Source organism: Leucopleurus acutus (assembly GCF_964270905.1).
Source record: "Leucopleurus acutus genome assembly, chromosome: 8".
NCBI lineage: Eukaryota > Metazoa > Chordata > Mammalia > Artiodactyla > Delphinidae > Leucopleurus > Leucopleurus acutus.
This window is the reverse complement of record NC_139151.1, coordinates 85,893,541-86,037,719: the sequence shown is the minus strand read 5'-3', so window position 1 is coordinate 86,037,719 and position 144,179 is coordinate 85,893,541. Positions and strand designations below refer to the sequence as shown.

The 144,179-nt window shown below is 37.8% G+C and overlaps 2 protein-coding genes across 2 annotated transcripts; one reads left to right on the top strand and one right to left on the bottom strand.

Annotated features, from left to right (window-relative positions):
• Window positions 1-41,238: 41,238 nt before the first annotated feature.
• Window positions 41,239-118,298, bottom strand: PDHX (pyruvate dehydrogenase complex component X). Its single transcript, XM_082845568.1, has 11 exons — window positions 118,155-118,298; window positions 104,460-104,540; window positions 81,590-81,690; window positions 73,705-73,904; window positions 70,749-70,847; window positions 63,663-63,837; window positions 61,896-62,043; window positions 52,146-52,204; window positions 48,793-48,951; window positions 46,300-46,364; window positions 41,239-43,853 (listed from the first exon to the last, which is right to left on the bottom strand). The coding sequence occupies exons 1-11, from the start codon at window positions 118,279-118,281 to the stop codon at window positions 43,595-43,597; spliced, it is 1,473 nt and encodes a 490-aa protein (XP_082701694.1). The 5' UTR covers window positions 118,282-118,298; the 3' UTR covers window positions 41,239-43,594.
• Window positions 118,299-118,583: 285 nt separating this feature from the next.
• On the top strand, window positions 118,584-138,029 carry APIP (APAF1 interacting protein). The gene is made up of 7 exons (XM_082844755.1): window positions 118,584-118,706; window positions 125,618-125,718; window positions 130,236-130,284; window positions 131,533-131,650; window positions 133,099-133,234; window positions 136,353-136,520; window positions 137,137-138,029. Exons 1-7 carry the CDS (start codon window positions 118,650-118,652, stop codon window positions 137,234-137,236), a joined length of 729 nt encoding a protein of 242 aa, XP_082700881.1. The 5' UTR covers window positions 118,584-118,649; the 3' UTR covers window positions 137,237-138,029.
• Window positions 138,030-144,179: the final 6,150 nt, after the last annotated feature.

Genomic DNA, 144,179 nt, shown 5'->3' with positions numbered 1-144,179 from the left:
TCACGGGCCCAGCTGCTCCGCGGCATGTGGGATCTTCCCGGACCGGGGCACGAACCCGTGTCCCCTGCATCGGCAGGCGGACTCTCAACCACTGCACCACCAGGGAAGCCTGACAACGACCAATTTTCTGAAACAGGACAGGGTAGGAGTGGTGTGCAGGGTGTGTGGTGTGTGTGGTGTGTGTGGTGTGTGTGTTGTGTATGGTGTGTGTGGTGTGTGTGGTGTGTGTGGTGTGTGTGTGGTGTGTATGGTGTGTGTGTGGTGTGTATGTGTGGTGTGTGTGGTGTGTATGGTGTGTGTTTGGTGTATGTGTGGTGTGTTTGGTGTGTGTGTGTGGTGTGCGTGGTGTGCGTGGTGTGTGTGTCGTGTGTGTGGTGTGTGTGTGGTGTGTATGGTGTGTGTGGTGGGTGTGGTGTGTGTGGTGTGTGTGTGGTGTGTATGGTGTGTGTGCTGTGTGTTTGGTGTATGTGTGGTGTGTGTGGTGTGTGTGTGGTGTGTGTGTGGTGTGCGTGGTGTGTGTGTCGAGTGTGTGGTGCGTGTGGTGCGTGTGGTGTGTGTGTGGTGTGTTTGTGGTGTGTGCGGGGTGTGTGTGGTGTGTGTGATGTGTGTGGTGTGTATGGTGTGTGTGTGGTGTGTGTGGTGTGTGTGCGGTGTGTGCAGTGTGTGTGTGGTGTGTATGGTTTGTGCGGTGTGTGTGTGGTGTGTGTGGTGTGCGTGGTGTGTGTGGTGTGTGTGTGGTATGTTTGTGGTGTGTGTGGTGTGTGTGTGGTGTGTATGGTTTGTGCAGTGTGCATGGTGTGTGTGGTGTGCGTGGTGTGCGTGGTGTGTGCATGGTGTGTGTGGTGTGTATGGTGTGTATGCTGTGTGTTTGGTGTGTGTGTGGTGTGTGTCGTGTGTGTGGTGTGTGCGGTGTGTGTGTGCGGTGTGTGTATGGTGTGTATGGTTTGTGCCATGTGCGTGGTGTGTGTGTGGTACGTGTGGTGTGTGTGGTGTGTGTGGTGTGCGTGTGGTGTGTGTGGTGTGTGTGTGGTGTGCATGGTGTGTGTGGTGTGCGTGGTGTGTGTGGTGTGTGTGGTGTGTGCGGTGTGCGTGGTGTGTGTGTGGTGTGTGTGGTGTCTGTGGTGTGTGTGTGGTGTGTGCGGTGTGTGTGGTGTGTATGGTTTGTGTGGTGTGCGTGGTGTGTGTGTGGTGTGCGTGGTGTGTGTGGTGTGCGTGGTGTGTGCGGTGTGCGCGGTGTGTGTGGTGTGTGTGTGGTGTGCGTGGTGTGCGTGGTGTGCGTGGTGTGTGTGTGTGGTGTGTGTGGTGTGTGCAGTGTGCGTGGTGTGTGTGGTGTGTGTATGGTGTGTCTATGGTGGGTGTGTTGTGAGGGAGGCAGCAGCTTTATTGGCAGAGGGAAGAGCATGTTGGTAGAAAAGTCAACTGATTCAAGGAGCTGAAAGAAATCTCACGTGGCTGAAGCAAAGGGGAAGGTAATATAAAATGAGACTGGTGAATTTGCAGAGGCCAGATCACACAAAGCCTTTGAAAAATGTGATAGTTTTCCTTAAACTTTTTTTTCCAAGTTCACTAGGAAACAATTAAGGAAACCATTAAGGCATTTTAGACAGAAGGATACTGTAACCTTATTTTCATTTGCTGTTTGTTTTTGTGGACAACAAAATAAAAATAGGAATAAAACTTGAAGCAAGAAGTCCAGGCAGAAGACTATTGTTGTAGTTTCAGTCAAGAAATGGTGAGGACTTAGATTAAGTTAGTGGTCCTCAGTCCTCCAGGGACACTTGGCAATGTCTGGAGACATTTTTGGTGGTCATGACTGGGGCTGGGGGTGGGGGCCGGTGCTGCTGGCATCTAGTGGGAGAGGCCAGGGATTCTGCGAAACATCTTACAAATTGCACATGAGAGGTCCCCACCACAAGGATTTATCCAACCCCTAATGTAAATTGTCCCAAGGTAGACAAAACCTGGACCAGGTGATGGCAGGAGAAATGGGAAAATGTAATTGGATTCAAGATGTGTGTTTAACCTGAAATTACCAGGAATTCCAAAGAATATATATGTGGAGAGTGAGAGAAAGAAATAATCCAAAGATGGCTTTCAGATTTCTGTCTTGTGTAACATGTCATGAAAACACGTTGGATGGATAGGTACTAAAATTTCTGTCTAGTAGATAAAATCAATTGCTTAGTTTAAAATTCCAGATCTACGCTTTACAAATTGGGAGTGGCAAGATACACAGGCACCTGTGTCTCAGTTTCCCCATCTATAAGGTGAGGATTACAGTGGATCTACTTCAAAGCTGTGTGACAAAGATCAATGATTCAATCATATAAGTGCTTCACACAGGGCTGGCATGTGGTCAACAGTCCAGTGTTAGTTACTTTTGTTGTTGTTACTGTAGTTAATATTATTGTTATTGTTAGAACCCAGAACTCATGCGAGCTATCAAAGTGGGGCATATGAATTCGGGAACCACCATCATAGAGATGGCTATGCCAACATAGATGACTCTTAAGGTCTTGACATGAGGGTGTAGACAGAAAATGTCTAGGACTGAACCTTTGGTCCTATCATTAGGATATTGAGGGAATGAGAAGGGTCAGGTGATGAGGTAAGGAAAGTCAGCAAAAGGAAGCATTCCAAGGAGCGGATGCTCAACTGGGTTGATAAAGAAGAGGCTAGAAAAGTATCTCTTGAATTTCAAGGTCATCAGTAACTTTGATAAAACAATTTCATTTAAGAAGTGGGGATGGAAGCCAGAATGAGTTGAAGATGAAATAGAAGATACAGGACAGAGTATGTCGGAGCTTTTCAAGAATTTTGGCTAAGAAGAGCAGAACTGGTGGAGGACTGTTAAGTTAATGAAGGATGGGAGTTTTTCTCTTTGTTTTTTCAGGTAAATACTATTACATTATATCCCATTATAGTGATGGGAATAACATGGTAGAAGAGAGATACATTAGAAATATAGAAAGGAGATGAGTAAAGCATCCTTGATAAAATGAGAGGAGACAGAAAGAGTGGCCCTTGGTTAGACGAGACACTTTGTGCTCTGAAACAGGAAGTTTGGAGAAGAGGGACAGCATGTAGACAGGATTGTAGCTTTTATGTTATGTTAGGGAAATAAAGGTTGTGCATGTCTGGCCACTTTTATTAGTGAAGTTTGGGGGGAGGGACCCCAGAAATAAGGAAAGGAAGACAGTGTGTTTTGAATACTAAATAGTCACCTTGGAAACTGGGAAGGCCAGACTTCTATTCAAAAAGTGGTAGGATTACTAGATATCTTTTAAAATTGTGATCATGAATTTATAGTGAAACCAGTGAACTGCATTCTTTGATTTTTCTCCTGCAATGTCCAATTGTTCACATATAAGCATAGAGAAGGCAGAAGATAGAAAGCTGGATTCGTTCAGGAGTTTGAGTTGTGTCAAGTGAATAGGACAAAGGATGAGACAAGGAAGTTTGAGAGTATTTGCAAGAGAGATTAAAATGGTGGGCCATGAAATCTAAGCTAGGATAAGATGGGATGTGAATAAAGGAAAGAGCTGCTGAGTAGGGAGGGAGTGGTGGGGACTAAAAGGTTTGTCTCTGAGATAAAGTATGATATCTCAAATAGAGGAGGTGAGATGGAAGGTAAGAGCTGATGGTCAGAAAGAGTGACATTGACAGATTTCAAAGGTGGTATACTCTCTGGTGATGACAGCGAAAAGATGGGTGGGTGGCTGAGGTGGGGTGGAGGGGTGGTCATTGGTCATGAGGGATTCAAGGAACCAAGGAACTAGGAACAGGGTAACTGTCCACCTGAAAGTTGCGTCGCTGAGACTAACAATGGGATTTGACTTAGAGAGGAAGGCAGAGGTTTACATCCTCAGAAAACAAGGTATGGCCAGAAATACTGAGAGATAGACAGAGAGACAGAGAAAGGCAAAGAGAGAAAGAGAGGGACAGAGAGAGAGAAAATAGCACGACAGCATACATCTTAAAGGGACAGGTGGGAGGGCTTCCCTGGTGGCACAGTGGTTAAGAATCCAAAAAAAAAAAGAATCCGCCTGCCAATGCAGGGGACACGGGTTCGAGCCCTGGTCCAGGAAGATCCCGCATGCCGCAGAGCAGCTAAGCTTATGAGCCACAACTACTGAGCCCACGTACCACAACTACGGAAGGCCACTAACCTAGAGCCGGTGCTCCGCAACAAGAGAAGCCACCACAATGAGAAGCCCGAGCACCGCAACGAAGAGCAGCCCCTGCTCAATGCAACTAGAGAAAAGCCTGTGCGCAGCACCCAAGACACAATGCAGCCAAAAGTAAAATAAAAATTTTAGAAAAAGACAGGTGGGAACAACGGGATGCTTCCTTCCCTCTTTGACCTGAAGTATGAGGGGTGTAAGTGAACAAAATCTCTGGGTGAGAGACCTGGAGGTGAGTGGTGGACTCACAGGCTGCCAGCCCCAGTAGGGTAACAAGTGTTCAGAGAAGAGGTCGTGCCACCTTCAAGCCCCATCTGCACACAGCAAAATCTGTTACACAATATGAGGTCCAAGCCTGCATGGTCAAAGCTTCTTCACTCCCATCTCCCCACCCCCCTAATTCCAGTGCAGAGGGAGGATTTTCAAAAGTTTGAAGACTAAAAATAACCAGAGAGCAAGCCAATTAAATGTCATGACTGGTTTAAACAAAAACCCACACTTAGCACCAATGTGGATTAGGTGGAGGCTGCTTTTATGAAATCCACATTGTTTTAAGAGCATCCCCACAACCCAATCCCCCCGTCCAGCATTCAGGTTCAAAACATACTTTTAAGTTTTGTTTTAAATACTCTAGACTCAAAATGCCTTATAGGCATTGTCAGAAAAAGTGAAGTTGTCCAATTAACCTCATGTTCTTTGTGGCCTTTTATATCTGATCCTCATATTATGAACATCCCAAAACTGTTCAGGGCAGTGGTCCAAGATAAGGGATAGCACTGCAATAACGATTAACATTTAGTGAATGCTGCCTCCATCTCAGGCATTGTGCTAGGTAATATACTTTCATTACTGCATTTAATGTTCACAAAACCTTTATGGGTTTTTAATCTCATTTTACAAATGGGGAAAATAAGACACTGAAAAGGTAAGTGACTTGTCCAAGGTCACCAGCCATAAGGGGTAGAGATGAGAAAGTCTGGAGATTTCGCACTTTTAACCAGCTGGCTATACTCCCACATACTGGAAATACACTGTGCTTGTCCTTCAGAGCAGACATCACTGGTCAATTACAGAACAATCCCACCAAGCTTGATCCCTAATCCATTGCTCTAGTAGCTCCTATCAGTTGATAAATGTTGGCAATCTCTCTGCTGAAGTGATAGGAAATCTCTCTGCTCTTCCCTCCATAGACCCTTCTCCTTTGCTTGCTCCTATTCTCTTTGAACCTTGTCTTTGCCTTACTCCCAAGTTTGCATCGACTTTGACTTTGGTCCGTTACACTTAGCATAAGGTCTTGGTCTCTTTCAAGTCTGACTCAGGCTGAGACTTGCCCCCAGGTCCCTCTTGCCCTTTGTCTGGTTCCTCTTCATTCCCACCCCATGATGAGCTGTCTCAGCTATTTGGTCAGGGTTGGATGAGGCATCTGAGGGGCAATACGCATGACAGAAGAGGAGAAGTCTCAGTGCAGATTCATCCTCCAAATCCTGAGCTCTGAGCCCACTATAAAAATTTCTGCATGAACCGTATAGATACAGAGCTTTAGACATGGTGTCACATTCTGAAGATCCTACAGTTGGAAATATACCACTGAATTACACTGTCCATGTTTTTTTAAATGACCCCAACTTCCCCCTCACCCAGTTTTAGTCAACTGAATCAGAAACACAGAAAAATATTTTAATTTTGGAGGAAAAACTTAGATATTTGTTGTGCATCAAAAATGCTCATTGGGAGGACTTCCCTGATGGTCCAGCGATTAAGACTCTGTGCTTCCACTGCAGGGGGTGCAGGCTCGATCCCTAGTCAGGGAACTAAGATCCCACATGCCGCGCGGTGCAGCCAAAAAAACACACAATAAAACAAAAAACTAATTGGGGGCTTGAAAAGTAGTGGCTCCTAACCAGCTGTGTAATGCTGGAAAATCATTTAGCCTTTGTGAGGTGTGTTTGATCTGTAAAGGGTGACAATTAAATGTTGGATCTCTCAGGTCCCTTTCAGACACAGCAGTGTGTGGCAATGTAGCCTGTGTTTCAGAGGCTGTTGCTGTCTGCTTTGCAGGGCTACTAACTGCTGGCAGTGTCTCCCCAGTTACTCCCAAAAGTCACCAGGAGGTGCCCCACAAGTACACGTTCTGTCAGTTTCCACAGGTCAGATGACACTCTTTCCTCTTCTGAACCTGCCCTCTATTCGCCCTCTCTAGTGCTATTGCCTCTGTTGTTCCCTGAGTTGCTGCATCTGTGGGGTGTAAAGTCTATTGCCCATCACCACCATCACAGCCATGGGGTATTAATGTCCTTGTGATGCCAAGCTCTTTCAGGATTTGTACACTCCTGTGTTGAGACCTGAAGCAAGACTGCCAAACTCCACCACTGACATCTGAACCCTGGGAGCACTTGCTAAGAGGCACTGTCAAGTCACTGTGAAAACTTTGGAGACACCACTCAAATTCTGGACAGCGTGTCAGACTCTATTTCCACAAAGAATATCACGAGTTGGTTGAACACCCAAGACCCACAAAATATAGGACTGATCTAATCCGTCCCTGGAAGCCATTGAGACAAACCCATTATCTGAGAAGCCATGACAAGTTATACTTAGAAGCCCAGTGAGTCACAGCTCATGGGAGTTAGCTCAGAAGCTCTCACTCATAAAATGACACACCAGTTTGACGTCTGCTGAGGCTCATCCCAGGTGTCAGAACTCAGCCTCATACAAGGACCAAGGGAATACATTAGAGACGAGTAATATTCATGGAGCACAAGGACTTCATGCTGGGCCCGGCCTCACTATGAAGACAGGGCATCAGACACAGGAAGTCCAAAAAAGTGATACAATTTTTACTAGGAAAAAATTTCCCTTCACCACACACAGTTTCTCTTTAATTTTTCTTAAGGTGGTACAGTTGCTAATTTCAGCCCTTTACATACTTTCCCAGCAGTGAATTTAATTTATGACTTTACTGTACATCCTTCCAGGCCCAGTGGACTCAGAAAGAATATGAACTTTAAAATCCCAGCTCCCTTACCTACTTGCTGGCTGTGTGACCATGAACAAGACTGTCAACTTTCTAAACCTTAATCCCCTTATTTATAAAATGAAGTTTTTAGGAGGATTAAGAAACAATATCTTTTAATGCAAAGCACCTGGCTCAGGATCCTACATATGACGGGTGTTCAATCAGTGTCACTTTCCTTCCTTCCCAGTAGAAGTTATCAGATGATACTAGCTTCAGGTCTTCTGCCAGGCACAGAACACACCCTTCAAAGTGTTAATGCCATTTCATTTCAGCAGACACCTTGTCTCAGGAAAGCCATTAGAAACCCCCAAAGTACTATATTTTTCTCCTGGTAAGTAGCTCACTTCCCACAACTTCCCACAACTTTATATTAAGTAAGCCCAACAAATGAGTCACACTAGTTACAGAAGCAAATTTGGGAGCCACACCCAAAACACAGGCATTTTGACTTTTCACAAGAAGCTGTCAGTACCACCAAAAAGAGGGCTCAGGGGACCCACAGTTAGGAAACCCCAAATTCCCAGGCTACTTCTGAATTCATATGCAAACCAAAACCCTTAGTTCCTCATTTTTTTTTTTTTTGGTGAATTTCTATCCACGGTATTTAATGACAGCTGAGAGTCACTGAACAATATTCAAATTTCTGCTGAATTTTCTGCTTTGTAGCGGGGTGGTGTGAGGGGTACAGGGGGATATATCAAGATGGCCCAATCACTTTTTAAATGAGCAATACCAAATTAAATTTAAAACAACATCCTACTTACTGGGTCCTTATTTACATTTTGGTAGAGTAGCAAGTGATTATTTACTTTTTGAAAACATCTACCATTGCATTTAAAGTATGATTTTGATATTCATGAAAAATTTCAAGAGTTTATCCATTGTGTGAAAGTATAATGATTTGTATAAAAGTAAAAAAAGAAAAAGAAAAAAAAAGATAAAGGAAGCCTGTCATTTGTCAAGGACATAGGTGATTAATAAATTTGCACTTGAGATATAAATACTCCAAGACTGTAGAAAGCAAGGGTATGGTGACTGGATTTAAACTACCTGTGTCTTGCAGAAATCCTATCCAAGGAATTAACATAAAATTGGTGTAGAACTATTGAAAGCCCTCTTCCAAAATCCAGAGTACATGGGCCTCCTGCTGAAGACAAGCTCACAACATCAAAAGCAGTAAAATGAAAAACTATGTGAGTAAATAAGCTACCATAGGAGTCATAAGGCACCATAAACAAAAAGTTAGCCTCCTAGGAGCTGGACCTAGTAGAACAATCTAAAAGAGACAACAAAGCAAGTATGTTTCAAACAATTAAGAAGTTTTAAGAAGTGCAGGGGAGGATGAACTATGATCCAAAGTGAAAGAAGAGGACAGTAAAATAAGACACATTGACAAAGAACAGAAAGGAAATGCAGTCAAGAAAATAAAGAATTAATAGAAGGCTAGACAAAGCTGCTGAGAAAATTAGTGAATTGTGAGATAAAACCGAGGAAACTGCTTAGACTGTATCACAGAGAACAGGTGGCAAATACAAATGAACAGATAGAAAATATGGAGGGTAGATTGAGAAAATCCAGCAGATATGAAATCGGGCTGCTATGTTGTACAGTTCTAAAGGTTACTCTTCACAAGGCGTCCAACATAAATGGTGTTGCTTGAATTTTTACATGTCATCCTTTATTTGATGGGAATTCAAGAAGATAAGACTAGAGAATACAGGATAAAGTGATAATTTGAAAAAGATAATAAATAAGAAATTTCCAAAATTGAAGAAAATCACAAGTTCTCAGTTCTCAGACAGAACTAAGTACAGAAGAGTCCTGGAGAGTATAAATAAAAATAAATTCACACCTAAACAATTTGTGAGGAAAATGAAAAACACCAAAGACAATGAAAAACAACCAGAAATAAAAAAGATTACTCGAAAAGTAATGAACAATCAAAATGACAATACTTTTTATCAGCAACAATGCATGCCATAGAACAATGAAATCATTATCTTTAAAGTGCTGAGGCAACAGTTCTGTCATTTAAAAATTCTAAACCAAGATATGTTTTCATTCAACAATAAAGTATGATTTATTCACACAAAGGAAGCTCACAATGGAGAGAGCCTCATAATACATTCTTAAATAGAAAATAAAAAAAAGAAAAAGGTGCTTTTGTGTTAGGAAGGGGGAAAAGTAAGTATATATTTCAATTCATAGTAATGGTATATAAAACACTGGAACACTACACAAGGAATAAATATAATTGGTTACCTGTGGAGGAATGTAGGAACTGAATTGATGAGGATAAAAGTGAGAGTAAACTTCTCACTGATTATATCACTGATTACCCCTTTAACATTTTTGTTTAATGGGCAAATTCCTAAAACACAAAACCTACCAAGACTGAATCGTGAAGAAATAGAAAATCTGAACAGACTTATAATAACTAGAAAGGAGACTGAATTCGTGACAAAAAAAACTCTTAAAGAGAAGTCCAGGACCAGATGATTTCATTGGTAAGTTCTACAAAACACTGAAAGAAGAATTAACATTAATCTTTCTCAAACTCTTCCAAAAACCAGAAAAGGAGGAAACACTTTCAAACTCATTTGTGGACAGCATTATTCTGATATCAAAACTAGATAAACCACTATAAGAAAAGAAAACTACAGACCAATATCCCTGGTGAATACTGATACAAAAGTCCTCAACAAAATATGAGGAAACAGAATTCAACAGCATGTTACAAGGATTTTACACTAGGACCAGTGGGATTTATTTCTGGAGTGTAAGGGTGGTTCAACACATGAAAAACAATGAATGTAATCCATCACACCAACAGAATAAAGAAAAAAATCCACATGATCATTTCAAATGTTGTAGAAAAAACCTTTGACAAAATTCAGCACGCTTTCATGACAAAGAAAACATTCTCAAGGAAGTAGGAACAGAAAAAAACTACTTCAACATAATAAGGGCCATATATAAAAATCCCACAGATAGCATCATACTAAATGGTGAAAGACTAAAAGTATTTCTTGTAAGGTCTGCAACAAGACAAGGATGCCCACTTTTGCCACTTTTATTTGACATAATACTAGAATTCCTGGCTAGAACAATTGGACAAGAAAAAGAAATAAAAGGCATCCAAACTGGAAAGGAAGAAGTAAAATTATCTCTATTTGCAGATGACATGATCTTTTACGTAAAACCCCTAAAAATCACACACACACAGACACACAACTGTTAGAACTAACAAACAAATTCAGCAAAGTTGCAGGATACAAAATCAACACACATCTCTGGTAACCAAGATGGCAGAGTAGGAAGACAGTGAGCTCACCTACTCCCATGGGCCCACCAAAATTACAACTATTTACAGAGCGCTATCTATGAAAATGACCTACAGAAAAAAAACTAGCAGAAAAGATCTTCCACAACTAAAAATATAAAAAGGAACAACAATGAGATGGGTAGGAGAGGCAGAGATGCAATATAGTCAAGACCCATACCCTCAGGTAGGCAACCCACAAATGGGAGGATAATTACAACTGCAGAGGTTCTCCTCAAGGAGTGAGGGGCCTGAGTCCCACGTTGGACTCCCCAGCCCAGGGCTCCTGCACCAGGAATATAAGGCCCCAGAACATTTGGCTTTGAAGGCCAGTGGGAATTATTTTCAGTAGAGCCAGAGGGCTGTGGGAAACAGACTCCACTCTTAAAGGGCACACATAAAATCTGACATGCTCTGAAACCAAGGGCAGAAGTAATTTGAAAGGAGCCTTGGTCAGAGTGACCTGCTGATCTTGGGGAGCCTCAAGAAGGGGTAGGAGGCAACTGGGACTCCCACTGGGGACATGCATGCTGGCAGCAGCCATTTTTGAGAGTTCATTTTAGTGAGAACACTAGTACTGGTAAGCACCATTTTGGAATCCTCCCTGTAGCTTATTAGCACTAGGACCTGGCCTTGCCCACCAGCCAGTAGGCACCAGTCCTGAGACACCCCAGGCCAAGCAGCTAGCCAGGCAGGGAAACAGTCCCATCCACGAGCAGGCCAGTTTCCATAGGACCCCTGAGCCCCCAACAACCCTGGGGACATGGCCTCACCAACCAGTGGGCTGACACCAGCTCCAGGACGCTCAGGACCCCACAGTCAGCATGTCAGGAATTGGCCCCGCATACCAGCAGGATGATACTAGCTTCAGGACCCCCAGACTTGCAGCCAGCTACCCCAGGACCCGGCTCTGCCTACCAGCAGGCCAGAACTAGCTCCATGACCCCTAGTGTTCCACAGCCCTGCCCAACAATGAGCTGGCCTCAGGACCAGGACTCCCAGGGCCATGCAGCCAGCTGTGCCAGGACTTGGCCCAACCCATCAGAAGCAGGCAGCCTCTGCATTAGGCAGGGACTAGCAACCAGCCAGACCAGGGGCCAGTCACACCTACCAGCATGCCCACAGTAGTCAGTCCACCACAACAGAAGGGTCATACAGTCCACTTAGAGGGCATTCTTAGTGCATAAAGCTCTGGTGACCAAAGGGGAGTGCATTGATGGGCCCCATAAAATATCTTCTACATAAAGCCACTTCTCCAAGATTGTAAAGTGTAACCAACCTACCAAATACATAGAAATAAAAACAGAGAATTAGGCAAAATGAGGCAACAGCTGAATATGTTCCAAATCGAGGAACAAGATAAAATCACAGAAGAAGAGCTAAGTGAAGTGGAGATAAGCAATCTTCCCAATAGAGTTCAAGGTAACAATCATAAAGATGCTTTACAAACTTGGGAGAAGAATGGATGAACCCAGTGACAAGTTTAACAAAAAGAAAATATAAAGAAGAACCAAACAGAGCTGAAGCATACAGCAACAAATAAAAATACACTAGAAGGAATCAACAGTAGAATACAGAGGAACAAATCAGAAAACTGGAAGTGAGAGTAGTGGAAATCACTCAAGCTGAACAGAAAAAAGAAAAAAGAATTTTAAAAAATTTGAACAGTTTAAGAGACCTCTGGGACAACATCAAGCACACTAACATTCACATTATAGGGGTCTCCAGAAGGATAAGAGAGAAAAAGGGCAGAGAACAAATTTGAAGACATAATAGTTAAAAAGCTCCCTCACCTGGGAAAGGAAACAGACATCCATGTCCAGGAAGCACAGAGAATCCCAAACAGGATCAACCCAAAGAGGACCACACCAAGATGCATTGTAATTAAAATGAGAAAAATGAAAGAGAGAATCTTAAAAGCAGCAAGGGAAAAGTAACTAGTTATGTATAAGGGAACTCCCATAACACTATCAGCTAGCTGGCTTTTCAGCAGAAACTCTGCAGGCCAGAAGGGAGTGGCACAATATATTTATAGTGATGAAAGGAAAAAAACCTGCAACTAAAAATACTCTACCTGGCAAGGCTATCATTCAGATTTTATGGAAAGATCAAGTTTTACAGACAAACAAAATTTAAAAGAGTTCAGCACCACCAAATCAGCTTTACAAGAAGTGTTAAAGGGATTTCTCTAAGAAGAAAAGAAAAAGCCACAACTAGATATATAAAAATTACAAAAGGAAAAATCTCATTGGTAAAGGCAAATATACAGTAAAGGTAGTAGACAAACCACTTATAAAGCTAGTAGGCAGGTTAAAAGGCAAAAGTAGTAAAATCATCTATATCCACAATAAGTAGTTAAGGGATACACACACACAAAATATGTAAAATATGATATCAAAAACATTACATGTGGGGGTGAGGGGAGTGAAAATGCAAGGTTGTTAAAATGTGTTCAAACTTAAGAGATCAGCAACTTAAAACACACACACACACCTCATGGTAACACAAATCAAAAATCTATAATAGATACACAGACAAAAAAGAGAAAGGAATCCAAACATAAAGCTAAAGATAGTAATCAAATCTAAAGGGAAGAGAGCAAAAGATGAAGAAACAGAAAAGAACTACAAAAACCACCTCAAAACAAATAACAAAATGGCAAGAAGTATATATTTGTCAATGATAACTTTAAATGTAAATGAACTAAATGCTACAATAAAAAGGCATAGAGTGGCTGAATGGATACAAAACCAAGATCCATCTATATGTTGTCTGCAAGAGAGTCACTTCAGATCTAAAGACACACAAAGACTGAAAGTGAGGAAGGGGATGGAAAAAGGTATTCCATGCAAATGGCAACAAAAATAAAGATGGGATAGCAATACTTATCTCAGACAAAGTAGACTTTAAAACAAAGACTGTAACAAGAGACAAAGAAGGACATTTCATAATTATCAAGGGATCAATCCAAGAAGAAGAAATAACAATTGTAAATATATATGCACCCAACGTAGAAACTTCTACATACATAAAGCAAATATTTACAGACATAAAAGGAGAAACTGACAGTAACACAATATAATAAGGGACTTTAACGCCCCACTTATATCAATGGACAGATCATCCAGACATAAAATTAATAAGGCAACCCTGGCCTTAAACAACACATTAGAGCAGATGAACTTAATAGATACATATAGAACATTCCATCCCGAAGCAGCAGAATACACATTCTTTTCAAGTGCACATGGAACATTCTCCAGGATAGATCACGTGCTAGGACACAAAACAAGCCTCAGTAAATTTAAGAAAATTGAAATCATATCAAGCATCTTTTCTGACCACAAAACTGTGAGACTAAAAATCAACTACAGGAAAAAAACTTCTAAAACACAAACACATAGAAGCTAAACAAAATGCTACTGCTAAACAATCAATGGGTCACTGAATAAATCAAAGATGAAATAAAAAAATACTTGGAGACAAATGAAAATAAAAACACAATGATACAAAATCTGTGGGGCACAAGAAAAATTCTAAAAGGGAAGTTTATAGTGATGCAAGCCTGCCTCAGGAAACAAGAAAAATGTCAAATAAAAGAAATGAGTGGAAGAAGAACAACAAGCAGGAAAAAATTAAGTGGGAAACAATGATTTAAAACAAATCATGATCTTGACACATTTGAGAACCCGTTTCAGAAGATGCTGCCAAAACATAGAGGTCAGAGAGGCTTTGTGCCAGTATAAGGGTGACTTGGAGCAAGAGGTTGAGGAGAGAATGGTCCAAGTAACAATCCTGCTGACCCAGAGAATGACCAACAGCCCATCCCCATCTGCAGGGTGACTTGACTGTACAGCATTTGAGGCTACACTGAGAAGGGTTTTGATTTTCCTTTTTTTATCCATAAGGAAAAATAATTTTCAGGAAAAGTATTCTTCTGATAATTTTCGTCACTGAACTTAATAATTGACTTTAAAATTTCAAATAGAAGAAGTAATAAGGACTTCTAGGTTTGGGTGGAGAACCCATAATGTGAACTTACCATTAAAATAACCATGAAGAGAATAATACTCAGCAATTTCAGATTGGAGGTTACCTGGGATGGGATGGAGTGGGAAAGAACCTGTCTATACCTAAGACTCCAACTGACTCGGTTGTTATTTTTAAAGTGTTCTGTAAAAGGATGATCCTTCACACTTTTTTTGCTTGGAATATTTCATAACTTTTTACTTTTTTGAGGATTAATTTATGTGCAGTAAAGAACAAAAATCTTAGCTGTCCAAATTGGTGAATTTTTATATAAGTATACTTCAGTGTAATCCACTCATATCAAAATATAGAACATTTCCAACTCCAAAAAAAGGGGAAAAATACCCCCAAATCACTCACAAAAATCAGTTTCATTTCTATATACTAAAAAGGAATTTCAAAGGAAATGAAAACAATTCCATTTACAATAGCATCTAAAAGAATGAAATACTTAGGAATAAACTTAACCAAGGAGGCAAAAGATTTCTACACTGAAAATTACAAAATGTTGCTGAAAGAAATAAAAAAACACCAAAAAGTGGAAAGACATTCAGTGTTCACAGATTAGAAGACTTAACATTGTTAAGATGTAAATACTATCCAAAGTGATCTATAGGTGCAATGCAATCGCTCTCAAAATCCCAATGATGTATTTTCCAGAAATAGAAAAATCCATCTTAAAATTCATATGGAATCTCAAAGGACCCTGGAGAGCTGAAACAAACTTGAAAAAGAAGAACAATGCTGGAGGCCTCACAATTCCTGATTTCAAACTCAGTGATCAATAGTGTGGTTCAGGCATACAGACAGATATTTGACTAGTTTAATAGAATAGAGAGCCCAGAAACACTCACACATATGGTCAAATGATTTTTGACAAGGGTGCCCAGACCATATAGGGGGAGAAGGACAGTGGTTTCAATCCATGGTGCTGGGAAAACTGGATTTCCACATGCAAAAGAATGAAGTTGGACCTTATCTTATACCACCTGCAAAAAAATAACTCAAAGACCTAAATATAAGAGCAAACTGTAAAACTCTTAGAACAAAACATAAAAGAAAAGCTTCCTGATATTGGATTTGGCCATGATTTCTTAGATATAACATTAAAGGCACAGACAACTAAGGAAAACATAAATAAATTGGACTACATCCAAATTTAAAACTTCTGTGCATCAAAGGACACAATCAACAGAGAAGGCAACCCACTGAATGGGAGACAATATTTGCAAGTCATATATCTGATAAGGTGTTAAGATGCAGAATATACAAAAAAATGTCCATGATTCAATAACAAAGAGACAAACAACCCAATTAAAAGAATAGGCAGTGGACTTGAATAGACATTTCTCTAAAGAAGATATAAAAACTGCCAACAAGTACATGAAAAGATGCTCAAAATCACTAATCATTGGGGAAATGCAAATCAAAACCACAATGAGATACCACTTCACATCCATTAGGATGCTGCTACAAAAACAAAACAAAATAGAAAAGAGCAACTGTTGGCAAGGATATGGAGACATTGTAACCCTGTGTGCTGTTGGTGGGAATGTAAAATGGTGCAGTCACTACGGAAGCTGACATGCCAGTTCCTCAAAAAGTTAAAAACAGAATTACCATATGATCTAGCAATTTCACTTCTGGGTATATACCTAAAACAATTGAAAGCAGAGAATCAAGGAGATATGTGTACACCTATGTTCATAGCAACATTATTATCAACATTCAAAAGATGGAAGCAATGTGTCTATGGATGAATGAATTGATAATGAAAATGTGGTATATACATGCAATAGAATATTATTCAGTCTTAACCAGGAAGGAAATTCTGACACATTCTACAACATGGATGAACCTTGAGGACATTACGCTAAGTGAAATAATCATACAGTCACAAAAGAACAAATACTGTATGATTCCGCTTATATGAGATACTTTGAGTACTCAGAATGTATTGAGACATAAAGCAGAATGATGGCTGCAAAGGGCTGGAGGAAGGGGAGAATATGGAGTTGTTCAATCAGTACAGAATTTCAGTTTTGCACAATGAAGAGCTCTGAAGATGGATGGTGGTGATAGTTGCACAACAATGAGAATGTACTTAATACCATGGAACAGTATGCTTAAAAATGGTTAAAACGGAAAATTTTATGCTATGTGTATTTTACCATCACTTGCAAAATTATCCAAGTATTCTCCACAGAAAAGTAATTCAAGAAGTAGAGATTAAACTAAAAGGTCAAAATAAAGTATTTATACACATATGGAAAAATTTTGTTTGCTTTTATTAAAAAGCATTTAATAAAGAACATCTTTGAAAATTTACAACATGGCACAGGAAATAGATGTTCCTTGTAGAAAATTCAAAAAGTATGGGCAAACAAAAATGAGAAAATACATTAAAAAATTACCCATAGTGCCATCCAAAGGTAACTTAACTATGGCTAACATTTTGGTGTATATCCATTAAATATATATACACACACACACACGTCTGTGTGCATGCACATACACATATATCATATACATATGTATATGCATACTATTGAGTAGGCAGCTGGTTCAGCATCTCCTGGGAGCCTTTGAAAATGCGGATTTCTGCATTTTCTCCATCACTCATGGAGATTTGGGATCAGTGTTTGTTTAAAATATTCCAGGTGATTCCCACACTCTGGTTTGTAGGATCTACTTTAAGACAAACTTTTCTTTTCAGACAAGGAAACAGAGTCAATGGAACCAACCTTTTCTTTTTTTCTGCTGGGTGTTCTACATGACTACTGTCCTTCATCAAGTGTCTTGCTTCAGAAGTGCCCTGGTTATCCCATTGCCTTTGCTCCCTTTTGAGGACTGCTTTCAGGATGCATAGTATTCTTTTAATTGCCCTCAAAAGTAGGATGACAACACACTTTAGAGAGAAAGGAGTGTTAAAATAATTTGTTACATAGTTTTGAAATATTTATTGACTGAGAAAAGTTTTGTTATATTGATAGAATGACAACTCCTGTTCAAAAATATTTTCAAAAATTATTTCTAATGAACTGAAAGTAACATGTACCCATGTATATTTATGCAAAAACTTTAAATGTCTAAATATTGATTATATGACCATTAAAAATAATAATTAGAATAGTAATTCTTGGTACATATCCTTGTCCTTCAATCAGTTTCTTAGTGATTTTTATCCTTTAAAATATATATATTTTTTGAAGTATAGTTGATTTATATTATTCTCAGGAGTATAACATCGTGATTTGATATTTTTATAGATTATACTCCATTTAAAATGCTAAAATTATTATAAAATATTGGTTATATTCACTGTGCTGCACATTATATCTTTGTATATATATATATATATATATATATATATTTTTTTTTTGCGGTACGCGGGCCTCTCACTGTTGTGGCCTCTCCCGTTGCAGAGCACAGGCTCCAGACGCGCAGGCCCAGCGGCCATGGCTCACGGGCCCAGCCACTCCGCGGCATGTGGGATCTTTCCGGACCGGGGCATGAACCCATGTCCCCTGCATCGGCAGGCGGACTCTCAACCACTGCGCCACCAGGGAAGCCCCTATCTTTGTATTTTATTAATATTTTATACCTAGAAGTTTGTACCTCTTGACCCCCTTCCTCTGTCTTGCCCCTCCCCCCAACTCCTCTCCCCTCTGGTAACCACTAGTTTGTTCTCTATCTGTGAGTGTTTCTGTTTTGTTATATTCATTCGTTCGTTTTACTTTTTAGATTTCACATATAAGTGAAAATACAGTCTCTGTCTGGCTTATTTCACTAAGCATAATACCCTGCAGGTCCATTCATGTTGCTGCAGATGGTAAAATTTCGTTCTTTTTTATGGCTGAGTAATATTCACAGCAAAACTGAGCAGAAGGTGTAGAGACTGCCCTTATACCTCCTGCCCCCTGCCACATGCACAACCCTCCCATTATCAACATCTCCCACCAGAGTGGTACATTTATTGCATTGACACATTGTTACCACCCAGAGTCTATAGTTTATATTAGGGTCCATTCTTGGAGGCATACATTCAATGAGTTTGGACAAATGTGTAATGACATGTATCCACCATCATAGTATCATGCAGAGTATTTTCACTGCCCTAAAAATCTTCTGTGCTCTGCTTACTCGTTCTTAGCCATTTTAAACTCTAAAACGGTGTCACCGGTATTTTTCCGAAGAATTTTTTTCAGTATATTTCTTTTTAAAAATATTTATTTATTTATTTATTTATTTTTGGCTTCTTCAGGTCTTAGTTGCAGCATGCAGGATATTCCCTTGCGGCGTGCAGGCTCTTCATTGATTTGTGGTGCGTGGGCTTCTCGGGCTTCTCCCTAGATGTGGCGTGCAGGCTCCAGAGTGCATGGGCTCTGTAGTTGCGGCACGTGGGCTCTGTAGTTGCGGCACGTGGGCTCTCCAGTTGTGGTACGCGGGCTCAGTAGTTGCCCTGCGGCATGTGGGATCTTAGTTCCCTGACCAGGGATCGAACCTGTGCCCCCTGCATTGGAAGGAGGCTTCTTAACCACTGGACCACCAGGGAAGTCCCTTCAATATATTTCTATTTTTGCGTGGATTTTTTCATAAGATTTTTGAGACCTTCAAATTGTAATTTATGGTTAATTTGAAATTCTTGACATATTCAGCTGAGTCATTTGTAGTAAAAAAAAATATTTTTAATTGAGAAAATAACTTATAGATGCTGGTAAGAGCAAGGTGATTTTTGCTGGATGAAGGATATTCTCAAAAATATTTTTCTATATTGAAAGAACTAAATATTTCAGCCTAAATATTTCAGATACTATCTTTCAGCTTCCATTTGGAGTAACTTTTTTTGACAACTATTTTTAAAGACAAAATTTACTGTAAAGATTGCCTGTATTTATTATTATTTTTAATGCTTCATCAGATTTAAATGGTGAAAAATCATAGGGTTTTTTTTTTACTTTTACTTCATTCTGGCACAGAATACCAACTTATCTAATAAAAAAAATAGAAGCCCCATCAAATTATTCTTCCTACATGTTGAGACATTCCAAACTCAATTACCAATTTTCCAAATCAAATCTCATATACTGTTTGAGTGATCATTAGTTTATTTGTTTAGTTCCATCTTTGCTTTAATAAGAAAATATTTCAGGATCTTCTTGTTTGCAAGCTTTGCTTTTATTCATGGCAGTTCTCCAAAAGTTTCAAAAGTTGCACTTTGGGAGCTTTCCATTTATTGCATACTTTAAAGATTTCCAACTGATTTGAAATTGAGTTCAATCAGATTTTAGAGGTCTCATTTTTAAATAAACAAAAATTCAATATACTATAGGACACAGGCTGATTTATAAAATAAAAATTCAAAGACTTAAAAATGTTTTAAATCTGATTGATCATGAGCAGCAAGGAGATAGAGCTCATATTACTGTGCCAACGTGTTGGAGTTTTTTAAATTTCAACATTAACCTTGTCACAAAACGTTAGGTAGTTTAGTTCTTGTGGGTGTGTACGTGTGTGCATAAAGTTTGACAATGACAGCTTTTTTTTTAATTGGTAAAATACTGTGACTTGTTTGTACAAAATTATGGCTTATGTGTTCACCCAACCAATTCTGAGTACAATTTGGCTCCACAGGCTGTTTTCATTCAGTAAGAACAGTTTTTACTATATGGCTATGCTTCACCAAAATTTGCTTTTATATTATTAATGGAAAAGCAAATAAGTTTATCATCGTTGTTAAGCATTTTAATTGAATTTACAGGAACATTCAAAAAATCCTCAAGTGTTTCCCTTTGGACAGGATGAACTTCCAAAGCTTTCCTTGGACTCCATGAATTGGATTTTAAAAAGAAATCCAATATCAGAAAATAACTAAACTGATTTTCTATCTGAAGTATCAGTGGTAAAACTGGAATTACTTAACTGTTTGCAAAGTTCTCCATTTTTTCCCTTCTCAGTTGCCCAATACTTTACTTTTCAAATGTGCACAAGAAACCTGAAAGTGAACACAAGTAAAATTAATTTAGGAAAATATTCCATTGATCTAAGTGAAAATGCTATGCTTCGTAAAGTGATTTGTAAATGTACATTCTGTAGCTGCAGTCATTATCTATGGGCACATTCTTTAAATATCCACTTAGGATTAAGCAGATGCTGATGCTTCTTCTGCAGCAGATTTGTGCCTTCTGGTTTTCAAGTGGTTGGTGATATGGCTATGACACCCTAACTAAAAGGGATCTTACCCTTGGTAGTGAGGGATTTAATAGTAAATGCCAAGCATATTTTGTGCACGTTACACTTTCATCATCATTTGTCTTGAGATACAGAAGCTTAGTATTTAATTGTTCACTAAATGTGTACTTTTAGTTTAGTTATAGATAGCTAGTGGGAAGCAGCCACATAGCACAGGGAAATGAGTTCAGTGCTTTGTGACCACCTGGAGGGGTGGGATAGGGAGGGTGGGAGGGAGATGCAAGAGGGAGGAGATATGGGAACATATGTATATGTATAGCTGATTCACTTTGTTATACAGCAGAAACTAACACTCCATTGTAAAGCAATTATCCTCCAATAAAGATGTTAAAAAAAAAATCGGCTCATTGTTGCCCAGAAGATTTATTGCAAAATAAAAGTATTATCAAACAATAAGAGAGTTGCAGATTTGCACTCCCTGATTAATGACAAAAACCACTGCGCCAGACTGTTTTGACTCCTCCCTCTGTACTCTTCAGTAGAATTGGGCAGTGTCTGCTTCCTGCACGCATTCCATAAATGCCTAACTTAGGATTTCCATTTTCCTCTGATCCCAGTGAATGGTGGCCTGGCACTATCATCAGTTTCACAGACTGTGGCAAGACCCACAACTAGCTGCTACATCAAGTGGCCAGCCGGGGTGGCAGCAGCAGCAAATGAGTGTCTCAACACACTGGAGACCAGAAGGAAGTAAATTGTCCCTACACTCTTCTATCTGAGCTCATTAGTAAGAGTGTTAGTTATGCTGAGTGGAAGCATGATCCCACTTGCATAAAATTCTACAAAAGGCAAAACTAACCTATGGTAGAAAAAGGATGACAGCATTTGTTGCCCTGGGGAGTGAGGACAGGGGCGACTGGGAAGAGGCATGAGGAAACTTCCTGGGGTGATGGTAATATACTGTAGCCTGGTAGGTTTGGATTAAACAGCTGTATGCATTTGTCAAATCTCAGTGAATGCCCACATAAGATTTGTGCATTTCATTGTATATAAATTTTACCTCAAAGTAACAAGTTAAAAATATGCATGATGTAATATTTAGGGTGATATGTATTGACATTTGTAATTTACAAAATAAGATGGATTGATGGATGGAGAGAAGAATAGATATACATGGGATAAACTAAGCCTAACAAAAAAGGTTAATGGTAGAACCTAGGTGGTGGATACAGAGTGTTCACTAGGAAATTATTTCAACTGTACTGTTTGTTTGAAAATGTTCATAACAAAATGGGGGGAAAACAGCCTACATGTGTGCAGTGGTCAAGAGGGTAGAAAGGGCCACTCTTTTCTGTTTAACCATATCTGTACCCACAGATAACAATTCTCATTGTTAATACTGTTTTTGAATATGTGTAGACATCAGTATAATTATAGGTAATATTACTGTGACTACAAGTACAGTGGCAGGACCAGTGTGGGCAGATAAGAACCTGTGATATCTTTTCATTTTGTAAATGAATATCTTATGGTAAATCAAGTTTTTGTTACCTCTGTGTGTGTAACACACACACACACACACATATATATATATATATATATATATATATATATATATATATATATATATATACACACATCTCTCTGCCTGTTCCTCCTGAAGCTTCCACTCCTCAAAGCCTTCCTTGGGGAGGAAGATTTGTTTAGACTCTTTCCATTGCAGAAGCTGCAGGACAGCCAGAAGTCACTCCTGACCATCGCAGTAGCTATTGTCACAGGTGCACTGTGTTCTTCATTTGCAAAGGGAGCAATGAAGCCTGAGACATTCCAGCACTAGAAACGGTCTAGCTGTCACATGTAGGGGCATATTTATATTTCTTTTTCTCTTGACACTTAAACATTTCTTGTATTTTTTCTCCTTTTAAACTAGTTATATAGGCTTGTTACAGAGAAATTTGAAAACACAGAAAAGTTAAATCAAATAAAAATCATCTAAAATATCACCTTCAAGAGAAAATAAGTCACTATGAACATTCTGGTTTGTATATTCTTCTAGCCTTAATTGCATTTATACACTTTTTTTTTAGACAAAGTGGAATTATAGTAAAGCTTTGACTTTGTAAAAATATCTTGAATGTGTACAAGAAGTGTTTCTCCAACTGCTCTTTCTGTTGTCACTTTTCCTAGAGATTAAAATCTCAAAGTAGATGTATTAATTTAGCAGAGGGAGAGTTGAGATGTCTCATTAAAACTTGGATGAACTCCTTCTGTCGTAGCTTATTTATCTAAGTAGCTTTCTTAAAATCAACAGCTCCCACTAACAAGACATGCACATTAATGTCCCACAGCCAAATACACTGAGAAGCGGCTACTCCTTCTTTATATTTTGCACGTACCACAAACATTGGCTGAGATGTGTCAGCTGCTCTGAAGGGCAAGATTAGAAAATTAAACTTCATTTATAACTTCCATGAACCAAAAGAAAACAATCAAAGCACAACCATCCGTGTTACATTGAACTTGGAAGGGAGCATAAATAAGATATGCCTTGCTTTTAACAAAAGCTGCTGGAATCTGGAAGAATCTTTCCTAGCCAAGGATCGCCTTTGAGGTTCACTCCAAACACCAGGCAACCACTAGGGACAGCTAGTCTCATAATTTTGAGTGTTTAAAGTGGAGCAATTCCAGTTCATGAGCGCTAATATAATTTGTGAAAAAAATACATGCATCACTGACATGATACTCAAAGCTTAACAAGATCTCTTTGCTCCCGGAGTGTATTGTTGGCCGATTGCTCTTAGTTATTAGGTCAGAAGAGACATACAGGGAGAATACTTTGGAGGAGTACACAGAAACCAGGTGATTTAATTATTTCTAACATTTCTCTTTTCTTGGTAGCTAATTAGCAAACATTCCTTTCTCTTCCTTATCTCTTTTGAGGTCATATCAGCAACTATCTGCCCTCCAGTTTATGCAAAACTACCTGAATAACTCAATGCAGAAGAGCTTATCAGCTTTCTTCCATTTCCTTTTGCCCAAGAATGATTAGCCATGAAATATTTCAAACATACAGAAAAATAGAGAGGTAAATAAAGCCACCTGGATTTAACAGAGGTTAATACTCCACTGTACATACTTAATATATTTTTAATAAAATCCTTCAGTCATCACTGCCACATTTACAAGAATATTTGGTTTTTTGCTATAACATGTCTTAAGAACACATCTTTGGGTGTAAATCTCTGCCATATCTCTCTGAAGTGGTTGCATAGCTGTCAGCTCCATGGTCTTTATTGTTCCACTGTGGTACACTCCACAGGGCAGGGGTGAGACAAAGTGGTCTGGTGGTTGCAGCACGGCTTTGAGGCCATACAGATCCAAGTTCCAATCCCTGCCAACTAGCCGAGAGGATGTGGACAAGTGTCTGTACCTAGTCTCTCATTTGTAAAGTGGGAATAACAATGCCGACTTTGTAGAGATGTTGGGAGGTGATGCACATAAAGCCTTAGAAGGGTACCCAGCACACGGTAAGTAGCTGTTATCAGGTTATCTGTTGTATGTACCGAACAATCCTTATAAAGCTTGGGTCCATATCCAACTGAAACTGTATTTACCAGGAACCAGCCAACCACTATCCAGATAATTAACCACTCCTTATGTGGAGACTAATACATGTCACCTTGGTATGTGAGGCCAGATTTAGCCCAGTGGAAGGGCAGTCTTTCTTTTTAATGGCTCGAGGTGACTTTTTCCCATGCTTTTGATTTCAAAAACATAATGGAATTTTATAGTTTTATAGCAGTTACCTTTATGTAAAGTCAGATTACCCCACGAGGTAAGGGAGCAGTTGGTTATAAGAGCACGATGCCTTGTGACCACAGACATTATTTGGCTGTCTTTATTTCTGTAAGCATCTCCTTCTTTTTGTATCCTTAGGTTTATCTATTATTTGTCATTAAAGCAAATTGCCTTTAAAAAACCCCCCACATTTTTAAACTCAGTTTCTCAACCATGGCTGAGGCTCAAACTCACCTGTGTTTAATAAAATCAATCAGGCTTCCCTGGTGGCGCAGTGGTTGAGAGTCCGCCTGCCGATGCAGGGGACACGGGTTCGTGCCCCGGTCCGGGAAGATCCCACATGCCGCAGAGCGGCTGGGCCCGTGAGCCATGGCCACTGGGCCTGCGCGTCCGGAGCCTGTGCTCCGCAACGGGAGAGGCCTGCGTACCGCAAAAAAAAAAAAAAAAAAAAAAAAAAAAATCAATCAGCCTATCTATCTCTCTATGTATTTACCTATCTATCTATCTACCTACCTACCTACCTATCTATCCCAAGGCCCCCACCCAAGACAGACTGGACTCTCTGGAACTGGGAGTGATGGGGTTGGGTAGAATAAGGGTGGGCAGGATTAATGTTGCACTCAAGTGAGGTTGTTGTAGACCCAGAATTGAGAATCACACTGGGTTAACTACTTGAAATGGTACCTATCTGAAGAGCAGTATTAGATTTTGGAATTAATCGGAAAGTTCTTTTTTTTCCCTCCAATAGCTCTGCAAGCAGGATGCTGCTATTCTGAGTCTTCTGTTGCAAATTATGTCTTCCATAGGAACGAAGCATACACATGGTCCATCCAAGCACAATGTAAATCAAAACACATGTCTACCTCTGGAACAAAAGCATTTGGACCATCTAACTGGATTCCACGGGAATGAGTCTGTGCGACACCACGCTGAAGTAATTGAAAACCACCCCCCTAAAGAAAGTTACATGAAGGCTAGCCAAAATACAAAAAAAAAAATTGGATTTAACGCAATTAAAAAAATTTTTTTTAAATTGTACAGTAAATGCACCACATCCTTTTGCAAACAAAACCACACCAAATGTCAGAAACTGGCCTAAGAGTACACTGTTTTCCAGACATGAATGTATTACCTAGTCCTGCCAATACTCACCTTCCCGCTCCCCTTTCTTCATTCCCATGAGCTACATGCTCTGATGTAATCAGGCAGCCAAGTGCATCTGAAGATGAAGACCATTAAGAAATCACCCTTCTCTTTATTTATTACAGTTTCCATGGCAAGACCAAAATAAAAGACAACTGTGTTTCAAAGCAACAACAATAAAGGAAGCAACATCTCTCTCAGGCAGGCAAATCTTTAAGTAAAAGTTATACTGTCCAGTGTGAGACGATGCCATGTGCCCTTCCCCAAACTAAGAGGCATGACTCCTCATGGCGCTGGCCACGTGTAGACACAAACTCCAGAGACCAAGAACCCACTGCTAGAAGGTGCTGACTTTTATATTTTCTTTCGGGATCCTGTTGCTAAGTTTCTCTTTCAACTGACTTCCAGATATCAGACGTGAAATCTCCGGGGCTTTCCAGGCCACCTAATTCAAAGTAATTAGGAACCTGAGTAGGGTCAGAATGCTGGCTGACTTCTTTCAACAAACAGGGACCTAGAATTTGGGCTACTGAGATATTTAGCCAGTTCTATCTCTCTGGACGGAGTCAGCAGGTAAAATGTTTTCTAATGCTTGAGGCAGGCAACTCCAAATCTAGATGCCCCCTCCCTCTAAGAAATCGGGACCGCCAGACTCATTAGTAACATAGTGGTATACTCCCTCACTGCAGCCTCATCCTTATTTTGTCACCTTGGCCTTGTATTCAAGCACCTTGGCCCATGTCAACTGCAGCAAGCTGCTTTCCCCTTCAATAAAGGCTCCAAATATATGGTCATTAGTTTCCCCAACCATCTAGCCCAATGACAGTATTCTCCTTGATTAGCTTCCAAGAGCCCCCCCCCCATCCTACCCCCCCACCCTACCCCAGAAGAAAGTGGAAAATTAGGCATAGAGAGAATGGTGAAAGCAGTAGTTTCTAATAGTTTGCTCTTTTTTTTTTTTTTTTTTTTTTTAAAGGAGGAAATTCCCTTTGTGGATTTACTTAGAGCAAAAATGGTATCTTGGCTTTGGACTTGCCCCTACATTCATTCATGTTGGTACTTTTTATTTAGTTTTGATAGTAGATAGGTTCCCCCTGCCTAAAAACCCAAAGGAAAAAAACCCAATTCTTTAATTTACTCACATCCTGCTGGGCTTTCTCAGGCTAATCATTTTCATACCAGCTTCACCTTCAACTGCAACATCCTAGTTTGAAGGAAAGGGGGAGAAGGTCTACTGGAGGTTGCCCCAACCTCAGAGGGAAAGAGGGAACCCTACATGCCTCTTCCTGGGAGCCAACACCAGGGCTGCCCTAGGCTATTTCAAAAGGTCAGCAGGCTCAGTTCCAGAAGAAAACACTACACTTACTTCCCAAGCTGCCAGGGCTCAGAGAGGCATAAAGAATTAATTAAGTAAATTAACGGACAAAATCTGGTAACTGCCAGTTCCTGGAAACCCGAGAGATAAACAGTAAGTTATCCTCACCCTGCAGGTGGATGAAGAGACTATCTTGATGCAACAAAAATAAAGGAATGCTGTGCTCTGCAGTCTTGGAGAGGAACTCTCCTCCTGTCCTTGGGGGGTAACCCCTTGTCCCTGGCTCTGGGAGACCACTTGACCAGCAAGGTTGACAGCTCCCCACACACAAAAATAGCGTAACCCTTGTAACCACTTGCAACTTGGGCCTGTGGACTAGTTTTATTTAAAGGGGGATTTTTAATTCTTTTTTTCCTATCATGGCAGTTCACCCTGTGCCTCATCCTGCTCTTTATATTGAGGTTCAGTCACACTGAAGTGGACTCTAAGGGTGGTCAAGAAGCCACAAACGGGGGAAGGGGGAAGACGAGGCAGTAAAGAGGGCCATAATGCCCACTTTGTCTGATTGATAAGGATAGTCACGATCTTGGGAGAGGGATGGTGAGGATTTTGTGTAGGTAATATGTGAGACAGGACTATAAAATAAAGACACTGAGTTTACTGCCTGGATGCCAAACTGAATATGTATATGGACCACAGGTCTTTTTATTTTAAGCCCTGGCTGGCAAATCCACTTCCCGCTCCTCCTATGCAGCCCACCTTCATCCCTATGCAGCCATCAGTTCCTACCAAAGCAGAGTTCCAAGGCCCTCTAAGTATGGGAGTCCTGGCCATTGGCTATAATTTTGCCCTCTGAAATCTTTGTGTCTCCTGAGTTTGCACATTGACTCTGGCATTATATTCTTAAACTATAAAGTCCTCCCCTTTATGCCCATTCAGAAAGCCTAAGCAAACAAGACTGAGAAATAGCCAGTTTACTCTATGGTCACTGCCCAAGAGCCATGGACCACTAAAAAGATGCCTCGGATGTCAGAGAGCCCAAATGCCAGTCCTCCCTCTTTCCCTAACAGCCACTTGACTTCAGGAAAGGCCCGTCTTTTCTTTGGATTTAAGTTTTCTCCTTTATTAAAAAAGAGAAGCTGTTAGACAATCAGCCCTATCTCTTTCAGCTATAAATTCTATGTTTTGCAATGGCAAGGCTGAAGATCTGAGAATCTGTGCCTGCCAGAAGGGCTTAAAAATAATAGCACCTAACATTCAAGTACTTTACATATATTAACTCATTTAATCCTCTTTAGAACCCTAGGAGGAAGGTATTATAATGATGACCCCAATTTTTCAGATGGGGTAAAAGTCAGAGAGGTCGAGCAGCTTGCCCTGTGTTACACAGTAGTGGTGGAGTGGGGGTAGGAACTCGGGCAGTCTGGCTCTAAGGTAACTGCTTATAACCATGGATACACGATAACCGGCAGATTGGAGGACTCAGCTTCCCTCTTCTTCGCTTGCTTAGGTGAGAAAGGAAGTGTGAGAATCACAGTTTACCTCAACAGCATGTACAGAGAGCCAGGACAAAAGGTAGACGGTGCCCTCTCTACCACCTGCTGGATTCCCCTGCATTATTTAGCGCACACATTACCATAGACAAACACAAGCACTTCATGGCAATGGTGTAAATTAGGGTGATTCTGGCAGCGAAGCCTAAAATCATTAAAAAGTAAACTGATCAGCCTGGGATCTCTTTGCCACCTACTGACCTATCAGTGCATTGACGTGGTTTGGGGGAAACAGTCAAATGATATTAGATGAGGGAACACAAGAGGCCAGGCAAAGAGAGCTACTTTCCAGACTAGTTTAGAAAAAAGAGCTGTCTCCAGGGGTCTTCCAGACAAAGCCACTGAGGTCCTAACTGCCCTGTTCTGGACTCTTAGCTTTAGCCTCCTCAAAGGCAAGCGCCTTTCACTGAGCCCAACACCAGTCCAGCAAGATCTTTGCCGAGGAAAAGACAACATGCTTGATCATTTTTAAAGTAGGTCCGGTAAGAACCGTAAGACTCTCTACCAGTAAGACTCTCTACCAGGAAAGTTCTTGCCAATTCACTGCAGAAAGGTAGTGATGAGAATTTATCCTATCTTGATTCTAAGCTCATAGCGTGAGGGCCCAAGATCCTGAATTGGGCCTCTTTTCAATGGTTAATTGCTATAGAACAGTTTCGTTAAATGGAGTGTTGTTTATTTGTGTGCCATTGGGGTTTTTCCATAATTAATCCTTTTGGAGCAGGGTGGGGCTGGGCTGGGAACAACACAATATAACTGGTTGCAGCTGTCCTTATGCAACCCAGCACATCCACAAGTTAAACACTACCTTTGGGGGAAACCAACACAACTATGCTGTTTTATGCAGCTTCAGGCTGCTAGTGGTCATTGATAGGTACTATCACCAACTTGGAAAAAGTCCTATATATTGATACTTTCTGTGACCTTATCAACCAAATGGCCATGTGGCATACATGCTATCAAACTGAATGAAATACCATTCTTCTCCTGAGCTAAAATAAAAGTACACTGTAATAAGAAGCTGTAGGTTCTTTGCTGCCATGTCATTGATTTACCTCCTGTACTTTGTCAACCCAGGAGAGCTATGAATCACTCTTCTCTTTCCAGCTAACTGAAACAGGTTCCTTTTGATACAATCTATTCTTAATCTAGATTTATTTGTTCTGGATCCTGATGCATTCTTAGGGGATTACCTCTTATCAAAGGCAGCTCTCCCTCAGTGTTTAATGATAATTTTTATTTCAAGCTCTTCCTGACTAGTGTGTTTGCCCTTTCTCAGGGCTTTCTACTCCTAGGAATACCTGAGTCACATGTTGTTAGATTGCCAGCACTCATTAATCACAGGCGGGGGGGGGGGGGGGGGGGGGGGGGGGGTCACTCCCACGGGTCACTGAACGGTGTTAAAATTCTGATGTCTTTTAGGAGTTGGGCTCAGAGATAATCTCTTATCTTTCTTTCCTCTCTTCATATTCATTAATTTTAATTTCCAGGTGCACAACAGGACATTTATTCATTCAGCCACTAGTTGAGGAATTACCACGTGCCTGGCACTTCTGCCTGGGTGCTGGAGATTAAAAAAAACATGGTCTGCTTTTAGGAAGCTCACAATATGGTGAATAAGAAAGGTCATGATTAGACAAAGCAAGAAGGACTCTAAGGAAAGATCCACAAGGCATTTATAGGTGTGCAGAGGACTGTTTGACTCCACCTGCAAGATCCCAGAAGAATACATCCAAGAGCCAAGAAGTGATGCTTGCCTGAACTTTACTTTAACAGGCAAGTAGTGGGGCTTTCCTGGTGGCGCAGTGGTTGGGAGTCCGCCTGCCGGTGCAGGGGACACGGGTTTGGGCCCCGGTCCGGGAGGATCCCACATGCCGCGGAGCGGCTGGGCCCGTGAGCCATGGCCGCTGGGCCTGCGCGTCCGGAGCCTGTGTTCCGCAACGGGAGAGGCCACAGAAGTGAGAGGCCCGCGTACAGCAAAAAAAAAAAAAAAAAGGCAAGTAGTGGTCATTTCGGGGGAATGCAAAAAACAGATGGATCTATGTGGATGCAGCAGAGGGACATAATTAAGGGAGAAGCTGGAGAGTCATGGCCAGATCATGAAGGGCTTTGTCCCTTAGGCTAAGAAATTTTAACTTTATCTTAAAAAGGAGCCACGGAAGGAAAGGGACAGCAGGATTGTAATACAGAATGGTATCATGAAAGGACAATATCACTGCTAAGTTCATGATAAGATTCTGTGTCCCCATTTGCTTCATCTGGCATTGCTTCTTGGCCCCAGGGACAGCATACAGAGCATGTGGAGACCAGTCAGGACTTACCACCAGTTCATGGCATCGGTCTACCTCTCCAAGAGACTTATAGCAATGACCTTCCTCAGGCTCTCAGGGAGAGCTGTGCTTGTTCTGTAGTCTGGTCTGCAGAGGATTACAGGATAGTGATTATCCTGGAAGCCTTCCTGGAACAAGATCTCTTTGCATAAGGTCATGAATGAGGGATCCAGGTGGCAGAGAGCAGTTGTAGATGGGAAGATAGGGGATGCACAGAGGCAGAGACACAAGTCAGCAAGCCCCACGTGTGACACGTGAAATACAGAGGGGTAGGGGAAGAGGTAGGAAACGTGATGAAAGGGATCAGATCTGTTGGTTCCCTTTGTCCCACGACCACATTGCTGCACAGAACATTACACATTTCCAAGTTGGAGCAGCTAAGGTAGAAGGAAATAGAGTAAATGGTCTCAGCACAAATGTGAGGCACTAGCAAATCAGTAAAACCAATCACATAGTTTGCTTGCTTTTGTTTCCAATCTCTGTTTTCCAGGCCCAAGAGCAGCCTGCCTGTCATTATCAGGTTAGACATTCTCCCTTTGAAATTATGCATTCACAGGTCTTAAGGAAGCTTTTAGATAGAAATGTCATTACTTAAAAAAAATGTAATGCCCTAATCATCTCCTATTTTCGCTTCTATCTGTAGCATAGCTCATGTGCCCTAATGTACTTAAGGCTCACCAGAGGACTTGGGAACTGATGAGGAAAACAATTTGACTCCTAATGGTCCCAGACAGATCACGCCCCCCACCCCTGGACACTGGCTTTTTAAATTGTCCATGAGAAGTTTTGGGTAAAGTGAATTAATAAATAACAGAATTTTATGAGTACATGCAATTTTAGGTTTATCTGACTTCATGCACTGGCCTCCCTGCTCCACAACCCATAATCTTTTCCCTCATATATATGTTTTATGATGGATTTTTCAAGAACTTAAAAGTTTAAAACTTTCACTCAAGCTAAGGTTCCTTAATTTTCATTAGTAATTTCATTGGCCAGGATGTGTTACAGGGACAAAAGCAGTTTCAAAATTGCTGGCTCAGTCTCGTTGCCTGCAAATAACTCTCAGCCTAGCAAAGAAGAAGGTTTTGGTGTTGTGAGTGTCTCCAAAGATACACTTATGCTAGTATGTAATTCCCCTATTCTCCCCCTTACCCCCACCCCGCCCCAATTGGACCATATTTTCTATTTCCCAGCTATAAGAAAACAGGTTCTGGATACTGTACAATGAACATAGGTTCAGTATGCTTAATGCTATAGTATTTCCACAAATATATACATTAGTGAGGATTTTGTAAGCACCGTTTAAAATTATCTGAAGGGTATTTTCTAGGTGACTTTCTCCTTTTCATAAAGCAAAAGCCCTTTTGAAACAATGACATCATTCCCTACTTCATGTGTTCTAATTTCAGGTTTTCATGAATTAATTTCAAAAAAGTGATGGAGGCCACCATTGTTTTACATTTGTTTGAGCAGGCTCCACGCCAACACAAGAGCCAATCACGCTTTGCTGTTAAGCTTTACTAAACAAAGACATGAAAATGGGGGCTACTGAGACAGAACTTCCCCATGAGTCAGCAGCCAGCCAAAGATCTCATGGTTCCAACTAATGAGCCCACAGCCTTTCATATCTAGTTCTGCTTTTTGAGTATCTTTTAAGAGTCTAGTTTCTGGTCAAGAACTGAGAAAGCGGGCTAGATTCTACTTCTGTAGAATCCGAAGTGGTGCTAGCCAAGATACCCCATGTTAACAGGGGAAGAAAAAGTGGCTGAGCCCCAGAATCTCAAAAAAGAGAACTCGCTCTCCTCAGACCCCATTCTCCTCTCTCCCCGCTGAGGTTCCAAAGGGAAACAATACATGAGCAGAGAGCAAGGCCAGGCAAAGAAAGACATACTGTTAACGGGACTCCTGACTCAAGACTCCCCTGGCGAGCTGGCTTGAACTATAAGCACTCTTTACAGAGGGACAGTTCTTAAATGTAGTCGCACATCAGTGTCACCCGGGGAGGTTTGGTTTTGTTCTGAACTGCAGTTTCAAGTCTCATCTCAGACTTATTTCCAGGGGTGGGGGCCAGGATTGTGTATTTTAAAAAGCATGGCATATTGGCATGTCTTCTCCTGCCCCCATCACCACTGGCATTAGGGGGCCACTAATCTGAGTCGGAAGGGGTAAGGCCAGTAGTGTGCTGAAACTGGCTTGCACCAGCTCACAAAAGCTGACTGTTGAATTTTCAGGAATTTTGCAAACCCTTATCAAAAGTTAATTATATAAGCTTACTATTAAATAAATTATATCAAAAACAAAGCTAATATGCAAAGCTCATCATGTCCTAATCACTTAACTACATTTTACTATTATCTATGTTCTTGAGGTTTTTACATCTGTTGTATATGCACTGGCGGGAAATGCTATATAATGGTGCATGGCCATGCATCTCTTCCCAACTCCATGTTCAGTGACAACACATTGGTAGCTTGAGATCAGAACATTTATATCATGGAAATCGCAAACGCTGAAAAATTGGGGCTTGATTTATTGTTGTCTATAGACTTAAAGTGATGGAAAAATATAAATAATGCAGATTAAACTTTAAAGTTTAATGCCTGTAGCTGGTACATTGTGAATAGCACAAAATTTGAGGAAATGTTCTTTAAATATTTGAAAACTGTCTGATTTTAGAAAGGATGCTACTCTCTTCATTAACAAACAAGCGAAATTCCAAAATATGACATCTTTGTTGTTTTAACTATCATCTTACTCTTTCATGTAAAGAAAAACATCAACCAGCATTCATGTCAGGAACCACACTTATTCATCAACTGCAATCATAGCTTGGCTACAGATACAAGGCTTCCATAAAATCAATGAAAGCATTCTTGGAGAATTGGTGAGCTATAAAAAATTTACAATAGAGTATTGTACATTCTATTGTGTGTGAACTGTGTATTTTATTGAATTCTTACTGTATTTATAATATACTGTTTAATAGTATTGTATATTCCATTAAACTTGCAAATTGTATAAATTATTTTTTGTATATCAGTAGAATTTCTAATAGACTTACATTTGATTATATATGTATATACATTTGTTTTCCAGAGAGCTGGTTGTTAAAACATTTACCAGCACACCACTGCCTAACCCAAGAACAAAAACAGGTTGAACAGCTTCTATGCCTTCTATCCTATAGGTCCACGCCCTTATCTCAGCTCTTCAGTTTACCATTCCCCTGTCAAGAAAAACACAAAGAATTGTACAAGAACACAAATCAAAAGGAAAAGAGATTTTCCTGAAGATGCAAAGCAGATAAGTGAATCCGCCTAATCCAGCCTTTCCTAAGGAGGCTGCCTTCCAAGTAGGGACGGCTTTAGGCTGATCTGACCACACATGCCATGTGGAAAGGATAAGAGAATCCTAACAGGTGGCAGGCAGTCTTGGCACCATAGCCTAATAAATGTCCTCCCCCTTGAATCCACATCAATGGCTCCTTGGGAGCAGAGAGGTGGGTAGAGGCGTCAAAGTAGTGAACAAGGAGTTTGATCTTTTGTCAAATTTGGAACATGTTTGGGGTACATGAGGTTCAGTGAGCATCTCCACCTTTCACCAAGCAAAGTGTACACGAATGTTGTCATTGCTTATGATTTAAACATATCTTTCTAAAGGTGAAATAAAATGCAATTACCAAACCAAGATGTATAGAAATTTTAAAAATTCTGTTGCGTGGTAATCTTGTTGTTTGAAACTTTAGGCCACTGCCAATAGCCAACACTAACTACTGAGGAGTTTCCTTCAGTGCTGGAAAAAAAAAAAATTGCAATGAAACTTTAAAGGTTTCTTTTAACAAAATCTGTCCCTAATCAAATCAGATCTCTGACTGTCCATGTTACTGGTGTGTCCTAGTCCATGAATCTACTCAATATTACGAGTACTTTTACCTTTGTCACAGTCTTATCCCCCCTCCAACTTCTTAATTTTTCTTTAAAAACAAAAGAAGCAGAAGTCCACCGAATAGCTGTTATTTTTATCTGAGTACCATGTGGTAGAAACTTCTACTAAAGAGTCATCCTCCAATTAAAGTGTAATTTTTCAATTATGAAAAAACACAACTGATGCAGATAAGGAGTCTTCCGGTAAATTCCTTTTGAATGTCTTACGGTATTGCAAATATAAATGCACAAAAAGACTTCTCTAACCTCTTAATAGAAGGTGAGTCAATGCTACCGTCATAAAAATGTTCACATATTTACCCACCATAAAAGGGAAACTGGCCTCAGAACATCTTAGAGAAAACACAAGGTTATGGGCTAGTCCTGACAAATGCTAATACTTCTACTTAATCAGTATGTTCTTGAAACCTAGGCACAGAACTGCTCCAACAAGATTCCTCAGGTCCTTAAAAAAGGAATGTGTTTGGTGAAGGTTAAACGGACACATTTAGAAGCTGAGACAGATGAAGAGTGGGAGAAACCCAATCAGCCTGGCATCCTACAAGGTATGAGCCTTGTGTTATATTTTACAAACTAATAACTGCATTGGTGGTAGTAAGGATGAGGGTGGAGAAGCAATACACTTCAAAGAAAAACATATTCAAGACACTTGCAAAACAATCTGGGGAAAATCGAGGAGATATTTCTACTTACCAAGCTCTGGTATCTGTATAGAAAGAACATGTACTTTCAACCACAGAGACATTTACTAAATTAAAATTTATTAGACATTTCTTTTTCCATAGCTCGTTATCTCATAGCAAAACTAAAGAACTTTTTGGTCATCACTCAATAACTTGCCCTCTAAGTGAGAACACTGAGGTGTTTTCCTGTTGGACCCTTAATTATTAATCCACACCAGTTACCACCTCTTTGTGAATCGGAAGGTTAAAGGAATGTATCATTCATTAATATTAAAATCTAGAGGACATTAAGATTTCTGAGGCTTTAGCTACAGACTTATTTCTGTAATATTCTTATTTCTATAGTCCTGTAGCAGGTGCTACCAAGAAGTTCAGCAAGGTGTTTTCACTACAATAGAGAGGCATTTCCCCAACTCGTAAGTCTTTTTAATGTGCTAACCTCCAGAATTTCCTTTTAAATTGATGTTTTTAAAAGAAGAATCTCTTGTGAGGCTCTGGGACCAACCTGCTTGTCTGAATCCTGTCATCGCCGCTTGTTAGCTGTGTAATCTTAGACAAGTTACTTAACATGTCTTTTGTGAAATGCTGATAATACTAATACCTATCTTACAAGGTTATGATGAAAACTTCTGAGTTAATAATACATGTATAAAACATGGAGAACAGTGCCTGAAACACACTAAGTTAGCTATTACTATTGTATTATTATATTTTCATGGTCAGCATACGTATAGTTTGAAGAAAAGGTCTGTATCTACTTAGTGGGAATGAAGTTAACTAGGTAACCAGAAAATTATATTGAAATATCTACCTAGAAAATAAGAGTACTGTAGAGAATTTCTCAAATGATCCTTTTAAAACATTAATTTATTTTACCAGTTTTTCCATTTTTAAGGCTTTTTAGGAAGCTATTCCTCCCAATATTTTCCAAACTTGTGATGACTCATTCAGGAAACAAAACATACAAAAGCCCCGTGACCCCACTGAATATTAAGTTTCCAATTTTGCCTAATTCATAGGCTCATATACTCTCACCTGCAAGGAATAATGACTTTAAGCATTCTCTGAAAAATGACTGAAATTGAAATTTTAAAAGGACAGAGTTTGCTCTCAGGAACACTTACATCTATATATCTTAGCATCTATTTCCATTCTTCTAAAGTTGCATCAAAGCATAGGTATAAAGAGAATACCTGGAAACTCATCATGATATTCTAATTAGTATTTAATTAACAGGTTGAGATAAGATACATTCTTATTAATTCATCAATAATTAACAGATGATTTGGCGTCAAAATGGAATGCCCACAAATTATTCACTAAGTAATGAAACCTAGTTAACGGTGGTGGCTGTGTAGCACGGCAAGAGCTGCATGTGCTCACTGCTGAGTAAAGTTGGCTTCCACTTCACAAGCATTCGTTCTCAACTAATACATTTAAAGAACAAACTAGCTTGATATTTAGCATTAGAAATACCGAATGGTAAAAGTAAAACTTGATTTTTACCTGCTCCTATGTTTTTGCTCAGCTGGAGAACTCAAAAGATAGGATCCTGATTCTCTGAAAATAAATTCGACTGATGGTCCCTTGAGAAGCAAAACAATGGGCGTGAAGATTTACCTAAAGAAGTGGCTGTCCTGGCAGATGACTTATTCTATTAATAAAATGCGTTTGCACACACAAGACACCTTCAAAAAAGTCGGGCCTGGAGAAGAGGTAGGAGGAGTGGAGGCATGAAACACATTTCCATCATACAAAGCGTGACCGTTTCTTCCAAACTCAGCCTCTTTCTTTAGGCATGATGAGCTGGCAAAGAATATTTTCTTTGCGAGCAGTAGTGTGTAAAGTTCTCTCTGCCCATGCAACTTGCCACTAGGTAGCTTTCCTCCCAACTAAGTTTCTAAGCTTTGCTGGGATTAAAGTTATTATAGTAATAGGTACAGGTACTGAGTCAAGGTCATGGAAAATGAACTGCTGAGCTTGTATAACAAGTGCTAAATATTTGGTTACTAAAATTAGAGAAACCAGAAACCGTAAGGAGCTGGTCATAACCAGTAATGTAAAAACCTGGTTCAAATGTTACCTCCTCTGTGACACTGGCCTCTCAGCCCAGGTCCTATGCACAGACTCTGATTACTGCAACTCTGAATTGCATTTCATTTATCTGTAGTTTAAGCTGCTTGAGGGTAAGGGCCATTACTATGAATCCTCAGTGCCGACACACAGTAGATGCTCACCATTGTTGAATGAATAATATCTCAACATCTTCTTTTGTTTCACATTTTAATCAATGTTTCACCTAACAGGGGAATTTATTTGAAATAACTCCTACCCACAAAGTAGATCTAACATAGACTGCTATCCCTTACTAAGATGTCTTATCATTTGGAGTTATTCCAAATTACAAGATTGCATTTTATTTCCCAGCCTATCTGGTTGGGTTGTTGTGCCAGCCACTAATTAATTTCTCAGATTCAACTGTACCCTTCAATGCCTGCTCTGAACTTCTGCACTAATCGATGATTCTTCTAAGCAGTTCTCCTTTACAGCAAGCACAGTAAGTTTCTGAGAAGGCGCCTGGGAGGCACTGCCAAATTCTAGCTGCTGCCGGACTGCTCAGTGGGCGTAGAACACCCAGTGATGCTTTGCCCCTGCCTTGTGCCCAGAATGGGAGCCCCAGCTCAGCCTGATGACTACCTTCCCACATGGCTCTCCCCACACAAACAGCAGGTGCTCCAGGCCTCCCACCCGCAGTGGCACGGTGACCCTCTCAGCTGAGGCTGACCCGTGCCCTGGAGGGTGGCTTCATAGTTCCCTGGCGACTGCAGACAGATCTGTCCTGGGCAATGCAATGAACTTCTCCAACACCCAGTGGGCTGCAAATACTGGATGCTGACTGATAAGGTGGTCAATATAGAAGGCTTCACCCTGAGATACAGTTGTCAATATAGAAGCCTGGAGCTTCCAAAATAAAAACTGAGGTAATTAATTACCTTTGGCTCTGAACTCGGACCAAAGATATTTATTAAAGTAAAATGTCCTATATCATGTTTTTTATCCTTAGAGAAACTAAGCCCCTAATTTTTTTTTAAGCTTCTATTTTCCTAAGCCTTCTATTTGGAGATAGAAGTTACAACCCTTAACTTCAGCATTGCAGGTTAATAGTTGTCCATAATGAAAACAAAAATTCCTCAGCACTTTCTGCATCAATCACCAGAAAGGCACAAAGCGAACTACTACACTACAGAGAAATATGAATTAAGAGTGGCCATGTAGGGAGGGCTTCCCTGGTGGCGCAGTGGTTGAGAGTCCGCCTGCCAGTGCAGGCGATGCGGGTTCGTGCCCTGGTCCGGGAGGATCCCACGTGCCACGGAGCGGCTGGGCCCGTGAGCCACGGCCGCTGGGCCTGCGCGTCCGGAGCCTGTGCTCCACAACGGGAAAGGCCACAGCAGTGAGAGGCCCGCGTACCGCAAAAAAAAAAAAAAAAAAAAAAAAGAGTGGCCATGTAGTAGACACATTTTATTATTGAAGAACAGGACCTTCCAATTATTGCAAGTAGAATATGCTATCTGTTAGTACAGAACTATACCTGCAGCAATAACACAACCAAGAAAGTTATATACTGCAGTGTGGTGAGCTTGAAGTTTGGCACTTACAAAGACCTAGGTTCAAATCCCAGTTGTGGCGCTTCTGAGCTGTGTGCCTTTGGCCAAATAACATAATCCCTGAGTTTCTTTCCTTATCCTGTCTTGTGATGATGGTTATAAAGTAAGATATACCTACCTTATAAAACTGAGAAGATTAAACAAGGTAAGCAACCATTAGTATGATTTTCCCTCCTGTTTCCTCATTTTATAGGTAAGAGAATATTGAGGCACAGAGATAAAGTTTTTACCAAAAGCACAGTAGTTTACAGATAAAGTTGAAACTAGGCTTAAAATACTCTTGACTTAAGCATGCAAACTTGGGAAATGAAGTATGTACTAAAGACCAGTAGCTCCATTCGATAAGGATAGTAATTTATTAAGTAAATAATAAATTATAGCTGCCTGATAAATGCCATAAGTGTAGAACAAGTGCAATTTATGTGATTAAAAATTTAACATATTCATATAATACTTTATGCTTTATAAAGTGCTATGACTAATATAATTTAATCTGACCACAGTAGCCTTATCTTTAAAAGACCTATTTTTTTAGTTATAGTAGTAATTTCATAGACTAAGAAATTTCAGAAAAAATAAATTACTTTAGGTGTGAATAAAGGAAAATCATGACTAATTAATGATTTTGCTATAATTTCTCAACTTTTAATAAAAGCCCAAGTTTCTCTTAACTGTATATATCATATATAGAAGAGGTTAAATTAGAGGTTTAAAAAGTAGCCACTTTGCTAGGAAGAATAAGGTTGCTTGGATTTGTTGCAAAAAATATAAGTAAGTAAATGTGAAAGTAAACTTTGTATGGTCAAAGAAATAAAAGACTGCCACTAACAGAGGCAAATGGTTTTTCAAAATACGTCTTTGTACCCTACAATTTCAATTCAATGGTGTCTTCAATATTACAAGTCTAGACAAACCACACCTTCCTTCAGTCCTCCCCGGCCCCATCTCTTGAAATCAACAGACACTAGAAAATAAATTTTAAAAATCCACAAAACTATTTCAAATGATTTTATTAGAAAACTGTTGTGTTTCCCATTTACAAAAAGCTTAAATGTTTCCTGAAATATACCACTTGCTGTACATAACTTATCAGAATCTTAACCTTTTGTACACTGGTGATGGGGGCCATGGAGGGTGGTGTTTTGGACTGGGAAACTGCATCACTGTTGCTGCATTATCCGATAGCACACACCAACCCCACATATTCATAATATACACAGCAAATGAACATGTCGAATATTCTTAAGTTTCTCCCATCTTTAAAGCCCCTGACCTGGTACAGAATCTAACCAATGGACACTTTCATTATAGCAAAAGCTTCCAGCTGGTCCTGCTGATGGCTGTCCTCTCCATTTTGACCTACCTTGCATATTGTGGCCAGATTAACTTGAAAGTAATTCTGCCCTGTTACTTCCTTTTTCAAAAGTCAACAAAAGTTTCCCATTAATAACGTCACCATTTAAAATAATGGTTAATTCTTACCAGCAATACGCTTGGTCCTTTCATTTCCTCACTTCACCTGAGAAAAAGTCCACCATGATGCAATGAGTAATAAGGACAAATTTTCCTTGAAAACTGAGAATTGTCAGTTTTATTTTTCTCCCACACTCTAACTACAATATATTAACTCACAGCACCACCTATCTTTCAATAAAAGGTTAGGAAACTAGTTTTACTTTTAGCATAATGCCCAAATATCTGGCCTGTACAATTTAGTGTGAAATTAAGTCTAAAATGCAGGAAGGAAAAAAAAAAAATCTGAAAATAGAAGTTCCATTTGACATGTATATAAAACACTTATACCAGTATGTATCAATTTCTTAGTAATGTTTCAAACAAAGGAGTCTGGCCAGCAGTATACTGAAGATTTTAATCTGCCACAAAATAGACAGTGAACTGTGCCTGAAGATGTTAACTCGAAGTCGCAATCAGGGAGAAGCAGGGCCGTTTTGACTTATAAATTTTAATATTCATTGATATTTTCATGCCCAAGCGTTAACTAGAATGTGTGTTGCCTTTTCCTTAGAAGTCTTCCCAACATTTTGGTCATTTTCCTTGTTTAAATAAGAAAAAAAAAAAAAAAAGGTATAAAATTTCATTTTCATATGCTCTCAGTGTGATCCCTATCAGTACTACAAGTAAGTATAAATTTATAACGTGGAAGACAGCCTGCTCATACAGCACACAGTTCATCCTCTGTTTAAGGATCCCAGTCAAGACACCATACCCCTTTCTCAAATCAGTGTTATTCTCTGACCTCACGCTGCAACAGAACTATTTTTAGAAATGACGATTTTCTTACATAAACCTAAGCAGTATAGAAATAGTATAGAAAATATTGTTTGGTCAGAATGAACGGGCATTTGTTCCAACAGCTGAGAAGTCAAACCATGAGAAGTCAAACCATGAGAAGCAACTGATTATATGAAAAGCCTGGCCGTGATGTCCATGCAGAATTAAAATGTCTTGAATTTACAGAGCATTTCTCCTGTGCAGTCCATGTCAGCTCTGTAAGGCAGGCAGGGGCGGGTATCACCACCCATTTCACCTACAGGGAAACAGATGCACTACAGGTTAAGCGTGTCAGTCCATTGGAAAAACAGAACTCCAAGCCAAGGGTGATTTACAGCTGTCTCACGTTCTATTGCTCAGATTTAAAAATTAGAAAAAAACAATTAATAATTTCAGTTAAAACTGATTGAAAATAATGTAACTCATGAAAGTTATTTTGAAAACAGCATTTGGTTACAATTTTCAGTAATATGACAAAAGTTTTGAAGACTATTTTTAAAGAATAGCTTGTCAAAACTAATTGGATTAAGCAACTTCTTAGCAATTGATATACTGGGGCTCTAATTATTTTAGAAAGCTCTTTTGTTAGAGCGTAAGTAGTTCATCATGTCATAGCATACAACTTTTACCACATAGTCTTTCTTCTGGTGATTCTCATCAGCAGAGAGTAACACGGCTCTGTGACTAGTTAATTAAATCACCATCCAATTCCAGTTACAGTTAGCTTGTCAGTCGTAGCAGAGTTGTTAAAAGAGAGAAATAAGCTCTTCTAACCTTTACAACAATTAGTCAAATTTTCATATTATCAATGGAATAAAAAGGATAGTTCTCACCTGCTTCACAGGCCTTCTATTCTTTCTGAAGTTTTACATTTCACATCCATTTTTTCCTGATGTCATATTACAGTTGACCCTTGAACAACGAGTTTGAACTGTGCATGTCCACTTACACGTGGAGTTTTTTCAGTAAATACCTAGTATAGTACTACCTAATCCCCGGTTGATTGAATCCCCAGATACAGAACCATGGATACGAGAACCAACTTAAACTTAAACTTAAACGCAGATTTTCAACTGCTTGGGATCAGCTCCCCTCACCCTCACAAGGGTTAACTGTGATTTTAAATTCCTTCTCTCCTCCTGCAGAATCCCTTTTAAGCTATTCCAGGGAAATTACTAATATACATCCAGGTACTAAACTTCTGTGTCATGACATTTAAAATACAATAGAAATTTTTATATTTTCTCATATTTTATTGCACAGTATAAACTTGATTAAAATGCACTAAGTAACAACATGTGTTTAAATCAACACTAACTTAAAATGTTAGGTAGGAAATAGCATAACTTACTTTAATATATCCCAACTCAGTATGAAGGTGAGCAGTTTATTTCTGAAGGTTTAGATGTTTTCACTGTAGTTTATTATCAAAGCAAACAAAATATTTTGGTCTCTTTCTTCAGCTTTGATTCTTTTTAATTCTTCTTCTTTAGTTCACAGTGTCACAGAAGTGAAAAATAAGACTGATAGAAACCACTCTAAAACATATGGCTTTATATACATAAAAAATTCAATAATGTTGCCACAACCCCTAATACAGAGTGATTCTTATTTATCTGCTAGTATCCAGAATAAACTTGTGTACATACTAAATTGTTCAAGTACATCTAGAGCAGTGCTTATAAAAGTGACGTCCCACTGCTACATTAATGGGCATCTCTTTGAAGACCACTTCTAATTTCAACACAATTAAGGTAGAGTTCTAAAATTTTTTGCTTTTACAACTTATCATACATCCTCAAATATTCTAAAATGCTCCAATGAGCCAAATATCTAATTTAATTTACATCTAGCTGAACATCCCTTTTGTACAGCACCAGTGGTTAAATTAAAAATGCATCTGACTAACCAAATGTTCTCTTCCTTCCATTAGTTACAGTTTGTTATTTATTTATATAACTCTGAACCCAAACTGAAAATGAAGACAACTCAGGTCAAACTCTTTCACCCTAAATAAACATTTCATTCACTTTACACTTAAATACCTAATTGTTTTCCTATAGTGTATGTTTCTCAGTAACAATGATACAATTAACTAAGCCAAAGACCAACTTCTCATCTTTGAGGATTAGGTAAGTCGGATAGGATTCTCCAGGTTTGCTTTAAAACTTTCCAGAAACCTGGTAGCCAGTTCATCATCTACCACTCGGCTGTCACTGGACATTGTGACCGTTATGAGCTGGTGTTGCTGCAGTTTGGCATTACCCTCTTCATCCTGAGCGAGCTTCAGCACAGGTCGGAATCTCCCAACAGCCAAAATGCAGGCCTGAGGAGGGTTGATCACTGCAGTAAATTCATCGATGCCAAACATCCCCAAATTGGAAATACTAGGGGAAAACAAAAAGCTCTGAAGATGGCATGTCCTTAATCAAAGAACCCTTTCCCTGAGTCATATATTTTTACTTTATTAAAAAACTGTGCCACAGAACCTTATTCCAAGTTACTCAAAGACCAAAGACAAAGAATACCATTTACAGTAGGATCAAAAAAGCAAGTATCAACACACAAATATTGTATCTAATATAAACATTTATTCAGCATTGAACTCGAAGTCCTAGGCAGAGGAATATGGCAAGGAAAAGAAATAGAAGGTATGAAGACTAGAAAAAAGAAATTAAACTTTATTATTCACAGATGAACTGACTGTGTACAAAGAAAATCTAAGCCTCTATAGATAAACTAGTAAGATTAATAAATGAATTTAGCGTAGTCACTAGATAATAAGTCAATATAAAAATTTATATCTATATACAAGTTGCTTTCATTAGAAAATAATACCATTTACAATAGTATACAAAATATCTAGGACTAAATCTAATGAAACATATATAAGACCTCTAAACAAAAAATTATAAAACACAACTGAAAGAAATCAAAGAACAAGTAAACAATGGTTTATACCACGCTCATTCACTGGAAGCCTCAACGCTATAAGGATGTCAATTCTCCTTAAACTTAAATTGATCAAACAATTCAATGCAATCCCAATAAAAATTTGAGCAAGATTAGTGTGTGTGTGTGTGTGTGTGTGTGAAAAATGACAAGTTGATTCTAAAATTTATTTGGAAGTACAAAGCCAGGAAAGACAATCTTGATGGTGAACAAATTTGGAAGACTTTCATTATCATATATCAAGTTATAGTTTGCTGGTATTAAGCAAGGGAAGGACAAACAGGTCAATTGAAAAGGAGAGAGAATACAGAAAAGGACCAAACACACTTGGTTACCTTCTCAATGCTACAGAGAAGTAGTAATCTTTTCAATAATTGAGGCTTAGTCCATTAATTATCCACAAAGGGGAAAAAAAGAGAATCGTGACCTTTACTTCCATATCAAAGACAAAAATCTAATTTCAGATGAATTGCAACCTACATGTGAGAAGTTACAAAGCTTCTGAAGCTAACACAGAAGAATAACTTCATGACTCTGGGATAGACAATAATTCCTAGCAGAAAACAAGGAGTACTAACTATAAAGAAAAATACTGATAAATAGGATTTTATTAAAATTCAGAACTTCTGTTCATTAAAAAACACCATCAAGAAAGTTTCAAAGGCAAGGTACAAAGTGGGAAAGGTATTTCAAATAATATATATCCTATAAAAGTCTGTGTATCAGGAAAAAGGAACTACTATAAAACATTTTTAAAAATAGACACAAGACTTCAACAGGTATTTTATCCGATGAGTTACCAGATACCCAAATGGCTGACAGATAAATGAAAACAGTATTCAACATCATTAATTTGCATTTCTCTGATCACAAAGAGTACCACTACACACAACAAGATTCATTAAAATTTAAAACCTAATAATATTAAGAGTTAACAAGAATATGAAGCAACGGGAATTCTTCATACACTGTTGATGGAAGAAAAAAATGGTAGAACCATTCTGGAAAACTATCTGGCAGGATCTACCAAAGCTATAAACCCAGCAATTCTACTTTCAGGTCTATACAACAAAAATATGTACATATAGTCACCATAAGACACTAACAAAAATGTTCACGAGCACCAAACTGTAAACAACACAAATGCCCAACAGTGAAATGGACACTAGCATATTTATACAGCATACTACAGAATACTATAACGCAATAATAAATAAATGACTGCTTCACACAACTACATGCATGGTTCACCTCACAGACATTAATGCTGAGCGAAAGAAGTCAGACACTGAAAAATATGTATTTATGTAAAGATCAAAGTTGGCAAAACAAGAACTTCGGTGATAATTTTCAGAATCATGGTTACCCTCAAGGGGGTGAGAATTAGGAAGGGTAAAGGGAGGCTTATGGGATGCAGATAATGTTTATTATCCTGCTTTGGTTGGTTACACAGCTTTCTTCACTTTATAAAACATTGCAGCTACACTCCGTGTACTGTACTGTAAGTTATAAACAAAAATAGAGCTGATAATAACTCAGGAGTCTATGTGTTAATATTTTACCCCAAAGGACCTTAAAATAAATCACAAGTAGAAAAAAAATAGTTGACGTTTATAAATCTATTGTATGTCAGACCCTGAATGTCATTCTATGAACATCTAAATGGGTTAACTAGCTAACCCTAATGGCTTCCTACTAGCTTTGATTCATATCAAAGACTAACTGTCTGAAGAACATTTTCACATATTCTCTTGTCTAAATAAAGTATGATATTTAGCTTAAATTTTTAAAGAAATGCTTCAGAAAATAAATGAAAACAGGTTAACAAGGACTTCATAAGTCTTATGTCTGATGCTACAAATAATTAAGTTTAAATTTTACCTAAAAGATCCTCCTTGGTATTCTTCAGGTAACAATTTTCCATCTCTAGCTTTCTTTGATAGAGCCTGAGAAAAATACAAACAGAACATGACAACGAACACTACATTATATGGCTGATTTTGTCACTTAAAAATATGTTTATAGGGTACACTCTCATCTTTGATATGCCTTGACCTGACTTTATAAGAGACTATATATACATACGTGTGTGTGTGTGTGTGTATATATATATATATATATATATTTTAAAATTATATATATAAAATTTTCTCTAACACACTTAAAAAAATGAGTAAGTTAGAGCATAGATAATCCAAGAAGCTATACACATGTGAATCAGAACTCTAGAAAAATCATTTCCCTTTAAAAATTCTTCAAATATTGGAATTACCTTGTACACTATGCAGAATGTTTCAGTGGTTTTTATATATACAGTGAAGTATTCCATTTTGCCTATAAAATTTTTTCTTGTAAGACAAAGTATTAGAAGAGCCTTTCTTGTTACTCTAGTAGCTTTTAAATAAATTATTCAACGGCAACAATCTCACAACCAACGCATCGATTTTCATTTCAGTGTTTGCTTCTTTTTCACCCATAACATATATATAACTTCAAACAGTTGTTAAAAAAACCAGAGAATTTTATAGTTACTTTTCAGTATTATATGCATCTTCTGTATTGTTAGTCTTTGCAACTGATTTTTAAATGTCTGTTTAACATTCTAAATACTGCACCTGCCACAATTTAGTCATTTTCCTAGTGTTGTAATTTGGTTCATTTGTTTCTTTTGAATTCCTTCATATAAATCCTCAGAAATGGAATTACAAAGCCCTAGAAAATGAACGTTTTTTTTTGGTTCTTGATCCTATAGCTAAAACATTTCCTGTGAGCTAGTCTACCCTGCTACAAGGAATGTAAAAATGTAGTAATTTCACTACACCCTGGACAAAACTGATGTCTAAAACCTTAGAGGGAAAGACAGATAACACTCTGAGAGCTATATGAGGAAAAGTAGTTGAATTTCCCTCTACTTGGAATTAACCACACATCTGAATTTTTATTTTTCAATGCTTCAAAAGCAAGGGGACAGAGACTGAGTCTTTACATACGAAAAATTAATGAAGAATTACTTTATGAGGGGGACAATAGAGATAAGCTACTGTCATTGGGTAGATGATATAAATCTGGGGTTTACTTAATATTCTATATTGTATAGCTAACAAAAGGTACAATTACAATCCCCACTGAAAACTACTTAATTTTGAACCATAGATGATTTAATTTTTGAAAAATAAAACATTCTTTAAAAATCAAAAAAACGATCTCAACATATCACTGTGACTTACTGCCAAATGAATCAATTACAGATTTATATTATTTGGATATAGTTACTTACAAAACTATTTAGATCCAGAATGAAAAAAATAAGAGATGAATTTAGACTTGTATAGTCCTTGGAATATTAGAAGTAGAGAGGACAATCTACAAATGCATTTCTCCTGCCTTAAGCAATATAATAACTTCACATGATCTGAACAAGCACGTATCACATGAACTTTAAAAGGCATTTCTCTAAAGGCAGATGATCATAACACATCCTGATGAGTTACCAGGCTACAACAAATAAAAAACATATTCATTAAAAAAAAAAACAACAACAACAGATGATAAGCACACGTAATAAATACACTTTAAGAAAATCTCTATAGACCCAAAACATCAGCAGGATATTCCTGTCAACGAATGCCTAAGAGTGTGGAATAAGAATAGATTCTGATGAGGATCATTGGTTTTGAAAGTAACTAATTCTCACTGGTATTTCCCGGGAGTGTGAACGTAAAAATCAAAGCTCATGTTTCCTGAACCATCCAGTTGACAAGACATAATACAAGCTGACTAGCAAATACTTCTAAAATATATCACATGCCTTACTAATTTATTCAACAAATTTACTGGGTACTAAGGAGCTAAACTTTGCCCCTGCCTCTTAAAACTGTTGAAGCTGGCCTACTGCCTGCGTTCCGCCATTCAATGTGATGTTTTTGGTGAGAGCTGACTCTTCTATATTGGACCCCAGGAAAAAGAAAGCGTTTTCGCTTCTGGAATACCAAGTACTTCTAGTGGTCTCGACTGTAGAGAGGAAATGAATAAACTTCTAAGAATAAAATGCTGTGAAAAGTGAGGTCTGTCCATTACCACTTTGATAGAGATATAGTTTCAGCTTTAATTTTAAAATTTATCTAAAATACCATCTCTAGAGTTGCATTATAGACTTTGGGAAACAAAGCAGCCAACTTGAACACAGCTGGCCTTAACTTGTACACATGTTATTTCTGAATTTTTAAATGTTAAATGTTCTTAAAATGGGTTGTACCTGAATAAAAGCTTAAAAGTCTATATACGTAACTGATAAGCACTTGGAAATACCAAAAATATACATTACGTACATGCACACACAAGTATCTCACAGCGTGGCAGAGTATGCTAACCTACCTTCACAGAGTCAGCAATCTCTGGCAGACCCTTAGCAGCAGCATCTTTGATGACTGGTGTAATTAACCCTTTATCTGTTGCCACAGCCACTGAAATGTCAATAAAGGGCAGTTGCTTTGGGCTCTCTCCATCCCAGCTTACATTAACACTCGGCATTTGCTAGAACGCAGAAGTAGAGAAAAATGTTGCTAAAGAAGTGGCTTTAGACCAAGGTTGTTATGGAAAAATAACTAACATTATTATGTAGTTTTGAAAGGGAATATAGCTAGACTGAAGGAAATAAATAAAACTTCGATTTGAAAAAAGTGGTTTGGACCTCTATATTAAATATCTTTTATGTTTGGGAAGAATAATTAAACATACCATCCTTTTTGAAGCAAGCCTGAGGAAATTCTGATGATGTACACATGTTTTGATCTCTTTATATCATGGTTAAGAAAAGGGCTTCCTTTGTTAAACCTAATTGCTAGGAAGTATTTAACGTTTGTTAACCTTCCTGTCTCATATGATGACCGACATGATCTTGAGGAGAAGAGGGGAGGGCAGAGGGGTAGTGACATCCAACCACATTACTTCTATGGCATGAGGAAGCCTGACTTTCTAGTGCAGCCCTGGGAAATATTAGTAGGCCCTTAATAAATGACTTCCCTATTTAAGAGAGATTTCCTAGGCTTCATAAACATACGCTATATACTATATATGAGCATGTATATATTTAATATACATACAACTACACTGAGGATGAAAAAAACCGGGAGATGACTAAATGCCTGGAAACAGTGTGTATTGATAATGTTGCCAGACATCACTGGAGAAAATGATGCTGAAAAACAGATATCAAAAACTAATTTCTCTTCTCAAAAATTCATTGCTTTCTGCAGAGTGAGACCCAAGCCTCCCAGCATGTCATTTAAGCATGGCAATCCACAATTTGATTCCATCCAATCTAATTTTACTCCTGACCACTCCCCTAAGATGAATTTCCACTTTACTCAGGCTTCTCATTCTTATGCTACACTCATTTCTATTTCACCACTGTTCAACTGCAATTTTCACTTCTTCTTTCAAGGCTCAACTCTTTCATTCAACAATGCCACTGTGTCAAAATAATAAAGTCCCAATCTCCCAGAAGATTTTAAATTCCTCATGGACAATGAAGTAAAAGAAGAAAACAAAACAAAACAAACAAACCCTCACAAATGAAGAACGTCTGGCAAATAAATTTAATTAGAAAGTTATGTAACAAAAACCTCTAGGATAAAGCCTAGGTTGTATTCAAAGGAAAATTCATCTTAAACTTTCTTATTAATAAAAAATAATTATAATGAATTACACATTCAAGTTTCTAACAAGATATTTCTAACCAAAATAAACCTAGGGAAAAGAAGGAGGGAACACATAATGAAACAATGTAAAAGGAGTGATAAAGCAAATATGCAATAATAAAAGTGAGACAGTTCAGAATAAACCCAGGCATTGAGGACATTAAAATAATTATAAGAAACAAATTCAAATAACTCTAGGCTAATAAGTTTGGAAATCCAGGTGAGATGAATGATTTCCTGGGAATATGTAAATTTCTAAAATTGATTCAAGAAAAAGCTGAAAACCAAACAGCTTGATAATTATAGGGGAAAAAAATGGGAAAGCTGCCAAGGCCCCTTCCTCAAAATAGCACTAGGCTCCGATAGTTTTACTGGTCAATTCTATAAAACTTCAAGAAATACAAATCTTTGTGATACTGAAACAAGCACAGAGAAAGGAAAGGGAAAAACACAACCAAATTCATTTTATGAAGCAAATGATTTAGAAAAAAGAAAAGTCTGAAAAAGCAAGCACACAATTTAAATTACAATTACTTATGGTTTCTGATACAAAATTATAAAATGAAATCTTAACAAATAGTTAATGGACCACTAGAGACTCACTTGAAGAAGGCAAGAATGATTCATAATTAGAAGATCGTTAATATAAATCAAAATATTATTTGGTCCAAAGAGAAAAAACATACGAACACTGAGATACCAAACGACTGAAAAGGCATGCCTTTAAAATTCTCTATAGTTGTGCTCTCCAAGAACTAAAAATAAACTCCTTACAAAAATACTTTAAATACAGCACTTAGTAAGCAGTGATGCAGAAAATAGCGTAGTTATAGAAAGAAGGCATGACAGCAAATGGTGCTGAGCAGGGATTCAGGAAGCCTGGGCTTTGGATTTACATCTCCAGTCGGACACCTCGCTGAACTGCAGGCTCTGACGTTCACCTGCCTTCCTGCCACCCCACTGGGACACTATGAGGTTTCCTGAACTTAATTTGTCCAAAACTGAAGTCTAGATTCCCTGCCTCAAACCTGCTCCTCTCCCAGTCTTAGCACATGGGAAATTCCATTCCTTCCACTGCTTGGACCAAAACCCTTGTCCTTCTTTCTCTCACATTCCACATCCAATCCACCAGCAAACCCTGGTGGTTCTGCCTTTGAAATGTAACCACTTCCACCCTTGCCTCTCCGCAAGCTGTGTTCCACACAACCGCTGCAGCAGGCTCTCCTTTTTCTTTTTAAAGTTTTAAGTCAGATCATGTTAATCCTTCGCTCAAAACCCTCCAAAGACTTCTTTCTCATTTGTAATAAAATTCCTCCTCCTTCCCATGGTCACCAAGGCCTCGTGTACTTCGGGACCCCCTTAGCCCCTCTCCCTCTTCTTTTATGTTTAATCTCATCTCTTACCCTCCTAGTCTCACTAATTCCACTCCAGGCACACTTCATCCCCAGCACCATGTCTCTGGGTGACACGATCCACTCCTCACAGCCCCTGTGTTTGCTGTTCCCTCTGCCTGGAGCATCTTCTACCACATCTCTACATGGTTTTCTCCCTCTCTTTCCACAGGACTTGTCTCAATTATCATCCTGCCAGAGAAGCCTTCCTTGGCTAACTTTTGAAAATAACACCTCTAGTTCTTCTGTTCCCTTAACCTGCTTTCTTTTTCTCCTCAGCACTTTCACTATCTGACATATATATTTGTTTGCCTCTCCCAACTAGAATATAAGCCCCATGAGAGCAGAAAATATGTAGGCTTTTGCTCACTATTATATCTCTAGTATTTAGCACATGCTAGGGAATCAATTAGTATTTGTAGAATAAATGGTCTTTATTCTGCTGTAATTAGTTGTAAGCCTTTGTGATTCTCAGTTTCTCCATCTGCAAAACTGAGTGAGATTAAATAACAGAATATATTTAGCATTAAAACTGTAAAATTTTTGTCACTTAAAAATAAGAGTTCTATTTATTATCTAAAATCCCAAGATGTGAGACTACTTTGGAAGCCAAAATTATTTGGGGTTTGCTACTTACTTTAAGGGTAACAGCTGCTGCCTTGATGATAAAATCGTTTACTGATACTTTGATGTCATCTGAAAGAAAAACAAGTGTATTAAAATTAATGTTCATAATAAAACTTTTAAATTAACCATTATGATTTCAAACTTTTAAATTATGGACTGCACTGACAAACAATGATAAAAAATATTACAGGTTTTGTTCGTTTAGTCATGGTTCCTCTGAGTAGAAAAACTTGCATTATATGAGGTCCTGGGTTAATATTAACCATGAATATAAAAGTTTTCTCCTGATCCTGATTTACAGTTCTTTTAAACTGCTCAGATAGCATACACAAGAACTTAAAAGACACATGACAACCATAATCAGAAAGAAAAGATCCAAGTCCCATGTCTTGAAAAAGACAAATGGTCTGTCCATGGCATATATAGTCAGGAAGTTTACAAGATGATTCATTTTTTTCCCACATCCTTTTCAAACGTCCGTATTCTGTGTATTCTTTATAATACATGGATTATATTAGAACAGTGGTAGCTGTAGTCACTTTAAAGAAACAAATTTTAAATAGCGTTCAGAGCGGGGATGTTCAGAAATTTCTTTTTACTAACAAAGTGTACAATCAATAAATTTAAGATCACTGCATTAAATAAGAGCTGCTTTTTAACTTAACAAAACAGGATATAGCAAATGCCAAAGATGAAGCAATGCTGGCGTGGGTCTTAATGCAATGAATAAAATGAGGTTCTCTGTCTAGTTTTATGGTGAATCCATTTAAATCAATTTCCTTCCAGTATAATGTTTTAAGATAAAGCTGGGGTCCCCTCCCTTCCCAAAGAGCTGATCTTAATGAAAGCATTTGGTTTATACCTCTGCTTTTCCCAGTGCGTATGAAAGTGTTGAAAATGTAAACTACATTTGATTCTTTATTGCAACGGCTTCTATAAAAAGACTTTAAGATGGTATCTAGTCAGTTGATGGTATGTGGTAGGATACACAAATCCTGTTACTCTACTATGATGGAATTTTACATGAATGATATCTCATTCCAAAGGCATGCTAAGATTTCAGAAAGGGATTAGATGTATTACCATAAACCTAAATACTGTCAAACTGTCATGGTAACTGTCAGCTGCTCTTCTAATACACAGCTCTTACAATTCAGATTTCCTGAAACACAAGCATTTTTGTTTGTTTAAAACTCCTCTGGGAGCAGAAAAACAAACGGATTTCCAGTGCTTAGAGACTTAATGATACCCACATACAGAAAATTTGGTCTGCATAAATTCAAATATGCAGACAGAATATTTTATGAACACACTCTGCTTACCTCTCATGCCTCCCTCTGCCTCCTTCTCACTTTACCTACTATCCATAGGTGTCCACAGTGAAGACTTCCCAAACCATTTACCAGCTGATGGTTTCCAAATCTACTGCCCAAGTCCATAGGCCTCACTTAAAATTCCCTGCCCTCATCATACTCCTACATTTGACCACTTTCTTCATCTTGAAACATGTTCTCTTTCTGACTTCTGTGTCACAGACTCTCCTGGTTTTATTCTACTCTCTGCTTACTTACTTTCAGTCCCTTTCTCTCAATGTTGACATCTCGCCAGGTGAGAACTTTCAGTTTGATACCATTTATATGATAATGATTCCTCCAAATTCTATCTTGAATCCTGGTGTATCTGGAGCTTCAGACTCATACACCCTCTTTCTCACATGACATTTTCTACTTACGAGTCTGATAGGCATCTCAAATCTAATATGTGCAAAGGAGATTTTTTTCAAGTTCCTTTATTTTAAAATAAAATTTAAAACTTACAGAAAAGTTTTTTTTGCTTTTTTTTTTTTGTGGACATTTTCAAACATACAGAAAGACCATTGGTAACATTTATTAAGAAGAGAGTAGGAAATACATTGTGAGGGAATATCAAATATTCTCCTTTGCATACTGGTACAAAACAAAGTGTGGAACATACTTATAGAATGTTATATACTATAACCTTTAATGTGGGCCCTTTGAAGACTCATCAAAAAATCCCTAATTGAAAGGACATACCAAACCTGGTCCATGCAAAGATACTACACTAATCCATACCTCCAATGAAATAGTACTGTTTCCTGCCTCATGAGAGGAAGGAATCAGGAAAATTATTCCCACAATAACCTCTATATCATAACTAGCAAGTATGATTTGATACCTGTAAGGGGAGCTTTCAGGGTTAACTTTTTGAACATTGATCACTCTGTCTAAAACAGCTTTCCATTTAGTTCCTTGGACTATTAAAATCTGTCAGGTTTGAAAGCCTGTACCTATACTGATTTTTCAGTTCTGCTTTCACTTAGGATGCAGAAAGCCACAAGAGAAAGTTGTGCCCATCCAAATAGGGTGGGAGGAAAAGCAACATAAACTACAAAATCATAACTTTCTTGAGCTTATTAGGGAGCTGAGGTTACATCTAAGCGTTACAATTATGTCTAACATTTATAATTAGAGTTCCAAGGAGAAAACACATGAAGCAGAAGATATAGTTAAAAATAACTGTATCTGGGAGTTTTTCAAAATTAATGAAAGACAACAAACCACAAATCCAAGAAGCTGAGAGAAACCCAGACAGGATAAATTCAATAGGGAAAAAACAAAAAACAAAAAATGTTAGGCATATAATAGTCAAGCTGCTATTGGAGAAAATCTTGAAGGCAACCAGAGAGAAAGAAAACATTATATACAGGGAAACACAGATTAAGAATGGCAGCAGATATTCTGCAAGTCAGAAGATAATGGAATGGTATCTTTAAGTAAAAATACTGGGGGAAAAAAACCTATTTACTCAAAATTTTATACCCAGCAAAAGAATCTTTCAAAAATGAAGGAGACACACCCATTAGAATGACTACTATCAAAATCACAGAAATAACAAGTGTTAGTGAGGATACAGAGCAACTGGGACCCTGATTTGCACTGATGATAAGAATATAAAATGATGCAGCCACAACAGAAAACAGTATGTGAGTTCCTCAAAAAGTTAGAGTTAGAATTACCATATGATTCAGCAGTAACACTTCTGGGGATACAACCACAAGATCTGAAAGTAGAGATGCAAAGAGATATTTGTACATCCATGTTCACAGAAGCATATTCATAAAAATCAAAAGATGGAAGCAACCAACTGTCCATTGACAGATAAATGAATACATAGAATGTGGTATATACATAAAATGGAATATCATTCAGTCTTAAAATGGATGAAAATTCTAACATATGCTCATTGTGAATGAACCTTGAGAACAATATGCTAAGTGAAATAAGTCTGTCACAAAAGGACAAGTACTGTATGAGTCCACTCAAATGAGATACAGAGTGGTCAAATTCACACAAACAGAGAGTAAAATAGTGGCTGCTCGAGGCTGAGGGGAAAGGGGAACAGGGAGTTACTGTTTAACAGGTATAGTGCTTCAGTTTTACACAATGAAGAGTTTTGTGAATATGCATGGTGGCAATGGCTGCACAACAATATGAATGTACTTAATACCACAGAACTGTATATGTAAAAATGGTTAAGATGGTAAATTTTGTGTTATGTATATTTCACCAGAATTCATAATTCAAGGGATGGAAAAAAATGAAGGAGAAATAGACTTTTCCAGACAAAAACTGAAAGAATTTTTTGCCAGCCAACCTGTACCACAAGAAACATTAAGAAAGTTCTTCAGGCAGAAGTATGATAGCAGATAGCTAGCACTCTGGTTCTGTACAAAGAAATGAAGAATGATGAAACTGGTAAAAATACATACAAGTATAAAAAGACATTTTTCCCCTCATTTTTAAAACTTTAAAATATAGTTGATTTGCTAAAGTAAAAAAAAATTATACATATATTCTGCTGATATCATATGTAGAAGTAAAGCATAAGAATAACAGCATAAAGGATGAGGGAGGGAATACAGGCATACTGTAAGGTGCTTACATTATACATGAGGTGGTGCAATAAAAATATGAAGGTAGATGTGATAAAGAATTATACTGTAAACCCTAAAGGAACCACAAAAATAAACAAACATGAATAAATAAATAATGAGAGAGGAGAGAGAGTAAAAAGAAATAAAATGGAATCATAAATAATCCAAAATGAGATAAGAAACAGGAAAAACAGGAAGAATGATGGGACAAAAACAAAGGACAATAAATGGTACAAAAGAAAATTTTACAAAGGAAAAACAAAGAACAAATCATTAAATGTGAATAGTTTAAATCTTAATAAAAAGAAACCACAGGATTGGATTAAAAAAGTGAGAACCAATTATATGCTGTCTGCAAGGAACCATCTAAATACAGGCATACCTCATTTTATCGTGCTTTGCTTTACTGCCCTTTGCAGATATTGTGATGGGGTTTTTATGTTTTTGTTTTTTTTAACAAATTGAAGGTTTGTGGCAATGCTGCTTCAAGGAAGTCTACTGGTGCCATTTTCCCAACAGCATGTGCTCGCTTCATGTCTCTGTGTCATATTTTGGTGATTCTCTCAATATTTCAAACTTTTTCATTATTACTATATTTGTTATGGTGATCTGAGATCAGTGATCTTTGATGTTACTATTGTAATTGTTTTGGGGTGCCATGAACCACACACATAGAAGGTGAACTTAATTGATAAATATTTGCGTGTGTTCTGACTGCTCCACTGACTGGCTGTTCCCCTGTCTCTCTCCCTTTCCTCAGGTCTCTTTATTCCCTGAGATTCAACAATGTTGAAATTAGGCCAATTAATAACCATACAATGGCCTCTAAGTGTTCAAGTGAAAGGAAGAGTCACACATCTCTCACTTTAAATCAAGAGCAAAAAGTGATCAAGCTTCGTGAGGAAGGCATGTTGAAAGACAAGGTAGGCTGAAAGCTAGGCCTCTAGTGCTGAACAATTAGCCAAGTTGCAAATGAATGCAAAGGAAAAGTTCTTGAAGGAAATTAAAAGTGCTGCTCCAGAGAACACATGAATGATAACAAAGCAAAACAGCCCTACTGCTGATAGGAAGAAAGTCTGAGTAGTCTGGATAGAAGATCAAACCAGCCACAACATTCCCTTAAGCCAAAGTCCGATCCAGAGCGAGGCCCTAACTCTTCAATTCTGTGAAGGCTGAGAGAGGTGAGGAAGCTGCAGAGGAAAGTTTGAAGCCAGCAGAGGTTGGTTCATGAGGTTTAAGGAAAGAGCCATCTCTATAACATAAAAGTGCAGGGTGAAGCAGTAAGTGCTGATGTAGAAGCTGTAGCAAGTTATCCAGAGGATCTAGCTAAGAACATTAAGGAAGATGGCTACATTAAACCACAGATTTTCAATGTAGATGAAACAGCCTTCTATTGAAAGATGTCATCTAGGACTTCATAGCTAGAGAAAGTCAGTGCTGGCCTCAAAACTTCAAAGGATAGGCTGACTCTCCGGTTAGGCAGCTGGTGACTTTAAGTTGAAGCCAGGGCTCATTTACCATTCCGAAAATCCTAGGGCCCTTAAGAATTATGCTAAATCTACTCTGTCTGTGCTCTATATATAAATGGAACAAAAAAGCCTGTATAACAGCATACAGTTTACATACTGTTTACAAAACAGTTTACTGAATATTTTAAGCTCCCTGTGGAGACCTACTGCTCAGAAAAAAAGATTCATCTTAAAATATGATTGCTCGCTGACAATGCACCACATCACCCAAGAGCTCTGACGGAGATGTACAACAAGATTAATGTTGTTTTCATGCCTGCTAACAATCCATTATGCAGCCCGTGGATCAAACATAATTTCGACTTTCAAGTAAGTCCTTGTAAGAAATACATTTCATAAGGCTATAGCTGCCATATATAGTGATTCCTCTGATGGACTTGGGCAAAGTAGGTTGAAAACCTTTGTAAAGGATTCACTATTCTAGCTGCCATTAAGAACATTTGTAATTCATGGAAAGAGGTCAAAATATCAACATTAGCAGGAGTTTGGAAGTTGATTCCAATCCTCATGAATGACTTTGAGGGGTTCAAGACTTCAGTGGAGGAAATAACTGCAGATGTGGAAGAAACAGCAAGAAAACTAGAATTAGAAGTAGAACCTGAAGATATGATTGAATTGCTGTAATCTCATGATAAAACTTGAACAGATGAGGAGTTGCTTCTTACTGATAAGGAAGGAAAGTGGTTTCTTGAGATGGAATCTACTGGTGAAGATGCTGTGAAGACTGTAGAAATGACAACAAAGGATTCAGAATATTACATAAACTTAGTTGATAAGCAGCAGCAGGGTTTGAGAAGATTGACTCCACTTTTGAAAGAAGCTCCACTGTGGACAAAATGCTATCAAACAGCATCGCTGCTACACAGAGTCGTTTGTGAGAGGAGAGTCAGTCAATCAATGTAGCAAACTTCACTGCTGTCTTATTCTTTTAAAAATGCCCACAAGCACCCCACCCTTCAGCAACTCCCACCCTGATCAGTCCACAGCACTCAACATCAAGGCAAGACCCTCCACCAGCTGAAGGCTCAGATGGTGGTTAGCATTTTTAGCAATAAAGTATTGTTAGACATAATGCTACAGCACACTTAACAGACTATAGTATAGTGTAACATTACTTTTATATGCACGGGAACCCCCCCCGCAAAAAGTGTGACTTGCTTTATTGAAATATTTGCTTTATTGTGGTGGTCTGGAACTGAACTCATGATATCTGTGAGGCATAAAGATACACATACATTCAGAGTAAAAAGATCTAAAAAGACATAATATAAAAACACTAACCAGAGAAATCTGGAATGCCTATACAAATATCAGGCAAAGGAGGTTTGAGGATAAGGAATATTATACCAGGAACAGACAGGACATAACATGATGGGTCTATTCACCAAGAAAACATAAAAATCCTAAATGTGTATATGCCTAATAACAGACCTTCAAAATACATGAAGCAAAAACTGATAAAAACTAAGAGGGGAAACAGAGAAATTTACAATTATAATTAAGGATTTTAACGCTTGTCTTTCAAGAATTAATAAAACAAAGAGACAGGAAATCAGTAAGTTTACAGAAGGTAAGAACAATAGTATCAACCAACTTCACCTAACCAACATTCATAAAACACTCCTCAAAAGTAGGACACACATTCTTTTCAAGGACACTAACCTTTGTGCTCCACTGCCTGTGCTTAGTTGTGCTGGCTCTGCATCTTTGTAAAAGAATATTGCCTATAGCCTGAAATATACATAATAGCCCTTTCTCAATGCTCTGCAGGCAGAGGCTTGAACTTTAAAGGTGTAACACTTTTCCATTCACATAGAGATAAAAAGTTGCAGAGCAGAAAGCAATTGCCTTGTTGGAGGTTTACAGGAACATTGTGACCAGACCCACCCTGGCACTGTAGAACAAAGGATTCCAGCACCAAAAAGACTGCAACAACCAGTCACATCCCCTACCCTTTTAGTATAAAATAAGCCTGAATTCTAACTCGGGTAAGATGGTTCTTTGGGACACAGTCTGCCATCTTCTTGGTCTGCTGACTTTCTGAATAAAGTGCTATTACTTGCCCTAACATCTCGTCTCTCAATTTATTGGCCTGTTGTGCAGTGAGCAGTATGAGCTTGGACCAGGTAACATTATGACTATAAAATAAATCTCAACAAACTTAAAAAGATTTAAATCATACAAAGTGTCTCCTCTAAACACAGTGGAGTTAAACTAGAAATCATAAAAGAAAGAAAACTGAAAAGTCCCTAAATATTTGGAAATTAAACTTATACTTCTAAATAACTGATTAATCAAAAAAGAAATCACAAGGGAAATTCGAGAACATCTTGAACTGAGTAGGAAGGAAAATAAAACATGCCAAAATTTATGGGATACAGCTGAAGCACTGCTTAAAGGGAACTTAAAATTAAAAGTATCATATGCTTACGTTAGAAATAAAGTTTATTATATTATATTGACATCGATTTTCACCTTAAGAAACTAGGGAAAAAAAGGGCAAATTAAACCGAAAGCAAATAGAAAAAATGAAATAATAAAGATGAGAGTAAAAATCAATAAAAACAAAATTATAGAAATAGAAAAAGTTAGTAAAATCAAATAACTGATTCTTTAAAGAGATCAATAAAATTGATAAACCTCTAGCCAGACTGACCAAGAAAGTTAGAAGACAAATTACTAATATAAAAAATGGTAATCTCATCTCCTTTACAGTCATCCCTCCATATCCGAGGGGAACTGGTTTCAGGACATGCCTTGGATACCAAAATCCGAGAATGTTCAAGTCCCTTGCATGAAATGGTGTAGTATTTGCATATAACCTACATGCATCCTCCCGTAAACTTTAAATCTCTAGAATACTAGTAATAGTTAATATGATGTAAATGCTATGTAAATATTTACCAGTGCATGGCAAATTCAAGTTCTGCTTTTTGGAGCTTTCAGGAATTAAAAAAAAATATGGTTGGTTTAATTCACAGATGCAGAAGCTGTGAATATGAATGGCCAACTGTATACACAGATGTTAAAAGTATAATAAGGTAATACGATCAACTTAATGCCAATAAATTTGATAACTTAGAAGACATAAACAAATTCCTTGAAAAACACAAACTACCAAAGGTCATTCAGGAAAAAATAATAACTCTTAATCTATTTTAAAAGTTGAATTTGTAGTTAAAAATCCCCATAAAGAAAATGGCATTCCTAAAAAGCTTCATTGGTAAATTCTACCGAACAATTAAAAAACAAGTAAAACCAATTCTACTCAAACTCTTCCAGAAAATAAAGGGAGTAAGAAACATTTCCCAACTTATTCTGTGATAACAAACCCAGTAAAAAAAAACTCAATAAAAGAAAAACGACAGACTAGTATTTCTCATGTGCACAGGTGTAAAGATTCTTAGCTAAATTTTAGAAAATGGGATCAAGCAATATATGAGAAAAGTTTTAATGATTAAATGAATTTTAATCTCACTAACTAATGAGGAATCACTCATGTAAACAAAGGTGATTCAACATGAAATCAACCAATGTAATTCATCATATTAACAAGGAAAGAAAAGATTACTTCAAAAGATACAGAAAAAGTATTTGAAAAAACTTAACATCCATTCATGCTTAAAATTCTTGGCAAATTAGGAATACAAATTTCTTCAACATGAAGAAGAGAATCTTCCAAAAAATCAACAGCTAATGTTAAAGACTGAATGCCTTCCCCCAAGATCAAGAACAAGGCAAGAATGTTTGCTTTTATCACATACTGATCACTGTAACAGAGGTCCTAGACTGTGCAATAAGGCAAGAAAATGAAATAAAGCCATACAGATTGGAAAGAAAAAAATAAAACATCAGATCATTCTAAAAATTTATATGTCTCTCAGCAACCTTAGTTTTAATAGATTTGGAGAAGGAACATTACAAATTTAATAACATGAAAGTACATTTTGAAGAGGAACTAAAAGTTAAAATGTATAAAGAGTGATATCTAAGATATATTTACAATCTAAAACATTCTTAAATCAGTTTTGGATTTTATACTTTCTAAAATGTTAAGAACTGCTTCTTCAGATATCGTACCAAAAAGTATGACGTATTCAATACTATATAACCAATTTATTATAGGAAAAGAGAACCAATTCTCTTCTAGGGCTAAAATATGCCCAGATGATGAAATTGATGGAAAAAGCTACACAATGTACATTTCATAAATAAAAGATCTCATAATAGTTAGTTTAGCATGTGTATTACATTAAATAAACTCAACTTTACTAACCTCTGACCAGATTTTGCCTAACTTTTAAAACAGCTCCAAGGTCACAGTCAGTAGTAGCATATGCATGAGGTACAGTACGTTTAGATTCAGTTAACCTCTTGGCAATAACTCTTCTAATATTGCTAGTAGGGATTTCAGTGAACGTGCCCTGCAAAGAATAACATGTCCGTTAAACCATAAATAGAATTGGAAAAAACAAGCAAACAAACTGTAACTGAAATCCAGTCTCAATGACCTAACTTATGAAAATAAAAATTAATACAGTAAAACTGTTATGAAAAATTCTTAGTATAAGAAGAAATATAAGAAATCTGAGGAATTTTAACTTTATAGTATATGACTGTAGAAAAAAAGCAGAAAAATTCATGTTTCAGTTGTGAATGGAACATCTATGTTACCATGTTTAAGATGATTAAAAAGAAATGTACCAAATCATGAATTAACCCCTCATGGGTGTGCTTATTGAGATATCACCTACAAGCCTGTAAGTAGCTTCTGTTACAAACATCACTTCTTAATAAAACTCAAAGCAATCAATAAATCAACAACTACAGGCAATTTTTACTTGTAAAAATGGCATACATGAGAAAAAGGTAATTCAAAATACTAGATAATCTGCCAAATTATTTCTATTTTGGTTTGTAATTAAAAATAAAAAATCACATGAGCATCTTATTTCCAAGAAACTCATAAAGTATGAATGGGATAATAAAATCTTCCTGTAACTTTACTGTAGCTTTTCCATTCTGTTCCTTAAACCTCTAACAAAAATATGATGGACCTTAAATTATGTCTAATTCCTTCTTTGTCCTTCACTCCATTCTGGGACTGGATTACAATCACTTAGGATAATACAAATCAGCCAAAATTACAGCTGACTTCTTTTTTTATAAATGCTTTCTGTGGGAATTAAACATCTTATGTTAGCAAAATACTTGATCAAATAAAATAAATGCTGTCTACATACTGTAAGAATTTTAAAGGTTTATCTTTCAAATTTGAATAACTTACTTTTTAAAGAAATAAGATTTGATTACTCATAAACTTTTGTGTATGTAGTCACGAATCATTAATGTACATTTAAAAAATCTGTTTCTCATGAAACTTGTACTGTTTTTAATTCTTTTAAAATACTATATTGGAATATATTTCTCCATCAGAAAAAGCAGTGTAGGTTTATTTATTTATTTTTTTCAGTGCCCATTCAGCTTTATAACAAACCTGATTATCTTGCATTTCTTCTGATGGGAAGCAAATGACATAAAAGGTACTAAGAAAGGGAGACAGAGAGGCAAAATGGAGTAATTTGAAAACAAAAAAGGGCTATTACATGTATCCAAGAAGTAAAGAATGATTAGCTATACAATCTCTATAGTTATTCACAGTAAGACTATCAACTCCCTTAGTCAAAAAATAAAACATATGCACAAAAGGGAGCTGGTATCAGCTACCAATTATGAGTATCACACCCAAGAAAAAAGATATGAAAAGTATCACGATTATAGAGCATATACATGGCACTGACATTTTGGAACTTGTGGCAAATTTAAATTGAATCATAATTCTATTTGGAAGTTATTAGCATTGTACAAACAAATCTGGTTTATGGAAATGTGCAAAACAAAACATTTAGAGAATTTTTGTCTTCACCACTTTGAGCTACTACTATAATGGACTGGTAAAAGAACTCATGAAACATAGAGCAATGGTTCTTATTTTCTTTCTCGCTTAAATCTGAAAAATAAAAATCTACTCAGATGACATTACCGCTACATTAGGCTGTCCAGGAGTTGATACTGGAGGGATCATTGGCCGGGGATAAGATGGCCTGGCTGTGGCCTGTGGGGGTAAAGACGCTGTGGGAATGGTTGGCGGGGCTGGGGTGGGTCTGGATTCAGTGATCTTGCCCATCTGTTTCAACTGGACCAGTTTGAGAGCATCCCTGGAGATAAGAAGGGAGTTAGATAACCATGATTAGCAACCAGGAATATAAGAACGTTCAGAAAATGGAGGCCAGATGTGAAGGGAAAATAAAGAAATACACTGATGTCAAGGCTACAATGCAAAACGATTTGAGCTAGACAAGAAAATCTTGTCTCTTACCTGTTCTACTGATTCATATTTGTCCAATGGCTACAATATTTGCACATTTTTAAAATAAAACAACAAACAGATTTTATCAAAGTATTGGGTGTAGACAGTTATTTTTTAAAGGAAAATCAGTCTTTTTTTCTGGGGGCAGTGTCTTTTGGTAGATGAGCAATTCATGAATTAAGCTATACCCTCATTCATGGTATTTGTGAAATAATTTTCATATAGCATTCAGAAAGTGTCAAGCTTACTGTACCTATGACTTTCATTAGAATATTTACTAAAGCATTGTTTATCCTGGTACAAATTAGCTTGTTTATGGCCAGGAAATCATACCTCAAATGCTATCAGCACAATCTAATGTAATAAACCTAAGCCATAGCAGCATTTAGAATGAAAAATAACTAAACAAGTAACAGACTTGCCTTTGTATTACTCTGCAAAACAAAGGTGTCTTTGTTTATTACAAGGATATAATTAGACTACTATTCAAACTCTCAATCCATTCGAAGTTACAGTGGTATAAAGTCATGTACTTCCTTAAACAAAACAGTTTTTTCAAAAATTTTAATCTGACAATTCTAAAGTACTTAAAAATGTTTTAAATCTAAAAATTTTTTTAAATGAAAAAGGTTTTACATAGTCTAAAAACAACTTCAGGGTAACACAAATCTAAAGGCAAATTATATTTTTAAAATTTCTTAAACACAGTTAATGATTTGATATTATCACATACTAGGCAGAACTCTGAGATGGCCCCAATATTCCTGTTCCTGGTGTACATACCCCATATAATCTCTCTTGAGTGTGGGTGGGCCTGTGAATATGATGGATGTCACTGCCATGATTAGGTTACATTACATGACAAAGGTGATGGATTTTGTAGACATAATTAAGGTCCCAAAGCAGCTGACACTGAGTTAATCAAAAGGCAAACTATTCTGAAAGGGTCAGACATATCAGATAAGTTCTTTAAAAGGAACAGGGAATTCCTAAAAGAAGAAATTTGAATGGCGATTCTCCTGCTTGCATTGGAGAAGCAAACAGGCATTTATGAACTGTCTATGGAGGTGACCTCGTGGCAAAGACCTGAAGGAGGCCTCCAGGAGGTGACAGCAATCCTTGGATGACAGCAAGCAAGAAAACAGGGCTCAGACTCCTACTACCCCAAGGAACTGAATTCTGCCAACAACGATGTGAACCTGGAAGAGGGCTCCAACCTTCAGATGAGACCCTAGCCCTGGCTGACACCTTGATTTCAGCCTTGTGAGACCATGAGCTGGAAACCCAGTCATGCTGGACCAGGACTTCTGACCCACAGCACTGTTAGATAATAAGTGGGTGTTGTTTTAAGCTACTAAGTTTGTTGCAATTTGTCATGCAGCAATAGAAAATTGACACAGGCAGGAATGCTCTAGCTTGGGGAGGCATCATGGGAGGGATCTCCCAATGTGTACTGGTACATTTTTAAGGAAGGAGAGTCTATGATTTTTATATCAGGCCCAGAAAGGGATACATGAACTTAACATTAAGTGCAAGTAAGTTACTTGTTTCAAAATTAAAGAGCTGACATTTAAGATAAGAGGTCAGACTGACAAAGAAATCTTAAAGGTTGTATCATCCTTGATCTTTAAGTACTGAAAGAGGGAATAGAACTGGAAAAGTGAGCCTCTTGTGTATGTACTGTGGTTATGTTAATGTAATCTTACACCAGCCATGTGAGGGAGGTATTATTATTCCCACTTTATAAATGAGTAAGTAGGTTCAAAGAGGTTAAATTCCATTTCTAAGTCAGTAGTTCTCAAGCACCTACTCTACTCTAGGTGTTGAAAATATAATGTTAAAACACTTCCCAACAAGGAGTGTTATTCTATAGGAGAGTCATACATTAAGCAAGTAAACAAATGAACAGATAGTGAAGAAAATAAAGCAGAGTAATGAGATTGAGAGTCATGAGTGAGAGGAGGTGTTACTTTAAAACAGGGCGGTCAGGGAAGGACTGAAGAAATAATATTTCTGTGGATGGACATGAAGGAGCAAGTCTCACGAACAGCTGGGAAAAGCATGTTTCTAGGCAGAGAACAGCAAGTGTAAAGGCAGGGAAATTAGGGCTTCTAAGAACAGAAGGAAGCCCAGCATAGAAGGAGGGCAGTGAACAAAGTGGAGAGGGTTTAAAGGTGAAGCTGAAGAGGTAGGCAGCTAGGAGCTGCCAGGGCTGGGACCAAACCTGGGTATGGCCAACTCCAAAGCCTGTGTATTTCCTACTACCTTTCTAATACCTGTGTAGAGTATGCCAATTAAACTAGGCAGAGTCGGAACAATTTTTTCTCAGAAGAAAAGGCTAGAATAGAAAGAATTAAATGAGCATATCTCAGATTAACAGCAATTCTGTGATTGAATGAAGAATAGTTATCTACCCAGTCTGAAGTAGCTAAAAGTAGGACCTCCAGACAAAGGCCCTTCAGCTACCACACAAAAAGTAACAGGAACATAACTAGAGGCAAGCCTGGTTCTCCAAGGGTGAGCCACAAACCTGATGGTAACGGCAGAAAGACTGAGTGTCCTGGGGAATGAGCTTATGTGCTCTTAAGGCTTTTTAACAGCAAGCTTACTCCTATTTGGAAGTTAATTTTAAATTTACTTATGATATTTCTAACCCAAAGCACCATTTTTCCAGTTAATTGTTATAATATTCACATGTGAAGTAAATGACTGCCCTACAACTCCTGGGGATTTATATCATGAGTCAAAACCTTGGCCACATAGATAAAAGTGTGAGCACTGATATAAGATAAGGCCTTTTGTTTTAGAAAAATACCTTTAACAAAGGATATTTCACGTTTAAGAGCTGTTACAGTCTAACATTACTAGTCCCCTTTCATCATATAAGGTAATTAAATACATCTCTCTAACAAAATCTATTATTAATCTGGGTTTTAAAGTTTAGCATCAGAATGGCATATACAAAACACACTGATTTCTTTATACAGGGATCACTAGTGTACCCGCAGTAATCGGTTAAAAACAAACAAACCAACAAACAACAACAACAGAAAACAATGAACACTTGAGGAGACTAAAAAAATCTAAAATAATGCCTGAATACATTCTACTTTAAAAAAGGTTGGTCACACTAAATAGACATATTCTTATTTCACTATCAGCATTACTATTACTTACTATTTTTATCAAGAAAAGGCAGTTTAGGTTCATCCCTGAAAGTAAGTAGGAGTCATGAATCATAAACAAGCAGAAAAGCAATTCTGGCCATGGGCTCACAGTAAAGTTTTATTGCTGATTTTACACTTATATACCTCATAAAGTATGAATGTTAATTATTGTTTAATAACAGCCAATAATTTAGTTTCTGTAATGCAGAGAAAGATTTTTAATGATTTCTGTCCATTAAGTAATTAATCAGTCTAAGCTTGAAGAATCAGGTAGATATTAAAAGCTATAAAAATTAGAGAAAAACTGATACACCATTCACTTCTGCTTTGGGCATTCACTTAAGGCAGAACCTTCTCTACCAGATCCCTTAAGTCATTTGGGTGTGCTACGAATTAGTTTTAAAAAGAAGTACCACTGAAAACATACTAGACATGACTGTCATGCCTACTATATTTGTGATGCTGTGATACGAACACAAACATTAGCTACAAGTATGACTTAAGACGTAGATATGCCAAAGAAGTTAGGCTATAGGCCAAGAACCTCCAACAGTGTCCCTGGCACTTGTTTTCCTAAAACAGTTACATGTACAGGCAAAGCAAAGTCTACATGCTTTTGCACAACATATACTCTGAGCAATATGCTTGCTTTCATGAAACATTAAAATAGCAACCATGACACTTATGGTTTTCTTCATAAATACAATGGGTCAGAGACACCTCCTCAGCTCTTGCAACTGACTTTTCTCTTCTACTTGCACTTTTAGTTGACAAGGTAAGAAGGAAGGATGTCTCTCATTATTTCAAGAATGTGTGCTAAGGTATTTGGGGCACAGCTTATGCTGAAGGCTGCAATTTGTCAGTCTTACCAGAAGATGACATTTCTGTAGATGACACGAGGACAAATTTTTTTTCCAAAGCTCACCTCAGTGTTTAACTTAAAACAAGGTATCTTTAGTAGTATACAAAGTAAATATTCTCAATAATGCATGCTTTAAGGATCCATTTTCCTCATGAAATCTTTTGTAATATGTCATATTTTAAAGACCGAAGGGTGACCCTCTTATAGTAGGGAGTTAAAGGGCAGGGAAAGGACTGGGTAATAGGCAGACAAAGATAGCAAAGATATCAAAATCATAACTCTGTAATAGTGCTTCCTTAGGGTATCCAACAAGATAACACCATTCTGTCCTCCTTAGGAGATGTCAGACTACTATGATAACTTTCAACTTGGGTTTAAAAAAGATACTTGTTCATCGTATATGTATTAAGCACATACGGAAAGAGAAGGGAAAGAAAAAGAAAACTCTACTTTACCCCACTGCCGTCACACCACTGATTTGCCCTCTAAACGGTCACTAATCACCAACTTCAAGAGCCTTTTCTCAGAGCCCTTCCTCCTTGACTTATATCCATCTCCTAGATATCCTCCAATACAGAAATTTTTGCCTTCTAAAATGTTTACCTACTGATGATCTCAACTGTAACTATCACTTTATCAAACCTTCCTCTCTAGTACCAAACTATCTCCCAAGATGCATCTTCACCTCACTGATTCTAATATCTGGAATCTGGTTTGTCAGCACTGACAATAAGCTTCAAACCAAACACATTAGTTACTCCACCAAGACAAATGCTTCTGCAAATCCCTTATTTCTATTTATGGGGCCAAAATGTCATCACCTGGAACAGAATCCCAAGTTCTTCCCTTGACTCATTGCTATCCTGGTCTGTGTTCTACATTCTATCCTTTACAGGCTTCTGGATTTTCTCCTTATAATGCTGTATCCATCAGTGATCTCTCTTTTAGGTTCCTACCCACATTTGAGTATTCATTCTCTCTTAGCTAGACTACTTCATGAGCCTATTAATTTATCTCCTTACCTCAAGTCTTTTTCTGCTCCAATTTCTTTCACAAATTTGCAAAATTGATCTTTCTAAGTTACATCTATGATTATTTTACATTTCATCAAATCTTCAACAATTAATGAATTAAATATAGACTCTTTATCTTATCCCTCAGATATATATGGGTAAGTCTACCATGTTATAAAGAAAGTTGTTTTCTCCCATTTTTACAGACAGAGACTTTTTCATAAGGTATGGACTGGTAGAAGATTAACAAAATTAAGATACAAGTAGTATATACTAAATAAGGATTAATGTGGGGAAAAAACTAGGCTTAACTACCTATCAGGATTCTTTATTTTAATTTTTTATGGCTAAGTGAAACTTTTAAGTCTTTTAATTACAAATCCACAGTCCAGGATGTTGCGTTTCAGCCAGGGGTCAGAACAGCTGATTTCCAACTCATGTGAGTATGTTGGCACAAACTTCACACTATATGTTTAAGAAAACCACACACACCTGTCTGATTAACAAATCAGTAAGGCTGAAGTACAGATAAATGAGAATATCTAAGAATTAAAGGGTATTGCTTTCATTAAAAGAAATATCCAACAATAAACCAATGCTTTAATGAAGAGTAAAATAATCCAATGAAAAGAAAGAAAAGTCACCTGGTTTGCCACTTAATAATTTCATAACTTTGCTCTACCTCACCTTGTAAAAATTTCTGCCCAATACTACTGATCACTTTTATCAATAGTAGATAAACAGGGAATAAGCATATTGCTTTAAAACATTAACTCAATTTGAAAATTTAATATTACTCTAGTAGAAATGTGGCAGACACCACTATAGCAATTTCACATTAGCTCATATGCCTATTTGATTAACCTCTGTCTTCCTCACCAGACTAATTTTCAATAGAGCAGGGGTTATCTGTTTTAACATATTCTTGAAAGACACAAAAGTTAAACAAATAGAAACACATAGTGTTCTTGAACAGGAAGACTCAACATCATAAAGATTTCACTTCTCCCAAAGTTAATTTAAAATGTGCTACAATCCCAATAAAAAGAACATAGTCTTCCTGCCCAACCCCACCAGTAGGGCTAGACAAATTGTTTAAAATTCATTTGGAAGAATAGTAAAATAAAAATAAACCAAGAAAACTGGTTTACTGAAAAAGAAGAGAAAGGATAGCTCTATCAGATTTTAAAGCTTACTATAAAATATTTCTAATTAGTAGTGTGGTCCTAAAAAAGTGAGGTACTAATTCACGGACAGACTGAGAAACGGAACAGAAAAGAAAATCTAAAATGAGACCCAACTGCCTATGGAAATTGCTTTGATTGTACACGTGAGCAAAATCCAAATGGGTTAAGAATGAATTTTTTTCTTAAACTATGCTTCAGAAATTTAAATGTGATTGCATGATTATTTCATACAAACTTAAAAACAATATAAAGATTCACCATTCTGCACTCTAATTTTCTCCATTTATCATCATTTCTAAGGTTCTGGCTTAGTTATCAAATTAGAACTATTTTTCAGTAACGCTGCAATTATTCAAAAAACAACCCTTGCATAAAATACATTTTATGCTGACAAAAGCAATTAAAAGTACAAAAGAACAGTGTATTTCCTTTTAAATCTTAACACTAAATAAGCCCTTCTTTAAATACTTTCAGAAAAAGATGATCATGATAAATAATGGAACTGGTTATTACAAAAAGCACACACGTACTCTTTAGTGAATATCCCCCGAGGGCCAGTGGCTGTGCCCTGGTTAGCATCCAGCGCGTGTTTTTCCAGAATATTGCGGGCAGCTGGACTTAAACGGAACCTAAAGAAAACATGAAAATTAATGGAACCAATGAACACTTATATTTGATTCAAATATATCTAAATGTCCACAGTTTTGCTGAGAATTAGAAAAATTAAAACATAATAAAGCTAAAATGACTCCCATAGTGACAGTCAAATAAATTAATCTGTACTAACCTGGTTTATGTTACTATGAAAACATTTTCATACAAATTTAACTAGTTATTATTTCAAAACACTTTTAATAAGAATAAATATTCATAGGGAGAAAGCTTCTATTTTGACTAATCACTTTTCACATGGCTCCTCACCACATACATCAATAAGAAACTATGTTGTTCCTTCATGTTTTTTTTATTATAGTAAAATGTATGTAAAATTTACCATTTTAAGCATTTTTAGGTGTTATAATTGAGTGGGATTAAGTACAATTACAATGTTGTACAACCAGCACCACCACCCATCTCCAGAACTTTATCATTCTCCCAAAATGAAGCTCTGTACCAATTAAACAGTAACTCCCCATCCCTCCCAGCCCCTGGCAACCATCATTCTACTCTCTATCCTTACTAATTTGACTACTCTAGGTAACTCATATAAGTGAAATCATTCATCATTTGTCCTTTTGTGATTGGTTTATTTTACCTAGCATATCTTCAAGGTTCGTCCACGTTACAGTATGTGTCAGCATTTCCTTCCTTTTTAAGACTAACATTCCATTGTATATATATAGCACATTTTAGACATACGGGATGTTTCCATCTTTTGGCAATTGTGAATGCTGCTGCTATGAGCATGGGTATATAAATATCTCTTCAAGACCCTGCTTTTAATTCTTTTGAGTATATCCAGAAAAGGAAGTGCTGGATAATATGGTAATTCTATTTTTAATATTTTGAGGAACAGCAATTCTGTTTTCCAGAGTGACTGCACCATTTTACATTCCCACCAACAGTGCACAGAAATACTAATTTCTCTATATCCTCAGCAACACTTGTTATTTTCTGTTTTGGGTTTTTTTTTTCTTGTTTTTAGATAACAGCCACTTTAATTAGTGCAAAGTGATATCTCAATGTGGTTTTGATTTGCAGTTCCCTAACATCTTTTTATGTGTTTACTGACCATATGTACATCTTCTTTGGAAGAAATGCACACTTGAGTCCTCTGCCCACTTAAATTGGGTTGTTTTGTTGTTGTTGTTGAATTACATCTTAACATATTTTTTCAAGTCCTTAGTATTTACATGCAAGCATTTTTACTTCATATATAAAGAAGAGAGGCAAACACAATTATGTTGATTCTACAGACAAGGAAACTGAGACACACACCAATAGGTCACATGAATAAGTGTCTACTCTTCAAATAAGACCTTTAAGCCTAACAGCAAACACAAATAACTACACAGTCATATTTTTAAAAATGAGTAAAACGGGCTAGATCCAGAAGTTTATAACTCCGAAAAGGAGAGGAACAAATGTGGCATTTTCTGCATTTCTGGGAAACAGCTCTAGTTGATATGGGCTCAATGGTACCAAATCTTCAGATTTTTCAAGAGAAACTGAAATTTTAGATATATTTTTTTTTTTTGCGGTACGCGGGCCTCTCACTGTTGTGGCCTCTCCCATTACGGAGCACAGGCTCCGGATGCGCAGGCTCAGCGGCCATGGCTCACGGGTCCAGCCGCTCCGCGGCATGTGGGATCTTCCCAGACCAGGGCACGAACCCGTGTCCCCTGCATCGGCAGGAGGACTCTCAACCACTGCGCCACCAGGGAAGCCCTGAAATTTTAGGTTTTAATGTAAGATTAGCTAGTAACAAACCAACTGAAAAAATTTTTTTAAATCACTACATGGGCCAACACTGTGCAGGTTCACAGGTCAGCTGTTTTTAAACTACACCATGGGGTTTCAGACCCATGAAAATTTCTAACACTGGATATTAACAAAATCACAGAGTATACTACCTTTGCAAAAGGGAAAAGAGCATTAAGTACCAAGCATCCATGAGCCTACCTTGTGATTTTCATGGAAAATAAAGAGTCAAGGCAATGGAGTCAGAAATACTGTGTATGATAATGGAAAGTTAAAACTCAGTACTTCAAACACACTGGCAACTTCTTCTAACAAGAACTGACAATGGTAAATGACTGGAAAAAAATATAAAAATGAAAGCGTCTGCATTTTTATTTATGCTCAAAAGCATTCTTAATAGGACCATTTTTCTAAAAAGAACTTTTTTTTACAATAAAAAAGGAATTTCATATAATTATAGAGAATATTAAAGTAAATAAATAAAACATAATTTTCAGAGTCCATCGATTAAAGTTATGGAAAGCTAAAGTGAAACGATGTTTACTAAGTATCTGTGTTGTTACAGAACAACTGGACAAAATCGAGCTCTAATACATGTCAGAAACTCAAATGCAGGGTAGTTAGAAAAGGAAGGCATGTTAAAATGCTAATTTCATTTTATATCAGCTATACATTTGAAACTGTAATTCACATTACAGTAATTAGGATTCCACGAATGAGAACACAATATGAAGTTTGGTACACTGAATTCCATTCTGGAATCCTAAAGCCTAACTCAAGCTCAGTGGGGACACAGGCTGTTTGTCTTTTTCTCCACAAGGTGTACAGGGCCTTCACAGTACCTGGAATATAGTAGGTATTCAATACTATTTGTCTGTGGAATAAACAATGATGGTAAAATAATCATTCCTAGACCTCAGTTTCCTAAGAGAAAAAAAGGGAAGAGCAGCAACTTCCTACTTAATGTACAAAGGAGTTTTAAAAAGGATAATGATTAAAATACTCAAAAAGTTGCTGTAACATTTTTTTTTTTTTAAATAACATCATTCAAATAAACATACTCACTGTAGTTTTCCTGGTGTGTGTTCCTTTTTGACAGGGGTAGAAATCTGTGGTTCTGGTGAAGGGCAAGGCACTGATGGTTTTGAAGCTGGTGACGAAGGACCTATATCTTTGGGAATTTCAACATGTTTCCAATCTTCTCCTTCTTCAACTAGCAAACCAATTAGTGAACCTAGCCGTATATTTTTAGATCCTTCTGCAACCTATATTTTAAAAAGAAAATAATTGCAGAGATGGAAAGACTCATGACTTCATGAAGTAGTTTATTCCTTGGATAATTCTGTACCAGTTAGAAATCTCTCTTAACGGGAGCTAAAATCTACACCTGAGCTAGCCTGCCTCCGCCTTTCATGTGCCTTGCCTGCCTTCCCGCACTTACCCCTTTTTTCACTACTCTCCTCCTTCCAGTTACTGATTCTACCTCCTGAAAAAAAAAAAAAAAAAAAATCTAGAATCTCTTCTCTTTCCCACAGGCTTCAAATATATAAGAGCTACCATTACCATCTTCCTCTTGATGTCATTCAGTACAAATCCAAAACAGGAGTTGTAGTAACATATCTTAACTATTGGTCTTTCCCAGACAGTTTCCACAATGGCTTAGAGAATTCCAAGATTTCATAAGGGATTAATTCCTTCAAATAAGTCATATTTATGAAAATTAATTTAAAGTAAGATCTTTTCAGTAAACTTAGTCTCTGGAAAAAAGGACATCCCATTGTATAGACAGAATTGGTTAACTACTGTGGTTAATAATGTTAAATATACTTTCCACATTTCTCTATATTTAATTTCTTCCCTGTATGTATATTTGAAAGACCTAAGAAATAAAATAAAAACCTCATGAATTTTCTGTAAGTACATAAGAAACATGGTGGTGTCTCAGCTGACCACTTTTTCATAGATATTGCCAACTAAAAACATAAATAAGATCGAAGATGATTTTTTTAAACTCAAATATATCTGAAGCATTTCAGCAGCATTAATTTATAAAGAAAGAGTTGATTCTTATTTACTTATTAAAAGAAGTCCCTAGAGAACCTTCAGATGATAATATAAGTTCAGTACTGGAAGAAAATGTCATTCCTTCAAAGTTTTCTATTGTTCCCTTTCAATTACTTTAAATAAGGTTCATTAGAGATGTAATCTAATGAATAATAGAATGACAGACTGCAGGACAGTCACTAGTATAGTAATTATAAGTAAAAGCGTAACTCTTAGAATGGGTTTGACATTTTGTAAGTAACAGTAATTTTCATGGTTATTAATATGTGCACTATTAAAATAATAAGGCATAAATTCTGAGAGTTAGGAAGCTTTCTAAGTTTACTAACTACTGATGGAGAAGAACAGTAAATATATAAAAGAAATGGGTACATAAAACTAAATAAGGACGTTTAATGAATTGTGGCTGAGGAAAGAAAAATGCTAAACAACCCAAGAACAATTTGTTTAGTTGTTCATCACATACTAAAAAGTTTCACTTCTGTGGACTGCTCATTTTTCTTTACTATGTCAAAAAGATGAGTTAAGATTACTAATGGGTTAACACTTTTTCTTCTTCTGAAAATGTCTATTTACCTGCTTATGAACTGCTAACTCAAAATCACAAAGTAAAATGATCAATTTTCTTAAAAAATTGATAGAAGAAAGCATTAAGTGATATGAAGTACACTTGATGTTAATTCCTATCAAAACTGAACCAGAAATAGGATCAATATCCAAGTTCAAAGAACCTCACTCAAATAAAAAGCATTCTTTAAAAAAAGGAAAGTTTTATTTTAAAAATATCAATAGGTTTCTAAAACCTGAATCAGATACTATGTAGAATCTGAAACTGACACCCCACCTTGTTTCATTTACTACAATAAATCATATCAATGATTCCGTATATACCCTACTTATTGACACCTTCACAAGTGGGCAATAATGAGCATTTAGTATCATTTCCATTTTTACCATATCTAAATATCAAGTAGATTTTATTTTTAACTACTCATATTTTTCCATTAAAAAATGACACGATGAAACATGAAATCCAAATACCATGAACAATGATATACTACCACACAACTTGAACATATTAATAGAAGTTATAAGAAAATAATGCCTATTATAGTTCCATTTAAAGTCATTAAAATCACTATACAATTTAAAATCACTTCTCTTTTTCTATTCCCTTAGTGCAATAAGAGATCTTTTAGAGGCGTGCTAGTTTCCTGTAGATATTTGCTTATGTTGTGGTCAGCAAATATTTAAAATTTGTGTAGACTCAGTAACAGAAGAATATGCTCTTTTCAAAACTGTGCTGAGAAACCAAATGAGCCTTTGTTACTGCTCCCTCTAAGTTAGCACTGTGGATGCGCTCTGCTCCACTACAGCATCTGGAGCTTTGCAACACCTCAGAGGCCCAGGTCTTTTCCCAGGCATTTGACTTACTTGATCAAAATTCTCCCTTACTCTTGTGTCACTGATTTAATATTAAATGCAAGATTTTTACACTTAGTTCTGCTAAAACAGCCCGTTAATGCTCAAATATTCGATCTGGAGTCTGTCATTTAAACTACTAGCCTTCCCTCGCAGTTTTCTATAGGCTCCCTGGGCTTCAATGCTGGCTCTGCTACTTACTAGTTATGTGACCTTGGTGAGGTTTCTTTATCTCACCATGCCTGTTTCTTCATCTGTAAAATGGAAATAATACTACTAACTACTTCACAGAATTATCATAAGAAATAAATGAGTTATATACAAGACACTCAGAATAGTACCAGACATCTAGTGAGTACTACATAAATTGGAAAGATGCTATTATTATGATTGCGGTGTTGTTTTCCTCCAAGTTATTTTTAAAACAAAAATATACTCAACATGGATCAAGACTGAACTACAGAGGACTGTCCCCATTGGGAAGGACTGGAAATTCATATCGAAAGGCCCAGCATGAGGCTGGGTAAACAGCAACACGTGAGACATTGATACAAACTATTTCTGTGACAAACTATTTCTCAATATACATATACCTATAGAGTCTGAATTCTATCCCTAGGCGCAGACCCCTGGTATGAGTCCTCTCTACCAGAGACATCCCCCAAAGCTGAAATGTATTATCTGCAAATGTGCTAAATACAGCCCCCTTAATAAGCTCCAGTGTACCCAAGGATATGAGATGCTAAAGACACAAAATATCTACAGCAGTATTTTGCAACAGAGAAATTGTTTGAGAGGGTTCATGCCATTAAAGGTGCTGGTAAATACTGTCTGCTTTGATTCTGGCATTAAAAAATAATCAGTAAGTTAAGAAATTATTTAAATATTTTTCTTCTTTAAAACAGAACAGTTTGAGAGCTGCTAAGTGAGTACTGAAGGAACATGCACAATGGTTAGTGGAGATAAGCTGAGTCACATGACTGGCTTAGTTGGCTTGCAAACAGTACAGATTTTCCATCATAGTTTGAACCATTATACAGTTTTAACTTGTTTTTATTCTTTAATATATATATTTAACTTATATACACTATGAACTTTGGTTTAAAAGGAAGACACATAGAAACAATGAAGCAGAAAACAAATCAATAACAAGCTAAAATGCAGAGGGGAGGAGAGACATCCACTAAGTCCTTGAATACCAGTTTGCCTGGTACTCAAGTGCCAGGCACTGTTCTAGCACAGTATTAACTCATTTAATTCTCTTAAAAACCTTATGAAGTGCTATTATTATTCCCATTTACATATAAGGAAACTGAGGCAGAGAAAGGTTAAATAACTTGCTCAAGGTCACAGGGCTAGTTAGCAAGGAGTCAATGCAGTGTGACACTAGAGACAACATTCAATATGATCAGTACCCAATCTGTAAATTATATTCGCTTAATCAAAATGATCATACAGCACCTCAAGACACTGCTACTATTTTTACAAAGAAGCTTAGAAAGGAAGAGTAGATTATAAATGATTTAGCTTTTAATTCATGGGGAACATAGACTCATTTACTACTTCAATGTCATTTACCCATTTCAGTATTAAAAAAATTAGAACTGACAGTATCTCCCAATTAGTAGAATTTGCTCTGAGCTTTGAGAGGGTATTTTCTCAGTTAAAAATATTATAGTCTACAGAGAAGAATCAACTGAAGGTCTTACAATTTCAAATTTCAACCATTAACTTTCAAACTACAAAATGCAATGCTGAAGGAGACTGCAGGCAATTTAATAAAAAATAATGGAGGGGAGGAGGGAATCTAACAAAAAAATAAAACCTTATTGAAAAAATCCATTCTTTCGAAAACATCAGTGACACAGTACTGGAGTGGGAAACAATCAAGAAATTGATTGAATTTGACGAACAATACCAAAAATAATTATGATCTGTTGTTTTTGTAATATTCAGATGATCAATAAAGAGTTTTTTAAAAATCTGTTTTAATATCCATGGATGGTAGGTTTTAGAAAGAATTCTGTTTTTGAAAATTGTTTTGAAGAGTAACGGCCTACCAATAAAATAAAACTCTATCAATGAATGCATTGCCAGTCAATAAACTAAAATTTTCTAAAATTATGTAAGTTTAAATATTTTTTTAATTGTATAAGTTTAAATAATCCTAACATCCTACGCCCTCCTCGCCCTCAAAAGTATCCTGACTTGTATGACAAATTATATAGTAACCCTAAATACATTTGAAGCCAAACTACACAATCTCTAATAAACTCTCCAAAAATGTCATCCTAATATTCTATTATATTACCATGTAAAACACCTGCTATCCAATTTGCTGAATAAATTTAAGACTAAACTTATGAACTGATATATGTGTAATAATGTAAGGTTTTCGCATGACAACTTACTAGTGATTAAATGAGAATTTAACAACTCTCCAATTAACTTAATTGGAAATAAATCATAAAATTACACTGATACCAATTATTCTTTATTAATATTATTAAGAGCTTCTAAGCTTTTTTTCTGGCTCTAATTGAAATGTAATAATATTATTTTACATTTAAAATGGAATTCAGAGGTAAAAATTATGAGTACAAAGAAAAGAATAAGATTGGGAGGAGAGGGAGAGTATAAAAACCTCTCACAGACTATGGAAGTAAATCCCTATGAATAGCAAAATAGGTTATAATTCCTAATCTTTCAAAATGTGGGCAAACTAAAAACTAGAGTTTTATATCATCACTTGCCTTTTAACAAGCTCAATTATCCAACTCCTTGAGGCTGAAAGTAAAAATCTCTTATATGTATCCCTTTAAAAATCATTTATTATGTGTGCTAAAATATGAGGATTATTCCACATTGAAAGACAAAGTTGTAACTTGCTAGTGGGGTGGTTGAGAATGGAGTGGGGTGAAAGGCTAAAAAAAAAGACAAAAACCAAACACTATCAGTAAAACCACCGTAATTTTTTTCTCCATTTTTTCCCCATAAAATTGTACACATTGTGACATGAATATACTCCTATTCCTATTATCCAAAATGCATGTGGAATAATAATAGAGCACAAAGCCCTAAACTACATACAGTCTTTGGCAAGGAAATAGCTATCTGTGCCGCTAAAGCTGCCGTCAATCACACCCCCCACACCGCTTCAGAGCTCTGGGGCCAGATGAACAGTCACTACTGACCTATGACATCATTAGTAATCTGAAATGCATTACTAAATACCTGAGTGGAAAATGCTGTCAATTCTGGAAGACTTTCACAGCCAAACAATCCAGAACTAGGGTCAAAAACACAGCTTGCCAAAAGCACACACAATAAAATGTAGTTGCGTTTATTACATATGGTAATTCAAACAACCTTTTTCCATTTCAAAATGCTGCATATATTAGTGAAAGAAACTACTTTTGGTATGAACATTTATTTTTTCCTAGTTATAAAGGTATAGAAATTTTACCCTTCCATTCACATTTCCTCCTAGGAAGTATGTTCAACAATGTGTTTTAACATGGCTATTAATATTGAAGATGACAAGGAAGTTTGACAAATTAGAATGTAAAAGATAAAATATCAAGTATGACATCCCAAGGTATGGTCTTTGAATAGAATGTATGAAGGAAGGCATTATATGCATGGTCAAAGCAGAGGTAAGCTGGTAGCCCAGAATTAAAACCACATCAACAATGGACTACTAATAGACGTGCAGTTTATCTGTACAAATCAAACTACAGAGGCACAAATGGATGCTTAGCGTCTAGTCACAACCAACACAAATTATTAGACAAATATACAGACTGAAATGGGGGCTTATGGTCACCAAGACTGAATGAATAACTGTAATAATAATGGGAACAGTGATATTTATTGACACCTGGTGGGTGATAGGTCTTGTGATGAGTGTATATGCATTATCTCACTCAATCTCTACTACTACCCCATGACCTAGGTATTATAGTTATCTCCACTTTATTATGAAGGTAAAAGAATTTGCTAATCATGACATAACTAGTAACCCGCAGAACTTATTAGCTATATGAATCAGGCAGCAGTGTGACTCCAGAGCTTACAATCTTAGCTGCTATACCATGCTGTCTATTAAATGTCCTACATGTTAAGAAACAAACATGCTCCATCAGTGAGTATACCATGTAACCTTAAACAGGCTTTAAGCATTTCATTTTACTTTACTTTTCACATAAATTCTAATATTCCATTATAAAAATAACATGCCTATTATAGAAAATTTAGAATATAGAGAAAAACAGAAAAAAGCAGAGCAGGAGAATCACTTAGTTCCACTACCCAAAGACACATACTCAAATTTTTATAACACTTCTTTCTAATCTTTTCTGTATTTATGTTTTTAAAGTTCTACAAGATTGTAATCACTGTCCACACACAATTGTAAAAGCATTTTTCCAAAATTTTTTTCAATTTTTGTTAACTTATAAAGAAATCACATTTTTTTCCTAGAAACAATTTTTCATTGGCTATATGATATTCCGTATTTCCTTCCATTAATTAAGTAACCTCTCTTGTATTGCTACACATTTTGGTTGAAGGGTTGTACTAACTTCAGCTTGTAATAATGCCACCAAAGTATCCAAGTTACAGCTTCATATTTTTAATTAGTTATAAAGCAAAGTTTGTTCAGAGAAGAGCCTTGAAAATTACTGCAATGTATTAAAATTTAGATCTAAAAGGAAATGACTTTGGTTTTGCTAGCCCCACAAGTATATTTCCTTTTGCTCATGAAGCAGAAAATATGCTATCAAAAGATAAGATTGTCAACTACATTCAAGTATATGAAATATTCCATACACATATCTTTTTAAATAATTATATTTTTAAATAATTATAAAAATGTAAAGGATGAATAAAACTGTAAGAAAGAGTAAGAAGTAGACCAGGACACTGAGTGTGGCTATGAAACCCACAAGCAAGACTATGCATAGGACAACTTCAAATAGTCTCATCTAGAGAAAGGAGCTGAGCAGACAGTCACTTTATACACTTTCTAGGTTTCGGAGTCCTGGGGATAGATGAAGACAGGGTTTCTTGCTTTCATGAGATTAGAGTAAAACATTTCTTTTTAAAAATTTTACCAACCATAAACTTGGAAATTACTAGCTCTAAGCTTTAACCTATTGCTTTCTTTGTCTTCAAATTCCACCTCAAATAGACTTCTCTCATCCTTCAGGCCAGAATGCTTCTCATTTTCCACTAGGGAACCCAAAACACTGAGTTATCTTTATCATGGTTGAAATAGTTCTATGTTGTTTGATCATTACTGGCTACTATTAGACCTTAACACTAAAATATTTTAAACATCTGAATTTAAAATGTATTATGTATACTATAACACTATAAACAAAGAGGTAAAAATAAACAGTAACTCAATTTCAAGGAACTTTACATTTAAGAAATCTTCATCCTGTTAAAAATAAAAACTTACCACTATTTTGGCCAAGATGCCGTCATCACTTGCATCTAAGGTAACCACAGCTTTGTCAGTCTCTATTTCACATAAGGCATCTCCAGTACTCACAGCTTCACCTACAAAACAAGACTGGGTTTGTTTTGTTTTTTAAAATATGAATATTAGTTATGTGAGATGGTGTGTGTAAAGTGTGTAAAACACGATAATAAATACCAAAACACTCAATAGCTATTTCTGGGTTGTGGAATTACAAGTAATTCTCATATTGTGTGTGTGTTTCTGTGGTGTATATGTGTATGCTTTGTTGCATTTCCCAAAAGCTCAATAATGAACCTAAATTATATCTGTTATAATAAAAAAGTGATTATAGAGATTATTAAGCAAACATTAAAAATGAAATCGCATTTTATAGAGAATAGAAAGGGATGCGTATCTTCCTCCAAACAAATCAATTCCAGACCCCATATTTCTTCCTTTTTAATATATTTTGATTATTATTCCTTAAGAAGACAGTTTTACAATTAATAACACCTCCGGGTTAACACTGTACGCGAGTTCAGAAACCCTGTCTGCACCACAGAGCACAAATGAATAAAAACATATTAAGCATAAAGAGAGAAAATCAAAGACATAGCTAAGGTCAAATAAGAAACACTTCTGTGCAACAGAAACAGTATAGATATTCAAAAATGCTGAGCAGGACCTGACTTGCTGGTTTCTGGAGCTAAAAGCAGGTTGTGGGGAGGAAGGGTGAAGTACAGTAGTTTCCTTTGGAGCAAAGGGAACTAAAAGTGGCCTGATGAAGCAGGGGACTCAAATCAATTCTCTGCTTAAAGCTAGGGCTGGCTGCAACCAAAACCTTTGACTAGAACTATGGCTTTATATCAGAAATGAGGGTCTAAGAAGGTAGGGGACAAAAACACTACCTCAATACCAGAACAGAGTCAAGCCACCCTCTGGTTCCATTACTTTATCTGCCAATATCCCAAATATCAATAGCAAAATCCCTGGATTGAGGGGCGTGGAAAGGGAGACTCAGGGGACAGGTAGGAAGACATCGAAACTAAAACAGAAACATTCCACTCAAAAGTAAATTGCAAAACAAAGTTCCAAAACACGAAGAAATTTAATGCTAAGAAAGAAAACCACAAAAATCAGTAATTGGAACAGAAATTCATTTCAGATGCAATCTATTTAGTGCAACCCACCAAAGATTTTAAAATAAGTATCTTAAGGATGTTCAGAAATAGAAATGAAGGTATAAGATCCATCACAAGAACAAGAGATAAAAAAGAAAAATAATGTACAGACATAAAGCACCATCAGGTTGAAAGGAAAAAAACTAATTAGAAATCTTGGAAATGAAAGATACAATTAATGAAATAACAAGAAACAATCAATGGGATATATTCTACAGTCGACATAGTGAAAGAATGATTTAGTAAATTAAAGATAGCTTCAATGAACTAACCGGAACTTAATATGGGCAGACAAAAGGACAAGTAGAAAAGAGCAGTTAAGGGACATAAATTGAGGCTGCAGTGTTTGTCCAATGGAGTTCCAAGGGAAGAGATGGGAGAGAATAGTGGACAAGCAATACTTGAAGAGATAATTGCTGAGAATTTCCCAGAGTTAAAAAGAGATATATATCCTCAAAATGAAAGAGCACTGAAAGAGTTTAGAGTGTGGTTATCTATAGTGTATTGACTAGGAGGGGGCACAGGGAGCCTTGGAACTTGCTGGAAATATTCTGTATCTTGACTAGGTATTAGTAACCTGGATATATGTGTTTGTAAAAATTAATTGAGCTTACACTGTGCAGGTAATACATTGATAAAAAGAATTCAACAGAAAAAAAGAGTATTAGACTGTATAAACATGACTCCACATCATACACTGTATAGAAATTACATACTTTCAACAATTGAAACACAATTTTAAAAGCTATCAGAGGGAAAAAAATAGATTACCTCAATGGAATGACAGACTGAGAGCACACTTCTCAGCAGCTGCAATAGAGGTCAGAAGACAACGGAGTAATATCTTCAAAAAGCTGAGGAAAAATAACTGTCTAGAATTTTATATGCAGCCAAACCATCATTCAAGAACGAAGGAAAAGTTCAGACATAAAAGCTAAGAAAATTTACCACTTACTGATGAGCTCTTACAAAATGCAGTTTATCAAAAAGAAAGGTAGACACAGAGGGGACCCATGGGCTACACAAAACAAGTTACCATAGAAACCGATAAAGTGTTAACATTTAATCATTTAAAAGGTAATTTCTGAGGGGTTAAAAAAGTTTACAACTCAAACATTAAAAAAAACAATAAGACGGATAAGGATATTTTTAGGTGATAAAACATGCTAAGAACTTTGATACAGATAGGAGGAGAAAATACTGGATAACTCTAGACTGCACTGGCAAAATATAATTAAATATGTATCCTAAAAACTTAATGGTGTATACCAAAAAATATAAAAATGGAAACATAACCTACAGCATTCATAAAAGCAGGAAATATAGAAAATAACAAAAACTATTATCCAGTTGAAGGCAGATGCATGAAAAGAAAAAAGCAAAGGATAAAAACAGAAAACACAAAAATGGTAGAAGTCCAAACACATCAGTAATTACAATTAACATAAATGGATTAAAACCACCGACTAAAAGAGATATCAAAATGAATAAAAAAATAAAATCTAGTTAAATGTTGCTTATAAGAGACAGACATAAACAAAAACAGAATAAAAAGTAAGATATAGAAAAATGTGAAGCATACAAATACACCCCCTCACATACACACCAAAAACAGCTGGTACAGCAATATGAATAGGCACACTCAATAAAAGAACATGAAGGAAAATCTAAAGCGCTGACATAACAAATACGCTCTAAAAGTTCACTGTACTGAAACTCCTTCACTGTATATCAAGAGTTTCACACAGATGGTTATACTATATCTCAGTTAAAATAATTCAGAACCACCAATACAAACTATTTTAATGAAATAAACTTATCTGTTAGATATTTATCAAACACCTGAAAGGTGCTCAGTCTAACCCCAAAGAGATTTTCCTACTCAACCAATATTTATTGAAAATGTATTAGAGCACTGAGGATACAGCAGTGGGAGGAAAAAAGTGGTTAAGATTTCTGACCTCAAGAAGCATCCTCACTATCTTGTGATAAATTAATTGGAAATAACAGTGGAATTAGGTGAAGTCAGGATGGTATGGGAACACTCAGCAGGGGTATCTAATTCAGTTTTTGAAAGGTGAGAGCAGCCTTCCTTAAAAAAAAAAAAAAAAAAAAGACATCTAGTCTGAGCCTGAAAAGATGAGGAGGAGACAATCAAGTAAAGGGGCAAGTGATCCAGGCAGAAGGCACAACACACCCAAAGCTCTCAAGGCGAAAGAAAACAGGAAACTTCGGAGGATCTGGCTAATACTACCTGAGAGAAGTGATGAGAGATTAGGCTGGTGAGGTAAGCAGGAATCCCACCCAAAAAGGAAACTTGTCTGTCATACAGAGAAAGCTACGGTGCCAGATTATACAATCTCACATCACTTCTTTATATGACAGATGTCCTAGGGCAGTTAAGACAGATTATATTTCAAAAGGAAAGGAATCACACCCTAATATGTTTCTGCTGTAACCATGGAAAAAACAATTGAACCAGGCAACCTAGCAATTAAATACTTCTTTTGGACACCTAGAAAGAAATTCTGCCCATAGGAAAACAATAAAATAATGTTTTATCACTTGTGCTTGCCTATTTCAAATTCCAAACACCCTTTGAGAACGATTCACAAATTCTACCTCAGCCATAGATCAACCTAGATGATTTTGTTCCTATTCCTGAATTCCTATAGTAATTGTAATTAATTTGAAATGAATCACAAATTGTACTATGAAATGTTATGTTAACTTCTATTACTTTTTTAAAAATTGGTTTTCTTCTATTTACCAAACTATGAGCTTCTTCATAACAGGAACAGGACACAGTTTAAGTGTTTTACATTCTACCTCATTCCCTAGGACTCCAGCTATTGCCTCATACATAATGAGTTTGAGATTAAAACACTTCAGAAAAAAATTGCAATAATATCACAAGTCCTCATTTCCTCATAAGGTATACATCAAACTGTCCTTTATGTTTCTTTCACTTCTAACATTTGATTTGTAGCATGTTTCTGACATTTAAAAACTTAGGTATCCTGTTTCCTTTTTATTTTGTTTTAATTAAAGGTACACCTATTCACAAAACATATATATATATTAGCTATATGAGAATCCTGAGAGAGAGATAAAATGTAAAGAAACATAGAGAAAAGCATCTATTGTGTGGTGAACCTTCCCCAGGAACCACAGCAAGGTTTAAAACATTGTATTATTATATAAGGCACATTACCCCTAATATCACAAAACTAGGGTTCTATCTGTCAATAATCAAACATAATGTGAATGCCAAAGAAAAATTTTGAGACAAATAACGAGCCATGAAGATTCCAAATATACTCAGTTTCAGCCCTGGTCAACAATTTAGTGCTGTATCTTGGAAAACCTGCAAGGCACAGTAGTTATAAGGAGTTCTTCCAACTCAGACACAGGTTTATTCCAAGCTCTGACACTTACTGGTAATCCTGACTAAGTTACTTAATCTCTCTGACTCTAAGGAAAGTTTTGAATGTGCAGCTATTATAAAAAAAATCATGGAACTGCAAATGTTAACTCTTCACAAACCTCTTCAAATAACACTTCACAACATCTTTAGATTAAAAACTTATGTATGTTATTAATAACCATTAAGAACCAAGACTCATTCTAGCTCCCTACTCCATACGCCATCATTTCAGACAGACCATTCAGCATACATTAGTATATAAGGCATTTATAGGTAGGCACTGGGTATAAACAAAACAATAAGATAGGGTTCTGTTCACAACAAGTTCAGAGTCTAGAGGAGAAGACTTAGAAGCTAGCACAGAGCATCATGGCTGGTGTGAGGTGACAGACGGCTCCTCAGCTGCCACGTTGAGGGCTGACTGGTTGTAGAAGGAGATGGCAGCCTTGCCGTGTTCCTGCGTGTCCCTGTGCCATCTCCTCGTGGTGCGTGTCAGCAGCCGAGGTGGAGCGGGCCCGGAGCGAGAGTGCGGGCCCCAGGAGGGGCCAGAGCAGAGGCCCGCCCGGGGGCCGCTCCCCAGCACCGAAGCCAGCATCATCATCATCCTGTGCCTTTGTCCAGGTGGGCAGCTGCCAGAGCTGAGGACTGGAGTATACAGAGGCTTCCCTTTCTCTTGTAAATTCTGGGTATGAAGTGTAGTCTTGATCAAACACAGTTAATGGTGATGTTTATCAACTAAACACATCCTATGACTTTCACAAAATAATCTTGTTCTGCCGAAAGTTAAGAATAAAAGTCTTTATTTAAAAGGTGTGTGTGGTGGTAATGGTGGGAGGCCAAGTCACATCTATATGAACATTAAAGAAAGAAACCTCTTCTCAGTGCTAAGGTAAACCATAATGACACCTATGATTAGAGACAAAGATAATTCAATCGTATATCAACAAATATTTACTGGCTGCCCCTATGTGCATGACACTGTGCAAGACCCTATGGCAAAAATAATGATAAAATAAGACAGAGTCTGACTGAGGAAGAGTACAAACAAGCAGGCAATGCCAATCTCATACAGTCAGTGCCTACGGCAGCGTGGGAGGATAGAGAAGGGGGCCCTAGTCAGTGTTTGTCAACTCTTCATCACACACGAAAAGATATTACTTGCATGGCCCAAGACCCCAGGCAACCCGGCTCCTAGGGCATCCTGCTCTGAGGACTCAAGGCAGGAGTAGTTGTTTGAGAAGGAAACTGCTAGGCAAAGTTAACCTCCCTTACATCCTTCTGGCTCTTAAATTTCACTGCATTACCCATTTCAAGTGCCCAACACACATGTGGCTCGTGGTTACTACACTGGACAGTGCAGATATGGAACATTTCCATCACTACAGGAAGCTCTATTGAATAATACTGTAATCTCACCAATTCCACTCACCAATTCTATAATTCTGACATAATAGAAATATTAACAATAAACGTAAAAAAGCATAATGATGGAATGCTATTCAGCAACTAAAGGAATGAACTGTTGATATGTTGATACATGCTACAACATGGATGAACTGCAAAATCATGCTAAATCAAAGAAGCCAGTCACAAAAGACTTCATAATACATGATTCTATTTACATTAAATGCCCAGAAAAGGCAAAGTTTTAGAGATAGAACGCAGATCAAGATAGGGATAAGAGAAAGAAGTGACTGCAATCAAGCATTAGGGAGTTTTGGGGGTGATATAAACGTTCTAAAGTTGTATTTTGGTGATGGCTGAAGAACTCTATATATTCACTAAAAAAATCACTGAATTGAGCACTTAAAATAGGTGACTGTTAATAGTGTGTAAATTATACCTCAAAAGCTGTTAAAATAGTAGTGTACTGAAAAAACACTGAAGTTATTTGTGAAATGCACACTTCAGAAGTTTTCCATTTTAGCATCCAAACATGTATACAAATCCCCAGAAATAACAGAAACCAAAGCCTCATCTACAATAGAAGCCAGAGACCCATTTAACTCTCTAGTAGCACCTGGTGATAACAATTCAAATAGTGAACAACACCTTTAAGACAGTTTTACTTCTGAATTTTACACACTGTATTAATTATACAATCTAAGATTTACACAAAAATTGTTTTAAATATTCAAGATTCCCAGTCCCATGAAAAAAGGAAAGCCCACATAAAATGACAGTCTCTGAAGGATAACAAACACCAAGGGCAGCAGCAGTAACATGGCTAATGAAGCAAGTTCTACGCTGTTCCAGACAATGTGTGGCCAAGTACCTCATGTAACTATCTCAGTCTAGTTTTGTTCCAGTGTTTCAGGATAAGCTCTTAAATATCTCAAGAAAGAAAACAATGTTTTTCATACCCTCAAATATTCTCTCACAAAAGGGTGGAACAAGAATATTTTCTTCCTTTTTGTTATTTTAACAGATATGACCTTACAACTGATGAAAAAACAATCTATATACACTTTAATTAAACTAAAAATAATCTGACACACACTTCCCCCACCAAATAACAAGCTTGTAATAAAAATGTGGAATGTGGCTCAATTCACCTTTCAGGTTTTGAAACTGTACATGTTACCTGGCATTTTTGAACTGTTTTCTCTACTAAGTTAATAATGCATATTCTTTACTTAATCCTCTCAGACTGAAATTAAGTATTCTAATATTCATTACAAAACTACTTTTCTAACATTCATTAGATCAACAAAGATGGGAATAATTTACATGCTATATTATTACATGTTTCCATGTGATGAGACAGGTTATCAAGAGGACATGACCACTTAGCTGGGCAAGAGTAACTGGAGGTCCCTCACCCCCTCCCCATCTGTGAAATGTGTGCTCCGCTTGCCTTCCCAGTGCTGGAAGCTGCCCAAGGACATAGCCTTGAGATAGTACTGTGGTGCTGAGACCACCTGGACAGTATACGTGATCAAGCCCAGTTAAGGCCTCCTCCCATGAAAGTCCCTTTGCTTAATTAAACCTGCCACCTACCAACCTGGAGCCTCTTTCTTCCATCGCTCCCTATCCTCCATGTATGAGGCCGATTTCAGATTACACCCAGGAAGCTCCTGAGGAGGTTGTGATACAACACTATGACTTCAAAAAAGAAAAGGAAACTGAGTTATCACAGAATTCTAAAGTCAAGGATATATCTTAGAAATCATCTAATTCAACTCACTCCCAGATATTTCATGACAGAGTGGGAACCCCAAAGGACAAACCTAGACTAGAGTTCTTTTCACTGCACCCTTATTGCCTTGGCTTAAAACAGACACACACACACACACACACACACGCACACATACATTAGTAACAGTTGTGAATTACAGAGTCTCAGATTTTCAAGAAATCTTAAAGATTTGTAAGACCGAACTGCCATCCACTAAAGGTTATCAGATCATTAGCATTAGCTTAAAAATAAACTAGATTCAAAATTATATACAACACTATTCATTTTCATGAAAAAAATTCAATCCCCTTAATGTTTGAAGGTCTAAACTCAGTTTTAAATAACAGTGACCATACAATAAAGATCTCAAGATAAAAATTTTTAAAAACATAGCTAATAAGAAAAAAAGGTATATAAAAAGCTTTCTTAGGGGGCTTCCCTGGTGGCGCAGTGGTTGAGAGTCCGCCTGCCGATGCAGGGGACATGGGTTCGTGCCCCAGTCTGGGAAGATCCCACATGCCGCGGAGCGGCTGGGCCCATGAGCCGTGGCCGCTGAGCCTGCGCGTCCGGAGCCTGTGCTCCGCAACGGGAGAGGCCACACAGTGAGAGGCCCACATACCTCAAAAAAAAAAAAGTTTTCTTGTAGAATATAAATGTTTTTAATACATAACGACTGAACCAAGTTATGTACCAAGCACCAACATACTTAGACATATATAGTCATACCCATGTGTAACAATACATAAATGTTAAAGAACTAAATTACGATGGACTTCCCTGGTGGTCCAGTAGTTAAGACTCCCAATGCAGGGGGCCCGGGTTCGATCCCTGGTTAGGGAACTACATCCTGCAACTAAGAGCCTGCATGCTGCAACTAAAAGATTCCCACATGCCGCGACTAAAGATCCCACACGCCACTACAAAGATGCCGTGTGGTGCACTAAGACCCGGCACAGCCAAATAAATATTTTTTTTAAAATCTTAAAAAAGGAACTAAATTATGCTCAAAAAAATCACAAAGGTGATGAACTAAAAATGAAGCCAGTGAATTACAGAGAACCAACGATTTAGATTGCTCTCAGTTACTTAGGTGTACTGGTAAACAACATTTCTCCTGAGTTGGCAGAACACAGAATTTTAAAAGCAACCTTCAAGGAAACAGGCTCCAGGGGCTTAAAGTACACCCTGGCTTGTCCTGCATGAAAATAGCACAAGTAATCAAAAGAAAAAGAATAGAATGATGAAACCATTTGTCTCCTGGCTCTGCATTATACTCACCATATTCTAATGGGTGTGAATAACTTATCAGACTGCCAGCGAGCTAGAAGTCTGAGAGATAAATGTGGTCCAAAGAATCCTCCTATCTACTTGCCTATCAAGGTCTCAAAGTGTGAAGAAATTTAATCATTTTATAATAATCCTAAAAGGCTGGTCTGTGTCTGAATCATTCTTTAATGACACCAACACTCTGTCATACTGGATATGGAAATAGCCAAAGCTCTGTAATTCATCAGGAAAAAAACTTAAAAATAGATTCCAACTGACTGCATTATTTATAAAGGTGAAACTTTCTTAGATACTGATAATTATTTTAGAAGATGGCAGCAGCCATGCAGAGCCGATTGCTCAAAATGCTTCCTAATGAAGCACTGTCTCTTTCATTTATATGACATGTGTCTTTCTCAAATTCTAGAAAACTCTGCCATTTTTTGGTTGAATATTACCTCTTCCTCATTCTCTCTTTTTTCTCCTTCTGGAATTCCTCCTATTGGGTTAGCAGAGGATTCTCATTTTATTATTCGTGTCTTAGCTTCTCTTTTATATTCTCTACTGCTACTGCATGCAGGCTAACAGGTTGAACTTCACGAATCCTTTGGTAAGACACGTCTAATCACACCTTAATCCAACCTTGAGTTTTTCATTTTCTAATTTTAGAGACAACATTTTTCATTCCTAGAAGTTCTATTTGTTCTTTTCAAACCTGTCTGGACTTTTTGGATAGTGTTTGTCTTTTTTCATATTTTCAATTCCTTCTCTTACACGTTTTGTCGTTTCAAACATACGTTTTTACGTATCTAGTAATTCCAATTAGCTGAAGTTCCTGGAGGTCTAATCCTGTTACTTGCTATGCCTAATAACGTTTGCCCCTAAAGGGCAGCTTCCATGTCAATTATTAAATTTGGAACTGTGAATCTGTGGTTAAGTGGGACTTTATCTGGGAATCTTGTGTGAGTTGGATTAGAGACTATGTTCTTCCAGAATAATGGCTTCTGCCAAGTAACCAAGGAAGATTATCAGCCCAGGACCACTTTACCTCTACGTATGGGTTTCCAGAAAATGCAAATACCACAAATCTGAACACCAAAGCCTCATGAAGAAATGCCGATGAGAGAACATTTTCAACAAGGTAAGCATTTTTATTCCAAGACAAATAAATATATTTGTCTGTTAGCCATTTTATGGCATTAAATTCCATTTACAGGGTGGTGACTCTAAAATGTCTATCAAGTCAGACTTCACTCCTAAACTTTAACTCCTATAATCAACTGTCTATTGAACACATTCCCTTGAATATCTAAAAAGGAACTCAAACTTTACCACATCCAAACCGAACCTAATTCTTTTTTTTCTACAGCTTTTTTTTTGGTATATATACAGCAGGTTCTTATTAGTCATCCATTTTATACACATCAGTGTATACATGTCAATCCTAATCGCCCAATTCATGCCACCACCACCCCCACCCCACCCCGCTTTCCCCTCTTGGTGTCCATACGTTTGTTCTCTACATCTGTCTCTCAATTTCTACTCTGCAAATCGGTTCATCTGTACCGTTTTCCTAGGTTCCACATATATGCATTAATATGCAATATTTGTTTTTCTCTTTCTGACTCACTTCACTCTGTATGAGAGTCTCTAGATTCATCCACATCTCTACAAATGACCCAATTTCGTTCTTTTATGGATGAGTAATATTCCATTGTACATATGTACCACATCTTCTTTATCCATTCATCTGTTGATGGGCATTTAGGTTGCTTCCATGACCTGGCTATTGTAACTAGTGCTGCACTGAACATTGGGGTGCATGTGTCTTTTTGAATTATGGTTTTCTCTGGGTATATGCCCAGTAGTGGGATTGCTGGGTCATATGGTAATTCGATTTTTAGTTCTTTAAGGAACCTCCATAGTGGCTGTATGAATTTACATTCTCACCAACAGTGCAAGAGGGTTCCTTTTTCTCCACACCCTCTCCAGCATTTGTTATTTGCAGATTTTCTGATGATGGCCATTCTAACTGGTGTGAGGTGATACCTCATTGTAGGATTTTTTTTTTTTTTTTTTTTTGCGGTAAGCGGACCTCTCACTGTTGTGGCCTCTCCTGCCGTGGAGCACAGGCTCTGGACGCACAGGCCCAGCGGCCATGGCCCACGGGCCAAGCTGCTCCGCGGCATGCGGGATCCTCCCGGACCGGGGCACGAACCCGTGTCCCCTGCAACGGCAGGCAGACTCTCAACCACTGCGCCACCAGGGAAGCCCCCTCATTCATTGTACTTTTGATTTGCATTTCTCTAATAATTAGTGATGTTGAGCAGCATTTAATGTGCTTCTTGACCATCTGTATGTCCTCTTTGGAGAAATGTCTATTTAGGTCTTCTGCCCCTTTTTTGATTGGGTTGTTTGTTTTCTGAATATTAAGCCACATGAGCTGTTTATATATTTTGGAGATTAACCCTTTGTCCGTTGATTCATTTGCAAATATTTTTTCCCATTCTGAGGGGTGTCTTTTCGTCTTGTTTGTAGTTTCCTTTGCTTTGCAAAAGCTTTTAAGTTTCATTAGGTCCCATTTGTTTATTTTTGTTTTTATTTCCATTACTCTAGGAGGTGGATCAAAAGATCTTGCTGTGATTTATGTCAAAGAGTGTTCTTCCTACGTTTTCCTCTAAGAGCTTTATAGTGTCTGGTCTTACGTTTAGGTCTCTAATCAATTTTGAGTTTATTTTTGTGTATGGTGTTAGGGAGTGTTCTCATTTCATTCTTTTACATGCAGCTGTCCAGTTTTCCCAGCAACACTTACTATTTTTTCTCCATTGTATATCCTTGCATCCTTTGTCATAGATTGAATGACCATAGGTGCGTGGGTTTATCCCTGGGCTTTCTATCCTGTTCCACTGATTTATATTTCTGTTTTTGTGCCACTACCATATTGTCTTGATTACTGTAGCTTTGTAGTGTAGTCTGAAGTCAGGGAGTCTGATTCCTCCAGCTCTGTTTTTTTCCCTCAAGACTGCTTTGGCTACTCGGGGTCTGTTGTGTCTCCATACAAATTTTAAGATTTTTTGTTCTAGTTCTGTAAAAAATGCCATTAGTAATTTGATAGGGATTGCATTGAATCTGTAGATTGCTTTGGGTAGTATAGTCATTTTCACAATATTGATTCTTCCAATCCAAGAACATGGTATATCTCTCTATCTGTTGATATCATCTTTAATTTCTTTCAACAGTGTCTTATAGTTTTCTGAATACAGGTCTTTTGTCTCTTCAGGTAGGTTTATTCCTAGGTATTTTATTCTTTTTGTTGCAATGGTAAATGGGAGTGTTTCCTTAATTTCCCTTTCAGATTTTTCATTATTAGTGTATAGGAATGCAAGAGAGTTCTGTGCATTAATTTTGTATGCTGCAACTTTACCAAATTCATTGATTAGCTCTAGTAGTTTTCTGATGGCATCTTTAGGGTTCTCTATATATAGTATCATGTCATCTGCAAACAGTGACAGTTTTACTTCTTCTTTTCCAATTTGTATTCCTTTTATTTATTTTCCTTCTCTGATTGCATGGCTAGGACTTCCAAAACTATGTTGAATAACAGTGACGGGAGTGGACGTCCTTGCCTCGTTCCTGATCTTAGAGGAAATGCTTTCAGCTGTTCACCATTGAGAATGATGGTTGCTGTGGGTTTTTCGTATATGGCCTTTAGTATGTTGAGGTAGGTTCCCTCTATGCCCACTTTCTGGAGAGTCTTTTTTTTTTTCATAAATGAGTGTTAAATTTTGTCAAAACGTTTTTCTGCATCTATTGAGATGATCATATGGTTTTCATTCTTCAATTTGTTAATATGGTGTATCACATTGATTGATTTGCATATATTGAAGAATGTTTGCACCCCTGGGATAAATCCCAATTGATCATGGTGTATGATCCTTTTAATGTGTTGTTGGATTCTGTTTGCTAGTAGTTTGTTGAGGATTCTTGCATCTACATTCATCAGTGATACTGGCGTGTAATTTTCTTTTTTGTAGTATCTTTGGTTTTGGTATCAGGTGATGGTGGCCTCATAGAATGAGTTTGGGTGTGTTCCTTCCTCTGCAATTTTTTGGAAGAGTTTGAGAAGGATGGGTGTTAGGTCTTCTCTAAATGTTTGATAGAATTCATCTGTGAAGCCATCTGGTCCTAGACTTTTGTTTGTTGGAAGATTTTGAATCACAGTTTCAATTTCATTACTTGTGATTGGTCTGTTCATATTTTCTATTTCTTCCTGGTTCAGTCTTGGAAGGTTATACCTTTCTAAGAATTTGTCCATTTCTTCCAGGTTCTCCATTTTATTGGCACAGAGTTGCTTGTAGTAGTCTCTTAAGATGCTTTGTATTTCTGTGGTGTCTGTTGTAACTTCTCCTTTTTCATTTCTAGTTTTAATGATTTGAGTCCTCTCCCTCTTTTTCTTGATGAGTCTGGCTAATAGTTTATCAATTTTGTTTATCTTCTCAAAGAACCTGTTTTTAGTTTGATTGATCTTTGCTACTGTTTTCTTTGTTTCTATTTCATTTATTTCTGCTCTGATCTTTATGATTTCTTTCCTTCTGCTAATTTTGGGTTTTGTTTGTTCTTCTTTCTCTAGTTCCTTTAGGTGTAAGGTTAGACTGTTTATTTGAGATTTTTCTTGTTTCTTGAGGTAGGCTTATACAGCTATAAACTTCCCTCTTAGAACTTCTTTTGCTGCATCCCACAGGTTTTGTGTCATCATGTTTTCATTATCATTTGTCTCTAGGTATTTGATTTCCTCTTTGATTTCTTCAGTGATCTCTTAGTTATTTAGTAACATATTGTTTAGCCTCCACGTGTTTGTGTTTTTTACGTTTTTTACCCCGTAACTGATTTCTAATCTCATATCATTGCGGTCAGAAAAGATGTTTGATACGATTTCAATTTTCTTAAATTTACTGAGGTTTGATTTGTGACCCAGGATGTGATCTATCCTGGAGAATGTTCCGTGCGCACTTGAGAAGAAAGTGTAATTTGCTGTTCTTGGATGGAATGTCCTATAAATATCAATTAAATCTATCTGGTCTATTGTGTCATTTAAAGCTTGTGTTTCTTATTAATTTTGTTTGGATGATCTGTCCAATGATGTAAGTGAGGTGTTAAAGTCCCCCACTATTATTGTGTTACTGTCGATTTCCTCTTTTATAGATCTTAGCAGTTGCCTTATGTATTGAGGTGCTCCTATGTTGGGTGCATATATATTTATAATTGTTATATCTTCTTCTTGGATTGATCCCTTGATCATTATGTAGTGTCCTTCCTTGTCTCTTATAACATTCTTTATTTTAAAGTTTATTTTATCTGATATAAGTATTGCTACTCCAGCTTTCTTTTGATATCCATTTGCATGGAATATCTTTTTCCATCCCCTCACTTCCAGTCTGAAGGTGTCCCTAGGTCTGAAGTGGGTCTCTTGTAGACAGCATAAATATGGGTCTTGTTTTTGTATCCATTCAGCGAACCTCTGTCTTTTGGTTGGAGCATTTAATCCATTCATGTTTAAGGTAATTATCGATATGTATGTTCCTATGACAATTTTCTTAATTGTTTTGGGTTTATTTTGTAGGTCCTTTTCTTCTCTTATGTTTCCCACTTAGAGAAATTCCTTTAGCATTTGTTGTAGAGCTGGTTTGGTGGTGCTGAATTCTCTTAGCTTTTGCTTGTCTGTAAAGCTTTTGATTTCTCCATCGAATATGAATGAGATCCTTGCCGGGTAGAGTAATCTTGGTTCTAGGTTCTTCCCTTTCATCACTTTAAGTATATCATGCCACTCCCTTCTGGCTTGTAGAGTTTCTGCTGAGAAATCAGCTGTTAACCATATGCGAGTTCCCTTGTATTTGTTGTTTTTCCCTTGCTGCTTTCAATAATTTTTCTTTGTCTTTAATTTTTGCCAATTTGATTACTATGTGTCTCGGTGTGTTTCTCCTTGGGTTTATCCTGTATGGGACACTCTGTGCTTCCTGGACTTGGGTGGCTATTTCCTTTCCCATGTTAGGGAAGTTTTTAACTATAATCTCTTGAAATATTTTCTCGGGTCCTATCTCTCTCTCTTCTCCTTCTGGGACCCCTATAATGAGAATGTTGTTGCATTTAATGTTGTCCCAGAAGTCTCTTAGGCTGTCTTCATTACTTTCCATTCTTTTTTCTTTATTCTGTTCCACAGCAGCGAATTCCACCATTCTGTCTTCCAGGTCATTTATCCGTTCTTCTGCCTCAGTGATTCTGCTATTGATTCCTTCTAGTGTATTTTTCATTTCAGTTATTGTACTGTTCATCTCTGTTTGTTTGTTCTTTATTTCTTCTAGGTCTTTGTTAAACACTTCTTGCATCTTCTCGATCTTTGCCTCCATTCTTTTTCTGAGGTCCTGGATCATCTTCACTATCATTATTCTGAATTCTTTTTCTGGAAGGTTGCCTATCTCCACTTCATTTAGTTGTTTTTCTGGGGTTTTATCTTGTTCCTTCATCTGGTACATAGCCCTCTGCCTTTTCACCTTGTCTCTCTTTCTGTGAATGTGGTTTTTGTTCCAGAGGCTGCAGAATTTGAGTTCTTCTTTCTTCTGCTGTCTGCCCTCTGGTGGATGAGGCTAAGAGGCTTTTGCAAGTTTCCTCCTGAACCTAATTCTCAATTTCCCCACCTGCCCACAAAAAAACACCACTGTTTCCCAATCTCAGTTATTCCACCCTTCCAGCTCAGGCCCAGCGGGGCATGTAGTCAACTCCTGCTCACTGTTCTGGACATTGCTGGATTTGGTGATTCCTCTTTCCTGTGTTTAAGCTCAACTTACGTTTAAAAAATCTGTCTTACAATTTTCTACCCCGAAGTGAGCAGAACCCTGACCACATCTGTTTAGATGGTCATACTGACTAGAAGTCCTCAGGACTGGCCTTTCCAATGTGAGCCTGTAAAGGGAACTACTTAAATTGCCTACAGTTAGCTCTTGATACCAGAGCACTCCTAGGGCCTGTTCCATTTAGTGCAAGGCTACTGTCAGGGCTCAAGAAAGCACGTAAAGACCACTTCCTACAAAATAACCATGAGTGTCCTTACCTCTTGGCTTTAGGATAAGGACACTCACAGACTGATAAACTGCAGCTTGATATTCAAGATCCTTCCTATAACCTATCTTATTTCACATCCACCATGCCCTTAATGCAGCCAGAATTACCTACGGTTGCCAAAATATATGTCATGACATCTCACTTCCAAGATTTTGACAAATTGTTTACATTACTTATAATGTCCTTCTTTTTTTTTTTTTTTTAAAAAAGCCCATGTATTATATAAGGACCAACTCAAATAGTACCTCATCTGTAAAGCCTTCTTGATGCCTGTCACATCTCCTGCTCTTGCCTTACTCTCCCCTCTGCCAATATATTTACTGATCAGCCATTTACAGTGCTGCTGGGTCTGTTCTATTGATTATTAATATGCCAGTCATAACCACAAAAGGAAACTTCAAAACTCAGACATGTTCACCACTAAGGAACAGAATTAAGTTGTGCTTCCAATCAGAGGTGGTACATAGCACATCAAGGACCAGTCATTGTCATCTGGATAGCCTCATTGTGCCATACCTCCTATCCTCTATAGTGGCCCATTCCACAGTCCCAAACTCCTGCTGTGAGGCCCATTCTGTAATTTCTCTTGTTGAGTTTCCTAGCACCCCAGCCCTGCCCACCCCACCTGCAAGAACTGAGACCTTCTCTCAAACTCCCAAGCTACTAAATACTTGCAGCCTTTTTCCCAATGCCCAACATTTGTCCTCACTGCCATGAACGGCTCATCTCCTAGAATCACAGCATAACTCTGTTAGACTCTGAACTCTTACTCACTGCCTAAGTTCTCTCTATACAATTTTTTTAACATCTTTATTGGAGTATAATTGCTTTACAACGTTGTGTTAGTTTCTGCTATATAACAAAGTGAATCAGCTATATGCATACATATATCCCCATATCCCCTCCCTCTTGCGTCTCCTTCCCACTCTCCCTACCCCACCCCTCTAGGTGGTCGCAAAGCACCGAGCTGATCTCCCTGTGCTATGCGGTTGCTTCCCACTAGCTATCTGTTTTACATTTGGTAGTGTATATATGTCAATGCTAATCTCTCACTTCGTCCCAGCTTACCCTTCCCTCTCCCCGTGTCCTCAGTTCCATTCTCTATGTCTGCGTCTTTATTCCTGTCCTCCCCCTAGGTTCATCAGAACCACTTTTTTTTGTTTTTTAGATTCCATACATATGTGTTAGCATATGGTTTTTGTTTTTCTCTTTTTGACTTACTTCAACTCTGTATGACAGTCTCTAGGTCATCCACCTCACTACAAATAACTCAATTTTGTTTCTTTTTATGGCTGAGTAGTATCCCATTGTATATATGTGCCACAACTTCTTTATCCATTCATCTGCCAATGGACACTTAAGTTGCTTCTACGTCCTAGCTATTGTAAATAGTGCTGCAATGAACATTGTGGTACATGTCTCTTTTTGAACTATAGTTTTCTCAGGGTATATGCCCAGCAGTGGGGTTACTGGGTCATATGGTAGTTCTGTTTGTAGTTTTTTAAGGAACCTCCATATTGTTCTCCATAGTGGCTGCATCAATTTACATTCCCACCAACAGTGCAAGAGGGTTCCCTTTTCTCCACAACCTCTCCAGCATTTATTGTTTGTAGTTTTTTTTGATGATGGCCATTCTGACTGGTGTGAGATGATACCTCACTGTAGTTTTGATTTGCATTTCTCTAATGATTAGTGATGCTGAACATCCTTTCATGTGTTTGTTGGCAATCTGTATCTTCTTTGGAGAGATGTCTATTTAGGTCTTCTGCCCATTTGGGGATTGGGTTGTTTGTTTTTTTGATATTGAGCCGTATGAGCTGCTTGTGTATTTTGGAGATTAATCCTTTGTCAGTTGCTTCGTTTGCAAATATTTTCTCCCATTCTGAGGGTTGTCTTTTCATCTTGTTTATGGTTTCCTTTACTGTGCAAAAGCTTTTAATCTATACAATTTTATGAGCGCTAGCCTGGACCACTCAATACCAACATTTGCCTGGATGACCTCCCATGCCCACTGAATCACAAATAGAGACCCCAGAAGTCCTTGCCAGGGCTAGTCTCTGGAATCAGTCAAATCCTCCCAGACCATTTCTCACGCTGAAGCATAATAATGGCTATGGGGAACTCACCTAGTCAATTTCTCTGTGCATCTGTCCAATGAGCCGTAATAAGGGACTGGAGATTCATCTCCCCAAAAGTTTAACATGTTGCAGAATGAGTAAAGCATAGGGAGATGGCTAAAAGAATCCATCCCACGGTCAGTACCTGGTTACTCTACAGACACATATGGCAATGACCAGAGGAAGGAAAAAGGAAAAGAAAGCAGCTGTCAGAAAAATAAAAAGTCTCCTTCTCCAGCTTCCTTCACAGTAATTTTTCCTCTGTCCTCCTTCTGCACCATGAGCGCTGTAGCATCCTTATCTCTTTGGCCTTCATATGCTTAGTCTTATTTTTTAAGCACCATACTAAGTATTAAAATCTGGCAAAATAATTATTTACAATAGCCAAGGTATGGAAACAACCTACGTGCCCATCAATGGATAAATGGATAAAGATGTGAGATATAGGGCTTCCCTGGTGGCGCAGTGGTTGAGAGTCTGCCTGCCGATGCAGGGGACATGGTTTCGTGCCCTGGTCCGGGAAGATCCCACATGCCATGGAACAGCTAGGCCCGTGAGCCATGGCTGCTGAGCCTGCGCGTCCGGAGCCTGTGCTCCGCAAAGGGAGAGGCCACAACAGTGAGAGGCCCGCGCACTGCCAAAAAAAAAAAAAAAAAAAAAAAAGATGTGAGATATATGCATATATATAATGGAATACTACTCAGCCATAAAAAAGATGAAAATCTCGCTATTTGCAACAGCATGGATGGACCTTGAGGGTATTATGCTAGATGAAATAAGTCAAAGAAAGACAAATACTGTAGAATTTCACGATATGTAGAATATAAAAAACAAAACAAAACAAAAGAAATGAACAAAGCAAACCAAACAGGAACAAACACGTAGCTACAGAGAACACAGTAGTGGTTACCAGAGCGGAAGGGCCAGGGGAAGGAGGGGAGGACAAAATGGGCAAATAAGATCAACTGTGTAGTGACAGACGGAAACTAAGTTTTTGGTGGTGAGCATGCTGTAGCATATACAGAAGTAGAAATGTAACGTTGTACACGTGAAACAGACAATGTTATAAACCAATGTTACCTCAGTAAAAAAATAAATTTAAAAAAATCTGGCAAAATGGTTGCTATAAACAATAGATTAATACAGCTTTGTAGGTAGTATTGTAGCAAGTATTTTCTTAGTAACAGCAAGATTCAAATTCACTTGGAGCTTATAAAAAGCTGAGGAAAGAATAGTTTCTCACTCCAAGTTATATCCCAAAGACTACTGACTGGACAACTTTAGAAAATATATATTAGTACAAAAAGTTCAAACATATAAAAAAGTTATAAGGAAAGTTAATGAACCAACTTTTACAACTATTACACTGTCAACTGACTCATGAATACTTATAATCTTATCCTCCCACCAGAGGTATTGTGAAGTTAAGGCCAGATGTACTATCATTTCATACATAAATATTTCAACTCATATCTCTTATAGATAAGATTTTAAAAATTATTAGCATAGTATCATTAAACCTCTAAAATGATTAATTTCTTAATCTAATTAAACATATAATTTTCAAATTCCCCAAATGTTTTATTTGCTTGAATCATCAACAAAATAAGTTCCCTACATTGGAACCAGTCTCTTAAATCTCCTTGAAGCTATAGGTTCCCCTACCTCCTTCCTTTCCCCATCTTCCCATCCCTTGACATTTATTTGTTGACGAAACTGGCCTGTAGAAATCCCCACAGTCTGGGTTATGCTGATATATTCCTCACGGTGTCATTAGATACATGCCTCTTTCCCCTATATTTCCTGGAAACTGGTAGCAAGAACTACAGGCTTGATCAATTCAGCTCAATTTTCTGGCAAGACAACCTTATAGCTGGTGGTACTATCTGGTTTTCTCTCTTTCTGTGATATTAGCAACCATCGATGGTCACTGGCTATATCCCTTAATTCATTAGAGACTGCAAAATTGTGATACAGTGACATTCTATCATTCCTCCATCTTTTAAGAGTTGGGATATGCCAATGATTAGAAACTTATCATCACCAACTACTTGGTTACTCTAAGCTACAGTTCATATAGGAAAGGCAGGGAAAAATACTTGAGTCTTTCCACTTATTACCAGTTTTCAAAATAAGTTAATTTACTAGCATCCCCCAAAGCACACCAACTATTAGTATTTTTCTTTAGTACTATTGTGAGCTTCAAATTTAAATATATTTAATGTGTTTCAATACACTGTAGATATTATTCTTACTGATCCTCAAATTGTCCCATTTTTGGCTCCTGAGTCCTTTAAGACGCCCTCAGGAGTTTTTGATAACTGTTTTCCTTTCTAAATTGACAAGATGTTCCAAGCTCATCTTGTACATTTCCTGCCCCAGACCTGGAAGTAGCTATTTTCCAAGGAGCTTTGGTTTACTTTAGTAGGAAATGACATTAGATACTAAAGTCTCATTGTTAGGGGTGCTCATTGCTAGTGGGTTTGTCATTTTTCCAGGCCCTGCCATGAAAAAGAGCTAGAAAATTTACCATCACAGGATCTTTCCTTAACCTTAGCTATCTTTCATCTGTTTTTCCTTTAAACCACACTCAAAGGCTGGATTCCCAATAATATCATCTTAACCACTCATTTGCTTTATCCCATAATTTTAAAAAACCTTAGAATAACAATACCAACATAACCACTATAATACTATTACTCTAAACAGTTTAAGATATTTTTAGAGATGTCATTGTCCTTTAATTACAATCTAATAGCGATAGATAGTCAAGTTTGTTGACATCTGAAATAGCCCCTCCCTGCATGGTTGTTATATCAGCAACTCAATATATAATTAGGTTCTTCTGTTTCAATTGGTTTCCATTTTTAGGGATCTTTTAAAATTAAATTCTGTGTTAAAATTATGCAAAATATGTATATGGTTCCAAGTTAAGGAGACAAAACAAGATGTATTCAGAGAAGTCTAGCTTCTGCTCCTCTCTCCACCCACCACACTGTTTCCTCCATCACACTCCAAATAACCATTTTTTTGTTGTTAAGTTTTTGTTTTATCCTTTTTTAAAAAAAATTTCCAAATATTAGTATTCCCATCCCTTTCTTCAATGAATGATACACACCATATCTATTAGTCACCACCCTGCTTTCTTCCCCTGAAAGTCACTCTACAATAGTATAAAGAGACACTCTTCATTCCTTTCTATAGTTGTGGATATAGTATATGTTATTCATCAAATTGTGTACTGACCAACAGATGGATTGTTTCTAACTTTTGCTATTACAAACACTGCTGCGATAAATAGCCTCATATGTGCATCTTTTCTTATTTTTGCCTTTAGATAGGATCCCTAGAAATAGAACTGCCTGGCGAAAGGGTAAATATAAATGTAAGTTTTCTAGGTATTGACAAGTTCTCTCCCCTAGGTCTTATACCATTTTGCATTTCCTACAGCAATGTTTGAGACTGCCTGCTTCCCCCCATTCCCTCCACAGTCTCATCAACAGAATAACTTGTCAAACTTTTTAATTTCTGTCAATATGATTGGTAAGAAATGATGTATCAGTGTAGTATTAATCTGCATATTTATTAGTACAAATATTAAATAGCTTTTCATATGTTAGAGGCAATTTGCAGTTCTTTTTCTGCAAACCATCTGTTCTTATATCTTGCCCATTTTCTTGCTGAGTTGATAGTTTTCTTATTCTCTATTTTTTAGAAATACTAACCCTTTGTGATTAAAAACTGCAAATACCCTTCTCCAATTTGTCATCTTTTTTACTTTATTTATTATGTTTTCAGCTATAATAAAGTTATTATTTTTACCATAAAATTTATCTATATTTCCCTTATTGCATCTGGATTTTGAGTTGTAGTTAGGGTGTTTATCCACTTCCAGGTTCAGAGGAATTCACCAGCCTTTTTCCTAGTACTTGTCTGGTTTCATTTTTGTATATTAAGTGACTGATTCACTTGTAATTTATCATTGGGATAGTACAAAGACTAAATCTAATATCGTCTTCCTTCATTATTTAAACACTAAATATTCATGTCTATTTCCTCATTTTCCATTCAGTTCTGTTAGTCTGTCTTTTTAAGCACCAATACCACAGTTTTTATTATAAAGGCTTAATAACATGTTTCAATATCTAGTAGGTCTACAGCTCTCCTCTGCTGCTCTTCTTTAATGAGAGTTTTTCTTATTATTCTTACTTATCTATTCTTTCCAATGAAATTTATAATCAGCTTGCCTAGCTACAGGAAGCAGACACAAAGAATCATTATAAAGTCACAAATTAACTTTAGGGGATTGACAAATTTATGATGTTGAAACTAAAAGCTAAGAATAAGAACTAAAACTTGGAAAAAAGCATTAAAATAGTTTACCATTCTCTGCTTGTGAAGAGATACAGGCTGAACCCAGAAAACCTTTGCTACATTACCATGAGAAATTTTTATTTAAACAATTAAGATTAATAAGCAAAGGAACCAATCATTTCATGTATATCATGTATTGTGTAAACCACCTGATTAGGAAAACACCAGAATGATCAAATAACACAGGTATTAGAAATGCATTGCTCACCTTCCTTTTTCAGCCATTTCACAATGTTCCCTTCTTCCATTGTAGGAGACAGTGATGGCATTAGTATCGTAATAGGATCAGCTGAAATTGAAAAAAGGAAAGATTAAACACAAAAAATAATGCACCTCATGAGGCAGCAACAAGTTCAAGTAAATTAATATCTAATTCAATTTGAGAAAAAAAATATTCCACAGTCTGAAAGACACCCAACTGGTCAAACTAAGTGCTCAGTAATCTTTTCTGGAATATTTTCAACTCCTTTTTCATAGTTCCCCAAGCCCTCTATGCATATTTTCAAGCCAGGTGCTTACAAGATTAAAAAAAAGAAAAGCTGATTTATGTTTCATCTTCTTCTCCTTCCCCTTTTGTTGCTGGAAAAAAAATTTACAAGTAGAATGACCAAAGGAAAAGACAAAAAAAACACAAAAAACTAGAGTTCTGATAACCTACAACAGAAGAATTATTAGACTTACAACAGAATAATCAAGATTAAACTTTAGAAACTGGTTGTGTTTTTACTTTAATCTAATATTACACTATTCAGAAATCAAAGGTTCTTGCTAAGTGTGAAAAGCAGAGGTTTGCTTTGTTAAGAATGATACGGTAAGTGAACTTAAGTAGTTAAATTAATCTCAGATTGTGTTTCATACCACAGTTCAGCTAGGGATCCAAAAAGATAGACTCAAACCAGGGTGACCTCTCAATAAAGCATAGCCACTTTTTCCTTAGATATCAAAAAAGGAGACACGCTATATATTTGGCCAGATGTGCTTCCCGATAATTCCACTGTCCAGGACCATACTTAAAGAGCGCACAGCTGTTAGATTACAATTTACATAAAGTTTATACTAATAAAATAGTTCAGAGTGCTCCAGTTCTTATTTAGCAGTAGCCATAGTAACAAATTACATTGCCTGAAATCTTCCACAAAACCTATTCTCTCCTCAGATTATTCAACTCTCTGACCCAAAAAAGCAAAATACACCACATCTGACATAATTCAAATGTGGAAAAGGGTAGAATAGGGCTTTTTTCCCCCATTGATGTTTTAGGGTTAAAAATAAGGGAATTGATATCAAAAAAACAAACAATCCAATCAAAAAATGGGCAGAAGACTTAAATACACATTTCTCCAAAGAAGATATACAGATTGCCAACAAACACATGAAAGGATGCTGAACATCACTAATCATTAGAGAAATGCAAATCAAAACCCGGTGAGGTATCACCTCACACTGGTCAGAATGGCCATCATCAAAATATCTACAAACAATAAATATTGGAGGGGGTATGGAGAAAAGGGAACCCTCTTGCACTGTTGGTGGGAATGTAAATTGATGCAGCCACTATGGAGAACAGTATGGAGGTTTCTTAAAAAACTAAAAATAGAACTGCCATATGACCCAGCAATCCCACTACTGGGCATATATCCTGAGAAAACCATAGTTCAAAAAGAGACATGTACCACAATGTTCAATGCAGCACTATTTACAAATAGCCAGGACATGGAAGCAACCTAAGTGTCCATCGACAGATGAATGGATAAAGAAGATGTGGCACATATATACAATGGGATACTACTCAGCCATAAAAAGAAACAAAATTGAGTTATTTGTAGTGAGGTGAATGGACCTAGAGACTGTCATACAGAGTGAAGTAAGTCAGAAAGAGAAAAACAAAAACCGTATGCTAACATGTATATGGAATCTAAAAAAAAAAAGGTTCTGATGAACCTAGGGGCAGGACAGGAATAAAGACGCAGACGTAGAGAATGGACTTGAGGACATGGGGGTGGGGGGCAGGGTAAGCTGGAAGGAAGTGAGACAGCAGCATTGACATATATATAAAATAGATAGCTTGTAGGAAACAGCCCCATAACACAGGGAGATCAGCTCTGTGCTTTGTGACCACCTAGAAGGGTGGGATAGGGAGAGCGGGAGGGAGGCTCAAGAGGGAGGAGATACGGGGATATATGTATACATACAGCTGATTCACTTTGTTATATAGCAGAAACTAACACAACTGTAAAGCAATTATACTCCAATAAAGATGTGTTAAAAAAAAATAAGGGGGGCTTCCCTGGTGGCGCAGTGGTTGAGAGTCTGCCTGCTAATGCAGGGGACACGGGTTCAAGCCCTGGTCTGGGAGGATTCCACATGCCGTGGAGCAACTAGGCCCGTGAGCCACAACTACTGAGCCTGCGCGTCTGGAGCCTGTGCTCCGCAACAAGAGAGGCCGCGATAGTGAGAGGCCCGCGCACCACGATGAAGAGTGGCCCCTGCTTGCCACAACTAGAGAAAGCCCCCACACAGAAACGAAGACCCAATACAGCAAAAATAAAAAAATAAATTAATTAATAAACTCCTACCCCCAACATCTTCTTAAAAAAAATAATAATAAGGGAATTGAATGCTAATGTTAAATGTAGTTAAATATTTCCTTTGGGGAACTGAACTAATGTTATTGTAATTTCAAATGGAGAGTTCCTATGGCTTCATGGTAAAGAAGTACCATTTCTGAAGCATTTGGAAGGAAGCTTTTATCCTCCCGTCACTGTTCATTCACTCCCCTCTAAAGGATCCAGGCAAATACAACTGCCTCAGCCTTTTCCTCATTTTAAGACCTGTCTGCCTATAGGGAACCTGTATTTTCCTTTCAGTTCTTCTATGCACTAGGCCTAAATGGACCTGCCTTTCAAAGGCAGATAGTAAGCCCACCTCTCTCTATTCCTGCCATCAGGGCCCAGTGGGTGCTGGGAAGCAATTCAGGATGTGTGTGTTTCCTTTGTATACACAAACTGTCTCTCTCAAACAAAAGCCCAAAGTCTAAACAGGGGTTGTGCTGAGGAGTCCAACTGTAGAAGGCCACAGATTTAAGTCACATTTTCCAATACAACAAAACCATCAACATTAAAACTGTTACTCTGATCTCCATCTGTCTGGTTTTTGCCTTCTCAATTGGTACCAATCTACAAGGGTAGAAATGTAGAATCATCACTCTCAATACCCCAACAATGATAGAGCCTGAACCAAATTCTAAGTCAACACACCCATTTCATCAATGAGAAAACTACAATCCACTGATTCAGGGATTTGAATTCTGCCTAGCTCTCAAGGCTGTCCTCTCCTACACTGTACTGCTGCTCATCGTTAACTGATTATCCTTACCAATATGGATTATCACCTAATTAATCATTGGTTATTTATAGCCTATTCATCCAGAAATTCAAACAGAACCAGACATATCAAATCCATGTGAGCATTCTTCACGTGTCCAATCAAGCAGCCTAACAATCCCTCTCTATCAAAAAGTTCAAGCCTGGCGTTACAAGATGCAATATTTCAAAATCATACACACAGTAAATTTATACATCAAATAGAGTTCTACTACAAAGAAGCAAAATAAATGAACTTCTATGATTCTATGTCCAGATTCCAATTTATGACAAATATCAACTCAGTTCTCTCAAAACAAAGTCTCTCTTCAATATTTTTATACCTTGATTCTAGTTGCCATGATACAATTAATGTTTATTTTATGATTCTCTCACCTACGAGACCTTCACATTTTTCCTGACATTAAGTACTTCATTATGAAACTTTTTGCGTTTTATGAATTACCACATCAAGAATCTTAAAATTTTTCATATTTTAAAAATAAAAAGAACAGAATCACTCCTCATACAGCCACCCTTCATAGATGAGTTGAAACTGCTTCTCTGAATGACAATAAAATATAAAAATTCTGTAATAGATCATTATCCTTACTCTGAAATGAAGGTGACAAAAACCAAAGAAAGACATTTTGGACGTTTCCATTATTCGGTACTATCTCTGGATTGCTTATACTGACTTATATGGAGAGCACAATGTGCAATGTATTTTCTGCTAAATCTAACTAACCTATCCTCAGATGCTCATGCTAGAAAATGATTTTTAAAAGGAAGCATTAATTTACTAATAATAATGCATATTTCATTCTAGTATATCCTCTTTCAACCTGAACATTATATACATCTTTTCCAAATATATTTTTTCCAGTGGGAAAGTAATTATATAATCATAATATCAGTTTTGAATGACAGGGCTGCATATAACTAATATCTGGCCCTTATGGCTGCCATCAATTCTACTGAAGATAGTGTGGGCTTTTCTAGACTCCTTGGAATTTTAACCTACACATAATGTTGTTTAATTTCATTAGGAATTATACGGAGCTTCCCTTCTCATTCCAATAAGCAATACATTCTACCTTTTTCCTGTCAAACTGAGGAGGCCTTGAAATGGGCACCAATTACAGTTCCTACGCATAACTGGACAAACTATAGTAAGAATAAAGGAAATGCAGTTTTTTACTCCACTGGTCATACAGGTTATTTCAATTAGTACTCAAAAAATACCCCAAATTTTGTTAGACTTTAACCCTTTTGTAGTCATTTTAGAATTCTATTTCTTTTCATCAAGCTAACAAAGTATACCTAACGGCTTATAAAGTCTGTCCTTCTATAGCAGTTAAAAAACATATTTAAAAACTTTTAAGGTAACTACCGTAATGTACGTTGTTCCAGTTTATATTTAAATATACTGATTTTAACAGCAGAGTCTCACAAATCCGTCACAACTGTCTTAATCTCTTTTTTTATTGCCTCAGTATAATGACACAATAAGTTGAAATTTTTCACTCAGTATATTGCTGCTTTACCTTCCTTCTCAGGCACATGAGCAAATGATCAATTACTGAATCTTACAGCAAACTACACTAATCTAATTTCTTGTTCTCTAGAGGATTTCTTTTATCTCAAAACACTCGTACCTCAGCAAAACCTGTAAAAGCTTTAAACTGATGATCTATACATCAATTCTAAAAGGTTTCCAGATTTTAAAAAAAAAAGATTAATATAAGCAAACTCTTAAAATACAAATGCAGAACAAATAGCTTTGTGGCTAATAATGAAACAGATCTAAGCCCCATTACTCTGACTGAAGTAATTAAGGAAATTCCACAATTTACTTATGGTACTGCTTGGACGTCATGCTCTAGTCCATTTATACGACTATAATCCAAACACAAAAATCATGAAATGAAGACAGATAAATTGAAGAAATAAATTACCCTGTACTTTTTTAGTGCAGCTCTCTGTTCCTTATATTAATTTGCTTCTTTTTTAATAGGAAGAGATGCTGCTCATTTAATCACCTCTCTTTTCTAATGCAAGAACTCATTAAATAAAATTGACCTTTAAAATTTCTGCTTAAATAAAACAATTCTGCCATCTGCAGGCTGGATGAAATAAAGCCATAAGACGTAAAGGTAATTTCAAAATCAATACCAGGGCATAGAATAATATTAATACTGCAGTTTTGAATAAAGGTAAAGCAATTTTTTAAAAGATAAGTGCTTGTCATATGGGTCTTCTTTGTTCAAATACTTATTTTGGCATAAGAATGATTGAAAATGTCACAAATACTTACTTTGGTATAAGAATAGATTGAAAATGTCAAATACTTATTTTGGTATAAGAATACATTGAAAATGTCAATGAACAACAATAGAAAATGTATGCGTAATAGTTTCTGAGAAAATATCATTTAGAGTAATAAATGTAATGAAAGACGCCCACAAACAGTATATATGGCATAATCCAATTTCCACCTGCTTAGCTTGTATGTACACAAAGACTGAAAGGATATACTCCAAAATGACAATAGTACCTATCTCTAGTTGATGGTTTTATTATACCTGCTTTTTATTTCTTTGTTTCTTGTTACCTTTAAACAAAAACCCACAAGAACAGGGAGAAAAGAAGGAACAATAGAACACAATTTTGGAAGCAGAAAAGTAAATAATGTAGATAGTAATAATTGACTAGAAAGCTGAATGCTAAACTAGAAGTGGAGAAAGCTGAGATAATCAACCTGGTTTATACAAGAATTTCCCAAAGGCCCAAGAACTGGCAGTACTGAGGACCTCTGGAAACACTGGGGGTGGTGGGGTGGCAGGTTTGGGTAAATGCTGTTTAAGTGCTGGGTAACACAACCCTCATTCAACCGAAGACTGGAGGTTGTTTCCTCTGCAGAGGTAAAAGAGAAGACCTTCGGAACAGAGGTTGAACCTACACACCTGGAGATACTGTATATAGAAAGTGCAAAAGTAAGTTAACTGAGAGATCAGCTGAAGTGACTGACAATAACAGAAATTGTGCTAAAAAGCTATTAGATGGTGTGGGATGAATTAGTAATAGTTACAGAGAAAACTGAAGAAAAAATTTTAAAGGCAACGACTTGAAAAAAAGCAAAAAGTAAGAAAGGTAACAATCATAATATGGGACGATATAGGACAATTCTCAGTTAAGCATTATTTGTTTGGTGTAAGCACTGAATATAGATTTAATTAAGAATTGCAAAATAACTACATTGGGGGAATGGTGGAAGGAAAACGGGGATGACTGATCAGAAGTCATACACAGATAATATATAACATATATAATATATAACATAAAATAGAGAGATGAACAAATGCCAGAGGACACTTAGAAGCAACAAGAGACAAAACCTGTTGCTTCTAAGGAGGAATATGACTGGGGGGAGCAGGGAGAGATGGGTCAGAGACCCACCGTATTGTTATAAGACTTTTAGTACCATTTGACTATTTAAACTATATGCATGCACGACTGTGTTAAAATATTTTATTATTTAATAAAATGACTTTTTTTTTTTTTTAACTTAAGCAGCAGCACACCACTGTGATTTAGAGAACAGGCACTGGAGCCAAACTGCCTAGGTTCAAATTATCAATCCAGCACCTACAAGTTACCTAGTCATTCTGCGCTCTGATTGCCTCTTCTGTAAAATAAAGAGTTTGGTAAGGTCTAAATAAGGTTACACATGCCAAGTCATTACAATGGAGTCTGGCAAAAAGTAAGTCTCAAAACTGTTAGCTGTTTATTATTAATAGGCAGCACAGAAATGGTTAAGAGTAGACTCTGAAGGCAGCCAGACAGTTGGCTAGATGTATCACAATATCCTACTTTACAAATCCTTCCTCAGTAATGAGCCATGGATTCACAGGTTCCTTTCACCTTCCCAATCTAAACATGAAGGTTTCCTTTCTACTCTTTACCTTATCCAGCCTTGTCCTCATTGCTAAAGTACACTAACTCTTGAACTCTCTTTTAACTGTATTGCACATTTGAAAACCAAACTCTCATTAATGTCACTGGCAAATGTTTTACTTTCTGTGGTACTGTCATATTGACTACCAAAGCTAAAGGGTAAAATTAGGCATTCAACAAATGCTTTCTGAGCTCCTGCTATCCTAGCCTTAGACCTACATAAGACCAGAATCTTGACCTCAAAGGATTATAGTTTAAATGGGAGGTCAAGACAAATACACAAGTACTAGAGGGTAGCATATAAACGTGCTGTGAGAATGCCAAAGAGCTGAGAGTCGAGATTCTAGCTGTTCAAAAAAGGAAATCTTGATTTGTGTGCTAGTACCACTTTATACTCATTAGAATGGCATTATCAAAAAAAAAAAAAAAAACAGAAAACAAGGTGTTGGCAAGATGTGGAGAAATTAGAGCCCTTGTACACTGTTGGTGGAAAAGTAAAACAATGCAGCTTCTGTGGAAAAACAACCCAATGGTTCCTCAAAAAATTAAACATTGAACGACCATTTATTTGATCAGGCAACCTCACTTCTCGGTATACACCCCAAATAACTGAAAGCGGGAACTCGAACAGGTGTTTGCACAACCATGTTCACAGCAGCATTATTCACAATGGCCAAAAGGTGAAAACAGACCAAGTGTCCATGGATAGATGAATGCAGAGACAAAATATTGTGGTATATACATCCAATAAAATGTGATTTGGCCTTAAAAAGGGATGAGATTCAGATATCTGCAACAACATGGATGAAACTTGAAGACATTATACTAAGAGAAATAAGCCAGACACAAAAAGACAAATATTTTATGATTCTGCTTTTATGAGGTACCTAGAAGAGGCAAATTCACAGGGAAAGAAGAGTGGTTACCAGGGGCTAGGGAGAGGGCAGAATGGGGAGTTGTTGTTTAATGGGTACAGAGTTTCAGTTTAGGATTAAGAAAAAGTTCTGGAGACACTGGTAATAGCTGCACACAATGTGAGCACTCTTAATGCCCTAGAACTAAACACTTAAAAATAGTTAAAATGGTAGATTTTATATATATTTTACAATAAAAAATAACTTTTAATTTAAAAAATCTGCTGAGCAAATAAAACAAGGTGAGGGACCAGCAGAGATATTCCAGGTGAGGGAAACATCATATGCTAATAAAGAGGTGGGAATTACAGTTTAGTCTGGCTAAAGAGTAGAATGTAATGAAAATGAAAGGTAGGCCATGTAAGTTAAAAAAAGTATGTTGGGACTACTGACTTATGGTAGGTAGCCATAGTACCTTCTAGTACACTCTAATACCTAGTTAATGGGTTTGACATTATTTAAATAGCAATGGAAAGCCATGAAAAAAATTTCGAGTGAGTAAAATAAATAACCACAATAAAAAAATTGAACTTGTTTACAGTTCCACAGACATGGCTATGTTCACAAGGCTATAATTTACAAAAAAGAAAAGAAGAAAAACTGCACATGCTTTGAGACAGTCACAACTATAAACCCTGCAGAAAAGCTAAAATAATGGGATTTTAAATACAAAGTGAAGATACCCATGAACATGTTACCTGTTCTCCTTTACTGACTTAGAACACTTGTCCTGAGAGACTGAAAAGGCATGTTAAGGACCAGATCCTTCTAAGAAAAGAAAGGAAAGTAAGGGGACCCAGTCGCAGTAGAGGAACTATTTTATTGTTTAATCAGAGAAGGCGTCCTCTGACAAAGTGAGTAGAGCTGAATGGAGGAAGCCACGCAAATCTCTGATGGAGAGCCTTCGAAACGGAGGAAACAGCAAGCACAAGAATGAGCAGAGGGCTTCCCTGGTGGTGCAGTAGTTGAGAATCCGCCTGCCAATGCAGGGGACTCAGGTTCAAGCCCTGGTCCGGGATGATCCCACATGCCGCAGAGCTGCTAAGTCCGTGCGCCACAACTACTGAGCCCGAACTCTAGAGCCCACGAGCCACAATTACTGAGCCCACGTGCTACAACTACTGAAGCCCACGCACCTAGAGCCCATGCTCCACAACAAGAGAAGCCACCGCAATGAGAAGCCTGCACACCGCAATGAAGAGTAGCTCCTGCTTGCCACAACTAGAGAAAGCCCACGTGCAGCAACGAAGACCCAATGCAGCCAAAAATAAATAAATTAAAAACATTAAAAAAGAACATAGAAAAAATAAATTGTATGTTTACCCACATAGGAAAAATAAATTAAAAATAATTTTTTAAGTTAAAAAAAAAAAAGAATGTGCAGGGAGCATGCTTGGTATGTTCAGAACTCACCAAGGGAGCCTGTGTGCTGGAGTGAAGTGAGTGTGAGGTGAGGCATGGTCAGAGCTGAACTCAGAGAGGTGGAGGATTCATATCATATTGTGCTTTGTAAACCACAGTTAAGGACTTCAGATTTCATTCTGAGTTTAATGAGGAGCTCTTGGAGGGTTTTCAGCAGAGGAGTAACATGATCTGATTTATAATTTAAAAGCAGCACTCTGAAAGCTGCATGGAGAATGGCCGGTACTGGGCCAAGGGTGGTGGTAGAGACATCTATTGGGACACTCCTGCAATAATCTAGATTAGAGGTGGTGGTAGCTTGCACCAGTCTAGTTGGTAGCAGAAGTGGTGAGGAGTGGTCAGATTACATTTAAAAGGTAGAGTCAACAACAATTTCTGATAGTTTGGATGTGGCATACGAAAGTCAGGAGTCAAGGATGACTCGAGTTAGGAGTACAAGTAAAAAAACCCCAAAATGCAAATTAGATGCCATAGTTCCAAAAGGAACATTTTTCTTTCTATAAAAAGTGCCCCAGGGGCTTCCCTGGTGGCGCAGTGGTTGAGAGTCCGCCTGCCGATGCAGGGGACACGGGTTCGTGCCCTGGTCCGGGAAAATCCCACGTGCTGCGGAGCGGCTTGGCCCGAGAGCCATGGCCGCTGAGTCTGCGCGTCTGGAGCCTGTGCTCCGCAACGGGAGAGGCCACAACAGTGAGAGGCCCGCGTACCGGAAAAAAAAAAAAAAGTGCCCCAGAAGCCTACATAGACTTGATTCCTATTCAGCTATTCAAATGTAGAAAGAAAAATCCCATTAAAAATCAGGTCAGTTATAAAGAGCCTGTGCTTACTCTTGTGCAAAGCACTGGCCTAGGGAAACAACCCAAGGAAACTACATTTGATTCTTCCAAGTGTAGAAACTACAATTGCTCTCTTCCCCTCTGTTAGCATGAGACCTACCATACAGACACACATGAGCCAGGACTTGATCGTATCAGTGCTACAGCTGAGGCATCAACATAAAGTGTAATGACTGATGGGTAAGTCAGGTGGGTTGGGGAGGCATCTCCCATCTGCCCTTCCAGATCTATTCATCAACCCTCCCCCATACTACTATATGGGCTACATCAACAGGCCTCCTTGCTTTGGCCTCCAGTTGGGTTCTGCCAATGAGCAGAATAAGCAGGAGACCGAAAGGAGAGAGAATAGTGAGGTCAGGACATTTTTTTCCCCAGCCCCCTCCTTGAAGGGTTGCCTGGCCTGGCTGGATCCTTTAACTGAAGGGCACAGCTCCATCAGAGGTCCTCCCACAGGCTCCCTCCTCCCCAGTTCCAGGAAGTGCTCGCTTCCCATGCCTCTTCAAGCCAAGGGGTGGTCACAGCACCTTACTCAAAACAGCCCATTAGGGCTTCCCTGGTGGCGCAGTGGTTGGGAGTCCGCCTGCCGATGCAGGGGACACGGGTTTGTGCCCCGGTCCGGGAGGATCCCACATGCTGCGGAGGGGCTGGGCCCGTGAGCCATGGCCGCTGAGCCTGCGCGTCCGGAGCCTGTGCTCCGCAACGGGAGAGGCCGCAACAGTGAGAGGCCCGCCTACCGCAAAAAAAAAATACAAAAAAACAGCCCATTAGTACAGCACCATCTCTACAGCCTAAATTCACAAAAATAGTCACTTATAAAACTCTCCTCAAATTACCCATTTCTAGAGTGTCATCGATTCCCTTGCCAGGAGCCTGTAAAAAGATTTAAGAGGGTGGCATTGAAGTAACAAGAAAAATTTCAAACCACAAGGAAGGTCACTCCATTTGAAGGAACAATATGAGCAAAGAAAGGAAAGAGAAGTACAGATGTTTAGGTAAAGGTGAATGATCGGATGAGCCTAAACGCACAAACTTAACCCAAACCCAGATATGAATCAAAATTTCCAGATAACTGCCTTTGTTGTAGTCACTTGTGTAAATGTATCCAAGAGTCATTTGTTTACAGTTCGAACCCCTATATTAAAATGCACCTTTCTTGTTCTCAGATATGGCAAATACCCTTGCAAAGTAGCACAATTATTTTCTGCAGGAAATGACCAAAATGTTCATGGTAATAGCCTGGAGACTAGGTGGCATTTATAGATAAATTACAGGGAGATCTACAAGTTCCCTAGAATCACATACAAAATTTTGCATGTATGCATTTTTCTGAAGAAGTGGTATAGCTTTTATCAGTTTTCAAATAGGTTTACGCCTCTCTAAAAATCAGTGCTAGTAGATTCCCAAAGAAACTCGCCTGAATTTAAATTTACCAACCTTAATTCTTCCCTAGAAATGTTTCATTAACACAAGAAAGGCCTTGATTGAAGAAAAGTATCCAGTAGATCACCAGCTATAGTAAATGTATTGCTTACCAAGTACAAAAAATAAAAAGAGTCACCATACACTCCATTTTATTTACAGAATCTGTTGATTCCTTCATACACTTAGCACTGAATGATACATTTATAAAGACCCTGCTGGAATTGTAAGGTATGTCAGAATGGCTGCAGAACTATTTTCTCTGGATGAAACAAACCAAACACTTCAGAAGAGGTTTCAGCTTGCAATATTGGTCTTCTTGGTATTAAACTATAAAATTTAAATTCTACATGAATCCCAGTTTATTCTGCAATCTTGGAACAAGGGCAAAAAGAAATCACCACTCAAGAGTGTAGGAAAAGAATGAACACATACATAAGAGTTTGGGGATTTACACATTTTTTCGTAAAGGCAAATGATGCTCAAGACAACAATAAGGTGTAGTTAAGAGTATATCATCTTAGAAACTTACAGCGAGGTCAGTGACGTATACTTTAACTCTTAAATGGTCTTACCATCCTTTATACACAGTCTGGAATTTTAGTGCCTTATTTAAAATAATGCTATCATGACGGTTGCTGAAATACCATTTCACAATGTAGATATTATCAGACTACATCACTTATTAAAAAAAAAGTCTCATCACTGGATCTTAAAATCTCAGTGAAATCATCTTAACATTAACTTCGTGTAACATTTTTTTCTGAGCCTCAAGTAGCTCAGAATATGTAGGCAATGCCTACTGCACCTAATTTTTTATATTACAATTCATCCTGTGGAGTGATTGAATGATGCGCAGGTAGTAATACACTCAGTACCTGCCCGCCACCCATGTGAAGAAAAATAATGCCGGGCACACTATATTACATAGTATTAAACACTGTAAGAATTATGTTAATTGTGTCAATACCACTCTTTAATGACAACTTTCTATAATAAATTTTGTGAACAAAGAAGAATTTCAATGACTATCCAGTTCTACAACGGTTAAGTCAGAACCCACTCAAGTTGCCCAGCCACAGTGCGACCTGAGAGTAATTCAGGATGAAGCACTCTGCTTTGGATAAACAGGCCCTTAGATAGTTCGAAGCATATCTCAGGAAGAATTTCAATGACCCTGGATTCTTACATCTTCCTATTCGTAGAAATACACTAAAACCATTAACATGAGATATCTGTTCTTTGTGATTAGCAGTAATCTTTTACCAAGATATATGCTTGACTGTATGTATTTCCTAGACAAAAAAATTCATATACAATCTGGCTTCCCCCCTACCTCTGCAGAGCAGTTCCTCGGAGCTGAGTGGCTGTCTCCCGTGCTATAATCGTCACTAAGCCGCTGAATAAAACTTAACTCACAACTCTTATGTTGTATGTCTTTAAGTCGACATCTTCTTGGTAAGATTCCACTCCTAAATTTTCACTCTTTCAGGCTCATGTTTTGGATAAACATTCTTCCCGACCTATGTCTAATGGCTGGACATTTACAAATTGGGTCCTTTACCACAGTCGTCGCGTGGAGCAACCCAACTGTCCTCGAAGGTCTCCCAATAGAGACAGGTCAGGAGAATGAATAAAAACGGCTAACAGTGACGTTTAAATCTCAACAAACTTGGTCAACCTAACAACTCTAAAGAAACCTGAAATGTGACTGGGAAAAGGCCCGAGAGATGCCTCACAACCCAAATTCCAAGGCAAGGTCACGGAGAAGCCATATCACCCAGGCGGCCAGGGACGGAATCAAGTTCTCCTAGTTTCCCCAAAAGCCCTTTGCGGCATGCAGTAGGCCAAGTCAGCAGACTCCTCCCCGAGAAAAAGCCAAGGGAACAGTGAGCCCCTGGCAACTCACACCCAGATGCAGGCCTTCAATCGAAAAGCTCCAGCCCCAGGCCCACCGCTCAGATACACAGAAGCTGTGCGAGCCCCAGCCACTCACCTCGCAGCCACTGCGTGCTGTGAAACCATCTCCAACTAGCTCCACGGCCGGCAGACCACACAGCAGCCCCCTTAACCAGCCCACGCAGCAACCGTTGATCACAGCCTAGCCTCCAGGAGGCCGCCATCTTCCCGGCCTTCTCCCGGGCTGCCCTCTGCACAGCCTGATTGCCCAGTCATCAAGGCCCTCTCAGGCCCCGCCTCCCACCCTGTTGGACACGCCCCCTGGACGCCAGCCGCCCCTCTGAGCCTTGGAATCAAGCTCTTCTAGCCCCGCCTCCAACAGCTTGGCCCCGCCTCCCGGTCAGGCGGCTCCGCGGTTGGGTCTCCAGGCAGCGAGGCCCTCCCAGACCCGCCTTTCGCCTTGTCCGCCCCGCCCCCGGGGTGCCCTCAGGGCCGCCTAATTGCAGTTCGGCCCTTGCCGCGTCAACCCAGGCGGAGCGCCAGAGCAAAGCTGTGAGAAGGTTGGAGGGCGCGGGTACCCCTCGTCCGGGCCATGTCTAGCTGTCACGCTCCGGAGGGAGACTGTTGCTCACTGCAGTGTCGCGCGCAGGTAGGGGCGGGGCACTGTATTCCCAGGAGGCGAGGCGCCGGCGCGGCGCGACGGCGGAAGCGGGGTGCAGGTCGGGTGGGGCTTCAGGCCGGTTCGGACGCGACCCAAGCGCGCCGCCGCTCCCGTTCCTCGTGCAGACCTGAGGCCCCGGGCCCCGAGGCGGGCCTCCTTCCAACGCTGGGATTCTTTGATGGCGGGGGTTGGGCACCAAACGTTGAAAAGGGAAAAATAACGGAGGAGAGCGTCGGGCGTCTTTCGTGTGTGTTCCAAAACAACTTAACATGAAGACAGACCAAGCTGGGAAACGTGAAGCTCTGGAGTGGAAATGAAGCTAAGACTCTGCTCTCGAGCTTCTTTTCTGCGCCCTGGCGACCAGCCCGACGTTTGCCGCCCAGTAGATACTCGGAAACGTACTCCGAGCCAGATCTGCGGACTGTAGGCGGCACTTTTTATCTGCACAGTTGCTCTTTGCCTGTCTCGGTTTAGATTGATTATGGGATGATCGTGAAAAGGATTTTTCCTTAAGCAGAAGTCAAAGGAAAATCCACCCTCAGGCTGCTCATAACTTTTCATTCACTTCTGCGCACTAAGAATTTTATGGAACACCCACGTGCTCAGGGTGGTGATTAAGACCGTGGCCTGGGGTTTGGAGGAGAGCTAGACGAATAAACAATTACAATGTGAGAAGCCTTGCTTAAGATACAGGGAAAGTCCTTATTCCTCCTGTTATTCTCTTTCGGGGCTGAACGCCCCAATTAAAAAGTAGTAACATGACATATTTTATTGGGAAATACTTGTCAACCACTATCTTGTGCAAATAAGTGGCTTAACACAGATTAGCAAAGTCCCTTGTTTCCTTTTTCCCACTTATTACAGCTTATTTATTTTTTCCTCTTTTCACTGCCAACTAAAATTGTCGTACACTGTCTGCCTCTGCAAGGTTTAGGTCACTATCTACTGGAGTGGTTGACCTTCAACACACCCTGAAAGGAGTTCAGAGAGGAGGTAGGAATGAGATGTTCGAGGAAGAACAGGACTTCAGATAGTTACTTTTTTTTTTTTTTGCGGTACGCGGGCCTCTCACTGTGCTTGATTCCATGTAACCCCCCTTCACTAAAATCACATCTCTACTGACCTCCCCCCCACCCCACCGCTTTGGAGCAGTTCCTATGAGCTGAGAGGCTCCCTCCCGGGTTATTTTGGCCCCAATTAAACTTAACTGTCACATTGTGCATTTTTTTTCAGTCGACATCGTTTTTTTTTAAACTACCCCCTAGAGTATAAACTCCTTTAGCGCAGAGACTTTGTCTTGTTCATGGCTGAATTCCCAGGAAGTGCTTGGTACATAGACACTCAAGGAATACTTACGACTGGTATCACTACCCACTTAGCTACTCAGCCAACTGAAACTTAGAATTCCTCTAAGCCTTCCTTTTTTTCAGTCTTCTCACCCAAAGCCCACCCTTTCTTTTTAACTTCTTAATTATCTTCCAAATCCATCTCCACCATCACCACCTTACAATTTCATTTTGAAATTATTTCCACATCCTTCTTCTGGTCTGGTCTTTTGCTTCCTTGGTTGTCATGCTTCAGCCTCTTCTCTTTATTGCCACTGTAGATATGTTTCAAAAACAAAGTATGATCCTATCATCTTCTACTTAAAACTACTCAGCAGTTATCAGCCATCTATAGCATAGATGGTTGGTCTTTAGATGAAAGGTCCTTACAGTCTTTTTCCCTCCCCCCTCCAACCCATAGAACCTAATTCCGGTTCCAACTACTCAGAGTTCCCTCTGACTGAAATGCCCTTTCTCCTCTTCACCTACCTGCATACTTGGCCATCCTTCATTAAAACTTAGCTCAGCATCCCTTCCTCTATGAAGCTTTTCCCAACTCCTGCCCCCTCCCACCAGTAGCTTCTGTTCCCATAATGCCCTGGACCATCTTGTTTTATATATTGCTTTGTCGTTTCACAGCTGTTAACTTCTTTACTAGAGTTTGAGCCCTCAAGGGTAAGGATTTTCTCTTACTCGTATTTATTTATTCAGGGCCTTCAGTAAAGGTTTGTTGAATGAATGAATGAGAGGGCTATATAATAGATACCAAAAAAAGGTACACAATGCAAATGCCATGGCACAGAGTTTGAGGAAGTATCACTTCCTGCGGAGAAGATGAGAGAAGGAATCATAGGGGAAGTGGGTAGGAAGCCTGGTGTAAAGGCTGACAAGCAAGAGTTTGCCAGCTAGAGGTGGGATAATTGGAGATCCAGCATGAGCAATAACAGTGCAGAGAGAAAAAGATGTATTCTTGGCTGGCAAGAAAATGTGTCTTAGTCACCTATTGCTGCACAGCTAGTATCCCAGAACTTAGGCTAATGCACAATCATTGTCTCACACAGTTTCTGATGATTAGGAATCCAGGAGAGTTTAGCTCAGGGTTCTGGCTCAGGGTTTCTAATGAGTTGGCAGTCAAGCTGTCAGCTGGAGCTTCAGGTATCTCAAAGCTTGACTGCAGCTAGGATCTGCTTCCAAGCTCACAAAGTTATTGGCAGGCCTCTGTTCCTCACATTTCACTGGCTGGAGGCCTCAGTTCTTCACTCTATGGCCTTCTGCATAGGCTGAGTACCCTTACAACGTGGTAGCTGGATTCCCCCAGAGCAGGTGATCCAAGAGAGAGCAACCAAGACAGAAGCTGTAGGCTTTAGTAACCTGCCATCAGAAGTGACATACTGTCACATCTTAGTCTGTCTTCACACAGACCAGCCCGGTACAATGTGGATGGAACTCTACATGAGGATGTGAATACCAGGAAGCAGGGAGAGCCATCCTGGAGGTTGATTACCACAACTAGGTTGACTAGAACTGAGAGATGTATGTAAAAAAGTGAAAGAAAATATGTGAAAAGTTAAATTGGAGCAAGAAAGCAGATGGACTTAAATAAGAGACCCAGGGGGTGATATTTGAACATTAAATGATTTGAGGAAGGGAGTTCAGTGATCAAAGTAGTGTTATTATTTTAGTACTAATAATAGAGTGAAGGGTAAGCCGGAGAAGAAGAAAAAGGAGAAACTTTAGGCAAGGAGACCAAATAGGAAAAGATAACTTTAATCCTCCCCAAATATGTGTCCGTGAGAGCTTTTACTCAGTTCTTGCAAAATAAGAAAAATAAGGACGATGGTAAAGTGAATTTCACAAAATTAATTGCATTCATTTAAAGGACTATGTTTCATTCCAACATTATCCTTCCTACTTTTTTTATGTTAAAAATGCACTTTCCTTTTTGAAAAATGTGATAATGGATGGTTAAATATAACCAATGTCATTAACTGGTAACCTTATGTCAGTCCCTAAAATTTTAAAAGCAGCAACAAAAACTACCGGTCTTGAAATTCGGAAGTCTAAGAATCACTGATCCAGATTATTAAAATAAGGACACTGATAGCCAGAAAGGGTCACAGACTCGCTGTAGTGGGGGTCAAAGCTAAAGCCAGCCTCCTTGTCTTCTGATTTCTAGTCAGTGCTTAACTGGTAAGAAGAGTTTTTGTTTTTTGTGTTTTTTGTGGTACGCGGGCCTCTCCCTGTTGTGGCCTCTCCCGTTGCGGAGCACAGGCTCCGGACGCGCAGGCTCAGCGGCCATGGCTCACAGGCCTAGCCATTCCAAGGCATGTGGGAACTTCCCAGACCGGGGCACGAACCCGTGTCCCCTGCATTGGCAGGCCTACTCTCAACCACTGCGCCACCAGGAAGGCCCCATAAGAAGTTTTTAAGTGTAGTGAAGGTAGGAGGGAGAAATAGGGCTTTGAGTGGAGGTGAAGTTGCAGAGAAAACCAGTATGCAACGAGGAGAATGAATCAGAAGTGCAGAAGGAAACAAAGACCAGAGACAGAGAAAATGCTGACACTTTGACTGTGCCTGTATACAGTCCATTCTTAGGCCAGTGCGAGGAAAAATTCTGCAAGACTGAAATGATCAAAAAAGACTACTAGGTGTCTTGGGGCTATCTTTACGCTATTTTACAGGTCTATGAATTGTAGAATGCTGACAGTAATGCAGATGATTATTTTTCATAGAAAGGCAAGTTGTCTTATAGAGATTCAACTTATTGCTTCAGCGGATATTGTCCAGTTTTTCTATATCATTTATTTGTAAATCCAGGATTCCTGATTATTTTTACGTGTGTGTGTTTTGAATTCTCTTTGGACACCGTTGTATCATCTTTTTGGTTCCCTCATTTAATTGATGGGCTAAATACATTTGACACGTGTTCATTTTATGTTTGTAAGAGTCCCTTGGGAAAACCTCTACCTGAGGAATAATGCCTCTATTATGCTTAAATTGAAAGAAAAGGTGGGGGAAGGGATTAGAGCCATTGTTGGCTGTGAGCAGGTATCTCAGTGACATTTGAGGCTGATTTCCTTAAAATAACTAGATTGAAAAATTGGGGAAATGAAGTATTGATTCAAAAACTGTTTAGGCTTTAGTGTTTTGAAAGTATATACAAAATACTGTTAAATGTTTCTTCCTCACTATATGGAACCTCTACTGTAAGAGGTTGATTGTAATCCATCTTTAGAAATGTCTTTCAAAATTCTTATTCTAACAGACCTAACAATAACAGACAAGTAATATTGACATTCAGGGAAGAGCTAAATACTAACTAAACCTTTTCTTTCTTGTGAATTCTTATTAAAATACATATTTTAATTTTTACTTTTCTTATTATTCTGGATAACTTAAATGACTGCATTTTTACTAAATATCTCTGTTGGTTCCTGCTGCTAAGTGATTATTTTTCTTGAAATTGTAATTTTGTGGGTTTGAGCGATTGAATGAAACTTTATTAACAACAGCTGCCTTACCATTGTTATTCCTGTAGCATGAAGCAGGCTAATTGTTCTAATACCTCAGTACTGGAAAGACAAAAGGGAAAGGGGAGGCCCTTAATAACAGACTGTTTTCTATAATGTTTGCAACGTGCCCTGCAAGTTGATGGTTAAGGATTGGAAAACTGCAGGAGTCTTCTCATTAGCTGTAATTTAATATGTAATTAAAATATCACTTATATCCCTAAAAAAGGAAATAGCAAATTATACAGGGCATGGGTAATTTTGGCTAGATTTCATAAGGAAAGATGTAAGAAAGACCAATATAACTCTGTTTTTAATTTTAATTCAGGAATTTTTAACTCGTTAAAATGGGAATGAAACGAATGTTGACCGTGTCACACATTGTGCTTCATGCTTTGTATCCATTATATCTCATTTTAATCCTCATAATGTTCTTATTTAATGGATGAGTAAACTGAGGCCCAAGGTCACGTAAGCAATAAATGGTGTAATATAGATTTGCCTTTGTGTCCATTAACTCCTAAGCCTGTGTTCAATCAGAACTTTTAAAAAATGTCAACATTCCCATGTTTTTAATTTTATATATTTAAGTCTCCATCAAATGATCATTCGTAGTATTTATCTAAAATAAAATGTGTATGTAAAATATTAACAGTGAATTTGGGAAAATATCATAATTTCAGAAATTCAATTAAATAGCTGAAAATTTAGTCTGTTCAATAATAATCCCTCTTTGGACTCAAAGATGTTTTTTTCCCCTTTACCCAGTGCCAAGATTTATATATGCAGGTTTGCTAGCTGTGCTTCTCTGCACAGTGTGACTACTTCTTGTTCACTTTCACCTGGAGGGTATAGCCCCTTGGGGTCCCATGTGTATGTAGGGATTTTCTATTAGATGCCCTATTCTGAGCACACCCAAGGCTTTATCTTGTGTTTCTAGTGACATGAATAGCTATCAAAATTGAAGAGGTCACCAGAGATTTGCAAATACCTTCAGGGAAATTAGGGCTTTGGATCTCACTTCCCTCCCAGGTAGACTCACTCTTGTTTCTTTTATGGCTGTGAAACCTTATTTTCTTGCCAGCTCAGCAGTATATTTTGAAATATTTTTTGAATGACTTATTCAGCAGTTTTACTTGTTTTCAAGGTAAGATTGTATATTATACTGCCAAAATGGAATTCATTGTATTTCTTTATTATAGTTTTTGTTTTCATTAATTTTAGCTTTAAAACAGAGGGGGAAACGCCTTGTTTTGTTTTCTAAAGAAGTAATCATTAGACATTTAAAAGTAAGGCTCTTATTTCAACTAGATTTATCGTACTGATCATTTCACCATTTATACAAATATGGAATCATTATATCGTACACCTGAAACTAATATAATGTTCTATGTGAATTATACCTCAGTATAAATAAATAAATAAATAAGGCTCAGTGTTTATCCCAACATATATCTTCATAGGATTGGGCCTAGAAAGTATTAATTATGATTGTTTCTGGGTGCTTTTTATATTATTTTCTTGACTTTATAATTCCGTAATACGTATATATTGCTTTTGTAATAAGAGAAAACAATACAATTGCTATGAAACAAAGGACATTTTTAGAATAAAAATAAAATTGAACCAACACAGATAATAAACAAATAACTATCATAGTATATCATGTATATCATGCCTTAATTGAGTAAGATGTTATGTGTAAAGAAATTTTCTGGACAGACTGAAGCATGTCCCTTTCAGCACTAGATCCTATTTTATTTCAGCCATTTCAGTAGATACTTTGTAATATAATCTGGGCATTTCTCCACCTTGTTCTTGCAACCTGTTCCATAATATTAGACTGTATGGCCCTGAATAATTCCTGGTTGCAAAATAATATAGTAGATCCACATTCCAAACATTAAAAACAAAATATATTTTGTAATAATTTTCTCCCTCCCCGTACCTCTCTATGGTAGATTTTCTTAAACTTCCTTAAATTGGTTTCTTAATAGAGATATCATCTAGAATAGTCATTTGATAAAATAATGTCTATTTTAGAAATCATTATCTTCTTTTTAAGGACAAGGAACATCCAAAATACCTAATCCCAGAGCTCTGCAAACAGTTTTACCATTTGGGCTGGGTCACTGGGACTGGAGGAGGAATCAGCTTGAAGCACGGGTAAGTTTCTGGCTGATTTCATTTCTGAGAATTCTCCATATAAGTAGACCACAGAGAGCCTAACATGTATTATGTACAAAGAACAACCAATGATCAGTTCTACGATACTGAAGGTATTTAGTTTCTAAATAGAGAAATAGGTATTTGCATAACTGAATGGAATAAGTGTGCAGATGTTGCAGATATAATAAATATCTAAGGATTTAAGAACCATAATTTCTAATCAGAATAATTTGGTCCCCAGTCCATGGAGTATCAAAGTTAAATAACATGTTGCTGGGTATGTTCATATGTCTGGAACTACCAAGGGTCCCCTCGGGATAGACAGGATTTGTTTCAAAGGTTCAGATACATATTTTAAAGTCACTTAAATATAGATTACTAACCACCTAAAATGCTAAAAATTACATTTTTTTGAGTCCAAAAAAAGGCAATATGCCTTTCTAAATGCATGTATCATTATTAATGGACATAGCACCTGCAGGTCCATGTTGTTCACAGGACAAAACAAGAGGTACTGGCCTTGAAACAGAAGGAATGAATAGTAGTTAATTGTTCTTTAGACTTACTCACTGTCTTTCCTTTAAGAGGGTGAAGAAATAAGTAACCTACTAACAATGAAAATAGAGGTTGTGGAATCTCACTCTCTTAAGTGTTTCTGGAACAGGATTAATGTATTTGCTCCTGAAATATTTTAGGAATAATATTGTATGGAGGCTGAATTTTAAAACTGAGTAACTTGATTTATTTCTTTATCCTAATTCACTTTCTTTAACAAAATTGGATTACTACAATATTTATGTAATGTTGAATTGTTTAGAAAAGAACGGAATGTAAAAAGTAATCAGAACATTTTGAACAAAGGGGATTTTATGGCATACCACAAGATGATGCCATTGAAATTTCATCTGCTTCAAATTACCAAGGAATTCATGAAATATTAATTAAACTGTGGGAAATGACAGGAGAGCCCTTAGTCAACAAATGTCACAGTTCATGTGTAGGGAGGCTCTCAGTCTGGAAACGTTCTGTTCCACATGGTATCAATACATGGGACATCCGTCATGTGCGTCCTCTCTTACCATCAACCCAGTGCTAATGTGTCAATCAGCATTTTCCAGGTTTTCAAGTTATTTTGCCAAAACTTTCAAGTTGATCTGTTCACAGCAAAGTCCTATAATAACAACACTTGTTGTTTCATTTATTCATTTAGGAGTTGAGTCCTAGTAATTTGGTTTCTCACCTGTATTACTTATAATAAATTATATTCTAAACATTGCCTTTAGTTAACTGCTTTTTTTTTTTTGCATTTGCAGAAATAGTTTGTATATGTACAAAAGAGAGCTTTCTACCAAACTGAGTTAAAATAACTTTTCCAACTGGCTCAAAAAAAACAGCTAAGTTAAAAATAGAATGCAGGTAAGGGACCATTGCAGATCTCAAGAGGGAATATTTTTGATCATAAAGAAATAAAAGACTATGTTCTTTGTAAAACTAAAATTCTTTGTAGAACCATGCACTAAAATTATGTGTGGTCACCCTAAAACACTCACTGGCAACTCTTAAAATTAATTGGCTTTATGGCACTACAGTCAATTTATAGGGAAGTTGCATTGTGTTTGTAAAATGCTTTTTCCTCAGCTTCTTAATTGGTGAGGAGCCTCCTGGAGGTCACAGGTGAAAACAGCCACGGTTTTATGGCACTGTATTTAGAATCTTACTAAATTTTTGCTTTACAGAGTAGAATGGGTAATTTGTAGTAACATGTTGAATTTTCTCCCTAATATTTAAATGACTTCATAGACCCATATCAATAATTTTATCAGCAGTATTATTCTCATGTTAGTGAAAGTTTGGTTTTCTTTATCTGATGCTTAGAGCGAATAAATTTGGAATGAAGCACAAACCCAATAGATTGTGTTTCCAGAATAATTCTAGCAATAAGCCCTTTGGGGAATATGAAATTATTTACTGATTCCAAGGTTTGGCTACTATCAGTTAAGCTTATGCTACTGGTGTATGGTGCCAAAAATGTATATAATAAAAGATAGCTTGGGCTTCCCTGGTGGCGCAGTGGTTGGGAGTCCGCCTGCCGATGCGGGGGACACGGGTTCGTGCCCCGGTCTGGGAGGGTCCCACGTGCCGCGGAGCGGCTGGGCCCATGAGCCATGGCCGCTGAGCCTGCGCGTCCGGGGCCTGTGCTCAGCAGCGGGAGGGGCCACAGCAGTGAGAGGCCCGCGTACAGCAAAAAAAAAAAAAAAAAAGATAGCTTAAGACACATATAACAGTTAAATCAGAAGGAAGAAATGGAGGACCAAGAAAATCACAGTAATCAAGGCAATTCCAGGATACTAAGCAGCCATTGTACTTAGGCTGGTTTCCTGTCTTTCACAGCATTATTTTTTTATGTGTCAGAGACACTAATCCTGTTGCATGCTGTTAGAATTAAAATTAATAAACCTATATTGTAGGCAAGATAATTGAATCATAGTAAGGTTTAAAGGATTTTTTTAAGTAAATAAAAATAGAACATGTATTATAAACTCTTGTGTTTTGTTCACCTGCTCACCACATTGTGAAAGAGCAGGGAGTATGGAGAAAATAAATTCTAAAGCTTAATACCTTGAAATTCAAAATGCTTTTGTTTGTGGCTTACAGTACCAAGTAAATACTTCACTTTTAGTCTGGCATGTTTCCCTCCTAAAATAAAGGCTCTGTCATCTTTGTATTAATATTTTTATCCACGTATCTCCTTCTTTGTAGGTATACTTTTTTCTAAAACCTATTTAGCTAATCTTTTAATTACTCAAAGTTGATCAAAGTCTAAACTGATTTCCATTTTGTAAAGGCAGTAATAAAAATAGGTTTAGCATACCAGGGAATTTCCTAGCGGTCCAATGGTTAGGACTCCACGATTTCACTGCTGAGGGCACAGGTTCAATCCCTGGTCGGGGAGCTAAGATCCCACAAGCCATGTAGCATGGCCGAAAAAAAAAGAAAAGACATTTAGCATCCCAAATTATTTGAACAAACTGAATAAAAACCCTGGATTTTCCCACTTCGTAGGTGGAGTTTATTTACCAGTAGACTGTTTCGAACTTTATTTGAGTCTGTTCCCAGGACTGCATAAATATCTCCGCACACAAGAAGACCTACAAGTCCACTTACCAGCGGAGGTGACTGGACTAGGTACCACACATGATTCTAGAGTCTCTTTCATGTTACATGAGGACAAAAGATTTGGATCCCTGGTATTTATAAGGGGCCGTTTTAACAGTAATGATCCCTATGCATTCCCACTGGTTCCAGAGGAGTGCCACTTTATGGTTTTCTTATGCAACAAAGTTCTAAAGCAATAGGTACTTTGTGAAAATGAATGCTTGAACAAAGCTTACCCTGCTTTGGATTTCACTCCCATTATCAGGCATTTATTTTCTAGACCTTAATTTACCAGTAGATCCTTAAAGGAGCTTTCTTAAATTTTTTTCAGTTCCAAGTCTATAGGTTTATTAGTAACCCCAACTTTGACAGCTCAATTCAATATAGGCAGTCATCCTCATTTTCACTGGGAAACAGTTAATATTTATTCAGTGTCCCTACGTCCATGCCTCAGTGGCAGACGCTGGAGCGCGCAGGTGCTGGTATTTCCTTCATTTGCATTATGTGGCAGTTCTTTAACTCCCTCTGGCAGCAACTGAAACTGATACATGAGCCAAAGGACCTTTGTTGAGGGTGGAGAGAATTTAGAGAAGATTTTAGATTAATTTCCAGAGCAAGTTTGAAAGCACTTTGTGGTAAGTGGTACTGTTATAGCATCTCCCTTAGCACAATGTGCTGTGTAACACAGAGATCTCCAGATGTAGCCATGCCTTTTATATTTCTAACTTTCTGCAATTGTTCTGGCTTTGTTACCAAATATTTTCACAAGATAGAAGTGTTTTTCAATTAGGAAGCATATACTGTTCCACCCAAAAAGTAGCCCAGTGTTAATGCTGTAATTTAACGAACCATCCAGCAGAGGTCTCTGAGCGTCATGTTTTATAATAAGAGCATTTCAAACAATAAAATTAACCCTGATTTCTTGCAAGCAGAGATCTACTCCAAGTGAGCATATTTCCCCTGATTGGACTTTAGAATAACTGTGTTCCATGTATAGTAAGATAAACTCTGCTTATTCATGCTTAAAGATGCTAAAGACTTGCGTTTTCAGATTTGTATTTCCCCTAACCAGATAAAAGCCTGGTTACCATTGATTTTGCACCGTAAAAGGAAATAAAGAAATATATATGAAAATGTAACAAAAGCAACTATCAACATTTTACTGTGTCACCAGCATTATAAAATTAATTTAGTATTCTTTCTATACAGCCTACACTGTTAATTAAATAAAGCAGCTATTTGTATGACTTGATTTATAAAGATCATTAATGATTGGACTGCAAGGGTACACTTTTCTTTTTGCAAAAGCAGAACGTTAGAGTTAAATAAATACCAATTTCTGTATTTTGTGTTACCAGCAATGAAATCTACATTGCTCCTTCAGGAGTGCAAAAGGAACGCATTCAGGTATGGTAAAGGGATACTTCTTAAACCCAAATGTCTGTTCTTCTCTACTTGATTATTGTTTTGTGAAATGGAATTAATATTAAAAGAAATCTTAGTTTTGAAGGGAGGTTATATTGTGATGATTTAAATACTAATCAACAAACATTTGTTAAGTAACTATTAAATTTTTTTAAGGTGGTAAGTATCCTGCTTGCAATCAGGTGTTTTGAATTCTCATTCAGCCTCTAGAGGGCAAAAGTGAATAGTGCAATCTTAAGTCATAATAAAAAATGATTCTAACTTTGCAGCATTATAACACCATCTCTATCAGGCTAATAGGGTAATCAGATTGGTGGTCTCAAATGGACCAAACTGATTCATATTTAATAATGGCAAAGCTCTTTCAATTTAAAGTTATAAAACTTTGTATCAACATTTTGAGAAGACCCATTCTGTATTAATGCTAGAATAAACCCAGAATAGAGTTAAAACAAGCACATAATACTTAATTCTGTCTAAGGCATAGTGCTTCATTAATAAAACATTTATATTGTAGTTTGTAATAAACCCTGGTAAACGAAAGTTACAAGTCAGAGATACGCATGTATTACTAGGAAAAACCTGTGGATCTACATAATTCCTTAGAACTTGAAAAATAGAGTACGTCATCGAGATTAACATTTCTGAGTACCAGTTAAGTTTCTCAAGGGATAAGAAAATTTTACTCTGTATTTTTCCTCTTATATTATGAAATGTGAAAAAACTTATAACACCCATTCTAAAATGATTATATATAGTCTCTCTGAAATATAGTTGTGAAATTACATGGCAAAGCTGAGAAACTAAGTTGATGAAATGACATCAACATCATTACATGCATATTAAATTTTCCATATCACTTTTTTCTTCAAATTCTAAAGGTCGATTATTTTAACTTTCTTGAGATGATTTTTATTAGTAGAAAACATTTTTTTATTTTTCAAAATGGCTAAAAAATTTTGAGAGAGAAACTATAATTATATAAATATTTAAAATATGAGTTAAATATGTATATATATTAGCACTGTTTATATATACTATATGTAAATGGAATTGTGTATATGTGTGTATATATATATGTGTGTGTATATGTGTATATATATATGTATATATGTATATACATATATACCTATATGTATATATATATACACACACACACACACAAGAAAGGGGACATTTCTAATTGATATTGTATAAGCCTTCTTTTTTTCTTTTTCCCCCTCTAAATAGCCTGAAGACATGTTTGTTTGTGACATCAATGAAAAGGACATAAGTGGACCTCCACCATATAAGAATCTTAAAAAAAGCCAGTGTACTCCTCTTTTCATGAATGCTTACACAATGAGAGGTAGGCAGAAAATGTATTCAAGGTAAAGAATATTTGCAGAGTAGGCTCCTGTAAATAATGGCAATTGTTGTTGTAGTTCACAGTTCTTGAATACCTGCTATGTGCAAGGACTTTAAATATGTTAACTCATTCAGTCCTCACATCAGCCTCTGTGGGAGGTCCATTATTACCTCATTTTATATATGAGAGGACAGAGGATCTGGGAAGATTTTACCAAAATAAACAGCCAGTGAGTATTGGGGCCAGAATTCCAACCTAGATCAATATGATTCCACTAGATTGTCAAGTTAGCCAACTAAATATTATATTTACAATCCAATTCCTACTCTTAGTTCAGAGTTATATCTCTGGGAACTTGTAGTAGAAGTTAATCAAAATACAAATGAGGGAAAATCATGCCCTTTTCTTCACTTCAGTAGGAGTGATCCTCTTTTTTGAAAAATTTACTTTATGATAAAAATAGGACTCTTACTTTAATTCCCAGAAATTGTGGTAGAAAACCAACCTGGAAAGGTTGAACCTAGAGGACAATGTAAAAATAGGAAAGTATAACTGAAGTACTGGCTCAGCCTTAGCAATGAAGTCATTAGGACCATGCTTTAGTATAGCCCCTGAATAAGATCAATATAGAGTTAGTAATCATGCCATGTGCTGTTCCCAGACATTATCAGCTACTACTGAAAGGATGAAACTTCAGCAACAGATTCTAACAGCATGAAGAATCTTTCCTAGCAAAATGCTAAATAAACTTCCCATTGCAAAAGTAGCCATTACTGAGTTTTATAGCATACAAATTCTTTTTTAGGTAAATCCCTTGCATCTATATCTTAAAATTCCTACCATCCCCTTATGTTACTAAGGTATGGCCTACACTATGAAGCATATCTTGATGATTAAGGGACAGACTAAACTGGATTCAAATCCAAGTTCTTCAACTACTGTCTAGTTGGACAACGTAGTTAAATAACCATGGACAAATTATTTAACATCTCTGAGCCTCATGTCCTTGACCATTAAATGGGGGAGATGGTTGTTGTGATGATACGAAGAGATAACATCTATAAAGGGGATTTGCCCAGTGCCTGGCACGTAGGAATCCCTAATTGAGTGGTAGTAGTATTATGATTATGATCTCCACAGTCATTGTAGTTGTACTTCAGACCATGTAAAGGATATTTCTTGAGCATGTGTAAAGTATCGTGCATTGTCCTGATGCTGGATAAAGCTTAATTTTTTTTCCTTGTGCTTCCTGACTTCTCTATCAGTAGTTCTCTTTCCTCTCTTCCTTTCTCCCCTCCTACCCGCTGCCAACTTATTATTCTGTGCCAAGAAAAACGAGTCCAGCGCCATATACAAATAAGTGTGTGTGTTCATGTGTATATATTTTTTTCTTTAAAAGGTGCAATTTAGTTTTCACTGAGCATGTAACTGTATTCTTCCCCCTGCAGGAGCAGGTGCTGTGATTCATACCCACTCTAAAGCTGCTGTCATGGCCACCCTTCTTTTCCCAGGAAGGGAGTTTAAAATTACACATCAAGAGATGATCAAAGGAATAAAGAAATGTATCTCGGGAGGGTATTACAGGTATTTTCCCCTATTTTTTGCTTAAATTATTTGAACAGGGCTTCCCTGGTGGCGCAGTGGTTGAGAGTCCGCCTGCCGATGCAGGGGACACGGGTTCGTGCCCTGGTCCGGGAAGATCCCACATGCCGCGGAGCGGCTGGGCCCGTGAGCCATGGCTGCTGAGCCTGCGCGTCCGGAGCCTGTGCTGCGCAACGGGAGAGGCCACAACAGTGAGAGGCCCGTGTACTGCAAAAAAAAAAAAAAAAAAGAATAATTTGAACAGTATTTCTCCTTCTTGTAATAAACAGGATACTGATCTTTTTATGTATTTAATGAGATGTTGTAGATCTGTGTTAGATAGTACCCCCCTTAATATTATACTTCCAGATCTATTCTCAGTGACACAAATCAGATGCCTCCCCTCCTTTTCCCCATCCCCAACCCAGCCTTGGTAAATTATTGCCAACATGAATAATTAAATGTTTGTCAGAGTAAAATGCAAAAATCCTGGCTGAGATATCTACAGAGCTGGAAAGAGTGTGTTCCTTTATTGAAGAACCCCAAGAGCAAGCTCTCCTCACCTTCACTTTGTCTTCAGGAAGTTTCAGCTCTGACTAAATCTTATGCTTCATTTTGATCTCATGTAGTATTTCTGGAATATTTTCATTTTTAAAAAAGTTTTATAATTATTTTAATTAAGTAGATCTCTTTACATTTATAATTTTTCAGTGTGGAAACTGATAGATAGTATAGAATAGAGGCCTTCTGGATAAAATCAGCTAAACCCACCAGCCCACAAAAATGTAGCAATTATTCGTCAATCTAGAGTAGTGACATGAAGAAACACGTTCCCAGGGCTCAGGGACAGGCTCGGCATTTTGTTTGAATGTACAGGCATTCTTGTTCCTGAGCCTTCACCCTTCCCAATTTCCTAAAGGGGCTGAATCCACTTTGCCTTGTTTAGAGGAAAAGGGTGCCAGTTTTTCTGAAGTGTTCTTACAGCAATATCTTACTGTTACTGCACATAATAGACTGTATGTGTTTAAACTAGTGTGCTGAGAAGTTAATTGGACTTGATTTTAGTTAATATTTATTGTGTGCCTAAAGCATTCCTCAGCACTGGGAAACACCTATTTACAAAAGTTAAATATTTAAATTATGAAAGTGTACATACTAAAAAAAGCATAGCTGCATATTGCCTTTTCCATATCTGGGTCTTGAAGGAGAGGCATTATCAGTTTCATCGGTATTTGATTGCTTTGGTGAAGAAATAAAAATAGGTCAGAAGGGGCTTCCCTGGTGGCGCAGTGGTTGAGAGTCTGCCTGTCGATGCAGGGGACACAGGTTTGTGTCCCGGTTCGGGAAGATCCTGCATGCCGCGGAGCGGCTGGGCCCCTGAGCCATGGCCGCTGAGCCTGCGCGTCCGGAGCCTGTGCTCCGCAACAGGAGAGGCCACAACAGTGAGAGGCCTACGTACTGGAAAAAAAAAAAAAAAAAAAGTCAGAAGAACGTGTGAGACAGTGGGTAGAGGAGCGGAGCACAATAGAGAGCCTTTGGAATTTTGTGGAAAAACAAATGCCATGAATGAAAAGATGTCATTTGTTATGCATCACAACATATACACTTTATATATTATTTTGAATGTCTCAGAATTTAAAGAGTACAAAGTTTTTTGACATGCTTTTGCAATTCTGTTTGAACCTGGCTGGGAAATCAGTAACAGGGTCATTATCACAGCTCAGGGGCAGTGATACTTCCTCAGTATTTGGGGAGAATCCTAAGTGTCCAGTCAAAAGAAGGGGCAATAAAAGGATGAGTAAGAAAGAATGGAGTTTTTACATTTTCTATTCTACTTTTTAAATTTTTAAGTCCATCTTAAAAAAAATTATAATAACTTTCAAATGCCTAATTCTTATCGGGGGAGGTTACCATGTTAACTATAATTGTTGTACCTTTTGGATGCAACATGCCTATGGTAGAGTGAAAAGAATACTGTTTGATGGTCAAAGGACTACCCTGGCTCTGTTCCTCAGGTCTTATTTTGCACCTGGAGCTATTTCTGACTGTTCGGTGTATGGTAGAGGAAAATATAAGTTTGTGGTTCTCCTGGCCAATACTAGGAAAGATTTGGGACTAGCAATTTATTCCTTCCACATTTAAGGATATTTTAAAATTACCTCTATTTTACTTAAGTGAAGTAATGGGCAACCTCGTACTGTTCCTGATAATGGTTGGCCAGGTTCTTTATCACATGACAGCTACTCAGTCTGTACCTTCCCTAAAGTAGTAACTTCTGATAATATATGGATAGAACTTATTTTGGTTAAGTTTAGCCATCACAGAGGTAGTTGAAAAGCAGATGTAACATTAACAAGGCAAGAGAAATTCATGTTAAAAGGAAAACATGTCTGAGTTTTGATTGGTTGTAAATGACCTCACAAATAGACATAGTTTTACCAGTAACAAGCTATTTGCTTAAATACTACTGCAGAAACAAAAATGAAAAATGCATATTCTGATTTCATCACATGTACTTACTAAAAATAAGGTAAAGAAGTTCTAATGTCACAGATTTGAGAACGTTCTGAAAATATTGTCATACCTTTAATAGTTAGCTCCAAAAGGTTTTTGCTATCCCAGGGCCATAAACCACACCTGCATTTATTTATTTGTCTATCCAAGACACTTTTGGGTCCTGCAGAGATAGAACAGAATGATTTTGTATCATTGGGAAATTCCTGCCTTAATAAGTAGTTCAATTGTTAATCCTTCCTATGCTTCTAATTCTGAAATTTATCATTTCTCATCTCCTGTTAAAACTACTGTGATTCTCTATCCTTCAGGGAAATACTTGTATGATCTTGATAATTTCTTTGTTAGGTTTTGGTATCCTGTACAAATTTCTGCCACTTACACTTAGGATTGGAACAATGCCTGCCAAATTCCCAAGGTGTCTCTTGATACAGTTGTTTATACAAGATACACAGAATAACATGCAACATCTTGTTCCTAATTTGGAGTGGCTTTTCAGATATAAAGAGAATGTCTAACTTGTTATTTGAAAGAAATATAAATTTTATATATGAATGCCTTTATTTGTTTTAAAAAGGAAAGCAAATGGCTTGTTTTGTCTTAATAGATATGATGATATGTTAGTAGTACCCATTATTGAGAATACACCTGAGGAGAAAGACCTCGAAGAGCGAATGGCCCGAGCAATGAATGATTACCCAGACTCCTGTGCAGTACTAGTCAGACGGCATGGAGTCTATGTCTGGGGAGAGACGTGGGAGAAGGCTAAAAGCATGTAAGTGTAAACCGAAACCAAAGAACGTCCGGGGCAACTCACCACACTCTAAAAGAGAATGAAATGTGTTTTATGATTGAAAACGGAGTATGATTTTTTTGTGTGTTACTGGTCAAATTGGTTTAAATTTAAATAGTTTATCATTAATTATTTCTAGATATTTTATTTGTATTATATATTCTTTTGTTAAGAAATATTTTTCAGATGAGCTGTTATTTGGCAAGGCACTATGCTCTTTGATACAAAGAAGGAGATACAGATCTTGTTCTCTGAGTTGAGGGCTAGCATAAAGCTAACCCAAGTTGCATTAAGATTTGCTGTATTTATTTCAAAAAATGGCACGCAATAAAAAATTTAAATTTACATAAGTAGTATATTTTAAACTCCCTTTTATTTCCTGAGAAGTGTATAGTATGGTGGCATGATTCAGTATGATTCCGTGTTTTAATAATGTTGGAGACAAACTAAGAGAAACTTTGCCTAGAATTGAGGAAAGAAAAAAAAATCTGCTAGGAACAGGGTTAACTTGATGCAGAGGAAAAATGTGATTGTTAGGATTGGAGAACTCTCTTTTCACTGAACACTTTTAGTTCTTTTTGCTTTTATTTTTTAACAGGTGTGAGTGTTATGACTATTTATTTGATGTTGCCGTATCAATGAAGAAGGTAGGACTGGATCCTACACAGCTTCCCGTTGGAGAAAATGGAATTGTATAAGCCAAGTGGAAGTTTATTATACGTAGAGACAAAGCTCATCTTAATTATTACTTAAATGACTCAGGTTTTTTTTTTAATGAATTGAAAATTTCCATGAAGCTATTGATTTGTCACTAAATGCTGCAGATCTTCTGACAACTGGATGATATTTGCTTATATTCTTGTTTTTTTTTTTTTTTTTTTTTGTGGTACGCGGGCCTCTCACTGTTGTGGCCTCTCCCGTTGTGGAGCACAGGCTCCGGACACGCAGGCTCAGCGGCCATGGCTCACGGGCCCAGCCGCTCCGCGGCATGTGGGATCTTCCCAGACCGGGGCACGAACCCGCGTTCCCTGCATCGGCAGGCGGACTCCCAACCACTGCGCCACCAGGGAAGCCCTATTCTTGTATTTTAAATGGCAATACAATGGAATAAAAATTTTATAGTGAATGTTTTTTGTGTTTATTTCTAAACCCCTTAACAGCAAAATATTTTCCTTTAATTTTTTTATATATATTCCCAGAGAATTCCTATTACTCTTTAAAGTTGTTAGGATAATAGAATTCATTGGAAAATGTCTACTTAATTACAGAATGAGCATTTTCTTATTTTAATATTGATATCATAAATTTACATGAAAAGTCAAGGACATATATATCCCTCAATGTTGATGTCAAAACAATTTTATAGATTTCCCCTATATGCTGTAGTGCTTGCCTGTATTGTAACACAGGGCACTCATCTTATATTGGGATCTGTTGTAAAATTCAAATCAAGTGATATTAACTCAAACTCTCCTAGCCAAATAAACTGTGACCAACCCAGAGATGTAATCAGAAAGTGTTTTTCTTTTTAATGTAGCCAAAAGCAACACCATCATGATCTTAAGGTTTTATTTGGTTAATGCTTTTCTTTAATTGGGAGAGAAACTAATACACCATCTTCTAAATTATAACCTCATACACCCCCCTCTCGGTTTATCGTCTTGAACCATTTGAGTTCATTTACCCCAGTTCTTTCACTCCAGCAAGTCTTTAACCTCATCCAGACTTCCAGTCCCTTGATCTTACCATTTGTCATTGTCCATGACTCCTTTCATATCCTTGCTTCCTTGCTTATGAAGCATAGATGATGGCCCAGCATTTTCACCACTTTATTGGAAACATCCTAACCCCCTTGTATCGTACCCCCCCCATAATACTCACCTGGCAAAACCCACAGTCCTTGTGAGCCAGTTACTTGGCACCTGTACCAAAGCAGCCAGGCCTGATGGGAAAAAGTACACAACTATGTTGACTGATCTCACTTCAGATTTATGACCACACCTCTCAGGTGGGCACTCCATGCTGTCAAACAAACCTACTACACTTCCCTAGTAAGTTCGTTTTCCCTACCTGGTGACCATTTCTCCTCACAGCTTTATTTATCTGACATCAAATACCCAATCTTCCTCCCCCCATCATGTCTCAGATGGTAACCTCCTCATACTTTCAGAGATAAGTAGATTCATTCCCAAGAACTAACAAATCTTCCCATTTCACGTTTCCATCAACCTTCCTGCCTTCAGCTTTCTTTGCCTCTTTCCTTCTGCCGAATTCTAAGTTCGTTCTTCCACTTATGCCTTGGATCCAATGTCCGCTGACCTTCTCAAGGGCGTTGCTTTCTGCAAAGATCCCCACATTTATCCCATATCTTTCTTGCATTGTTAATTTTTTACCCTCTTCCACTGGTATAAAAACATGCTGTAATACTTTTCACGTTAAAATACACACAGAAACCTTGCCTTCAACCACCCTTCAGCTAACTCCAGCGCCTTTAGAGCAACGCTTTTTGAAATAGTGATCTGCTTTTCTGTCAACTTCTGTTCTCTCCCTTGCTCCTTGACCCACTCCGATCCAGCGGCATCACGGCCACTGAAACTGCTTTACCAAGAATAAGAAATCCCCCACATCCTTATCCTTTTGAATGCTTCCTTTGCTTTCTTTGCTCTGAGTGAATCCTGTCTCTCCCCTGGGGATACAGTTTCCCCTGAAGCTGTCAGTGGTGGTGGTTTTCACTTCCTCTCTTACCCCTGGCAGTGAGGTGAGTGAATTCCTTGGACTCTAAATGTCTTTCCCCTCCTCCTTGTTCCATTGTGCTCAGCAAACCATCAGTCACAGATGCTTCCAGCTCTCTTCTGACTCCAAACCCATACCTGTGCACCTTAATATGGATGAAGGGAAACACAACCACGTCAAGGTCAAGTGGGCCTTCAATGCTGCTGGTGAATTTTACTTTGTTACCCCGGTTTCTTCATTCCCCTCCTCCCCTCGACAACTGTGTCTCTCTTCAAACTTCAGACACCTCCCTGCATACTCCCTCTTGGCTGATGACCTTGACTGCTATGTCACTGAAAAAAATAGAAACCACCAAGAAAGAACTTGCTTCCTCTTCTGCCTGCATATACTCTCGTGAAGAACTGTCCATGACTCCCACTGAGGCCAGCCTCTCCCCTTAAGCAGTAGGTCTCCCAAGTCCAAAAACAATTCCCAGTTTCCTGGCGTCTTCCCCACCTTAACTCCATCCTTCCAGTCGCCCAGGCAGATAATCTTAGCATCCTGCTTGGCGGTTTGTTTCACAGGCTACATCCAGCTAATCAGCAAATCCCATCAGCTTTAACATTGAGACTAGTCTCTAAGCCAGTGGTCCCCAACAGTTTTGGCACCAGGACCGGTTTTGTGGAAGACAATTTTTCCACGGACGGGGGCGGCAGGAGGTCGGGGTGTGGGACATGGTTCAGGCCGCTGTAATGCGAGCGATGGGGCGCGGCAGATGACGCTTCCATCGCTTGTCCACTGCTCACCGCCTGCTGCGTGGCCCAGTTGCTAACAGGCTGTGGACTGGAACCTGTGTTGGGGACCCCTGCTCTAAACTTCTCATTGCATTCACTTACCACCTGGCCCAAGGCCCACCATTTCTCACCTAAATTATAGCAATTGCCTCTAAACTAATTTCCCTGCTTCAGCCTTTGCTCCCCACTCTCATCCCTGGTCCCAACAGTGTCTGCTCAACACAGTAGCCTGCATGGCACTCCTCTGCTCAAAACCCGGGCTTCCTGTCTCACAATGAAGGCTCCGATCCCCTCTCGCCTCATTCAGTCACCCTCCTCCTCACCTGCTCTGCCGCAGCCATTCTGGCATCCTGAGTCTTTACAGCTTTCCAGGCACTATCACACGTGTTCTTCCCTCTTTAAACCTCTTCCTCCAGACACCTGCCTCGCTCATTCCCTCTGCTCGTTCAGGACTTCACAGATCACTTCTGTGCTGTCTTCCCTGATTATTTTATTTTATTTTATTTTATTTTTAAATGCTCCATAACTTCAGAGTCTTTGCCCTTGCTGGGCCCTCTCCCTGGGATGCTCTTCCCATGTGTGGCTCCACGGTTATCTTCTAAAGGTCTTCCTTGTGTGAATTAGATCCTCCTCTGACTGCCAGCGACACAACGAGGAGGGCTTGCCTTCCCAGCACTCTAGGCAAGATTCCATTTGCTAAGTTTGAATCTTTCAAGTAGGGCCCCAGTAAGGGTCCTTCCCCACTCCACACACGCCTCCCGCTCCCCCCAACCCCGGTGTCCTTCAAGTCAATTGAAGGAGACCAAGTGCCATTCAGAAGCAAAGGGAAGCTTCCTTCCTTGATGTAACAACAGACAGGTGCCAGCTCCCGGTCCAGAGCCTGACTGTGCTTATTTGACATTGCAGCCCCACTCTCCGTACCCAGAACGCTCGCCTCTGCTTGCGCTTCCTGTAAAGGGCTCAGAATGAACTAGCATACTATAATTTAATTGTTTATCTTTTTCCCCCCTCACTAGAATGTGAAACCCATGAGGACAGGGATTTTCCTCTGTTTTGTTCACAGGTGTATCTCTACTCTAGTCCCTTGAGCAGTATCTAGTACGGAGTTGGTACTCAATAAATATCTGTTCAGTGAAAGGCAAAATGAATGGCAAGTTCTCTGTATTTTATGCGCCTTTACGGTAGCTTTTTGCCAAAATGAGTGGCCAGTTCTCTGTATTTTATGCACCTTTAGGTAGCTTCACTGGTGATGACTCCCTCCTTGAAACTTTTCTCTAGGCTTCCATGACCCTGAACTCATGCGATTTTCTACTTACCTCATTGGTCACTTCTGTGGTTCTTGAATACTTTTCGTCTCTCAGATGACTAATTGTTGGAGGGCCTTGGGACTCTCTGCCCTTAACGGTATTCTCCACCTACACATTTTTCCCAGGAAATCTCATTCAGCACCATAGCTTTAAACATTATCTATGTGCTGATGACTCACAGTGTTTTATCTCTAGCCCAGATGTCTCCCTTACATTCCAGACGTATCTCTCCACCTCCTAGCCTCACCCGTTGGATGTCTAATAGGCATCTGAAACGTACCTTGGCCCAAAACAGTGCCACTGATTTTTCTTCTGTATGAGCCATTATCTGCCCCCTCTCAGCCCCAAACATTTTCTGAATGAGTATGCCAAACCTCTTTGAGACAGACCTCTGTCTTGTTCACTACAACCAAGAAAAATGCCTGACACATTGTAAGCACTTCGTAAATATGTGTTTTCTGGGTTCTTGGTGAAGGTTCCTCTACTGGGGAAAAATAGCTTTTGTCACTTCTGCTTAACCTCATTTTCTTAAGATGGAGCTAATGAAAGAGATAAAGTATGTGAAGGAACAAACCGCAGGGCTTGACCCATAGTAGTTATTCAATAAATATTAATTACCTTCCTTTCTATAAGTCCCATTTAATCCTCCTGAGAGGGTTTCGAAGTATTATCCCATTTTTTTAGATGAGGAAATTAAGCTCAGATAGGAATAATAAATATCTAGAATTTAAGAGAAAGGATGTAAACTGCTTACCACAGTGCCTATCATATACTAGAAGTGCATTCAAACTGTAAAGTTCCTTTCCTAAACACCCCTCACTTAGCTACCCTCGCGGTAATTGTAATGCAGGTAAGTCATTTAAGCTGTGCTGTAGTACAGCCTGTCTCCGACTGTATTTTTTTTTTTTACTACTATACACACCGAAAAGATGAGCAAAACCTGATTTAGAGGTGGGGGGGACAGGTAGCTGGTGGAAGTCTGTATCTCCTAGTTAGTTGTTGTTGTTAAAGAAGAATATGATCCCTATAATGTGATTGTTAGAAGCTGAGGTCCAAAGGTGATACACATACTGCTCAGGGAGGGCTTATTCTCAGCGTCTGGCACATGCGTGTTCAGTGAATATTTGTGGAAGGGAGCAATAGACATTCTTTGCATGCCCTTATGACTGTTTTTCTCTCAATTATCCCCACTTCTTTAAATAAGGAGGGGAAAGGTGGGTTATGAATGAAAGATTAAACTGGTAAGAGATCTAAATCAAACACTTTTATTTCATTAAGTGCAGGACATTCCATTCACTCCCAGATTGAATAAGGAATTAACATTTCAGTCAAGAGTATATTATTCGTTTCTCAAATGATTTTAGAGCCTTCTGGTCCAACCCAGCTCTCTTTTGTGAGAAGCAACTCAAAATACTATAGTTCCCCAAAGAATGTCCCAAACAATCAGAACAGTAAAGTCATAACCTTAAGGAGAGTTTCATCTTATATTTCAGCTGGCTCAAATACTTCCCTTTTGATGAAGAAAACTGCCATATCTCATCAGCAATTCCAGTCAAGGTAGTCAGATATGGGACTTATAACATCGATATCACTTTTCAAGAAGCAATAAGAATTCTCCCACCAAAGTTCTTTAAAACAGGACTACAAGACAAACAGAATTTGGCTTTTGTTCCATTGCCCTATAATCTATAATCACTGAGTCATCACGTGTCGGATGATAATCACTGAACTAAGTATTCTTCTTTTGTGGTTATAAGTTATAAGCTGTGCTCATCTCTTTGTCATAGTTGTCACTAATCATGTAATTTTATTGTTTGAAAGTATATTTTCTGAAAATTAAATAAACCTGACTAAAGAAAAAAATATAGTTTTCCTCCATTTATTTTCTTCTTGTTTAAAATTCTATAATTTTTTATTATTGGAATTTTAGAAACCAGAGAATAAGCAAGACGATTAAATATTGCATTAATTAATATTGTATCAATCTCCTCTATGATTGTTCTTGAAACTTTCTGATTTAGAAGTAAAGGTTGTGAATGAATTTCTTCAAGTCATCATAATGGTGCCCAGCCCAGGCCAGGTGTTTTTTGTTTTTTTGTTTTTTTGCGGTACGCGGGCCTCTCACTGTTGTGGCCTCTCCCGTTGCGGAGCACAAGCTCCGGACGCGCAGGCTCAGCGGCCATGGCTCACGGGCCCAGCCACTCCGCGGCATGGGGGATCTTCCCGGACCGGGGCACGAACCCATGTACCCTGCATCGGCAGGCGGACTCCCAACCACTGCGCCACCAGGGAAGCCCAGGCCAGGTGTTAATGTAATGATCATAGCAGTCTCTACTTTTTAGGAGCCCAAGCACTATGGTAAGGACCTTTAAATACATTACACCCAATTCTCATAATAGCCCTTCAAGGTATTATTACCCCCATTTAATAGATGAGGTAAATTAAATTCAGAGGTTAAACTACCCAAGTAAAAAATTTACCAAGACCACCCAGCAAGCCCTCTGCACTTTCCCACGTCAACTCAATACGATACTAATTGCTCTTATGGGTGTAAAGAGAGTTTTCCTCCTTAAGCATATGTAGCTTCTGAGATAGGCATTAGGGACTTAGGAAAAGAAGCTTCTCTGGCTTTACTGACCTAATAGTTCCCAAAATTTCTTTGGGGACCATTTTTTTTTTAATTTAATTTTATTTTTTTTTCAGTACGCGGGCCTCTCACTGTTGTGGCCTCTCCCATTGCGGAGCACAGGCTCCAGACGCGCAGGCTCAGCGGCCATGGCTCACGGGCCCAGCCGCTCCGCGGCATGTGGGATCTTCCCGGACCGGGG

What these genes read in the sequence shown, in the direction of transcription:
- PDHX (XM_082845568.1), bottom strand. Translation starts at nt 118,281, where the DNA reads ATGGCGGCCTCCTGGAGGCTAGGCTGTGATCAACGGTTGCTGCGTGGG. An exon ending in CAGCACGCAGTGGCTGCGAG is followed by an intron (nt 104,541 to 118,154) that starts GTGAGTGGCTGG and finishes TTTCAATTTCAG; the next exon opens with CTGATCCTATTACGATACTA. An exon ending in CGGGGGATATTCACTAAAGA is followed by an intron (nt 63,838 to 70,748) that starts GTACGTGTGTGC and finishes TCTTATCTCCAG; the next exon opens with GGATGCTCTCAAACTGGTCC.
- APIP (XM_082844755.1), top strand. Translation starts at nt 118,650, where the DNA reads ATGTCTAGCTGTCACGCTCCGGAGGGAGACTGTTGCTCACTGCAGTGT. An exon ending in GAATGCTTACACAATGAGAG is followed by an intron (nt 131,651 to 133,098) that starts GTAGGCAGAAAA and finishes TTCCCCCTGCAG; the next exon opens with GAGCAGGTGCTGTGATTCAT. An exon ending in TGGGAGAAGGCTAAAAGCAT is followed by an intron (nt 136,521 to 137,136) that starts GTAAGTGTAAAC and finishes ATTTTTTAACAG; the next exon opens with GTGTGAGTGTTATGACTATT.